The sequence below is a fragment of the Diceros bicornis genome, chromosome 14 (assembly GCF_020826845.1).
Source record: "Diceros bicornis minor isolate mBicDic1 chromosome 14, mDicBic1.mat.cur, whole genome shotgun sequence".
In the NCBI taxonomy this organism is placed as follows: Eukaryota; Metazoa; Chordata; class Mammalia; order Perissodactyla; family Rhinocerotidae; genus Diceros; species Diceros bicornis.
This window is the reverse complement of record NC_080753.1, coordinates 41,670,509-41,782,604: the sequence shown is the minus strand read 5'-3', so window position 1 is coordinate 41,782,604 and position 112,096 is coordinate 41,670,509. Positions and strand designations below refer to the sequence as shown.

Sequence of the window (112,096 nt, the reverse complement as noted above, 5' to 3'; positions counted from 1 at the left end):
TTTTCCCAACTATAGGGAGAGTAAAACTTACATATTCCTGGACATGGAGAGCTTTCCCTAACTACGTGACCATTTGCACAGGCCTGACAAGGAACAGTCAGGCGTATTCCTGCCAGGCTAGTTCACAGGATCATTTCTTCTCCCTGGTCTCCATGATGCTTGGCCCCAAACCAACTCTTTTATATCATAAAGCCAAAGGCACATGTATAATTATCCCAGATCTTCCAATTTACAGTGTTACTAAGCAACCTTATGGGACTTTGGCATCCAGAGACATAAATAACCTGATGCAGTAAGGTACATGTACAATTATCAGTAAATAAACTGACATTTATATCCAAGCAGTCACTTGTTAATATGAATCAACACACCTGTAGCTTATTCTTTCATCCATCCAACGATCATTGACTGTTGGACATTAGCCAAGCAATCTCTTCGACCTTGAGAGAAATAGCAGTGAATTGGACAGGTCATATGCATGGAGTATTGTCAACCCAGGAAGCACCCCAAGCCTCAGTGTCCATACTTTCTATTGAGACTTCATTATGTAGGTTTGGTTGATTGAATCACTGACCACATAGGGATTGAACTCACTCTCCAGCCCCCGTCCTCTCCTCAGTCAAACTGGGATCACATTGCTCAAATCCCCAACCCTGTAATCACATAATTGGTCTTTCTGACATGACCAGCCCTCACTATGAGTCACTTCATTAAAATACGCTATAAGATGCAGTCCAAGGGGCTCCTTATGAATAACAAAAACCCTCTTGTCACTCAGGAAATTCCAAGGATTTAGGTTATCTCCCAGGATAATCTGTGCAAAGGCTGTACCTCTTACTACACAATTTGAGAAAGAACATCAAGAGCAAAGGACTAGGATGGAATTGGGTTTGGGATACTACCAAAACAAAAAGGTCAGAGCAGCCAAAGGATGGCAGGAGAGAGAGTGGGCAGGACCAGAGAAACAGGGAGAGCCAGATCAGGTGAGTACTCATGGCACAGAGAAGGAGTTTCTGTTTTATTTTAAGCATAACGGGAAGCCATTGCATGATTTTAAACAAGGGAATACAATGTAAATGGCACCTCTGCCTCCCATCTCCGCTTGCACCTGCCCTACTGCTGTTTTCAGTGTACACATTTTCTCATGCAAAATGTTTCAGAGGTTCCCCTCCACCTTTGGACTAAAACCCCAACCACACAGCAGGCACCTGGTGATGCTGTCTCCTGGGTAGGTAGGTTTGGGAGTCAACAGTGCAGGCGTCATGAATGAACCTTTCAAAATGGAGGACAATGACATTCATGGAGGGTTAATATTCACGGGTGCTGTTCTAAGTCCTCCCCGGATGATTTAAGAAGCAAGTTCTGGCTTTATCCCTACCATACAGATGAAGAAACTGGGCCATTGAGTAGTTAGTTAACCAGCTTTGGGTTTCATGGCTAATGAGTCATGGATAACAACATATGGAGATAGAGAGAAAAACCGTGAGCTAGTAGACTATAAACCATAGCGCCTGGAACACATGAGCAGCTCCCCCAGGTAAAGCTATAAAAGAAACTTGTGTCTCTGGGAATTCCTAATAGCAGCAGGAGGTGACATATTAACCATGAGAAATAGATACTTCCTGCTGAAGCTGACTGTTAAATCAAAGAGACAGATTTCCAGGCAGTGGGCCACACTTCCTGCATGTAGGACACTGCACTAGGTCTTGGAAAAGATGAAACAGAAGATGTGATCGAGTGCCTGACCAGGGGAGTGAGTGGTCCATGATCATTGTGAAGAGAAGGGTGAGTCCAGCATCATTCTGTCCTATGTCCAGGGCTGTGTCCTACGTAATGGCAGCCTTCACAGGAGTTTACACATGCTGGTGTCTTTCAGATACTGAGCCACAAAGCCATCAAATTTAGAGAACGAGAAGAAATGAGTAAGCAGCTACCAGTCGCATCCAAGCCCGTGCTCAGGGACCAAGAAGGGGAAATAGAGGAGTCCTTTTTCTCTGGCCTCTATCTCCCTGGACACTATCCTTGTGAAGACCCGGAGGAGACACAGCTAGAGAAGTGCTGGAGATGAGTGAAGAGGGCACCAAGGAGGGAAGGGAAGGCAGCCAGGGCACAGAAAATGCCAAGAAGTATCTGGCTCTAGCCAGGTAGTACTCATGTCTCTTTTCTCTGTTGCAGAGTGGAGAAAAGCCAGATCCTATGCTGCTGAGTGGCCATCTAATTCCTAAGGTGTCCAACCCAAAACTCCATTAGGAAAGATATTAGTGTTCTTTCTCCATCTTCCAGCTCCAATGAGTGGCCTAGCTGGGCAGGCCGAGTATAGAGACCTACGGAAGGTCCACGCAGCATCATTACCAAGTTCTGCCCCATCCCAGTTCAGCACCTGCATCTTTTTCTTTCCAGCAGTTTAGACCTTTTATTTTTTTCTTTCTCTTTCTTAAATCCCTCCCCACCCACTTTCTCACTGGATTTGGTTTTTTTTTTTTTTTTTTGGAAGATTGGCCCTGAGCTGACATCTGTTGCCAATCTTCCTCCTTTTTTCCTTTTTTCTCCTCAAAGCAAAGCCCCAGTAGATACTTGTATGTCAAAGTTGTATGTTCTTCTAGTTGCTCTATGTGGGATGCCACCTCAGCATGGCTTGATGAGCAGTGTGTAGGTCTGGACCAGGGTCCAAACTAGCGAATCCTGGGCTGCTGAAGCAGAGGTAGCGAACTTAGCTGCTATGCCACCAGGTCAGACCCTCACTGGAATTTTTTGCTCCTCAACATTTTCAGCACTATAGGCCTAAAGATACAACTAGAAAGCCTCCATTCAAATGACATTCAGTCTCAAGTGGGTTATGTGCATCTTAGAGGAGATCTGGCAACTCTGTCCACCTAAGCCCCTCTCTCCTCAGAGCAGAAGGACCACTTCATAAATTGATCCCCCATGGAGACCCCTAGAAAGGAAGGATAAATAAAATCTTGTGAATTGTCTTTTTAAATAGGTAACATTTATTGAGCAGCTACGACCCTGAGCCCGGCACAGGTCTGAGTGCTTTACATACATTTTCCCGTTTATTGACCCTCACAACAGCAATAAGAGTTACATGTATTATTAGGTCTATTTATAACGGAGGAAATTAATCCGCAAAGAGAGTAGAAACCTTGCTGCAAATCAGACTTTCAAGAGGTGGTGACACTATTATACAAAACCAGGGAGTCTGGCCCTATAGGCTATGCTCTTTCCCCTGTTGATATGGTGTAGAGTTAGAAGAGATCTACTCTGATCCCTTATCCTTAAGATGAAGTAAGCCCAGTAATTTGAAGTAACTTGTTCAAGGTCACACAGCTGGTTAATTCTAACTCAAGAGATTATGACTATTCTTCCTTGTATACCTCCTAGAGTTGGCATTACTCAGGGGTTCCTGGGTCTACTTGTCCCACTACATATGCTCCTTGGGAAACCTACGTGTGGAATGCTCCTATATTCATATCTCAATTTCTTTCCCAAGCTCCACTTCCACCAGCCCCCTAAAATTTGTCTATCTGGATTGTTTCTTGGCAACTCAGACTAAGTTAAACCCAATATCCTCCCAACCCTTCCAATATACTCTTACTCTTTCTCCTTCTCTGGGTATTTGTGTTAATGGCAACATTATGTACTCAATTTCCCAAGCAAGAACTTCAATCATCCAAGACTCCTCTTTCCTTATTCCATTCTAATTGACTAGCCAATCCTGTCAGTTCTTCCTTCTAAGTGGCCCTCAACTCCATCTTCTACTCTCCCTCCATTGCTCTGCTTCAGATAATCCTTTGTAATGTATTGTTTTTCTCTTGTTATGGCCTCATTTATGCGATATGTATTTACTAAGTGTTTTTCATGTGCTAGGCCATTAAGAAAACTTACCAGATGCAGGAAAAGATAATGAAGGGGAAAGACTTAATGGAGGAGAGAGACCAGAGAAGGTCCTTCTAAGGAGATGACATTTAAGGCAAGACACAATGGATAGGAAGGAATCTGCATGTAATGACCCAGGGCTTCCCCTGTTCCAGGCAGAGTTTAGGGCAGAAACAAAGATCCCAAAGTTGGAAAAATCCAGAGTGTTTGAGGAACTGAAAGGAGGCCTGTGTACCTAGAAAAGGCAGTGTGAGTGGACCTAGAGATGATAGGAAATGCAGCGCTAGAGATAAGCTGGGGCCACATTATAGAAAGTGTTCCAGACCATGGTGATGCCTTTGGATTTATTTTAAGTGTGAGGAAAAACCACGGGGGACTTTGGAGCTGGGAAGTGACAGCTACTAATTTATGTTTTTTTAAGAATCACTTTGGCTCCTGCTGTGTTGAAAATAGAGTATAGAGAGACAAGATGGGAAGTGAAGAAGCCAGTTAGCATGCTACAGCAGGAATACAGGCAAGATATCATGGTGGCTTTGATGAAGATGTTGAAAAGCAGTTGTTAGATTTGGGTTATGCTTTGAAGGAAGAGTTGAAAAATCCTGATAGGTCCATTTGGTAGGTCCTGCTTGGGTTTTTGGCCTAAGCAACTGGGTGGAATAATAGGGAATTTCTAGGAGGAAATTGAAAGTTCTCCTTTGGACTGGAGTCAAGTAGGCAATTGGGTGTATGAGTCTGGAGTGCCTGGAAGATGCTGGACCTGGAGACTTGAGGGTCATCTGTGCACATGTGGTATTTAAAATCCTGGCATTGGTTGAGATTCCTTAGGGAGAGTGTTCAGAGAGAAAAGAAGAGAAGTTCAAAGTACTGAGTTCCAGTCCCCCCACCCCCCACCACCATTCTGACGTTGGGAAGGGAAGATCCAGCAAAGGAAACTGAGAAAAGCAACCAGTGGAATAAGAAGACAATCCCAGGAGGGTATGTGTCCCAGAATCTGAGGAAAGAAATATATCAAGAAGGAGGAAACGTTTGTGTCAAATGTGGCAGAGAGATTGAATAAGGTGGGAACTGAAAATTGACAATTGGATTTGACAAAATGAAGGTGAGTGCTGAACTTTGATGAAAAACAAGAATCAGATACATAGTGAAGATTAGGCTGCTTTTACTGCTCAGCCAGGCAGGGAAGCCCTGATCCAGGAAAGAGGGGCTTAGCTCTGTGGCGTGGGCTCCAGATGAACTGCTAAAGTGGTAGTTTGAGCTGTGAAGACTAACATATATAAATATACATAAGAGGAAACGAATCATTTATAAAGGATTATCTGAAACAAACAGAAAACAAAACACAGATTTGAAGGCTTTTAGGAGGAAAAACTGACAGGATTTTATAGACTTTCTCTTCGAAGTGGTATTATTTGCTTCTTTGTCTCAAGATTGAGTTCCTTGACAGGATAGGGACTGTGTGTTACCATCTGTGAGTCCTCAGTATCCGGCACATAGGAAAACTGTCCACAGAAACAGCCTGTAAGGGAGCTGACTTTCAGTTATGGTTGTATTGGTCAGGGAAGACTAAACTATTGTAACAAACAACCCCATCATCTCATTAGGTAAACATAATAAACTGTATTTCTCCATCTCTTCAGAGTTCAAAACAGATCATGTGGGGCGGTAAGAGCTCTGTTCCACACAGATTTTCTAGGGCCTTACTCTCCTCTGCATTCAGCCAGCAGATGGGGAATAAGGGGTGGAAATATTATGCAGATGGTTTCTCGTGGTCCAGGCCTAGAAGGGGCCGACTCTTCTCCTGGGTACCCAAGGGAGGCTGGGAAATGTCATCTTGTTGTGTCCCCAGGAAAACAGGGTACTCTGATTTGGTGAACATATAACAGTTTCTCCCATATGACTCTTCTAAGCAATGAGATCCTAAAATCCCATTAAAGATGGGTATTATTAGATCAGAGATCCTATATAGTTGGCCGAAAAGCCCTGGCCAAGTAGCCCCTGTGCATGATCCCCTTGGGCTTCAGGTTGGCAGAGAGGGGTGGCTGAAGGCTCTCCATAGGACCGTCCCCGTTCCTTGACTCTACAAACGTTATTAAGCACCACTTGGGAACCAAGGGCAGAAAGTGCTAGACAGTGAGAACGCAGCAATGAACACACATAGTCTTTTCTTTTTCCCCCTTTTTCTCCCCAAAGCCCCAGTAGATAGTTGTATGTCATAGTTGCACCTCCTTCTTGTTGCTGTATGTGGGACGCCGCCTGAACACGACCACACAAAGGGTGCGTCAGTGGGTGCCTGGGATCCGAACCTGGGCCACCAGTAGCGGAGCGTGCGCACTTAACTGCTAAGCCACAAGGCCGTCCCCACACACATAGTCTTTACTTTCTCAGATCCTAGTCTAGTAGAGGAGAGAATATGAAACAAATAATATCATTGCAGGGATGCGTGAGGAATTTGTACAAAATGTGGCGAGAGAGGAGAGGGTGGGGTGGGAAGAGGGGATTCCTGATCAGACACCTCTGTTACAGGGACCTGGGACCTCTGAATTTCAGGAATCTGCATTATCTCCTCCTTGTAAAAGTTTCTGAGCTCTCCCAGTGGCTCTTTGAAACCTGTTCTTGAGGACATTTGGGGAGATGCTTATCACTCTAGCTGTTTGGAGGAGGAAGGAAGGGGACTTCATGGGTGAGGGTCAGCTTCTTTTCCCTTCTTTCCCAGTCACTGAGGGCCCTGGGATGCCAGAGTTGACCTGGCTCTCTCTTATCTCGCTCTTTCTGCAGAAAATGTGACTCTGGATGAAGACACTGACTACTTTGAAGTCCTTCTGTCTGAAGATTGCTGAAGTGAGAGGTGGAAACATACAAGGCAGGATCTACATGAAAAAAATTGGAAGGTTTTTTCCTGACCCTTGTGCACTGGGCATCGAGTCCTTCTCTTCAGGGAGACATTACTGGGAGGTGAAAGTGGGCAACAGACTTACTGGGAGCTAGAGGTTTGTGAGTAAAACATGGAAAGGACTTGGGGAATCACAAAGTCACCTCAAAATGGAATCTGGGCCTTGAAACTACATGCTACTAAATATTAGGCCCTCAGCTTCCATAGGACCCTCCTCCCCCTGACCGAGCTCTCCAGCAGGGTGGGGATCTTCTTGGACTATGAGGCCAGGGGTGTCTCCTTCTATAGTGTAGTTGATGGGTCCCACATCTACACTTTCCCCCAGGCCTCTTTCTCTGGGCCTCTCTGGCTTTTCTTCTGCCTCTGGTTCTATCACCCAACCCCTCGGACCACCTGCCACTGAGGCCATCAGTCCCCAGACTTTCTCTCAGTTGAACCTCCAGGGGAGAACTGGGAACTGGAGTTGAGGAGCCACTTCTAGGCACAACTCCCCCAGGGATCCACCCCAGCTAGTGGTGGAAGTGGATCCCCTTTGAACTTTGGTCTCAGAGCTGCAACCACATCTTTCCAATTCATCCAGGTCACTGGAAAAAGGCTGAGGACAGCTTATAATTCTCCAGGGCTAGGTGGTGCAGAAGGCCAGAAAGGATGATGCCACCCTATAGAGTCTTTTTAAGAGAGTCTTTCTGGTGTTGCCACCCCAGCTAGAAACTGAGAAAGAAACCTCAGGAGAAAGCAGAGACAAGAAATACTGATGGAAAGACTAAAGACTAGTGGCCTGAAGACTGATCTCTGACCTTGTTCTCCTGGAAATGTCATAAAGAAAAGAAAGGCCAATGCCCACAAGTAGTGGTTGTCTTGAATGCCTGCATAACAGAACAATAGCAGGAAGCTGGATCTGGAAGGGGCTTTGGGGTTTTCAAGTCTTTCATGCATAGGCTTTATTTCATTTTAACCCACATGCAACCCTTGGAGACACTAAATAAAGTGCACAGAGAAAAGTCAATTCTCCAGGTCACCTCCTGGTCTGGGACTTGATGATACATTCAACATTCTTACATCTGATCCACATCCTACCACCTCTGAGAGTCCAGTCATTCCTTATCAAGCAATTTCAAAGACTCTTTCAATGACACTGTTCATCCCAGATTTTTCAAGTTTTCTTTTCCATTTTGTGAATTGGTTTACTGCTTCTTTCCCTAAATAACTTCCTACTTTTAAAATATATTTCTTCATCAACAGTTAAGCGCATATTCTTTAACCTTTTTCTATGTGTACAGAAATAGACACACACACAGTTTTTCTAATGAAAATTGGACCTTACTATGCATATTGTCCCATGACATGCTTCTTTTATGACACTAAACCTTAAACACTAATCTTGTATTATTCATAATGAAGATGGTTTCCTTTCTTTGCTGTACAAATAATGCTGCTATAAACATCTTTGTGTGTAAATCATCTTGCATAGCTCTGGTCACTTCCACAGAATAAATTTCCAAATGGCATTTGTCATTAGGACAAACTCTTGTAAGTGCAATTGGGACACTGGAAAGAGTATAAAAGGGACTTGAATTTTTACTATGTGTGTGCACACCTATCTATTTCCTACAGGAAAGAAGTCTCTGCATATATTTTGGTATCTATCAGGCTCATCTCCTGAAGTTAACAGTAGAAGCCCACCCTTCAGGTTTGCATTCCTTCAGCACCAGTTCCAGGCATCTCACTCTCCTCCAAGGAAAACTCCAACTTATCAGCTCTGAGAAGTAGGACCGAATCTACTTTTTGCCTAACATATATTTTTACGGCTTACTCTGCATGAAGCACTGTTGTAAAAAAATTGCCTGAATTATCTCTCTGCATGAAACACTGTTGTAAAAAAATTGCCTGAATTATCTCATTTCATCCTCACAGCAGCAGCAACCCAAAAAGGCAGGTGTTATTATTATCTTTATTTTACAGATGGGAAAACTAAGGCACAGAGAGGATAAGAAACTACCCCAAGGTCACACAGCTAATAAAGCTCACCCAGGCAACCTGATTTCAGAGTCTATGGTTTAACTACTCCATCATGCCCCCTCTCCTCACCAATTTTAAGTTCAGTGCCTGATAGCTACTACATGGTAAGTTCTCAATAAAAATTTGTTGAATTAATGAATTATTTCCTGCTCTTTTTCACATGCATTTCTCTCCATGGTCTTCATGTAAGGCATGAATGAGGAGTAGATTTGGGGCCCTATTTCCTTGAAAACTATAAAGTTGAGAGATACCAAGTGTTGTGCCTAGAAACCCATTGTCTAAAGTTCAGCATTTAGATTGGAAATTAAGGCTGCTTTTCTGTGTCAAAATAACTTGGATCCTCCAGACAGGAATGGAATGGTTCATTCTTATTGATATAATTTCCAGCAACAAAGCTTTTGATAGACTGTGAATTTTTATTTTTAAGTTATTTTATTGAGGTTATATTGGTATAACATTGTGTAAATTTAAGGGGTATATTATTATTGTTCGGTTTCTGTATAGATTGCATTATGTTAGCCACCAATAGTCTAGTTTTTTTCCGTCACCATACGTATGTGCCCCTGTACCACTTTCAACCTACCCTCACCCCTTCCCCTCTGGTAACAGTAATCTGTTCGCCTTATCTTTGTACTTGTTTATCTTCCACATGTGAGTGAAATCATATGATTTTTGTCTTTTTCTATTTGACTTATTTTGCTTAACATGATACGCTCAAGGTGCATCCAGTCATCACAAATGACATGATTGTGTCTTTTTTATGGGTGAGTAGTATTCCATTGTGCATCTATACCACATCTTATTAATCCATTCATCCATTGATGTACACTGGCTTGCTTCAAGTTTTTGTCTATTGTGAATAATGCTGTGATGAACATAGGGGTGCATAAATCTTTTTGAATTATTGGTTTCACGTTCTTTGGATAAATAGCAAATAGTGGAATAGTGGATCATATGGTACTTCTTTTGTAACTTTTGAGAAATCTTCATGCTGTTTTCCATAGTAGTTGCTTCAGTTTGCCTTCCAACCAATGGTGTATGAGGGTTCCCTTTCTCCACATCCTCTCCAACCCTTGTTGTTTCTTGTGTTATTAATTACAGTCCTTCTGATGGGTGTGAGGTGATATTTCGTTGCAGTTTTTATTTGTATTTACTAATAGTTAGTGACGTTGAACATCTTTTCATGTGCCTGCTGGCCATCTGTATCTCTTCTTTGGAAAAATGTCTGTTCATATCCTCTGCCCATTTTTTGATCAGGTTGTTCATTTTGTTGTTGTTGAGTTGTATGAGTTCTTTATATATTTTGGAAATTAACTCCTTGTCAGATATATGATTTACAAATATTTTGTCCCAGTTGATGGGTTGCCTTTTTGCTTTGTTGGTGGTAACCTTCGCCATGAAGAAGGGTTTTAGTCTATGTAGCTCCACTTGTTTATTTTTTCTTCTGTTTCCCTTGCCTGAATAGACATGATATTAGAAAAGATACTACTAAGACCAATGTCAAAGAAAATATTACCAATGTTTTCTTTTAGGAGTTTTACAGTTTCAGGTCTTACATTCAAGTCTTTAATCCATTTTGAGTTAATTTTTGTGTATGTTGTAAGAAAATGCACAACTAGTCTTCAACAATAGAGCCAAGAACATGCAATGGAGAAAGGAAAGTATCTTCAACAAATGGTGTTGGGAAAACTGGATGCGAATGTGCAAAAGAATGAAAGTAGACTGTGAATTTTTCAAAGGAAGTTTCTCAGTGAGTAAGAAAGCAGGAAGCACTCAGAGAAGGCAGTTGTTTTCCCCCTTTGCAGCTGCAGCATGACCTGGGGAGAAATATTATTTCTGTTAACTATGTAGTTGGCTTCATCAAACATGCCTGGTATCCCAGCCTGATGAGCAGCAGGGCAGATTGTTACTTTCTGAGTTAATTTTTACTTTCTCAACCCTCTGTAGTGTAATGCTCACTCTCCTATTTTATTTTATCTCTGAACTCAACTCCATGCCTCTCCTCAGTTTCCTTCACAAAGATTTTATGCCTGCTCCCCTTGAAGTGATTTGTGGGGCCCTACATCCTACAGATCCTCCAGACCATCAATTCCCTTCTTGTGGTATCAGCGGAGAAGAGAGCACTTCTCTCAGCAGATGCCCCGGAAGGGACAGAAGGGACCTGAAGCAGAGCTGTCCCTGTCTCAAGCTGTTCCTGAGAGGCAGTCCTGGCCCTCCTGCTGGCACAGCCTCCTGGAGGTAACCTGACTCTTACTAGGAGTGACCAGGTACCTGAGGCCAGACTGTCAGTATCATTGGGATGGCAAGGCATTTAGGAACTAGAGATTCCCAGATAAAAATACCCCACTGACCATTTTAGAACATATAACTAAAAGGTACTCTTGCATTTATGTTTTAGAAACAGCATTGGTGCCTCAAGCATTTCAGAACTGTGTTCTTCTACGTGATAGGTGTGCTGAAGTTTCCAGGGGAAAGTGCATTGATGTTCCTAACTTACTTTAAAAGACATCAAATAAATAAATAAATAAGGATAGAAATAAATAAATAAATAAATAAGGATGGATGGGGGATGAACAGCAGGATAGATTATAATAAATAAAGTATAGTTAAGTGTTCACTGTATAATCCAGATAGTAGGTATATTTGGAATTCACTGAGAAGGTGTTTTAACTTTGCTCTCTGTTTGAAAAGTTTCATGATAAATTGTTGATAGTCGGGGTTGCGGAAGGAAGAATTGTATTTTGTTGCTGTTGACAGAGACCAGAAGTACCACTGGCTTCAACAGAACAATGGTTTGATATCCTCTTACATAAAATGAATTCAGAGGGCAGAAATCCAGAGCTGTTCTTGCTGCTCAGAGATGCATCCCATGCCCCAGACTCCCTCTGTCTTTATTCTCTGCCTTCTCAGCACGTGGCTTCCTTTCTCAAGGTTGCCTCATGGTCACTAGGTGGTCCCTGCACTCCAGCTCCAAGGACCATGTTCTAGGCAGATGGAAGGAGGAAGTAGGAAGACTATGGACCTCTCTTGAGAAACACAACCAAGCAACTTCCACCTATAAATCATTGGTGCAAACTTAGTCCTTTGGTCATTTCTATCTGTAAGGGAGATGAGCACACGGCAGGACCCCCCCAGATTGGGTTGGATTTCTAAGAAGGAACAAGGAATAGATATTGCACAAGCAACCAGCCACATCAACAACAGAGCCTAAATTCAAACTGTTGGAATATGATCACATTCCATCAACCAAGTTCACATCAAAGCCCTGGGAGATTTAATCACTGTCTTGAGATGACTATAAACTATCTTAGGAGGCCCTAGACCACAGGTAGGACCACTTTGTCCCAAAGACACCTTATAGAAACAGCATTCGCAGCCTATCCAGAGTCTAACCTCAGAGAATTCTGCCGGCAGAGGAGAAACGAATACACGTGAAAACACAAATGTAGCACAAATAAGGCACAGAGGGCGACGGAAGCTGCTCAGCAACACTCCAAATAAGAATGTTCTGAAAATGTAAGATGTGCCCATCAGTCACTAGCAGCACAGCCTCTGGAAACTGAAAATTATATGATGTGGTCGTGGATCTGAGACCTGAGTTTCAGAGGTGCTGAAAAGGTGGAGGGGATCTGGTTTTCCTTCCAGTCACACTTCCATTTGGCTCTGCTGTAAAAGATGTCCTCCTCCGTGTGCCCACCTTCAAGCACAGATGTCAGCAAACAGCCACAGAAACATTTTAATTAATGCACATCTTCCTCTTTCCACACATTAAAATCTTGTAATTTTTCTGCTTAGTTCTGCTGATAAATCTATTGTGATATAAAAGACATTAAAAAGGGGTATATAATGAAGTACTGATGATACACAAGTATACTCATGAATGATTCAAATAGGTAAACACAGAGAGAGACAAGCAGTGTGGGAATTAGGGTTGGAAGTTTTCTTCATTTTGTACAATCCAACACACTTTCGGTTTTCATTCTAATGTTCCCACTGGTTTCTGCCCAGCAACTGCCTCCACTGAGCCAATCAAAAAACTAGCTCTTCCAAAAGAGAGACTCTGTTCATGTTTCTCACAGTGAGCTTTCTTCCAAAGCAGATTGTTAACTATAATGGAGAACTATTGATTACCTTCATTCTGTGGGCTGTGATTTTCAGATGAGAATGCCAAGGGGTAAGTGGGGGAAATGGGTAAAAGCCAGAGCCACAGGCCCTGGAAGGAAAGAGCCTAAAAAGCTAAGAGTGGCTACAGGGAAGTACTTACCCAGAGAAAGGGGTTTGGTGCTTGTGTATGTGCTGAGGGGACGTGAGGGGAAGGTGGGAGACAGTGCAAAAGGTAAGGACCTGCATTGGGAAATTTGGTGGGAGGGTGACAACCTGAATGAAACTTGCCAACTGCATGTTCTTAGGAACTTACCGTGGTCAGAAAGGAACAAAGGACTCTTCTAATCTCTCTTGGTCATCTCTGGAATGTATTGTAAGAGATTCTAAAAAACAAATGTGCCTTAAAGCTTTATAAGTAAAGATGTTCATTACACATTTGTAATATAGAAACATCTGAACCAACCTCCACATGTAACATACGTATACATATATGTCAGTTGGAGGACGGATAAACAACATATTGTCCAGTCATAAAGGGATTTCCGTATAGTCATTAGGAATCATGTTTTTAACAAATACTTTTTATTTATGATTGTTAGAAAGCTGGATCCAATTTGGATATTTAAATTGCATCTGCAGTTTGCTATTGTAGATTTTACTATGATAAATAACCTTAAACATAAATCTTTATGTTAACATCTGATTATTTTTCTTTAAGAGTAATTTCTAAAAGTGGAATTTATCGGTCAAAGGATGAAACATTTTTAAGGCATTTGGTATATACATATGGCCAAAATGCTTCCAGAAATGTTTACATTCCCGTGAAGCAAAGAATACAGTTACCATTACAGATTGTTCAAATTTTATTCTTTTATATTTTTTCTAATTTATAATTGTATATAATTAGGAACAAAAAACAAGGAATACCATTAAAATAAGTGAAAACATTTTCCCTACTCTGAGGAAAGAAGAGAAATTGTTACCTATGGTAATAATAATAATACCATCCTCTCTCTAGCAGCATAGGGAACAGTTTGAAGAGGAGACGATGAACTGAAAGGCAATATTTTGTCTGAGGGTGTGTCCAGGTTTCAGACAAGGGTCTGAAGGAGAGCCAGCTGCATAGACTTCTGCTCCTTTTTCCCCAACAGTTCCGGGACTGGAAGGTACTGTGACTGGGGGCCTCATGCTAGTTTGTTTTGGAGGAGTTGGTGTTTTCTGAACAACTAATATGTTGCAGTCACTGTAATTACTTGTAACAGTTATTAATTGTTAAGTCATAGATGAAAACATTCCAAATTTAAAACATTCAAATAATTTTCAAGGTATGGGGTGCAAAGGACAAAAGTATCTTTTACTGAATCCCCCAATTCTCAGTTTAGCATATACCCTTTTAGACCTTTTAAAAGGCAATTATAAAAACATGCATATACAAATTTATACCTTGGTTTTTTATACAATCATTAGGATTGTTCTGCAATGCGCTTTTTGTTCATTTGCTATGTCTTGATTACCTGGGTTAGTGACTGACTATCAACTAGTCTTAACTGACACATTGAATTCATTCATAGAGATGAGCCAATATTTAACTAACCAGTCTCCTATGCATGGCTGGTTAGGTTGTTGATTGCTTTTTTACTTTTGAAAATAATGCCACAGTGTCATCCTTAAAACATGCTTCTCTCTGGACACACGCAAGTGCTTTGCTGGACCAGATATCTGGAAGTGGAATTGCTGGGCCAATTCTGCACATTCTAAAGTTCATATTTCACTTTCTTTCATAAGTGACTAGAATTCAAATAGATTGTGTGACGTGACTGAGATCACACAGCTTGTGAATCATAGAGCCGTTACCTGGTTTCCACACGCTTTTTGTTCCTACACCTAAAATGTAGTGGGTCTGGCACATAGCGTGTGCTCAGTAAATGTTTGTTGAATGAATGAATGAAAAGATGGATAAGACCTGGTGTTATTCCTAGCTCTCCCAGTCACTAGCCTCACGATTAAGAAGTGGCAGTTTTGGGGCAGTCCGTGTGGCATGTTACTTAAGTTTGGTGCACTGTGCTTTGGCAGTCTGGGTTGGAGAGTTCGGATCCCAGGTGCGGACGTACATCATTTGTCAGCCATGCAGAGGCAGTGACTGACATAAAAAATAGAGGAAGACTTGCACAGATGTACATACACCATTTATCAGCCATGCAGAGGCAGTGACTGACATAAAAAATAGAGGAAGACTGGCACAGATGTTAGCTCAGGGCAAATCTTCCTCAGAAAAAAAAAAAAAAAGGAAGTAGCAAGTTAAGCATCTGACTGACTTCAAGCCTCCCCCAGGGAGTTTGCCTGGATTTTAACCAGAGTCTGATGGGGCATGATTTGAACTTGGTGATGGCCAGGGGTTGGGACTTAGAGGAGTTTGTAGTGTTGCTCCTCAGATGGAGACACCCTCAAGTCATTTGTTAGCACCCTGTTCTACCTGCCATCCTCAGGGAAGGAGAGGATACATGATGGGAGGGGACCAAGGGGGAGGGAGGGGCTAGGTCTAGAGTTCTCAGTCTTGTCTCTGAGTAATCCACATAGGCCTGCTCTCAAGCTCTCCACTATCTAGGGATGCAGCCAACTCTGGGATGGTTAGGATGGAAGCCAAACTAGAACTCCAGCTAGAATCAAGCCTTGCCAGCTGGTATGGGCTACATACTTCCCTTATCACAAAGGATCACAGTGATGCCACAGACCATGGCTAAAAGTGGTGGAGGTGGTTTTCTGAGCTAAGATAGAGTTGGGAGCACTGGGCAGGGAGTGGGGAGTTGCAAGGGCTCTACCTTTGAACTGAGAGAACCTCGGTATTTAGTAGAGGCATGAGCTTTGTTGGGCTGCTGTGTGCTCCTAGATTCACGTATTTATTCCTTTGCAAGTGCCAGCTGTTAAATCTCTGCCTCAAAAAGGCAATTCTCTAGCAGTGGAAAGACTATGACCATGGAACTTATCCATCTCTGGTGAGCCCAGAGGCCATCTGCCAAGGAGCATTAGTGAATGCATGGTGAAAGAGAAGACAGGAAATGAATAATTTCCTTCCCAGGGATGTTTCTCCCCCAAAGAACAATTGTGAAAAGAGTTCACTGAGGCACTCTGAGTTGTAATACTCTTACATACATATCCAGGACATGATTGCTCCTTAAAATCACTTTAGTAAAAAATAAGAGTAATATAGGCAATACATTTATAAAGGCAAGTCCTACATTAATATAGGCAAATCCTTGTGGGAGCACAGGAGGACAGGCTTTCTGTCAAAGACAGACCGAAAGAGCAGATCACTACAGAGATAGAGTCTTGTCTTCAGAACTTTCCACCTCCCCTCCTGTGTGATGATGACCAGTTAATCTGATCATCTAACTCAATTTAAAATGCTAGTGAGTATTGATGGATTAATATGTTACTCCTCATCCATTCACTCATTCAACAAAATTTATTGAGGGTTCCATGTGATCCACACACTGTTCCACGGGTTCATTACACATTAGGAAACAAAACAGACCAATACCCTTGCCTTGTGGAGGTTCTATTAGAGCAGTTGGAGACAGAGAGTAAAGACAGGAGCTCTTTGCCGTAATCTTGTGGTCAGAAAAGCTTTCGTGCAAGAACTGAATTCAGAGGAAAGACTTGGAGAAGGTGATGGAGTGAGTCTTGTGGATATCAGGGGGAAGAGGGTTCCAGGTAGAGAGAAGAGTCAGGGCTGAGGCCCTCTGTCCTGGCCTGTTCAAGGACCAGCAAGAAGGACAATATGACTGGAACAGAAGCGGAGAGTAGGGGAGATGCAGTGAGAGCTGCAGGTCGTGGAGGGCCATGCTGGCCATTGTGAGGACTTGAACATCTACTCTGAGTGAAATGAGAGTGACTGGAAGGTGCTGAGCAGAGAAATGACATGATGAGACTCAAGGAATGTTCTGGCTGTTGTGTTGAGCATAGACTGTAGGGGACACAGGTGGAATCAGAGGACCCACAGAGGAGGGTCCTGCATTAATCAGAATGTGATGATGGAGGCTTGGACCTGGCTGTAGCAGGGGAAGTGAGGGAAAGTGGAAGGATTCTGAACATATTTGAACTGTAGAGTCAAGGATTTCCTGAGGGGTTAGGGTTAATGTTTGCACATTTAATACTACATAAATAACATTTAGTGTTAAATGTATGTACATTTAACATTACATATTTTTATGAATGATTTTCTTTGTTGAAACTCAAAGGTAAAGAGACTCTCAAGCAGACAATTTGGCAGAAGAGGATCCTGAGTCACTACACTAGTGACTGTGTGTTTCACTCTGAGTCAACCCTGGGGAGGTGGAGGTTTGATGTGGAATTTGCCATCTTCTTCCAGGTCATAGTTTCTGCGCTACTCCTTCTCGCTTCTCTCTGCAGCACAGAGGAAAATGGGAAGTTCCCTAGATTTCCCTCTGCTCAACCTGCTTGTCTGCCTCGTCTTGGTCCAGCTGCTTACCCCTTGCTCAGGTAGGGCACATTCTGCTTTTTGTATCTGAAGTAGACAATTACCTATTAGTGCTCAGTCAGAACCTCTGATAACTTCTCATACCTGAAAGTTTCATCCAAAACTGAAGGTGACATGCCATTAAGACAAATTGTACTTCTGTTAGGATCATGTTCCTCTCTAGGATTTTCACACCTCACTCTCCCTGACTGATACTCCCCTCACTTACCCTCATAGCCCTTAGACCCTCTGATGGAGCTTCTCCTTTTATTGACTAGCTCAGTTTGCTGTGATTGGACCCCCTGGGCCCATCCTGGCCCTAGTTGGTGAATATGCTGATCTGCGCTGTCATCTGTCTCCAATGATGAGCACGGAGACCATGGTGCTGATGTGGGTGAGATCCAGCCTTGGGCAGGTAGTATACTTGTTTACAAATGGGAAGGAAGTAGAAAACGTACAGATGGCAGAGTACCAAGGGAGAACTTTGATTGTAAGTGATGACATCACTGAAGGGAAGGCTACTTTCCGAATTTACAATGTCAGAGCCTCTGACAGCGGAAACTACCTGTGTTATTTCCAAGATGATGACTTCTCTGTAAAAGCCATGGTGGAGCTGAATGTTGCAGGTGAGCCTCTAGGTTTTGTTCTGAGATCGTTCCCCCTTGGGATCTAGGAGCAGAGGCAGAGTTCACGCTCCAAATCCTCCTCAGAGCATCCTAGCTGGTCACTAGGAACTGCCGCCACTGCCTTCTCACTTTGTTCTCTGAGGCCCTTGGGAAAGACACAAATTTTCCTCCAGGGAGAATCCCTCCTGTACTCTATATTATCAAGTAAAGAACTCCCTCATGCTGGCCACCAGGGGCTAAGCAGGCAAGTGGAAAGTCAGGGAATAGGAAGGATAAGAGAATATCTCCTCAGTGATGGCACACAGTTGTTTGGATTCAATTGTGTTCCGGATCTCTTCTGTGGCCCCTCCAGGTGCACATTGCTGTGGGCCCTGGGAGGCTGACCTGTAGGACAGCATCTGTGCTGCCAGCGTTCCCCCACCAAAGGTCCCCAGCAACACACCTGGATTGACCCAGGTGTGTGTATTACTTGTTGCGGGGAGGGAGAATGCACACTATGTGGGAACCATGTGGTGTCCAAGATGGTGTTAGAGAGAACTTGGGATAGAATTTGGGTTTGTGTTAGCGGAGATGGGTGAGGGTTCATGGAAGTGGGGCTTTGCTATGGATTGGATTCTGTCAGCAAGGGGGGGGGGTGTGATTCTGTGGGTGGATGTTTTAATAAGTCTTATCCAGGAGGAAAACTAGAGTGAGGCTAAAGCTGTAATTGGTCAAGGAGCAGCAGTCACTCATAGCCAGGATAGGGAAATGTTTGGTCATGATTGGACAGTGTTCATTTTTTTCTCTGTGTTCAAACATATTTGTTGAGTGGTCTTGTTTTTTGTCTTGACCCATCATAGTGACAAAGGGCCCTTGTCTGATGTTGATGTTCTATGAAATTGCTTATGTTCAACAGGAAAGCATTAAGACCTGGCTGATGTACAGATGTCAAGGGTTGCATTTCTCTTTCTCATGGCACTCTCTTGCCCTGTGGCTTCTGGCTGTGTTTGGTCAATGGGGAGCCATAGCAGAAGATGGAAGGAGGGAGAGAGGAGAGAGAGGTCTAGGTAGTTATCCCCCTGGCTTTATCCTTGCAGGGCTACCTCTAGCTGGCTGTATTCCCCTCCTGAAGATCACTTCTCCTCTTAAGAAAGCCCTTTCTACATGATGCTCTTCTTTCAGGTCTTCAAAATGGCTTCTTCTCCACTTCCCCTTCGGTTTACGGGTGGGTGGTAACAGCTCCACTGTTACTGGCCCTGGCGTATTGCTCTATCCCATGTAGTTTTCCCCTCACCATGACCATGCTTTTGAAAACAGCTCCATAATGAAACAGCCATTGAATTATCTAATGTGAGTGTGCCACTGATTTCTCTTGAGATTCTCATCGATACAGGAGGCTCCAAAGAATTCAGACTCATTTATCTTTCCACAGCACTAGGTTCTGATCTTTACATTGAAATGAATGGTTATGAGGACAGAGAGATCTATCTGGAGTGCATTTCTACCCGCTGGCATCCCCAGCCCCTAATACAGCGGAGAGATGCCAAGGGAGAGGACATGCCAGCTGTGGCAGCACCTTTGGTTACAGATAGAGATAGCCTATATGCAGTCACAGCATCTGTGACTGTGAAAGGCACCTCTGGGGAAGGGGTATCCTGTATTATCAGAAATCCCCTCCTCAGGCAGAGAAAGACCACCAAGATTTCCACTGCAATTCAGTACCCCACTTAGCCTCAGGTAACTGTGCTGAGTTGTGGCTATTGAATGGAGGATGAGTGATTCTCTGTTGCTGACTCGGGTCTCTGTAGTGAATATAAGGCACAGAGCAGGGATCCAGAGCCTTCTTCTTACTAAAGGGATATTTCTTTTCCCCATAAAAATGTTTATGTCACAAATATTTACTAAGTATTTCCTGTGTGCTAGAAACAGCGACAGGCAATGGGAATTGGGGGAAAATGGTAAAGATCAGATCCTTAAGCAAAGACAAATGACAAAATGGGGAAAAAACTACATACAACTCACATCTTAGAGAAAGAGCTAATCTCCTTGAAATAGAAAACAACCCAGTAGAAAAATGAGCAAAGTTCACAGAAAAGGAAATAACACATGAGATGATATCCCATGTCATGCAATAGAGGAACATGTATTAAAAAATTTTCCACTTGTGAGATTAGCAACAAAACAAAACAAAAAAAACCGAGGTGGTAGATCACACATTCTGATGGGAGGGTTGTGAGGAGATAGTCACTCTTAGACGTTTGTTGGTATCATTTGGTATATTTTTGGTATGAATTGGGAGAAATTCTTTTGGGAGCAATATAGCACTATTTCTCCAAACTACTTTTTATTGATTGATACAAAATCCCACTTCTGGGAATTTATTTCACAGACATACTTGCATTTGTATGAAATGACTCATGTAAAATGTTATTCATTGTATCATTAATTAGAATAGCAAGAACTGAGAAATTATGCAAGTGTCCATTGATGGGGAAATTTTACGCAATGGAATATTGCACAGTTGGGAAAGAAAACACAGACATTCTCTCTGTACTAATATGGAAGCATCTCCAAGATGAACAAAAAAAAGCCAGATGCAGAGCAGTTTTGTATAGAAATCTATCTTTGGTGTAAACAAGAAAAAATATCTTTATATTTTTAAAATTTATTACATAGCACTGTATGCACTTGCATAGCACTCACTATATGTCAGACTTTTTATAAGTATTAATTGACTCCTTTAATCTTATGAGAGGGATACTATTATTATCTCCATGTTACAGATTAGGACACCAGGAATAAAGCAATTAAGTAATTAGTCCAGGATCATACTGCCAGTCAAGTAGAGGAGCCAGAATTTGAACCCAGGCTCTCCAGCTCCAAAGTTCCTATTCTTAACCACCATATTAAGCTGACAAATGAAAGGCTAATAAATGAGAGGAGGGAGGAGGGAGTGGATGGGAGACTTGGAGGGCTTTTTATATATTTTTTGATATTTGAACCATGTACATGTAACCTATTGAAAGATTAAATTAGAAAAAACATATGATTCTGATGCTCAAGTAGCTCATATTCAGAAGTGAGAAGCAGACAGTTCAAGACAAGTAATAGTATTATGTTATTGTAAGGATCTACCGAAGCCTTAGCCAAAGTTCACTGAGACTTGAGGAAGAGAAGGATCATTTGATGTCATGAGATCAACTCCATGATCCCCATCCTGGGGGTGAGAGGCTACAGTTCCATTCCATTGCAGACCCCTTCTGGAGGGCCTGGCCCTGGATTGCAGCCTTGGCGGGGACCCTGCCCATCTTGCTGCTACTTCTTGAGGGGATGGGTTACTTCCCATGGCGACAGCAGAAGGAGAAAGAGAGAGAGCAAGCAGAAAAAGATCTGGAAGGAATGACAAGAGGTATAAAACCACGAGGTAACCCAAGGCATGGGCTCAGGAGAGGGTGCCCCTGAGGACCTCACCCCTCCCCACCCCTAGCACCCACTTCTGCCCTGCATCATGTGTAAGGTTTATTTTCTAGAGGTCTTCCCCACTCCATCCCCACATCGGTAATGTTTTTTTCCTGCTTATTTTCTAGAGGAACTCCAGCATGAACTCAGTTAAGTTCCGACTCCCCCAAGAACCCATATATGACTCCCTATCACTGCTTTAAGCAACGTAATGACTTTTCACTTTTCTTCCATTGCAGAGTGGAGAAAGATCTAGTACATGGCTTGTGAGTGGCTCTGAAATTTTCTCTGAATTCACATCTGACTCTCTGCTCTGATATTTCCCAGCTCCTTTCCTCACCCCTAATGGCCCGGTGTTGAGAAAAGTCCAGGATCCCTTTACCAAGAGAAAGAAATGAGGGTGGTTGATTGTGGGGAAGCGCAGGAGAGTCATGGTTTTTAATAGAGAAAAGGCCCTTTAATTTCTCTCCAGGAGGGACCCACAGACTCTTCAGCCCAGCAAGGCAGCAGGGAATATCCAAGGTGCACTTGAAAGGAAAGGAGGAGGAGGGGATGGAACTCTCTAGATGAAGTGCCTTCCCTATGCTGGGAGCCTCACTAATTGCTTTACATAATCTGTAGGCTGCTGAGAAGAAAACAAAGAATGTAAGATTTAAGAGAATGAGAAAATCACAGAAGTAGGAGAGAGAAAACAGTCTCTTAAAAAGAGGAGTGGCCACAGTGGCTCAGTTGTCATAGATTTATGAGAACTGCTTTTAAAAAATAGTATCTGAAATTTCCACATTAAGTTGACCAAATTTTTTCAGAAGTAGGCAGGATAGAATACAGCTTGAGACAGATGGATTCTAGTGCACACACACAGACACGTGTACACACAGTGACACCTGTGCCCAAGTATGGGAGTGTAGATATATACAGAATAGATCTGCCGCATCTCAGCTGGGAAAGCACTTACATGGTGCCTGTGGTATCATCAGCAAGCAGTTAATGTTCTCAGATTTGACATTAAGGAGAAGAGGGGAGGAGAGTGTTGAACAGGCAGGGGAAGAAGGTAGGAAGGGTGGGGGTGAGGGTCAAAAAGAAAGATTAGATGGGTGCAAAAGAAGAGAAATGAAATGACTCAGAAACTACATGTTTCAGGTGACATCTCTCCCTTTCTTCCATTGTAGGTGGAGAGAAGTCTCAGGACTATGCTGGTGAGTAACCTTGATGTTCTCTGAGTTTCCTGGCACATGTGTACTAAGCATTTGAACCTTTTCTCTGCTGTGTGACCCATTGGCATTCCCAGTAGGAATAATCAGATCTAGCCCAGAGGCTCATTTTCCATAGGGGATACCACTCCTGCTTTTCTGGAGCCTCAGAGAGGATCTTGCAGATACAGCACCTGGGCATTTTCAGGCACGCCTCACCCTGCTGGCACACATGCCCACACCTCAGCAAAGCCTGGCCATGTCGCCTGCAGCCCCAGTATGATGGAGGGAAGGAAGGCCACCGTTTCTGAGACGTTGTATCCGTGACCCAGCAGAGCTATAGAAGAAAGACGCTGAACATTGGAAGAGACTGAAGAAAGGGGGAGGGGAAAGGTTTACTGAGCAGAATGGGTGGGGAGCAAAAGAAATAATGTCCTTTCCTTATCCACGTCTCCTGCCTTTCAGAATGGAAGATGGCCCTCTTCCAAGCTGGGGAGTGAATCACTGTATCTTCCCTAGGACAACAACCTGAGAGACCATGTTCTGTTTTTTTTCTTCTACCTCTTGAGATCCTGGGAAGAAAAGTCCCCATGACTGGGAGAGTTCATGTGGATGACTTGAAGTTCTGGTCTCAAAGGTGTGCCCATCATCAGGGTATTGTGCTGAGAGCCCAGAAAACCAGGGAGAGTTGCTCCCCTGGGCTTCCGCAGATCTTCATGGGAAGGAAGAAGCACAAAGGGTAGAGCTGAGGGAAAGGAGAGGCAGAGTGAACTAATACTGCAGGGAAAGGGAGTATGTGGAATGACCAAGGAGAGAAGGCAGTACACAAAGATCTTTGCTTTTCCCAAGCTTCCTATGCTACCTCCTGCTGTTGTGAGTCCCCAAGTTGCTTAATGTTTCTGAAATTAACTCTCTTCATTTTTAAATGATGATCATAATTCCTATTATGTGAGGGTTGAGGTAAAGACTAGTTGAAGTAATGAACATGTATTGGTCAAGAAACCAACAAGAAAGAGATGGCATTTTCAAACTAGGGGATTGAATAAAGTTTAGAAAAGGAACTTTTACGTAGGTGGGAGTGAGGTTAAGGAAAATCAACAAGGGAATGTGAAGTGCCCCAGGGCTCACAGTAGTGGGAAGCTGTCACCACCCTAGACTTGAAGGAGTAGGGAGAGGGAGCAGTTACTGGAGCCCAGAGGAAGCTGTAGCTCAAGGACAGGGCTGCCTGAGAGGAGTCATGTCTTTGTTAGAGCATCACCATCTGAAGTTGACAAGGAGGAAGTGGGGAAAATAAATGCTGTGCCTCTCTTTCCTTTCTCCTTCCAATCATCAGCTAGTACTTTCCTTTGGCCAAACCCAACAGGTAACCAGAGGCAAGGGACCCCAGCGATGTTGTCCATAGAGGATACATTCCTGGGGCCAGAAAAAGGTAGAGAAAGGTGGAGAGTGGATCTGGGAACACAGAAAGCCCCCAATATGGCCTTTAGCACAGAAAAGGCATGGCAGCCATTATAACATCAGGCACTTCCTCCATGCCTGGCCCTGGGCTTCATATAGAACATACGTTGTCTTTTTCTATCCTAGAGATTAATATTTTTATCCCCATTTTTCAGATAAGGAAATTTAGGCTCAAAGATATTATAAATCTTGGGTTTATGGAGAAAGAGACTGCAGAAAAGGAAAAGTCATTCAGCTCAGGAGTGGTAGAGCAAGGATTGAAGTGTAAATCTAAGCAACTATAAAAAAGCACATGTGGGCAGACTCATTTTGGGGAGGGAAGTAGGAAAAAGATGGAAGGAAGGAGCCAGCTCAAGATCTTGGGGGTTAGGCAGGCCTGACCCTCAACATTCTTCTCCACTGAACAAAAGACTCCTGTGCCTTTCTTTTGGTATTGCTGAGAGGGTCACATTTGGGGCAGGCTGGGGACACCAGGCTCTGAAATCGGACCTTCTCAGCCAGACCCAGATCTTCAAGGCTGAGTTTCTGAGGTCTAGGAACAATGGCTGACCCTAACCCATCCCATACTTTCTGCAGCGGTTGTGATTCTGGATCCCGACACAGCACACCCCATCCTCTCTCTTTCTCTGGACCTGAGGAGCCTGTGGATGGCAGTCACACCAGGGAATCTGTCAGACAACCCTAAGAGATTTTATTGGCATTACTGTGTGCTTGGCTGCAAGAGCTTCATGTCAGGAAGAAATTTCTGGGAGGTGGGGGTGTGGGACAGGAAAGAGTGGCATGTTGGGGTGTGTAGGGGAATGTGGAGAGGAAATATTTGGTTTATATAGCTCCTGAGAACGAATTCTGGACTATGGATCTGTCTAATGGGAAAGACTATCAAGCTCTCACTTACTCCAGGACCAACCTGACAAATGCCAACCCTCCTTAAAGAGGGGGGGGAATTCCTGGACTATGAGACTGGTGAGGTCTCATTCTATAATGCCATGGATGGATCACATATCTACACCATCCCGCACACCTCCTTCTCTGAGCCTCTGTGTCCTGTTTTCGGAATTTTGACATTGGATCTTACTGCCTTGACAATTTTCCCAGTGCTGCCCTGAGTGCAGAGTTCCCTTCTTTCTGACCTAGTGTCTGACCTTTCCCTGGAGACTCCAGTGACCCCAAGATCTGCTGATGGGAATGGGGACCCTCAGGCTGAAGTAACATCCTTGCTTCCCTCTGCGCAGCCTGGAGCTGAGGGCCTCCTCCTTCACAGCAACACATCACAACAATAAAATACTTACTAAATGCCCACCCTGTGTGAAACACTTCACTAATATTAATTTCATTACTCCATATGACAGTTGAGTTTGGTAGCACCTTATTTTCTCCTTTCTATGGATAAGGAAACAGGGGTGTAGAAAAGTGAATTAACTTTCCAAAGGTGACTTAGCAAGTGAATAACAGCTGGGATTTGAACAACAATAACTGACATTTATAGATAACTTAAAATGTACTGGGTGCCTTGCTAAATGCTTTAAGTGAGTTTCACTTGTTTAATCCTTTCAACAACTCTGTGAGGTAGTCTCGTTTTGAGGATGTGGAACATGAGACAGGCCCAAGTGAAGTAACTTATATAGTTTCACGCAGAAATTTGTGCTGCTGGGAGCGGTTAAGACCCTGTCCCACCACCATGCCCTAGCCTGTTGTTTTTTTCCTGTCCTGTTGCCTCCGTGGAGCCATATGCAGCCCTGAGTTTCGCTGCCCAGGGCAACCCAGGATGAGGATGACTGTAGGTGATCACGGAGGCCACACCCTACTTAGTTGCCTCAAGGTCGATTGTCAGAGCCCTTGAGGCCAAACTCTTCACTAATAATGGGCACATGTGCACCCACTCTGTCAACGTGATGTGTGATCATGGAGCCGGAACCAATCCTCCTACTTTGAAGGTCTCTAGGAACCTAACTTAATACCTAAAGATCATCTGTGGAGTAAGAATTTTGGGAGGAAGGAAACTCCATGAACTTTAGTGGTATTTTTATCACACTGTAGAATCCATCTGCAGGAAAGGGATATTCCCCCCCTGATCATTCCTTGATGATAACGGATGTTCCTTTCAACTGATGGATACTGGGGAAACACTACTCTCCATTATTACACTATTATTGTTCACTACTGTATCCCCTCTACTCGGCATGTGGTTGTCAAGTTACATTTGTTAAATAAACTTCTTAATAATCTTAACTCTTTCTCTGAGCTGTTTCTAGATTTTAAACCCTCACAGTTTACACACCACAATTTCACAGTTAACTTTAGAGCAACATTTTCACAAAATCTTTATTGTATTAGTTTTCTCTTGCTGCCGTAATAAATTACCAAAATTTTTGGGACCTAAAACAACATAAATTTATTATCTCACATTTATGAAGGTCAGAAGTCCAACATGGGTCTCACTGGGCTAAAATCAAGGTGTCTGCAGGCTGTGTGCCTTTCTAGGGGCCCTAGGGAATAATTTGTTTACTTTCTCCTTCAGATTGATGGCAGAATTTAGTTTTTGCAGTTGTAGGACTGAGGTTGCCGTTCTTTGTTGGCTGTCAGCTGAGAGCTATTTCCAGTTTCAGGGCTGTCACCTTCCTTGGCTTGTGACTCTTTTCCTCCATCTTCAAAGTAGCAATGGCAGATTGAGTCCCTCCCAATCTATGATTCTCTCCTTGTTCCTTTTCCCTTGACTCTTCCGCCTTCTTCCACTTTTAAGAACTAGGATGTCTTGGCCTCATCTGGAAGGAATCCACAGTTGGAGGTAACTCAAAGGAAGGAACACACCCTCTAGCTTTATTCCTCTCATGAAGGAGATTGATTATGTCAGGTTGTCATGATCCAAAGTGGCACAGCCGGGTGGGACCTGGTTTCCTATTAAACTACCTCATGGACAATAAGTCTTACTCATATTCAGAACACATATGTTTCCCTCTGCCTCAGGTCAACTACCACACAGGTTGAGCCCTGGCTTCACTGGATACTTCTGGCACAAACTTCCCCGAAGCACTGGGTCTTATTTTCTTCAGATAGAGGCTATAGGCAGGCCATGCTCTTAGACTCTTATAGCCCTCTCTTCTGCCCCTTCCGAAGAGCAGCCCAGTCCTGGGAGGAAACTGTGGAGCCATTGCTAGTGTGTTAATTGCACAGTTTTCAGTTGAATCAGAAAGGAATTGGAGGCCACCAGGGGAAGCATTTAGGCTCTGGAGGGAAATGTGAAGAAATGTGTCTCAGGAAATTTATTCTAGAGGAAAACAATACAATGATTGGGGTCTGTGGGTCATGGGAGGGGAGCATTGTGTGGTTGTAGGGCGGTGGTAGACTTCAACCAGTCCATAGACTGGCAGAGGATGAAGCCCAAATAGAAAGTCTTTGTTTCCTGCCATCTTCCAGCCCCGCTGGAATGCCACCTCCCTGAGAGAATGGGATTTTGCCTCTCAGTATCCTCAGCGTCTCTCCCTCAATGGTTTGAATGAATGACAAGGTGTACAGTCTACCACTGCTGCTGCTGTCCTGCTTCATTCTCTACCCTCCAACCACTCCCTGTGTCCCCCCTTATCTCTCCACTGCCCCCACACGTGAAGCAACTTGAATAAGATCCCTTTGGCTTTGGAAAGAGGGCTGTTTATGTTTACCTAATCACCTCCCCACCCCCAACCCCATCCTCTACTGCATACACACTTCTACACACAGAGGCCTCTCCCCCAACTTAGCAGCAATGCCACAATCCTTGGGGAATCTCAAGGTTTTACAAGAAAAAAATGAGAGGTATTTTCCTCCTGAAAACAGAAAAATGATAATTAAAAGGCCATCTCATCTCAAAAGGCTATTTGCAGCTGTTCTATTTTTATTCTTAACTGTTTCTGTGTATTTTACCTAGTAGCTGGGAGAAAAAAGGCTCAGGGATACCATTGGCTGGCTGACCCACAGCCGGCCAATTCTGGGCTCTAAACCACTCATTGGATATATTGAGTCCACAGAGCGGACCTGGTCCCAGGTCCCACAACCCTGCACACTGGGACTAACGGGAGACGAAGAAAATTTTTTTCTCTGCTTTCTGGTTGTGACCATGCCTATGAGTGGGTTAGAGAGAAGGTAAATAAAGAGAAAATCATCATCAGAGTGTCAGTGGAGAAAAGAAAACCCACAAGTGAATTCTGGAAGGTAGGAAACGGAGGGGAAGCGCTACAGCTGTGGGGTGTGGGTGGGGCTGTAAGTGGAGGAAAGGAACCTGATGAGGGGAAAGGCGGGGTCATCGGGAGAGGGGAAGCTTTGTGGTGGAGAGACTCTCCATGACCAACTTTCCCTGGGGTCCAACAGCCAGATTTGTGGGCAGGAGGAAGGGAAGGGAGGGAAGGTATGAAAGAATATGAAGTGACAACTGAAGAAACATACCTCTGGCCAGAGAAGTGAGCCAAGAAGGGCAGAAAACTGCCTTCTTAATCCTTGTGTTGTTGGCTTATTCCATGGAATATTTAATGAATCAATCAATCCAGAAATACTTGAACCATGAGAAGAAGGGGACTGCCCAAGACAGAAGTTGTGGGGCTGATGATACCAACACAGGTTAGAGGAGAGTTTGACCTAGATCAGAACTGTGGTGCGAAGTCTCCTGGGCTGATTTCTCCATGTCTGTGCCCCCAGGTCTCTGGTCCCTGCCCCTCCTGGGTGACTCCTCTTTGGTGCTTTAAGAGCCAGCTTCTTCCTTGCCAGGCTCCCTTCTCTTCTTCTAGCTCCTCAGCTTGTTTGCACTGGTCTCAGGTAGGGTCCATGCCACTCTCTCTTATCAGCTTCTCAGAAAGGAAAATCAACACTTCAGTCTGCAAAACACTGCAGTCTGAAGAAGTACTGAAGTTGTGTTCACTCATCCTTTCCTTCTGCACATGCTCATTGAATTTATACCAGCACTATCCCATGGAAATGCAATGAGAGTCACAGAGGCCAGCTGCATACACAATTTTAAGTATTTTAGTAGGTACATTTAAAAAAGAAACAGATGAAATAAATTTTAATAACACACTTTCTTGAATCTCAAATGTCCAAAATAGTATTATTTAAATTTTAATTAATGAAAAAGATTAACACTGAGATATTTAATATTTTTTATTCTGAATTTTCAAAATTGTGTGTGTGTATTTTACATTTACAGCATATTGCCATTGGGACTAGCTAGTGGCTACCACACTGGACAGCTCAAGTTTATCCTCCACTCCAGGCACTGTGCTAGATTGGGGAATGGAAGGAAACCTCCGTGAGCACAGGGTCAGTAGGGGGTGCTCAGTGTGTGCTTCTCAGTGTTTTGTTCAGGAAGCTTCAGCAGCCTCAGCAGATACTCCTACTAGGTATCTATTGCTGCTGACCAGCCACAGCTACTAGCCCCCAGAATCCTCAGCCCAGGGAGTCCCTGTGGCCTTAGAAACAATATATCTGAAAGAATATATTAGAAATAGAGAGAGATTCTGTCTGTGCCCTGGAATACGCACTGCCTTTCCTGCCTTAGTTATTTGATGGCTGGTGCCTCTCTCTGATTCTACCTCTTTGTTGAACAGACTAGTCTACTGTCGTGGGGCCAGCTGATCCAATCCTGGCCATGGTGAGAGGAAACAGCATGTTACACTGCCACCTGTCACCTGAGAAAAGTGCTGAGGACATGGAGGTGTAGTGGTTCAGGTCTCAGTTCTCCCCCACAGTGCTTGTGCATAAGGGCGGGCAAGAGGGGACAGAGGAGCAGATTGAGGAGTACCGAGGAAGAACAATCTTTGTGAAGGAAGAGATCAGCAAGGGGAGTGTGGCGCTGATCATCCACAACGTCACAGCCCACAAAAAGGGCATCTACCGCTGTTATTTCCAAGGAAGCAAATACTAAGATGAGGCCAACATGTGCCTGATGGTGGCAGGTGTGTCATTTCATTTTGTTCCACTGCTTTTTCACAGTGTGACTCTTGGGAAAGTTTCTCTCCTAACCTCAGCCCCATGAGAGACCAGCAGATATTTGCCTAGAGTCCCCTTTACACAGAGAGGGTGGCGTCCTCCTGCTCAAAGGCCAAATGAGTGGGTTTGCCTTGCTAAGCTGTAGGCATTACCTCTTGAGAAGCAGGCACAGAATTCAGCTGTAGCCTTGAACAGGGGAGAGTGTTGAATCCCTGCAGATTATTCTTATGCTTACTTGTTGGAGATATCTTAGGATCTTCCTCAGTAATGTGTCTTAGAATTAGACATTTTTATTGTGAAATATAACACATACAGAGAAACTCATAAGAATTAATGTACAGAATGCTGAATTATTATGAACTGTAATCCATATAACTACTACTGGTATCAATAGAACACTGCCTATTCCAGACCTGTGTTAGTTTGCTGGGGCTGCCATACTAGAGACTGAGTGGCTTAAACAAGAGAAATTTATTTTCTCACAGTTCTGGATGCTGGAATTCCCAAGATGAAGCTGTCAGCAGGTATGGTTTCTCCTGAGGCCTCTCTCTCTAGCTTGAAGAGGGCCATGTCCTCACTGTGTCCTCGCATGGTCCTCCCTCTGTGTCTTCAAATGACCTTACCTCTGTGCATATACATTCCTTGTCTCTCTGTGTGTCCTAGTCTTTTCTTCTTACAAGGACACCAGTCAGATAAGATTAGGGCTCACCCTAACAGCTTCATTTTAACTGAATTACCTCCTTAAAGGCCGATCTCCAAATGGAGTCACATTCTGAGGTACTAGAGGGTAGGGCTTCAACATACGAATTTTGGGGGGACACAGTTCAGTCCATAACATGCCCCTTCACAAAATCCGCAACTGAAACATGTTCCTTGGAGCGGAAGTGCTGTGTAACAAAACTTTCTTTTCACCATTTTCGTAGATACTACAAGTTTGTTTTCCAAAGAGTTTGTATCCATATACACTCTCACCAGTAGTATATGATGCTCTTAAAATTTTCATCAAGTCCAAAGAGAAGTTTTTCTCATACGATTTCAGTCCATTTCTTGTTTCTAATAGGTGGTTTTCCATGACTGTGAGGATCAAATACCATCCTTGACCCTTTTAACCTTCCTTCCCTACTTTTCTCCTCAAAACATATAACCTCCTCACATTGTGTGCATTTTGCTTACTTATCCTGATTATTATGTCTCTTCCCCTAGAATGTAACCTTCATAAAGCATTATTTTCTGTTTTGCTTCTGCCGTATCAACATTTTTAGAACAGAACCTGGAGCATAATAGCTGCTCCACAAATATTAATTGAAGGAAATCATGAATCTGCTCCATGAGCTGTAAATGGTCATCACCACACCTGAGCTATCTCTAGTCTACACCTCAGGTCTGTTTTTTAACCTTTCCCCATGTTCCTCTGATCAGTCCATGTTCTTAATCATCTTTGAGGTGTGCATTAGTCAGGACAGGCTAGGTTATGCTCTATAATAAGCAGCCCTCAGATCTCAGTAGGTGAACATAACAAAGGTCTATTTCTGACACATGAAACATGTCCTTCCTGAGTCTGATAGGCTCTACTTCACAGAGATCTCTCTCAGGGCCCTGGAGCTGTGCAGGTCACCTTCACAGAGGGGAAGAGCCCACAAATCACTCACTGGCTCCTAAAGCTCCTCCTGTGAGGTGCTCACGTTATTTATACTCACATTATGGAGTATTGGGGGAAAAAGTGTATTCTGGGGCCCCAAAGAATCCCTCTTTAAGAAAAATATAAAAAATTATGCTTATAAATTAAATAGAGGCCCTTAGAAGAGGCTCTGAAGCTGAAATTTTATTTGCATCTGTCTAAATCCACCTCTCATCCCTACAGAAGAAGATGGGCAGCAGGGGAGGTGGGCAGGCCAGAAAGAAAGAAGGCTGTCAATACATTTTTCCTTTCTCAGCTAAGGTGCTTAGCAAGAATACTGTGAAACCAAGGAGTTTGCAGAACTGTGTAAACCCTGAGAGAGCTGCTTCACCAGCAGAGGAACATGGAGCCATGAAAAATGACTGGATATTGGGCTTCTTGCCAATCTTTCAAATGGGATCCCAGGACAGAATTTTATTTGTTTAGAAACGTTAAAACATATGACATTTCTTGAACGTGGAGTGTCGTGGGCAAGTCCTGCCCTATGCATCAGGTTCTGCCTTCCACATTGCTCCCCATTTCACCTGGAGTCTCCCCTCAGAGGTCTTCTCTCTCTCACTGCTCCCTGAATGATCTTCAACCTTTGCATGAGGCCCCCTCCTGTGGATAACCTATCTCTCTCTCAAGCCCAAGCCTGGCTCTCCATCTGTCTGACGTGTCTGTCTAAATGCCCCACAGGTACCTGAGACGCAACATATACTGAGCTGCTGTCATTGTCTCCCCTGCCCTTGCTCCTGGCTCCCCGACACAGCAGTGGCACTGTCATGTACAGTCACCAAACTAACACCTTCAAATCATGCCAGAAAACTCGTTCCTTCTACCCCACCTTTAGCAGGTGCCATTTCTATCCAGGGCTGGCTACATAATTTACAGGGTTCGGTGCACAATGACAATGTGGGGCCCCTTGTTCAAAAAGCAGGAACAAGTGCCTTCGAAACTGCTAAAATAGAAAGCTTTTCTCCTTCTTCTACAGTCTTTCTTGGGTGCACTTGATTTGTCATCGTGGCTTTTAGTTACTAGTTATTATTGTTCTAAGTAAAGAAACATTAGAATTTTTAATTATTAGCGTGAATTTTACCTTTCATCTTTATAATGTGCAATGTTAGTTTTAAATGCAAAAATAAGAGCATTGAACTTGTGTGTGGAATCACTAAACTTGCATCATTTGTGTTTCATAGCTTGTACATGTATTCCATTCTTACCAGAACAGTGGAAACCCTGGGCAAAACTATCTCAACTGTTTTTATTTCTCTTCTTGGTATACATGCATTCTACCAACACTATCTTTGGCTTTTTGATGAGCAAGGGATGAATGGAAAGAAAAGGAACTACAGGTGGCCCTATCTTTTCCTTACCATCTATGTCACCATTTTCAACACAAATTTTGACAAATACAGGGAAGTAATAAATGAACGGATATGATAGGATTGTATTTTTAGAACTCCGTTGACCTTTTTTGCATTTGAAACAAGGTTTGGTTCGAAAGGAAAGTAGGGACTGCCAGCACCCAAATTTACTCAGTCATAGATGTAACTGGCTTACCATGTACACTCCCTGAGTTTTGCTGAGCTCCCACGAATATGGGTCCACTGGAAATCTGTGCTCATGGGGCATCGCAAACGCTATATGTGAATGGGGTGGCAAGGAATTGTGGAGACGCATATTGTGCATATATCCTTTCCTCATGAACATGCTCTGCTGGTTCATTGGATTTCACTTAAAAATCACAAGCTAACTGGACTGCCACATGCAAAAGAATGAAACGGGACCACTATCTTCCACCATACACAAAAAGTAACTCAAAATGGATTAAAGACTTGAACATAAGACCTGAAACCATGAAACTGCTAGAAGAAAACATAGGCAGTAAGCTCCATTACATCAGTCTTGGGGATAATTTTTTGCATTTGACACCAAAAGCAAAGGCAACAAAAGCAAAAATAATTAAATGGGACATCATCAAACTAAAAAACTTCTGCACAGCAAAAGAAACCATCAACAAAATGAAAAGGCAACCCTCTGAGTGGGAGAAACTATCTGAAATCATAAATTTGACAAGGGGTTAATATCCAAAATATATAAAGAACTCATGCAACTCAATAGCAAAATATCAAACTGATTTAACAATGAGCAAAGGAACTAAATAGACATTTTTCCAAAGAAGGCATACAGATGACCAACAAGTACATGAAAATGTGCTCAACATCACTAATCATCAAGGAAATGCAAATGAAAACCCCATAGTTAAATATGGACTCACACGTATAAGAATGGCTATCATCAGGAAGACAAGAAATAAATGTTGGCAAGGCTGTAAAGAAAAGGAAATCATTGTGTACTGTTGATAAGAATGTAAATTGGTGCAGCCACTATGGAAAACAGTATGAAAGTGCCTCAAAAAATTAAAAGAGAACTACCACATGACTCAGCAATTCCTCTTCTAGGTATTTATCCAAAGAAAACAGTAACACTAAGTTGAATAGGTATATACAGTCTCATGATCATCACATCATTCTTTACAATAAACAAGCTATGGAAACAACCTAAGTGTCCTTCAATAGATGAATATACAAAGCAAATGTGATATATTTTGTATGTATATATATACACCCACACAATGGGATATTATTAAGCCATAAGAAAGAAGAAAATCTTGCCATTTGCAACAACATAAGTGGACTTCATGAAGCTAAGTGAAATAGACAGAGAAAGACAAATACCATATGATCTCATCTACATGTGGAACCAAAAAAACCTCATAAATATAGAGAACAGACTGATGGTTGCCAGAGGCAAAGGGAGGGGAGTGGGAGAAATGGGTGAAGGGAGTCAAAATGTACAAACTTCCAGCTATAAAATAAATGTCATGAGGATATAACGTGCAGCATGGTGACTAGATTTAAGAATACTGTGTTGTATATTGGAAAGTTGCTAAGAAAATATGTCTTAAAAATTCTCATCACAAGAAAAAAATTTATAACTATGTGTGGAGATGGATGTTAACTAGACTTACCGTCATGATCATTTAGTAACATATACAAATATTTAGTCCTTGTGTTGTATACCTGAAACTAATATCACATTATACACAACTTATATTTAATTAAAAAACCCCAAAAATTCAAAGATAAAATTATTCAGAATTTCAAGATGGCAACAACAGAGCATTAAACCAAGTGTGGGGCCCTTCTGAGTGCAGGGTCCCGAGCAACTGCACAGATGACAGCCCTATGAAGCCAGCCCTATTTCCTTCTCTTTACTGCCTCTTGGAACAGCCCCTCCTCTTCAGCCCCCTGGCCTCTATCCATGTCACTGTAATTTCTCCCCTGGACTGTTACAGCAGTTTCCCTACTTCCTGTTTCCTTTCCTATCCTTCCTACACATTGTCCTGAAAGAGACCTTCATAAAGCACACATTTGAGCTGGGCCCCTAATCCCCTCTCCTGTTAAATCCTTCAATGAGAATCAAGTATAAAATGCTAAGCATGGTGTCCAAGACCCTCTGTGATCTGCCTGCATCTGGCACTATAGTCTCATCTTCTCCACACCCTCAATCCCTGACATGCAGTCTTTATACAAGGAAACACCTGACTGCTGGGTAGCATTGCCATACTTAGCAAATAAAAATACAGGATGCCCATTTAAATTTGTCCCATGCAATATTTGAGACATATTGAAAAGTTATTTCTTCTTTATCTTAAATTCAAATTTTAACTTGGGCGTTATCTATGTCAGCCTCTCTCTCTCTCTTTTGCTCCAAGTCATACCTCAGAAACCACTGCATCCTGGAAGTCTCCCTGGCCTCTCCCATCACTCCCCTTATCACACCACCAACACAGTGCTCCTCGTTACTACAGTTGGTGCTGTTTGACCCCCAGCAGACTCTGGGGGCAGATAGCCTGATTTCAAAGTTTAGAAAGAGTATCTCTTCTCTAATTGTGACAAGTTAAATAATCTCTTTCTGCCTCACTTCCTGTGTCTGTAAAATGAGCATGGTGAGGATGGCGGTGATGAGGGGAAGAGTGCTTGCCTCTGAGGGTTGTTGTGAAGACTCAGGAGTTCACAGGTATATAAACCACTTAGAATGATTTCTGGCTTATAGTAAATGGTAATTATTTGCTGTTTGAATGATTTGGCTGTGAATTCCTGGCCAGCAGGAACTGTGTTCTATTTATCCCACCCCTGGCTCTTCATACAATACCTGGCACACAGTGAGGCATGCTTATTGAATGAACTTGTCTGCTTTAAACTCCAACCCAGAACCTTGAGAAGAAAGCTTATAAAATCTTTCCTGGCCTATGGCCTTATTCGTGGTCAAGAAGGCCCCTGTTGACAGGGGTCTATCTTTCCCAGGCCCCCTGGCTGTCCTTCCTGTGGCAGCTCTCCACCCTGGCTTCTGCTACTTCCACACACCTACCTATCTCTAGGTCTCATGGTCTCCCTGGCTTTTCCCTTCTCCCATCTCAGTGGCAGTGTTTGCTGGATCTGCAGCTGACCCATCTCTGCAGGCAGAGAGAGGGGGCTACCGTGCACACCCCTGCCTGGCCTCTCCTGGTCCAGCATCTGAGTCAGGCTCTTCTGCTCTCCTGACCCAACTCTGACAAACTCCAGAGAATAAATGTTTCATGTCACACAACCTGAGGTGCCAGAATACAGGAGAAGTAGAAGGACAAAGAAGAGATGTGCAAGGAACATTCTGTGTGAGGTAAGTATGGGGGAAAGCCTGAGAGTGAACAAGAAAACCGTATTACTCCTTTCACATTATTCAATTTGGGCAAATAAACTCTGGGAGAGCAGGACAAAGGCCTCCTGTGCTTTGGCCAAGGACCTTTGCACTGTTGTGTGTTCTTAGCTGGCTGGCACCTTGTCTCCTGCTTTCATTGGCAGGCTGAGTTCATCAGGGACCTGTGCCAGTCTGAACTGAGGTCCTGTTCCTCAGGGTCAATGTGAGTGGCCATGGCAGGCCAAGGCAATGAGGACAGGGCTTGCTGCACAGTACAACTGGCTCAGAGGTCAGGGTTTGCAGTCAGACAGAGCCGGGTTCAACCCTGGCATTGCTGCTCACTAGCAGAGGACTTTGATCCCGTCATTCACCATTTCTTAGCCTCAGTTTCCTGCAAAGATTGGGATCATAATACCTTCTTGGCAGGTTTGGTACTAGGAGAAGGATAAACAAAAACTAACCTCCTGGGGCTTGCTTGAATCATGGGGATGCACACAGCACCTAGAGCAGGGGGAGCACTGAATTGGTGCTTATTGGGTGTTATTATTGGGGTCTTAGAGAGAGGGCACAACAAGGATTCTGAAGTGTGATCTTTTCCCAGGAAGGGACAAAGTTTGGAGGGATGAAGGAGAGATTCTTCCCCTCCTCTTCTGTGATCTTTCTCACTTCAGACAACTCTACAGTTTTCATGTGAGAAGGTGATGGGAGGCTCAAGAACTCTCTATAGAGAGGTAGGTGTGTGTGTGTCTCAGGTGCCTAAAGTTGCATATGCACAGCACTTCTCATGCAGTTGAAGAAAATGTCAGTAGGATAAAGAATGAGAGATGATATAAATTTGGGAGGCATGGATTTCCTCCATAATCCTCAACTTGGTTAAATATGTTTTCACGTTACAATGATTGGGAAGGCAATGCTGGGTGTCAAGAACACTAGCAAGGAGTTGGAATAACAGTGACAAAGTTTAGTCAGAGAGGTCCAGAGCTGTCACTGTGTTAAGGGATGTTAAGGGAAAGAGTCATTTATCCACCCTGGATCTGGTCGTTTGCTTGTTTCTATAAGTTGATAGGGCAGCAATTGGATGGAAGACCAACAAAGATCCTAGAGTCTTAGCATTCACAGACCCATAGTAGCAACAAGGTTGAATGAGAATATCCTAGAGACATGCACTGTTCTAGGAAGAAGAGTCTGCAGCCAATTGTGGGAATGTTCATCCCATTGTTGGGGTGGCAGCTATTCTAGCTGCAGAGGAAAATTTAGGGAATGGTGGTTCTCACTTCAAAGCTTTAGTAGTAAGCAAGAGGTGGGAGGATAGGATAGAGGAGAAGAGAAAGAGCTGAGACTGGATGTAGTTTGGAAGTAGACTAATGATGGAGCTTTAGGAGTGCTGCTCACAGCAAGAAGTCTCACCCAGAAGTGAGACTGCAACCTTTCCCTCCACCCTCTCCACCTCTTATTCTTCAGACTCCACCTCTCCAGTCCATTTTGGTGCACTCCTTTCCTGTGCCCAGGGGTCCCTTGTCCTGTTCATAGACCCCCACCCTTGTACCACCCAGAAGATGCCTTCATTTTCTATGCATGGAACCATCCTTTGGAGAGGAAGCCTCTCTGCCTGAATGCAAAGGTAAAACCACCAGTTCAGGTGTCCACATACCTGGGACCAGGGACTCTTTCTCCCTAGGGAGCTTCCATATCTGACTCTCAGAGTTAAGCAGGAGCAACTCAGGGCCAGGGAATGATCACTAGGCTAGAAATCAGAAAACCAACTAGCTCTGAGCTTGGAGAAGTCCATTAAAGCGTCTTACCCCGGAATGGCTTCTGCAAAAGGATAAGGAGAAAGAGAGGGAAGTAGACTAGACCAGTGATATTGTGAATTCTGAGGAAGCCTAGGTTCTAAATTGGCTGAGTTGATAGGGTGAGGGGAGTGTCAGCTCCCTTCTCCTGCCTTATAAAGTGTTTTGAACATTCATAGGAAGGAGAGACTTTTTCTGGCCATGAAAATCAAAGAAAGCTGTCATGGATGAGGTCACATTACATATATGAACCAACGAGTGAGATAAAGCATCAAATCAGTCACAGTCCTGGCAGGAAATCAGGTACAGTTAAGAAGGCAACTGAAGAGAGTTTAATGGAGGGACCATTTGCAAAGGTCAGGGGAAGGTTTAAGGGATGTCACTAACAAGAAACCATGACATACCCTGGGGCTATATTAGGAACCATCATCAGTGGTTCTGAAGGAGCAAGGGGAGAGTATTTTCAAAGGATATGAGACTTAAAGCCATAGTAGAGATTCCTGACAGAGCTGTGGCCTCTAGAGCAGGAAGGTGGCCACAGTCACCTGCTGCCCAGTAGGGAGGGAGCAGGGGCATAGCTGCCCCAGAGTCTCTGCCCTTCCACCCTTTGGATCTTCTCCTGTTGTCTCCTCTTGGTAGATCTTCCCCAGAATGCAGACGGCAGAAGCTGTTGATACAGTCCCCAGAGGTCAGCCTGTGGGGCACAGAGCTGACTGGAATAGAGTAGGGAGTGGACTGAGGTAAGAGAGGGAGAGAGAAGCAGAAATAAAGAACAACCAACCCATACATCTTTCCTCAAGGATTTGCAATCTAGAGAGATGCTAGATGTTAGTCAACAATCACATTATCTGGTAAATGAGAGCAAGAATTATTAGAGTGATAGCTTATATTTACCGAGCATCCTGTACCAGGCACTGCATGTGTACCCTTGTTCCATCTTCATAGCCTCCCTATGAAGCCGTCACTGCAATTAAACCCATTTTGTAGAGGAGGCTTAGAGAGATCAATAATATGCCCAAGATCACACAACCAGGGAAGTTGGTGGATCCATATGTGAATCCAGATGATGTAACCCTAGAGCTCACACACTTAACCAAAATGCTGTCCCCCTCGGTCAAGAGCACAGTTACTATCTGCATCTGGGTCTGTTGGCCTTAAATGCTGCCATAGCAGAGAGACGTTCAGATTTTGAAGAGAAGCTTGTAGAGCATTTATCCCAACAAAGTTGACTGAGGCTATTAATAGTTGATGACTCGTTTGGGCCATATCTTTCTTGAGTTCCACCTGCTGTAGAGCTTCACTTCTGTAGCTTCACTCATTCTACCTGCCCCCACTAAAGTTCTCTCCTAATATGAAATTGCACCATCTCTGGCTTCACTCTACCCGACCTCGCTGCCTAGCAGCAGCTCCTTGGCCCCATTGTCTCCACCTTCCTGCAAATCCCTGTAGGACCAAAGAAGTAAAAAGTGTTCAGCAGGTGCATCCTGCATCGGGCTTTATTGTTGGTTTTGTTTTAATACAAAATTATTTTTCTCCAGCTTGTTCTCATTCCCGGGACCACAGCCGCATCACCTGCTCTCCCCAAGTGCACACATGCGGGATTGCCAACCTGCCCACTGAGCTCAAAAGCCTCATGCCCGCTGGTGTGAGTGCCAGATGGGCAGTGCTGTGGCAAGACTGACCAGCCCAGGGCTGTGTGGGACAATCTCTAGACTTGGGTTCTTTCCCTGAAATCACTGCTATCTTCCATCACAAATGTAGGGGGAAGAGGTGCACAGTCTAGCGTTCATCCCTGTCATCATCTGTTTCAGCACTTGGGGCAGGCACGGACACGTGGCATCCGGGCCAGACACAAATCTACACAGAGTCCTCAGGGGAGCCCTACCAGTGGTGATACCCGGCCCCTGAACACTCTCCTGCCTCTGACAGTATTCCGGTTTGAGATACTGGAGGCAGTGGAGAGTCCTGGCTGAAGCCCTGGCCCAACCCAGAGTCTGAATCACAAAGCGATCCAAAGACTGAGTCAGCCAGAGGGGCAGAGAACTGTGAGTGTCTGAGACAGGGCTGTGGGGAGATTGCCAGGGGGTGTGGTTCAAGGAGAGAGGAGGGTGTGAGCCTGAGGTCAGAGGGCTCCTTGAAGGAAGGGCACTCTCCTACTCTTCTCTTCACTCCTCCTACCCAACCTCTGTGCTCAGCACAGTGTCTGGCTCACAGCAAATAGAGGAGAGGTCTCTGCTTACAACCTCAGCCCCGCTCCTCTTGTCTCCTCTGCCTGCTCCCTTGCTTGGCTTCTCTGTTTCCCAATTAAAGCTCCAAGCGGGAAACAGTGATCATTCATTCCACGAATATTTACTCAGAGTCCTCTGTGTTTAAGGTTGCCTGACTTAGCAAATAAAAATATAGTGTATTTTATCTGGAAATCCAATGTACATACTATTTTAGGTGATAAGAATCTAGCAGAAGACAAAGACAAAAATCTCTGCTTCCGTGGAGCTTATATTCAAGAGCAGGGAGACAGAAAATAAACAAAGAGAAACATAAATTGATTATAACATGGTAAGTGTTATGGACAAAATAAAGCAGGTCTCAGATTGTGTCTATTCCCCCAGACTGCTGAGGGAGAGGCATGACCCATCTTGAGATTAGTCCAGGGTCCTCCCTTTACTCACATGTTTCCTCCTCTTCTGCCACTTACAAGTTGGTAACTAGCTCCATGGGCAGGGTGTGACCCCTGAGGTGACTGATCTTCTGGCCAAGGTGTGAAGGACAGCAAGCTCCCCTGTCCCCTTTCTCCCTGGAGGTGAGGCTCCAGCACTTGGAGGTACAACAGCTGTAGGTGCGTCCTCTCCAGTCATGTGCTGAGACAAGGACGGGACCCATCAGCACCACGGAGGGGAGGCCTGTAGCACTTTCACCAGGAGACATCAAGTCACAGTCCTTGAATCCTCACCATTTTACAAGGAGGTGACATCACTGAAGGCACTGATGGACAGAACGGAGCAGGTGAGGATGTCGTTTAAAGGGACTGAGGGGGGCCGGCCCTGTAGCTTAGCCGTTAAGTGCGTGTGCTCCACTGCTGGCGGCCCGGGTTTGGATCCCGGGAGCACACCGACACACGGCTTGTCCGGCCATGCTGAGGCCGCGTCCCACATACAGTAACTAGAAGGATGTGCAACTATGACGTACAACTATCTACTGGGGCTTTGGAGAAAAAAAAACGGAGGAGGATTGGCAATAGGTGTTAGCTCAGAGCCGGTCTTCCTCAGCAAAAAGAGGAGAATTAGCACGGATGTTAGCTCAGGGCTGATCTTCCTCACAATAAAAAAAAAAAAAAGGAACTGAGGGTATGCTTGTGTGGAGTCCTCCCTCTTCATCTTAGGCCCTTTACAAGTGGTCTGAATCATTTCTGGAAATCCCTTTTCATCTTTTTTAAGCATCACTTGGGCAGTATTTTTTGGGAAACAGTCTGTTCATCTGTTTCATATTTTATCTAATATTTCTGCCTTTGAGTGAACCACCACTGCCTGCTTTGTCCATAACACTGTAGGAGAAAGAAAGAAGAACTGCCAGAAAAAATCGTGAAAGACTTTCAAATGGTCATAAAGGTGACTGGGTATCTTTTCAATGGAATAGTGGCTTTGCCTAGTGGACCTCATACCGGGAATCTCTGATTCTACAGGAGTGTGCCCTTGTTTCTTTTTTAGGATATTTTACATATTTGTAGAGACAGGTGTTAATTCATCGAACACTGACAGTAATCCAAATGATTCTTGTCCTTGGCAATGCACAGGATTTCTCTCTGATAGAGAGTATAAGTTTCTATAAGTCAAATCCTCATTTGAACCACTCTTAACATTTTTACTGGTTTCCTCATTAATTAATAAGTTAAATAAACTCTTTGACACATGCTCTTTACATATATTTACGATTTCTGAAAATTATCTTTTATCAAGACATACAGGGTTTTCACTCTAAAGCTGTTACCTGTGTGAAACAACTAGTGAATGATGCAGAAGAGCACATACTCTACGGTTAAATTTTAAGGAGGCAGAACATAAATACAGCTAATGACAAAGCCTTGTGTGGGCTGCTGTGGAAGACAGTGACTAACCAATAAAAAATATGATACTCAAGTTTCAAGAAAAATTGCCAGAAACTGCTTTTAATAAAAATTCCACTGTATTAGGAAGATAACAACTCTTTTCTCACTGTTCCTTTCATCCTCACAACAACAATGTTTGTCAGACATTTGGAGGAAATTTGCTCCTGGGGCATGCATAGGCCCTAGACTGTTACATTTTTGTCCATTTATGAATTGGTTCCAGCTGTACAGGTAGTTTTTATTTTGTTAATGTAACTTTTTCTATGTAGAGGATATTTTACTGAATTTGCAATACCTCTTTGAAAAGCCTTTCTCGTCACATGGAATCCTTTATCTGAGAGACAAACAAAGGGTTTACACCCTCATTTTTCTCAACTCAACAGTATGTATTGGATGCTTACTAAATGACTAGCATGCACTGAGTGCAGAGGAAAATTCACTAGAAATACATTCATAAAAGTTCATCTGGATGGTCAATTTCTCTTCTCACAGTTTTCTTATTGATCGGCAGTGTCAATAGAACAGGTAACATTCTTGAACTCTCCATTTTATAGGTAGGAAGTCAAGACAGAGGGACACTAAATGGCTTGGCTGAAACCACACGTGGAGTAAGCGGCGGGGATGGGACTAATACTCAGGGCTTCTCATTCCTACTGTTGTCTCTTTCTTTCCAAAAATATACTTTACTCAATATTTGCATGAACTTGAGGGGCTCCCACATTCGAGATGATTCTCATTGGAAGGCTGCTCTTCACATGATTTGAGGAAAAGGGAACCATGTCTTCCCATTCTTCCAGATCTCAGTTTTAGTTCGATATTTCAGGGGTGATTTGTGCCTCCCTGATTTAAGTCCTGGGGTTTTTTGTTTCTTTTTTTGTTTTTTCACAATGACTCAAGGTTTCTTGGTTTCCCAACCATCCAGTGGGAGAGAATGGGGCAAGGCTGGAGTTACTATCCCAGCCAGCCCCTCCCTGCCATTGGGCTGGACAAGGAATTTTGGAGAGTACTTGCGGCATCCTCTGTGCCCCAGCAGCTGCTGTTTTTAGCCCTTTCCAACTTTTCTCTGAAGGAATAATGCTCAGCAATTCCAGCTTAGTAATGCTCTTCCTGAAGGACTGTCCTAAGGCAGCAGCTCAGACTTCACTCTCGCTTCTTGCAGGACTTCTCCTGGTGGGTGCGCTGAGTTTCATCTGGCAATTTCACCAGGAGAAAGAGTGAGAAATTGGACCAAAGGTAAAGCAATCAGAAGACCGAGGCAGTGAGGTCCAAAGAAGACTGTGGAGCAAGTGGTTGGACAGAGGGAAAGGGAGAGGACAAAGATGAAGAGGATCAGAGGACGTTTTAATAAAGGTCTTTAATGCAGTCCTTCCTCACTCACTGCCACCAACCCTGCTCCATTTCCTTCCCCACCTGTGCCCCTGACTGTGCCCTAGTGTTCCCAGTTCTGGGACAGTTCCCAGGACTCACTGCACACACAGCCCAGGAAGGGGTCTCCCAGAGTCCCCTTTCTCCAGTAGACCTGGCTCCTCTGCTATGGACGGTACTGATTAACTTCTTGTCCTTTTGCAGAGAAACTCCAAAGAGAGCTCAGTAGGTTCTGTGTTTCCCTCTCCTCTGTGTATGATTTGTGACCCCCTTACATGCTATTTATCTTATAAGGTTTCTTTGCTGTGCTTTATGCTGGAGAAAAGTCCGGAATCTGAATGATGAGTAAACTGGAATTTTTATTTTTAATCTAAGACTTCATCTGCCTCATTTAATGGGTGCCTTTATCCTGATTCTTTCCTCTGAGGCCTTGCTCACTCCTACACAACCTGGAGTAACCCATATAACCCCAATATCTCTGGCTCACATCTCATGGATGCTCCAAAGTGTTTTAAAACTTGTGTCCAAAGCTGAACTCCATATCCTTACTTATCAACCTGCTCCTCCTCCTGTGTACTCTTGATTCCTCAAGGCTGCCACCACACACCCAGGTGGGCTCCTTTCCCTCCTACCCCTCAGGGCAAGTCCTTTCTACTGTTTAGCCCAGGGCCCCTTCTCAGCATGGACCACCTCCTCTAGTTTTTCTCTCTTATTTTTATCACAGATCCCTGGGACTCAGTTTACCACAGCCCTTCTCTTCACAGCTTCACCAACAAACCACTCTACCTCTTTGGTTTCTGCTTCCCTTCCATCAGGAGCGATTGCTGTACTTTTCCTCTTAAGACTAAATAAATATCAGGAAACAAACAACAAATCTGGAAAACAATCAACATAAACAAGATTTTTTTGTATTGACAGTAGTGACCACAGTCTAGAGTTTCATAATAAATTTGCTAAAACAGACATCTGATTATATTCCTCTGAGTTCCCAGACCTCCTGTGGCTTCCCACTGCCCTTAGCAGTCTTACTGGGGAGGGGGGTGCTATGCAGATTTGTAAATTCTAAAAGATTTTGTAAAATTGTCTTAATGCCATTTTTAATTTAAATGAACTCAACCTAATCAGGCTCTGTATCACCTGGTTAACATCCTTGTAATCAAGTATCCCTGAGTGGTTCCAGTTTCTAAGCTCACTGCTGTGTTTATAATCCCATCAGTGAGAAATGAACCCCCTACTGACAGATTTTAACTTTTAATGCTGCATTTTCAAATTAGTTCCCTCAGGAGTTTGAAGATATATTTTCAGATGTATTCTAGAAATTAGTTTTTGTCTAAGAAAAATTTTACAGAACTCAATTGAAGAAAAAAATACCCTAAAAGATAAAGTCCAATCCCTAGACATTTCATCCTTGCATTGCAGGCACTCAGTGGTCCAGTCCTTCTATTTCTGCTCCATCCTTCGACACTCCCTGCCATGTGCCACCCTACACTGGCCTGACCACACCTCCTGCAGTGCCCCAAACACATCACTTGGTTTCACATGCCTGTGCCAATTTCCATTGCCTGTTCAACACTCTTGGTTGGCCCCTGCTTATTCTACTTACTCAGACAGCTGGAGCAGGTTCCTTAACCTCTCTGAAACTCTATATTCCTCACCTAAAATTGGGTTAATTACACCCAGTTCTCTGAGTAGATGTTAGGGAATGAGATAAGGTGTGGAGAGCACCCAGTACAGAACGCAGCACATAACTATAATCAGTGAACATTAGCTGTTATCCTCACCACCACATCCTTCCTCACATCTCTGATGGTGAGTCAACCCCTGACCTCAGCGAGAAGATAGAAGAGGGAAGTCCTAAACGTCCTGCCCTACCACCTGCACCTGCCCCTCCTGACCTGTTTCCTCTGATTTCAATGGAGCATACGTCCTTTCTCCTGTCTGAGGCTATTTCTTCACCCTCATCCTAGAGGGTGAAGGGGGTTCATTTCTCACTTTCCATCTTCCTTTGGGGCTTTGTTATTCAGTCTATGCATTCATTCATTCACTCAACAAAGATCCATGAGCGCTAGCTATGTCCCACTTACTAGTCTAGTTGGGTGCCAGGGGCACAGAAATTAGCAAAACAGAAATTCCCCATTCACGAAGAACTTACTTTCTAGTGGAGGGACACGGAGAGAAAACAAAACAAATAGTAAAATATATGGTGTGGCACATGTTGATAAATGCTCAGGAGATAAATTAGATTAAGGAATATCGCATTGAAGTTGCAATTTAAAATAGAGTGGTGATGCTGTAGAGAAGCAAGCCACAGGACTTTCTGGCAGAATAGCATTGCAAGTTGAAAGAACAGTACTGCCAAAGGCCAGAGGCAGAAGCACGTGTGGCATGTTTGAAGAGTAGCAAAGTTCCTAGGAGTTCCTAATGGCAGCAAGAGGTGACGTATTAACCATGAGAAATACATGCTTCCTGCTGAGGCTGACTAAATCAAACAGACAGATTTCCAGGCAGTTGGCCACACTTCCTGAACGCAGGACACTGCACTAGGTCTTGGAGAAGATGAAAGAGAAGGCGGGATCAAGTGCCTGACCAGGGGAGTGAGTGGAAAATGATGATTGTGAAGAGAATGGCGAATCCAGCATAGTTCTGTCTTGTGTCCAGGGCTGTGTCTCATGTAATGGCAGTCTTCACATGAGATTGCAGCTGCTGATGCCTTTCAGATACTGAGGCACGAAGCCATCTAATTTAGGGAACGAGAAGCGATGAGTAAAGAGTTCCTAATGGAGTCAACGCCCAGGGTCAGGGATCAAAAGGGGAAATAGAAGAATCCGTTTCCTCTGGCCTCCCTCTCTGGACATATCCTTGTGAGGAACAAGATGAGAGGCAGCCTGACAAATGCTGGAAATGAGTGAAGAGGGCGCCAAGGAGAGGAAGAGAAGATAGCCAGAGCACAGAAAAGGCCGGGAAATGTCTGGCTCTAGCCAGGGTGCAATCACCTCTCTCTTTTCTGTTGCAGATTGGAGAAAAGCCAGATCCTATGCTGGTAAGAGGTCATCTAATTCCGAGGCGTCAGGCCTGAGACTCCATAAGGAATAATCTTAGTGTTCTTTCTCCATCTTCCAGCTACAAATAGTGGTCTGGCTGTGCAGGCCATGGATGTAGACCAAGGGAAGGTCCACAGAGCATCATGATCAAGTGCTGCCCCATCCCAGTTCAGCACCTGCACCTTTCTCTTTCCAGTACTTTAGACTTTTTTTTTTCTTTTTTACTTTTTCCCTCTTAAAACACCCGCCACCCACTTTCTCTCTTGGATTTTTCTACTCCTCATTTTCAGCACCATAGGCCTAAGGTTATGACTAAAAAACCTCCATTCAATGGACATTCAGTCTCAAGTGGGTTATGTGCATCTTAGAGGAGACCTGGCAACTCTGTCCACCTAAGTGCCTCTCTCCTCAGAGCAGAGGAACCACTTCATACTGGTTCCCCCATGGAGAACCCTAGAAAGGAAGGATGAATAAAATCTTGTAAATTGTCTTTTTAAATAGCTAACATTTATTGAGCAGTTACTACCATGCACCAGGCACAGATTTGAGTGCTTCATGTATATTCTCCCATTTATTGATCCTCACAACAGCCATAAGAGATAGGTGCTATTATTCTGCCCATTTACAATGGAGGAAATTAATCCACAAAGAGAGTAAAAATCTTGCTCCAAATCAGACATCCAGGAGGTAGTGACACTAGGACACAAGCCCAAGGAGTCTGGTCCTACACTCCCCTGCTCACATGGTGTAGAGTTGGAATAGACCTAGTCTGATTCCTTATCCTCAACATGAAGAAGGCCCAGTAATTTCAATTAGCTTTTTCAAGGTAACACATCTGGTTAATTCTGACTCAGAAGATGCTGACTCACTCTTCTTCCTTGTCTACCTCCTAAGCGTGGGTGTTTCCCAGAGGTTCCTGGGTCCACTTTTCTTTCTACATATGCTCCTTGGGAAACCTACAGGTAGAGAAATCCCACATTCATATTTCTATTTCTTTCCCAAGTTCCACTTCCGCCAGCCCTCTAAAATATGTCTCTGGATTGTCCCATGGCAACTCAGATCAAGTTAAGTTCAATATTGTCCCAACCCCTCCAATACACTCTCAATCTTTCTTTTTCTCTGCTTTTTCTGTTAATGGCACCATTATCTACTCAACTGCCCAAGCAAGAACATCAGTCATCCAGGACTCTTCTTTCTGTATCATCCCATTCTAATCAGCTGGCCAATCCTGTCAGTTCTTCCTTCTAAGTGGCCCTCAACTCCATCTTCTACTATCCTTCCATTGCTCTGCTTCAGACAATCCTTTGTAATGTGTTGTTTTTCTCTTGTTATGACCTCATTTATGCAATATATATTTACTAAGTGCTTTTCATATGCTAGGCCATAGAGAAAACTAACCAGATACAGGAATAGAGAATGAAGGGGGAAGACTTAGTCAGGAAGGATGTCAGGGCAGGTCCTCTAAGAAGATGATATTTAAGAAAAGACACAATGGATAGGAAGGAATCAGTATGTTAAGACTCAAGGATTCTCCTGTTCCAGGCTGAATGGGGGGCAGATATAAAAATCCCAAGGTGTGAAAGATCCAGAGTGTTTGAGGAACTGGAAGGATGCCCATGAATGTGGAAGGGGCAGTGTGAGTGGGCCTAGAGATGACAGAAGATGTGGTGCAAGAGATAAGCTGGGGCCACATTATGGAAATTATTCCAGACCATGGTGATATCTTGGATTTATTTTCAGTGTGATGGGAAACCACTGGGGACTTCTGAGCTGAGGGGCGACAGCATTTGATTTGCATTTTTTTAAGATCACTGGCTGCTGTTGTGTTGAGAATAGACTCCAGATAGGCAATATGAGAAGCAAGGAAGCCAGTTATGATGCTACTGCAGGAATCCAGGCAAGATATCATGGTGGCTTTGATGGAGACAGTGAAAAGCAATGTTGGATTTGAGATATGTTTTGAAGGAAGAGTTGAAAAAGACTTGCTGATAGGTCCCTTTGGTAGGTCCTGCTTGAGTTTTTGGCTCAAGCAACTGAGTGAAGGATAAGGAAGTTTTAGCAGGAAATTAAAAGTTCTCTTTTGGACAGGAGTCAAGTAGGCAATTGGATGTCTGAGCCTGGAGTGGCTGGAAAATCCTGGAGCTGGAGACTTGGGAGTTGTGTGTGCACATGTGGTATTTAAAATCCTGGGATTGGATGAGATTCCTTAGGGAGAGTGTTCAGAGAGAAAAGAACAGAAGTTCAAAGTACTGAGCTCCAGGGTTCCCAAGATTCAGAGGTTGGGAAAAGGAAGACTCAGCAAAGCAGACTGAGAAAAGTAACCAGTGAACTCCCGAGAGGGTATGTGTCCCAGAATCTGAGGAACGAAATATATCGAGAAGGAGGAAATCTTTATGTCAAGTCTGGCTGAGAACTTGAATAAGGTGGGAACTGACAATTGAGGATTGGATTTGACAAAATGGAGGTGAGTGCTGAGGTTTGATAAAAAAGAAATAAAGAATCAGAGACATAGCGAGGATTAGCTGGGTTTACTGCAATCCACACAGGGAAGCCCTGATCCAGCAAAGAGGGGCTTGGCTCTGTGGTGTGGGCCCCCAGATAAACCTCCAAAGAGATAGTCTGAGGTTTAAGACTAACAAATATCAGTATACATAAGAGGACAGTAATCAATTGTAAAGAATTCTCTGAAATAGATAATAGAGAATGAAAGGTCAATTTTAGGGATTTTAGAAGGAAGAACTGACAGGATTTTATAGACTTTCTCTTTGAAGTGATATTACCTACTTCTTTGTCTCAAGATTGAGTTCTTTGACAGGACAGTGACTGTGTGTTACCATCTGTGAGTCTATAGCATCGAGCACATAGGAAAACTGTCCACAGAAACAGCCTATAAAAGGAGCCTGTTGGTCAGGGCCGACTAACTGCTGTAAGAAACAACCCCAACATCTCATTAGGTAAACATAATAAAGTGTATCTCTCCATCTCTTCAGAGTTAAGGATGGAGCATATGGCAAGGGGAGAGCTCTGCTCCACACAGATTTTCTAGGGCCTGACTCTCCTCTGCATTCAGCCAGCAGATGGGGAAAAGGGGTGGAAATACTGTGCAGAAGGTTTCTCATGGGCCAGACCTGGAAGCGGCCAACTCTTCTCCTGGATACCCAAGGGATGCTGAGAAATGTCATCTAGCTGTGTCCCCAGGAGGACGGGGACTAGGGTTTGGTGAATACTTTCTCTCATATGACTTTTCTAAGCTATGAGATTCTGGGAATGTCTGTTAAAATGTCTATTGATCAGATCAGGGGTCCTATACAGTTGGTCAAAACGTCCTGGCCAGGTAGCCCCCGGCCGATCCCTTGGGGCTTCAGGTTGGCAGAGAGGGATGGCTGAAGGCTCTCCACAGGACCTGACCCATTCCTTCATTCTATGAACACTAGTAACACCACTTGGGAGCCAGGGATGGACAGCACTTATCAGTGAGAATGCAGTGATGAACACATATGGTTTCTACATTCTCAGGTCCTAGTCTAGTAGAGGAGAGAAATATGACACAAATAATAACTGTGCAGTGACACGTGAGGGATTTGTAGAAAATGCTGCAGGAGATGAGAGGATGGGGGGCAAAGGGGGGGATTCATGATTAGACACCTGTTTTTCCAGGGACCTGGGACCTCCAGATTTCAGGAATCTGGATGATCTCCTCCTTGTGAAAGTTTCTGAGCTCTCCCAGTGTCTCTGTGTAATCTGTTCTTGAAGATATTTGTGGAGATGCTTATCACTCTAGCTGTTTTGAGAAGGAAGGAAGGAGACTTCATGGGTGAAGGTCAGCTTCTTTTCCCCTCTTTCCCATCACTGACGGCCCTGAATGCCAGAGTTAACCTGGCTCTCTCTTGTCTCTCGCTCTTTCTGCAGCTAACGTGACTCTGGATCCAGACATTGCCTACTTTGAACTCTTTCTGTCTGAAGATTGCCAAAGTATGAGGTGGAAAAATACAAGCCAGGACCTCCCAAAAAAACCTAGAAGGTTTTTTCTTGACCCTTGTGTGCTAGGCCAAGAGTTCTTCCTTTCTGGGAGACAGATTTGGGAGGTAGAAATGGGCAATAGGACTTTGAGAGTTTGGAGTTTGTGAGGAAAACACAGAAAGCATGAGGGGAATCACGGAGTGACCTCAAAATGGATTCTGGGTGGTGGAACTGTACGCTGATAAGTATCAGCCCTTCACCTCCCCTCGGACCCACCTCCTCCTTCAGAGAGCCCCCCAGCAAGGTGGGGATATTCTTGGACTATGAGGCTGGCATGTCTCCTTCTATAGTGTGGCTGATGGGGCCCACATCTACACTTTCCCCCAGGCCTCCTTCTCTGGGCCTCTCTGGCCTTTCTTCTGCCTCTGGTTCTTTCACCCAACCCCTCTGACCATCTGCCACTGAGGCCATCAGTCCCCAGACTTTCTGTCATTTGAATCTCTAGGGGAGAACTAGCACTGAAGTTGAGGAACCACTTCTAGAGACAACTGTCCCAGAGCTTCACCCAGGCCAGAGGTGGAGGAGGAGCCCCTCTGACCTTTGCTCTCAGAGCTGCAACTGTTTCTTTCTCATTCCTCCACAGGACTGGACAATGGCTGGGAACAGTTTATAATACCCCAGGGCTGAGTGGTGCAGAGGACCAAAAAAGGACAAAAAGGACAAAGATAAAAGTGTTGTTAAGAGAGTCTGTGTGGTGTTGCCACCCTAGCTGGAAACTGAAAAAGGAATCTCAAGAGGCAAAGAATACTGTTGGATAGACTAAAGACTAGAGTCATGGGGAGTGATCTCTGACCTTGATCTCCTGGATCCTCATAAAGAAAAGAAAGGCCAATGCCCACAAGCAGCAGTTGTCTTTAATACCTAACAGAACAACAGCAGGAAGCTGGATCTGGAAAGGTCTTTGCTGTGTTCACAGTCTTTCTATTCAAGGACTTTATTTCATTTTGATCCACATGCAACCCTGAGAGATACTACATAAAGTACACAGAGAAAAGTCACTTCTCCAGTCACCTGCTGGGATGGGACTTGATGCTATATTCAACATTCTTACAACTGATGCCATATCCTACCACCTCTGAGAATCCAGTCAATCCTCATCAAGCAATTTCAGTGACACTTTCAATGACACTTTCCACCCCAGATTTTTCAAAATTTCCTTTCTGGTTTGTGAATTTGTTTACTTCCCCTTTTCTTAAATAACTTCTTGCCTTTCAAATATTTTACCTTATCAACAGTTAAGTACATATTCACTTAAGTAACTGTTTTCTCTGCCTATACAAATACACATACAAACTCACAGTTTTTGTAATGAAAATTGGACCTTGCTATATAAATATATGCTTCTTTTAAAACACTAAACCTTAAATACTAGTCTTACATTATTCATAATCAAGATAGTTCTCTTTCTTTCCTGTTACAAATAATGCTACTATAAACACCCTTGTATGTAAATCATTTGGCATATCTCTGGTCACTTCCACAGAATGAATTTCCAAATGGCATTTGTCATCAGGATAAAATTCTTGAAAGTGCAATTGCTGTACAAAAGGGACTTGAATTTTTTTAAGTATATGTACACACCTATCTATTTCCTGTAGGAAAGAAGTCTCTACATACATTTTGGTATCTATCAGGATCATCTCCTGAAGTTAACAGTAGAAGCCCACCCTCCAGTTTTGCGTTGCTTCAGCATCAATCCCAGGCATCTCACTGTCCTCAAGGGAAAACTCCCACCTATCAGCTCTGAGAAGAGGGACCCATTCTACTTTTTACTTAACACACACTTTTACGGCTTATTATATGAAGCATTGCTGTAAGCAAATTATCTGAATTATCACATTTTACCCTCACACAGCAAGTGGAAAAGACAGATGCTATTATTATCATATTTTACAGATAGAAAAATTAAGGCACAAAGAGCTTAAGTAATTGCCCCAAGGTCACATAACTAGTAAAGCTCACCCAGGCAATCTGGCTTCAGAGTCTATGGTGTAACTACTCCATTCTGCCACGTCTCCTCACAAATTTTAAGTTCAGTGCCTGATATCTACTAGATGGTATATTCTCAATAGAAATATGTTGAATTAATGATTTTTTCCTTTTCCATTTCATATACATTTCTCTCCCAGGGCTTCATGTAAAGGTGTGGATGAAAAGTTGACCTGGGTCCCTATTTCCTTGAAAACTATAAAGTTAAGAGATTCAAAGTGTTGTGCCCAGAAATCCCTTCTCTGAAGTTCAGCATCTAGGTTGGAAATCAAGGCTGCTTTTCTGGGTATAAGTAACTTGGATCCTCCAGACAGGAGTGGAATGGTTCATTCTTATTGATGTGATTTCCAGCAGCAAAATTTTGATAAACTCTTAGTTTTTATTGTTTTACATTTATTTAATTATTTTATTGGCATCGTATTGGCTTATAACATGGTATAAATTTCAGGTGTATATTATTATATATCAGTTTCTGCATAGACTGCATAGTATTCACCATCAATAGTTTGGTTTTTATCTGTCACCATACATATGTGCCCCTTTACCCCTTTTGCTCTCCCCACACCTCCTTCTCCTCTGGTAACCACTAATCTGTTCTCCTTAGCTGTGTGTTTGTTTGTTTATCTTCCACATATGAGTGGAATCACATGGTATTTGTCTTTCTCTGTCTGACTTATTTTGCTTAGCATGATACCTTCAAGGTCCATGAATGCTGTTGCAAAAGGCATGATTTTGTCTTTTTTTATGAGTAGTAGTATTCCACTGTATATATACACCACGTCTTCCTTATTCATTTTTCCATTGATGGGACTTGGTTGCTTTCTCATCTTGGCTATTGTGAATAATGCTGCGATGAGCATAGGGGTGCACAAATCTTTTTGAATTATTGATTTCATGTTCTTTGCATAAATACCCAGTAGTGGAATATCTGGATCATATGGTATTTCTATTTTTAACTTTTGAGAATTCTCCTACTTCTTCCACAGTGGTTTCACCAGTTTGCATTCCGCCAACGGGGTTTAGGGTGCCCTTTTCTCCACATCCTCTCCAACGCTTGTTGTTTCTTGTCTTGTTAATTATAGCCATTCTCACAGGTGATATCTCACTGTAGTTTTGATTTGCATTTCTATAATAATTAGTGCTGTTGAACGTCTTTTCATGTGCCTATTGGCCATCAGTATAACTTCTTGGGAAAATGTCTCTTTATATCCTCCGCCCATGTTTTGATCAGCTTGTTCATTTTTTTTGTTGTTCAGTTGTATGTGCTCTTTATTTATTTTAGAAATTAACCCTTTGTCAGATATACGATGTGCAAATAATTTCTCTCAATTAGTGGGTTGTCTTTGTTTTGTTGGTGGTTTCCTTTGCTGTATAGATGATTTTTAGGTTGATGTAGGCCCAGTTGATTATTTTTACTTTAGTTGCCTTTACTTTTGGTGTCAAATCCAAAAAATCATTCTCAACACCAATGTCAAGGAGCTTACTGCCTATGTTTTCTCTAGGACTTTTATGGTCAGGTCAAGTCTTTAAACCATTTTGAGTTAATTTTGGTGTATGGTGTAAGATAATGGACAGCTAATCTTTGAAAAGGAGCCAAGAACATACAGTGGAGAAAGGAAAGCTTCTTCAATAAACGGTGTTGGGAAAACTGGACAACCACGTGCAAAAGAATGAAAGTAAACTGTCGATTTTTAAAAGGAAGCTTCTCAGTGAGTAAGAAAGCAGGAAGCACTCAGAGAAGGCAGTTGTTTTGCCCGTTTGCAGCTGCAGCATGACCTTGGGAGAAATATTATTTCTGTTAACTCTGTTGTGGGCTTCATCAAATATGTCTCCTATCCAAGCCTGATGAAAAGCAAGGTAGATTGTTACATTCTGAGCTAAATTTTACTTTATTACCCGTCTGTAGCATAATGCCAAACCTCCTATTTTAGTTTTTCTCTGAACTCAACCTGATGCCTCTCCTCAGCTTCCTTCATAAGTGATTTTATGCCTGCTCTTCTTCAAGTGATTTGTTGGGCCCTACATCCTACAGGTCCTCCAGAACATAGATCCCCTTCTTGTGGTATCTGTAGAGAAGAGAGCACTTCTCTCAGCAGATGCCAAGGAATGGACAGAAGGGGCCTGAGACAGTGCTTGTCCCTGTCTCAAGCTGTTGCTGAGAGGCAGTCCTGGAGCCTCCTGGTGACACAACCTCCTGGAGGTAGCCTGACTCTTACTAGGAGTGGACAAGTACCTGGGGACAGACTGTCAATATCCTTGGGGATGGTGAGGCATTAGGAGCTAGAGATAGCCAGATAAAAATATCCCACTGTTCGTTTTAGAAAGCATAACTGTAAGGTCCTCCTACATTTGTGTTTCAAACACAGCATTGGTGCCTGAAGCATTTCAGAACTGTGTTCTACTTGACAGGTGTGCTGAAATATCCAGGGGAATGTGCATTGATGTTTGTAACTTACTATAAAAGGCACCAAATGAATAAATAAATAAGGGTTGGAATAAATAAATAAATAAGGATAGATGTGGGATGAACAGAAGGATAGATTATAATAAAGCAAGTATAGTAAAATGTTCTCTGTAGAATCTAGAGACTAGGCATGAAACCAAGAATGAAGGAGTTAAAATCTTCCCTTGACTAGCAGAAGGGAGAAAAAAATTAGATAAGCTAACTCCAGCTCTGCATACTCCTCATAATCAACTGTTATTATAACTAACCGGGTCTTTCTATCCCTCCTTATTATTAGGGTGAGCTCTTTTCCCCAGCAAGTCAAGATACAGATGTCTAGATTCAGCCTCGCAAAGCTAAATGCAGGTCTAGGATAAAAACTAACCAGAAAAGTCCAGATGTTCAAAGAGATAGAGATTTAAGACCAAACACAGGCTGAAGATGCCAGGCAACAAGGCCAAGTGCTCTTTGTCCACCTAAAATCCCACCACATGCTTCCCTTCCCCTACATAACGCACCAGAAAACTAACCCTACCTTTTTCTGTTCAAGGAGGTGGATTTGAATTTTAAGTCCCATCTCTTCATCTAGCTGCCATTCATTAATAAACCTCTTTTGCAACCACAAGACTATTGTTTCAGTTAATTGACCATCCTGCACATTGGGTACCAAAACCATGTTTATGTTTGTTTGCTAACAGGCACATTGGTGTTCACTGAAAAAGTCTCTCAACTTTGCACTATGTTTGGAAAGTTTCATGATAAACTGTTGACAGTAGCTGGTTGGGAGGGAAAAGTTGTATTTTGCTGCTGATAACAGAGACCAGAAGTACCACAGACCTCAAAAAAACAAGGATTATTTTCCTTTCAGTATAAAATGAATTCAGAGGGCAGCAGTCCAGAGCTGGTCTGGCAGCTCAGAGAAGCATCCATGACCCAGCCTCTTTCTGTCTTTATTCTCTTCCATCTCAGCATGTGGCTTCCATTCTCAAGGTTGCCTCATGCTCACAAGATGGTCGCTACACTCCAACTCCAAGGACCAAGTTCTAGGGCAAAAGGAAGGAGGAAGTAGGAAGAGTAGGGACCTCTCTTGAGAAACACAACCCAACAACTTCCACCTACAAATCTTTGGCTCAAACTTAGTCCGCTTATCTCTCCCATCTATAAGGTGGATGAACACATCGCAGAACCCCTTATCCCAAAATTGGGCTAGATTTCTAAGAAGAAGGAGGGAATAGATGTTACACAAGAAACCAGCCATGTCTGCCAAAGAGTGTAAATTCAAAGTGTTGGAATATAATCAACTTCTATCAGCCAAGATCACATCAAAACCCTAGGAGCTTTAAGCACCGTCTTGAGATGAAAATAAAGTGTCTTGGGAGGCCCTAGGCCACAGAGAGGAACAGTTTATCCCAAAGACACCCTATAGAAACAGCATTCACAGCCTATCCAGAGTCTAACCTCAGAGAATACAGAATCCTGCAGGCAGAGTAGAAACAAATACGTGTGAAAACACAAATGTAGCACAAATAAGGCTCAGAGCGTGAAAGAAGCTGCTCAGCAACCCTCCAAACAAGAATGTTCTGAAAAACGTAAGACGTGCCCATCAATCACTGGCAGCACTGCCTCTGGAACCTCAAGATTATCTGATGTGGTCGTGGATCTGAGACTTGAGTTTCAGAGGTGCTGAAAAGGTGGAGGGGATCTGGTTTTCCTTCCATTCGTGCTTCCATTTGGCTCTGCTGTAAAAGATCTCCTCCTCCGTGTGCCCACCTACATGCACACAGATGTCAGCAAACGGCCACAGAAACATTTTAATTAATGCATGTCTTCCTCTCTTCACACATTAAAATCTAGTAATTTTTCTGCTTAGTTCTGCTGATAAATCTATTATGGTATAAAGGACATAAAACAGGTGTATATAATGAAATACTGATTATACACAAACATACACATGAATGATTCGAATAGGTAAACAGAGAGACACAAACAGTGTGGGCAATAGGGCTGTAATTTTTCCTCATTTTGTAGAAGCCAGTACAGTTTCAGTTTTTGTTTTAACCTTCCCCACTGGTTTCTCTCCAGTAACTGATAAGAAATACCCCTCTGAGCCAATCAAAAAACTAATTCTTCCATAGAGGGACTCTGCTACTGTTTCCCACAGTGAGCAGCTTTTCTTTCTTTTCCCTTTCTTCCAGAGCAGACTGGTACCTATAATGGAGAACTATTGATTACCTTCATTCCATGGGCTGTGATTTTCAGGTGAGAGTGTTAAGGGGTAAGTAGGGAAATTGGCAAAACTAAGGGGTATGGGTGAGAAATTGGCAAAAGCCAAGGGGTAAGTGGGAGATATTGGTAAAACCAAGGGGTAAGGGGGAGAAAATGGTAAAAGCCAGGGCCACAGGCCTTGGAGGGAGAGAGGCTAAAAAGCTAAGCATGGGTACAGGGAAGTGCTCACCCAAAGAAAGGGGTTTGGTGTTTGTGTGTGTGGTGAGGCGATGGGGGGTGGGGGTAGGAGGCAGTGTAAAAGGTGAGGACCTGCACTGGGAAATTTGGTGAGAGGGAGACAACCTGAATGAAGAAACTGACAACTGCATGTTCTTAGGAACTTACTGTGGTCAGAAAGCAGCAGAGACTCTTATAATCTCTCCTGGTCATCTCTGGAATTTATTCTAAGAGATTCTAAAAAGAGATGTGCCTTAAAAATTTATATGTAAAGATGTTCATTACAGAATTATTTGTAATGTAGAAAAATTTGAACCAACTTCCACATACAACATACATATACAAATACAACAGTTGGAGGATGGATAAACAACATATTGTCCAATTATAAAGGGATTTCCATGTAGTCATTACGAATCATATTGTAATCAAGAGATTTACGTACAGTTATGAAAAATCTGATCCAATTTGAATATTTAAATTTTATCTACATTTTGCTATTGTAGATTTTACTATGATGAACAGTCTTAAACATAAAACTTCGTCCTAATGTCTAATTTTTTGTCTTTAAGAGTAATTCCTGCAAGTGGAATTTCTGAGTCAAAGGAAGAAACATTTTTAAGGCCTTTGGTATATATACCTATATGGCCAAAATACATTCAAAAATATTTACATTCCCATTCAGGGAAGTATATGATTACCGTTACAGATTATTTAAATTTTATTCTTTTATATTTTTCTCTATTTTAAAATTGGCTGTAATCAGGAATAAAAAACAGTAAATATCCAAAGACTAAGTGAAAACACATTCCCCACTCCGAGGACAGAAGAGAAATTGTACCTAATATAGTAATGAAGATACTGTCCTCTCTCTAGCATCATAGAGCACAGTTTGGAGAGGATGGACTGAAAGGCAATCTTCTGTCTGAGGGCGAGTCCAGGTTTCAGACAAGGGTCTGAAGGAGAGCCAGCTGCACAGACTCCTGCTCCCTTGTCCCCCGGCAGTTCCTGGACTTGCAGGTACCGTGACTGCGGGCCTCATGCTGGCTTGTTTTGGAGGAGTTGGTATTTTCTGAACAACTAATATGTTGCAGTCACTATAATTACTTGTAACAATTATTGTTAAGTTATACTTGAAAATTTTTAAAATTTAAACATTCAAATAATTTTCTAAGTATAGGGCACAAAGGACAAAAGTATCTTTCACTCAATCCCCAATTCTCGGTGTAGTATGTATCCTTTTAGAACTTTTTTAAGGAAATTACACAAACGCGTATATACAGATTTATAGCTTTGCTTTTGTGTTTTAATGGAATCGTTAGTATTTTACTGCAATTTGCTTTTTGTTCACTTAATGTGTGTTTACTATTTGGGTTAGTGACTATAAATTAGTATTAACTGCCACATTAAATTCCTTCAGAGGGATGAGCCACGATTTAACTAACCAGTCTCCTATGGGTGGCCAGTTACATTGTTGATCACTTTTTTACTTTTATAAACAATGCTTCAGGGTCATCCTTACACATGCTTCTCTCTGGACCCATGTAAGTGCTTTGCTGGACCAGATATCTTGAAATGGAATTGCAGAGTCAATTCTGCACAGTCTAAATTTCATATTTCACTTTGTTTCATGAGTGACAGGAGTTCAAATAGGTTTTGTCATATGGCTGAAATCACACAGCTTGTGAATCATAGAGCCATTACATATTTTCCACCTCCCTTTTGTTCCTACACCTAAGACACAGTAGGCGTGGCACATAGTGTGTGCTCAGGAAATATCTGTTGAACGAATGAACGAAAAGGTGGGTGAGACCTGGTTTTATTCCTCGCTCTCCCATTCACTAGCCTTGTGAATAAGAAGGGATGGATTCAGCCTCTGACTGACTTCAGAGCCTCCTCCAGGGAGTCTGCCTGGATCTTATCCAGAGTCTGATGGGGGCATGATTTGAACGTGGTGACGACCGTGGGTTGAGGCCCAGAGGAGTCCACAGCGTTGCTCCCAGATGGGCACACCCTCAAGGCATTTGTCACCACCCCATTCCACCTAACATCTTCAAGGAAGCAGAGGATACAGTATGTGAGAGGACCAAGGGAGGAGGGAGGATGCTAGGTCCAGAGATCTCGGTCATGCCTCTGGGTAATCCACCTATGCCCGGTCTCAGGCTATCCGCTATCTAGGGATGCAGCCAACTCTGGGGTGGTTAGGATGGAAGCCAAGCTAGAACTCCAACTAGAATCAAGCCTTGCCAGCTTGCAAAGTCCCCACACTTCCCTTCTCAGAAAGGTTCACAGTGACGCCACATATGATGCCTAAAAGATGGTGGAGGTACTCTTCTGAGCCAAGATACAGTTGAGAGCACTGGGCGGGTAGTGGGGAGTTGCAGGGGCCCTGCCTTCAACCTGAGAGACCTCAGCACTTCGTAGAGGCACGAGCTTTGTTGGGCTGCTGTGTGCTCCTAGCTTCACATATTGGCCCCTTCTTTGCAAGTGCCAGCTCTTACACCTCTAGTAATAGAAAGACTAAGACCAGTGAAATTAACCATTTCTGGTGAGCTCAGAAACCATCTGCCAAGGAGCAACGGTGAACACATGGGAAAAGAGAAGACAGGAAATGAATGATTTCCTTCCCAGGGATGTTTCTTCCCCAAAGAACAATTGTGAAAAGAGTGAACTGAGGCACACTGAGTAGTAACACTCTTACATGCATATCCAAGACGTGATTGCTCCCTGAAACCACTTTACTGAAAAATAGTACTAAATATAGTAATTTAGGCAAGTTCCAGTGGGAGCATGGGAGGACAGGCTCTGTTCTCTAAGCCAGACCAAAAGAGGACATCTTTAAGGAGGCAGATGCTTGTCTTAACAGCTCTCCTCCTCCACTCCATGGAGGAACTGACTTTAGAGGACAGACTTGAAGCAGGTGAAGGAGTGAGAACAGAGCCTTGCGCATATTGAGAAGAAGAAAGTTCTAAGTAAAGGGAGGAATAAGGGCTGAGGTCCACTGTCCTGGCCTGGTCAAGGACCAGGAAAAATGACAGTGTGGCTGGAGCAGATGAGAGTAGAGGAGATGAAGTGAAAGGTGCAGGTCCTGGAGGGTCGTGTTGACCCTGTGAGGACTTCAGCATCTGCTCTGAGTGAAATGGGAGCCACTGGAAGGTGCTGAGCAGAGGAGTGACATGATGTGACTCAAGGAACAACCTGACTGTTATGTTGAGCATAGACTGTAGGGGACACAGGGAGAATCAGGGGACCCAGAGAGCAGAGTCCTGCTTTAATCAGAGTGTGATGGTGGAGGGTTAGACCTGGCTGTAGCAGGGGAAGTGTGGGAAAGTGGAAGGATTCTTATCATGTTTGCACAGTAGAACCAAAGATTCCCTGATAGGTTAGGGTTAATGCATATACATTTAACACTATATGCAAAACATTTATATGTTAAATGTATGTACATTTAACATTACATATTTTTATGGGTCATTTTCCATTTTGGAACTCAAAGTTAAGAGACTCCCAAGCAGACATTTTGACAGAAGAGGATCTTGAGTCACCACATGAGTCACTGTGTATTTTACCCCGAGTCGCCCCTGGAGAGGTGGAATTTGATGTGGAATATGCGATCTTCTTCCAGGTCCAGGCTGTAGTTTCTGCATGACTCTTTCTGGCATCTATCTGCAGCACAGATGAAAATGGCAAGTTCCCTAGACTTCCCTCCGCTTGACATCCTTGTCTGCCTCATCTTGGTCCAGCTGCTTAACCCTTGCACAGGTAGTGAACATTCTGCTTTTATGTAGTATCTGAACCAGAAAATTATCTATTAGTGTCTAGTTGGAACCACTGATAACTTCTCATACCTGAAAATCCCATCCCATACTAAAAATGCACATGCTATTAAGACAAATTGTACTTCTGTTAGGATCATGTTCCTCTCTAGGTTTTTGTACAACATGCTCCCTGCCTGAGATCCAACCCCCTTACCCTCATGGGCCCAACTTCCTCTGATGGATCTTCTCCCTTTTACTAACCAGCTCAGTTTTCTGTGATTGGACCCCCTGAGCCCATCTTGGTCATGGTGGGTGAAGACGCTGATCTGCCCTGTCATCTGTCCCCGAAGAAGAGTGCGGAGACCATGGAGCTGATGTGGGTGAGATCCAGCCTCAGCGAGGTAGTATACAAGTATGCAAATGGGCAGGAAGTAGAAGACCAACAGATGGCAGAGTATCGAGGGAGAACTTCGGTTTTAAGCGATGGCATCACTGAAGGGAAGGCTACTCTCCGAATTTACAATGTCAGAGCCTCTGACAGTGGAAACTACCTGTGTTATTTCCAAGACGACAACTTCTCTGAAAAAGCCACGGTGGAGCTGAAGGTTGCAAGTGAGCCTCTAGGTTTTGTTCTGAGCTGGTTTCTCCGTGAGACTTGGGGATGGAGACAGAGGTCATGCTCCAAGTCCACCTCAAAGCACTCTTGGCTGTTCAGTAGGATCTGCCTCCTCTGCCTTCCCACTTTGTTTCTCTACAGTCCTTGGGAAAGACACAGGTTTTCCTTGGGGAATAATCCTTCCTGCACCCTGTAATAAAGAGTAAAGAACTCCCTCATGCTGGCCACCAGGGTCTAAGCAGGGAAGTGGAAGTTCGGGGATAGGAAGGATAAGAAAATATCTCCTCAGGGAAGGCACACAGTTGTTTGGATTCAGTTGTGTTCTAGATCTCTTCTGTGGCCCCTCCAGGTACATGCTGGTGTGGGCCCTGGGAGGCTGACCTGTAGGACAGCATCTTTGCTGCCAATATTCTCCCACCAAAGGCCCCCAGGAACACACCTGGAGTTGACCAAGTTGTGTATATTACTTGTTGCCGGGAGGGAGAAGGCACACTATGTGGGAACCATACGGTGTCTCAGTAAGAGCATGTTAGAGGCAACTTGGTATACAATTTGGGCTTGTGTTAGGGGAGTTGGTGTTGGGTTTATGGAAGTTGGGCTTTGCACTACCTTGGATGCTGTCAGGAAGGTTCAGGTTATGATTCTGTGGCTGGGTGTCTTAATAAGTCCTATCTAGGAGGGAGACTTGAGTGAGGCTAAAGCTGTAATTGGTCAAGGAGCAGCAGTCACTCATAGCCAGGATAGGGAAATGTTTGGTCATGATTGTGGTTTGGACAGTGTTCATGTTTTTCTCTGTGTTCAAACACGATTGTTGAGTGGTCTTGTTTTCCTCTAGACCCATCATAGAGACAAAGTGCCCTTGTCTGATGCTGATATTCCATGGAATTGCTTATGTTCAACAGGAGAACACCAAGACCGGGCCAATGTCCAGATGTCAAGGGTTGCGTTTCTCTTTCTTAGGGCACTCTCTTGCCCTGTGTCTTCTGGTTGGGTTTGGTCAATAAGGAGACAGAGCAGAGGATGGAGGGTGGGAAAGAGGATAGAGAGAGAGGTCAAGGTACTTATCTCCCTTGCTTGCTCCCTGCAGGACCATATCAGCCTGGCTGTATTCCCTTCTCAAAGATCTCAGCTCCTCTCAAGAAAGCTTTCTCTACATGACTCTCTTCTTTTAGGTCTACAAAATGGTTTCTTCCCTGCCTCCCTTTTGGTTTAGGGGTGGGTGGTAACAGCTCCACTGTTCCTGGCCCTGGGGTATTGCTCTATCCCATGTAGTTTTTCCATCACCATGACCACACTTTTGTAAACAGGTCCTTAACAAAACTCTTCTTGAATTATCTAATATGAGCATGCCACCAATTCCTATTGAGACTCTCACTGATACAGGAGGCTCCAAAAATTCAGGTTCATTTGTCCTTCCACAGCAATGGGTTCTGATCCTCACATTGAAATGAAGGGTTATGAGGATGGAGGGATCCATCTGGAGTGCGTGTCCACCGGTTGGTATCCCCAGCCCCAAATACAGTGGAGAGATGCCAAGGGAGAGGACATGCCAGCTGTGGCAGCACCTTTGGATATAGATGAAGATGGCCTGTATACAGTTGCAGCATCTGTGATCCTGAAAGGCAGCTCTGGGGAAGGTGTATCCTGTATCATCATAAATCCCCTCCTCAGCCAGGAAAAGACCGCCAGAATTTCTGTTGCAGGTCAGTACCCTGCTTAGCCTCAGGTAAACTGTGCTGAGCTGTGGCTGTTGAAAGAAGAATGCTGTGTGATTCTCTGTTGCTCACTCGGGTGTCTGCAGGGAATATAAGGCACAGAGCAGGGATCTGGACAGATGTTTCTTCTCCCCGTAATGCTGTTTATGTCACAAATATTTACTGAGTATTTCTTGTGTGCCAGAATCGGTGACAGGCAATGGGAACTGGGGGGAGATGGTAGAGATCAGGCCCCTTAAGAAAAGGAAAATGACAAAAAGGAAAAAAAATACATACAACTCCTATCTTGGAGAAAGAACTAATCTCCTTTAAATATAAAACAACCCAGTAGATAAGTGAGCAAAGGACATGAATTATTAGTTCACAGAAAAGGAAATAACACTTGAGACGACGTCCTCTCACTCAACAGAGGAACGTGCGTTAAAATATTTTCCACTTGTGATGTTGGCAACAAAACAAAACAAAACCAAGTTGGTAGATTCATTCTGATGGCAGAATTGTGAGGAGACAGTCATCTTGGACATTTGTTGGTATAATTTGGTATATTTTTGGTATAAATTGGCTCAACTTCAATTGACGGCAATATAGCAGTATTTATTCAAACTTCTTATTTACTGATCCAAAATCCCACTTCTGGGAATTTCTCTGACAGATACATGGGCATTCATATGCAATGACCAATGGAAAATATTATTTCTTGTAACATCAATTATAACAGCAGAAAGTTAGGATTTATGCAAATATCCATCAACAGGAAACTTTTATTCAATGGAATATTGCACAGCTGGGAAATAAAACACAGACATTCTCCCTGTACTAACATGGCAGGATCTCCAAGATGACCAGAAAATGCCAGATGCAGACCCATTGGTATAGAATGCTGTCTTTGGTGTAAACAAGAAAAAATAAGAATATATTTACATTTTTAAAATTTAATACACACTTGCATAGCACTCTGTATGTGTCAGGCACTTTAGAAGCATTAACTGAATCCTTTTAACCTTATGAGTGAGGTACTATTATTACCCTCATGTTACTGATTAGGACGCCAGGAGCAGAGTGGTGAAGTAACTAGTCCAAGATCACATTGCCATCAAGTGGAGCTTCCAGAATTTGAATCATGCCCTCAGCTCCTAAGTTCCTACTCTTAGCCATCATATTAAGCTGATAACGAGAGGCTAATAAATGGGGGGAAGGAAGAGGGAATGGATGACATTTTATATTTTTTTGATATTTGAACCATGTAAATTAAATGTAGCCTATTGAGAAATTAAATTAGAAAAAACATATGATCCTGATGCTCAAGTAATTCATAATCAGATGTGAGAAGCAGACAGTTCGAGACAAGTAATAGTATTATGTTATAGTTAGAGTTTACTGAAGTCTTACCCAAGGTTCCCTGAGACTTTAATAGAAGAAGGAACATTTAATGTCGTGAGATCAACTCTATGTTCCCCACCCTGGCAGTGAGATGCTAAAACTCCATTCCATTGCAGATCCCTTCTTCTGGAGGGCCTGGCCCTGGATGGCAGCCTTGGGGGGAACCCTGCCCATCTTGCTGCTGCTTCTTGCAGGGGCCATTTACTTCTACTTTCGAGAATGAGCAGAAAAGGATTTGGAACGAAGGGCAAGAGGTATCTGACCAGGGAGGGAACCTAAGGCCGTGGCTTAGGGGAGGGAACCCAAAGACCTCATGACTCCCCACCCTGTGCAACTATCCCTGCACTGGGTCATTAGTAAGGTTTATTTCCCAGAGGTCCTCCCCACTCCATCCCCATAATAGTAATTTTTTTTCCTGCTTATTTTCCAGAGTACCTCCAGCTTGTACTGCATTAAGTTCCAGTTCTCCCAGGGAACCACCCACTTCTCAGTATCACTGCATTAAGCTTCTTAACGACTCTTCAGGTTTCTTCCATTGCACACTTATGAGAGATAGATCACCTATTCATGGCTCATGCCTGAGCGGTTCTGACATTTTCTCTGACTTCCCATCTAAAACTCTACTGGGATATTTCCCAGCCCATTTCCTTACCCCTAACTCTGCCGAGGGCTGAGAAATGTCCAGGATCCCTTTACCAAGGGAAAGAAATGAGGGTGGCTGAATTGGGGGGAAGCACTGGGGAGTATTTTTTTTTAATGGAGGAAAGGGCCTTCTACCTGTCTCCACGAGGGGCCCACAGACTCTTCAGCCCAGCAAGGCACTAGGGAATATCCAGGGTGCACTTGACAGGAGAGGAGGAGGAGGGGGATGGAACTCTCTAGATGAAGGGCCTTCCCTATGCTGGGAACCTCACTAATTGATTTACATAATCTGTAGGCTGCTGAGAAGAAAACAAAGAATGTAAGATTTAGAAGAATGAGAAAATCAGAGAAGAGGGATATAGAAAAGTGTCTCTTCAAAAAAGGAGTGGCCACCGTGGCTCAGTTGTCATAGATTTATTAGAACTGCTTTTAAAAAAAATAGTAATTGATTTTTCCTCATTAAGTTGACCAATTCTTTTCAGAAGTAGGCAGGACATGATACAACTTGAGACAGATGGATTCTAGTGCACACACACAGACACATGTACACACAGTGACATCTGCGCCAGGTATGGGAGTGTAGATACGTACAAAATAAATCTGCTGGGTCTCAGCTGGGAAAGCACTTACATGATGCCTGTGGTATCATCAGCATGCAATTGATGTTCTCATACTTGATAATAAGGAGGAGAGGGGAGGAGAGAATAAAACAAGTAGAGGGAGAAGGTAAGAAGGGTGGGCTGGAGGTCAAAAAGAAAGGTTAGATGGGTGCAAAAGAAGAGAAAGAATATAACTCAGAAACGACGTAGTTCAGGTGTTTTCTCTACCTTTATTCCATTGTAGGTGGAGAGAAGTCTCTGGCCTATGCTGGTGAGTGACCCTGATGTTCTCTGAGTTTCCTGGCACATGGGTACTAAGCCTTTAAACCTTTTCTCTGCTGTGTGACCCGTTGGCATTCCCAGTAGGAATAATCAGATCTAGCCCAGAGGCTCATTTTCTAGGGGGAATACCACCCCTGCTTTTCTGGAGCATCAGAGAAGCCCTTCTAGATACAACATCTGAGTAGGTTCAGCCACCCCTCACCCTGCTGGCACACATGCCCACACCCTAGCAAAGCCTGGCCATGTTGCCTGCAGCCCCAGCATGATGGAGGGAGAAAGTCCACCATTTTTGAGAGGTTGTATGCCTGATCCAGCAGAACTATGGATGAAGGGAGTTGGACATCAGAAGAGACTGAAGAAATAGAGGGAGAAAAGGGTTAATGAGGAGAATGGGTGGGGACAAGAACAGAAATAATGCCCTTTCCTTATCTGTGTCTCCTGCCTTTCAGAATGGAAGATGACCCTCTTCCAAGCTGTTGAGTGAAATCACTGTATGTTCCCTAGGACAACAACCTGAGGGAACATATTCCCTTTTTCTTCTCTAACTCTTGAGATTCTGGCAAGAAAAGTCCCCATGACCGGGAGAGTTGTGGGTGGGACACAGGAGGTCCTGGTCTCAAAGGCATGCCCATCTCCAGGGCCTTCCTGCTGAGATCTCAGAGAACCAGAGAGATCTCCTGGGCTTCCACAGATCTTCATGGGAGGAAGAGGCATAAAGGTTGGGCTGAGGGAAAGGAGAGGCAGAGTGAAGTAATACTGCAGGGAGAGTGAGGATGTGGAGTGACCAAGGAGAGAAGGGAGTACACAAAGTTCTTTGCTTTTCCCAAGCTTCTTATGCCACCTCCTGCTCCTGTGTGTTCCCAAGTTACTTAAGGTTTCTGAAATTTAGTGTCCTCATTTTTAAATGATGATCATAATTACTACTGTTTAAGAGTTGAGGTAAACATTAAATGAGGTAATGAAGGAGTTTTGGTCAAGAAACCAACAAGAAAGTGATGGCTTGTTCAAACTGGGTGGTTGAAGGAGGTTTAGAAAAGGAACTCTTTACAAAGTTAGGAGTGTGGTTAAAGGAAACCAACAAGGGAATGTGAAGTGCCCCAGGTATCACAAGAGTGGGGTGCTGTCACCATCCCTAGGCTTGAAGGAATAGGGGGAGGGAGCAGTTACCGGAGCCCAGAGGAAGCTGTAGCTCAAGGATGGGGCTGCCTGGGAGGACTCATGCCTTGTTAGAGCATCACTATCTGATGTTGGCAGGGAGGAAGTGGGGGAAATAAATGCTGTTCCTCTCTTTCCTTTCTCTTTCCAATCTTCATCTAGTACCTCCCATTGGCCTAACCCAACAGGTAACCAGAAGTAAGGGACCCCAGTGATGCTGTCCATAGAGGATAGATTCCCAGCACCCATAATAGCATAGAGAAAGGTGGAAGGGGGTTCTGGGAGCACAGAGAGCCCCCACATGGCCTCTGGCACAGAAAAATCATGGAGCTATTACAACATCAGGTTCTTCCTCCATGCCCGGCCCTGGGCTATATATAAAACATGTATTATCTTTTTCTACTCTAGAGATTAATATTTTTATCCCCACTTTTCAGATAAAGAAATTGAGGCTCAAAGATATTATATAGCTTGGATCTATGGAAAAGAGACTGCAGAAAAGGAAAACTCTTTTAGCTCATGAGTGGTAGAGCAAGGATTGAAATGTATATCTGTGTGACTATAAAGCAAGGTGGGCAGAGTCATTTTGGGGAAGGAAGTAGGAAAATGATGGAAGGAAGGAGACCATTCCAATGTTGGGATAAGCAGACCCTCAGCATTCTACTCCACTGAACACAAGATCTCTGGTCTTTTCGTATTGCTGAGAGGATCACATTCAAGGAAGGCTAGGGACACCATGCTCTGGACTCAGAACTCCTCAGCCAGACCCAGGTCTTAAGGCTGAGGCTCTGAAGTCTGGGAACAGTGGCTGACCCCATGGCGCATCCCCATAATTTCTGCAGCAGATGTGATTCTGGATCCGGACACAGCACATCCTACCCTCCGTGTTTCTGAGGACCAGAGGAGCCTGTGGTGGGCAGGACTACTATATCTGCCATACAATCCTAAGAGATTTAATAGGCATTGCTGTGTGCTTGGGTATAAGAGCTTCACATCAGGAAGACACTTCTGGGAAGTGGAGGTTGGTGATAGAAAAGGGTGGTACGTCGGAGTGTGTAGGCAGAACGTGGATAGGAAAAATCGGGTTTATGTAGCACCCGAGAGTGGATTTTGGATTATGGGGCTATCTGCTGAGAATGACTATTGCGCTCTCACTTACGACCGGACCTATCTGACAATTGCCAATCCTCTTCAAAAAGTTGGGGTTTTCCTGGACTATGAGACTGGTGAGGTCTCATTCTACAATACCATGGATGGATCTCATATCTACACCTTCCTGCACACCACCTTCTCTGGACCTCTGTGCCCTGTTTTCAGAATCACATCATGGGATCTCACTGCCTTGACCATTTGCCCAGCGCTGACCTGAGAGCAAAGTTCTCTTGTTCCTGACCTGGTGTATGACCTTTCCCTGGAGACCCCAGTCACCCTAGTCAATGCTGATGGGAATGGGGACCCTTAGGCTGAAGTAACATCATTGTTACCCCCTGCCCAACCTGGAGCTGAGGGCCTCCTCCTTCACAGCAACACATCACAACAATAAAATACTTACTAAATGCACACACTGTGTGAAGCACTTCATTAGTATTAATTCCATTATTCCATATGACAGTTGACTTTGGTACCACTTTATTGTCTCCTTTCTATAGATAAGAAAACAGGGGTGAAGAAAAGTGAATTAACTTTCCAAAGGAGACTCAATAAGTGAAAGACAGCTGGGATTTGAACAACAATAACTGATGTTTATAGATAACTTAAAATGTACTGGGTGCTGTGCTAAATGCTTTAAGTGAGTCTCACTCATTTAATCTTCACAACAACCCTGTGAGGTAGTCTCATTTCAAGAATGCAGAAACTGAGGCAGAGCCAAATTAAGCAACTTATTTCATACAGAACATTGTGCTGCTGGGAGAAGTTTGGCCCCGTCCACCCCAAAACCCTAGCTTATTCCTCATTTTTTGCCTCTTTGCCCCAGTGGGGAAAGGACCGTGTGCAACCTTGAGATTCCCTTCCTATGACACCCCAGGCTGAGGATCACTGTAGGTGACTCTGGAGGCCACATCCCACTTGATTCCTTCAAGGTCCATTGTCAGAGCCATAGGTCCAGCACTTCATTGGATTGAGTCTGCAGGGTGACGTGGTCCAGAGAATGAATTCACAGGGACTGCATCACACAGGATGTGAAGGGACTAGAGGCCAAACTCTTCACTAATAATGAGCAGAGGTGTACCCATTCTGTCAATGTGATGCATGATCATGGGTCCAGAACCAATCCTCCTACTTTTAATGTCTCTAGGAAGCACAACTTAGAACCTAAAGATTGTCTGTGGAATAAGAATTTGAGAGGAGTGAAGCTAGATGAACTTTAGTGATATTTTTGTCACACTGTAGAATCCATATCCGGGAAAGGGATATTTCCACCCCTGATCATTCATTGATGTGGAGGGATGTTCCCTTCAACTGATGGATACTGGGGAAAGGATACTCTTCATTATCATCACTATTGTTCACCACTGTATCTCCTCCACCCAGAACATGGTTTTTAAGTTACATTTGTTAAACAAATCTGTTAATAATCTTCTCTCTTCGACTGAGCTTTTTCTAGATTTTTGCCTCCACCATTTATTCTCCACAGTGTCCCAGTTTACTTCATTGCAATATTTTCTCAAATGACATATTGTGTTAGTGTTCTATTGCTACCATAATAAATTATCACAAATTGCAACCTAAACCAACATAAATTTATTATCTCACATTTCTGTAGATCAGAAGTCCAACATGGATCTCACTGAGCTAAAATCAAGGTGTCTGCAGGGTGTGTTCCTTTCTGGAGGACCTAGGGAAGAATCTGTTTACTTGCTGCTTCAGATTATTGGCAGAGTTCAGTTGCTTGCAGTTGTAGGACTGAGGTTGCCATTCCTTGCTGGCTGTTAGCTGAGGGCTATTCCCAGTTTCTAGAAGCTGCTACCTTCTTTGGCTTCTGGCCCTCTTCCTCTGTCTTCAAAGAAGCAATGGCAGTTTGAGTGACTCTCAATCTTTGACTCTCTCCTGGTTCTTCTTCCATTGACTTTGACTCTTTTGTCTTCTTCCACTTTTAAGAATTCAGGTGATTAGATTGAGTCCACTCAGATCATCGAGGATAATTTTCCTAAGCATCCAGGATAATCTCCCTACTTTAAGGTCAAAAATCTTAATTCCATCTGTAAGGTTCCTTTTTCCATGTAATGTATCATATTCACATGTAGACACAAATAATCCATTACCAATCTATAAATCAAAATTGGGATGAGTTTATTATGAGCCAACTTTTGAGGACCATATAGCCTGGCAGAGTCCTTTCACAAAGAAATGGAGCACTCCAAAGAAGTGGGGTGTGCAGAGTGGTTATATACTATCAAAGAGCATGTATCACATATGATTGCAATGTCCCTTTACAATAGTCAAGAGGTTGGCCTGTTGGCACAGCAATTGATGGACACAGCGGGTATCAGGTCTGCTGTCTCCATGGGTGTGATTGGTGGCAGGACTGTTGTCTTGAGTTGGGTGGTCACAGGATGAGTGCAGCAATAAAATCCTAGCCTAGGGAGAAATGCTTATCCTTAAGGAAATGCCAATGTGGGGGAAGTTGCATCCATATCTTAAGGCCATTTTTTCATGTTAATTGCTTAAAACAGATATACAATGAATGAACAGAGGCTACAGGTCCCTTTTGGAAAAAACAAGGTCAGGCAGAATTAGTTTTACACCAAATGGTCTCCTCATATGCTCCAATATATCCCATTGCTTGCCATTTATTTTTCAACAGGTTGCAAAGATGATGATGTGGGCTATTTAGCCTACTACACTTATCACAGTCACAGCCTCATTCACTCTGAAGGAGGAGGAGGTGTCCATCTTGGTAGGCTCTTGTAGAGACCAGGGGCCGCCATGATAGGACATGTCTGTGAATTTTTTGAAATTTTATCTGTTAGTTCTTCATTCACTTACTGCATTCAGGTATATTTGTCAGAGTGTTCTTCTCCAGAAAGGATAATTCTCACTGTTGGATACAATGTGTGGTGAAATTTCTACCAAATCTCATGTCTTAGTTTGCTTTCCCCAAAAGCTGGCTCTGTGTCAAAGACTGGGTTCAAGTGGTCTATTTGGTAAGCGATCCTAGAAAACCCAAGTTCAGAAATTAATAAAAGAAGAAAAGCTAACTAAGTGAAAAATGGCATAGAGGGTACCTTAATTTTGGTTATCATGTGGACAACTGGGCTTGGTCTCACCCAGGACACTCTGAGAAACCATGCGAAATTGTGGGCTATACCTCAGAATCCTCCTAGTGGAGATGGGGAGCCTGGGCCATTCTTCCACAACTACTATCCCCAATTGGTTGAAGGTGGCCCCTGGGATGTTAACTGATATACTCTTCCAGGTTGAGCTGTGTATATGCAAAGGAGCAAGGGTCGTTGGTGTTAGAGAAATTTCTCAGGTAAAGAAGAAGAAATGCAGGCACCTGGGAAACTGTTACCTTGCAGGAAACTGCCTACCTGGTCCAAGGGGCTATGGGATTGGGCAATCGCAGCATTTATTTAGGAGCTCTGCCTCTGGGAATATACTGAATGCCTGTTAAGAGCTGTTGCATTCCTTCAACATCCATCCATTTCACAGTGGTGACTTCCTGTCTTCCAATATATGTCTGCATACTGTAGCCCCATTACCCCCTGACATGCACTGGATCTGGATGGACATCTGACCCACACTAGGCCAGAGGGAATACCTTGTACATTTTGATTGAATAGCTCAGTGATACGTAACCAGTTATACCTGGTTAGTAGCAGGTATGCATGGGAGCTGTGGGAAGGTGTTTTCCATCCACAGTGTTGTCTAGAGAACCAAAAGTAAGGTGAGCTACAAAGAAATTACACCGAAGTAGAATTTCAGAGAGAAAGGTTCGAGAAGGAGAGATTTTGGGCAACTTTCTTATCCTTGGTTCCAGTGCCTTTGGGACCCTAGATTTATTCATGTTGTTTGTTCTATGAAATTTGTTCTCTTGTGACAAGGTAAATGTACTGGTTAGTGTTGCTGAAGCCCTGAAAACATACAACCATTTTGCAGCTTCATACAACCATTTTGATATGCTCGTTGATTCCATCTGTCAGTAATTTAGAATTTGAACAGGACAGAGTAGGAATGTCTTTACTTGGCCTCAACTGGAAGGAATCCACAGCTGGAGATGACTCAAAGAAAGGAACACAGTTGCTAGGTTAATTCCTCTCAAGACAGAGAATGATAAGGTCAGGTTGTCGTGATCAGAAGTGGCACGCCCATGTTGGACATGATTCCCTGCTAGGCTACCTCATGGGCGATGGGTCCTCCTCATGCTTGGAAAACATGTGTTTCCTCTGGGTCAGGCCAACAACCACAGGGGTTGAGCCCTGGCTTCACTGAATACTTCTGGCTCCAACTTCCCCAGAATCCCTTGCCTTATTTTATTCAGATAGAGGCTATAGGCAGGTCAGGCTCTTAGACTCTCACAGCCCCCTCTTCCGTCCCTTCTCAAGAGCAACCCAGTCCTGGGAGGAAATTGTGGAGCCATTGCTGGTGTGTTAATTGCATAGCTTTGAATTGAATCAGAAAGGAATTGGAGGCTTCCAAGGGAAGCATTTAGGCTCTTGAGGGAAATGTGAAGAAACGTGTCTCAGGAAGCATTCTAGAAGAAATCTATACAATGGCCAGATTGAGGCCTGTGGGTCATGGGAGAGGAGCATTTTGTAGGTGTAGGGGGGTGTTACACTACTGGCAGTCCATCTACTGGCAGAGGATGAAGCCCAACTGGAAAGTCTTTGTTTGCTGCCATCTTCCTGCCCCACTAGAATGACACCTCCCTGAGAGAAAGGGGTTTTGCCTCAGTATCCTCAGCATCTCTCCCTCAATGGTTTTTGAATGAATGACGCGGTCCACAGTCTACTCCTGCAGCTGCTGTCCTGCTTTATTCTTTACCCCCCAACACCTCCCCGTGTCCCTTCTTATCTTCCTACTACCCCCACAAGTAGAACAACTTGAACAAGATTCCTCTGGCTAAAGAAAGAGGCTTGCTTATGTTTATCTCATCACCTCCCTACCCCCACCCCACCCTCTACTCCAGACACAGTTCTACACATGAGACCTCTCCTCCTGGCTAGCAGCAGTGCCACAATCTGCAGGGAATCTCCACGTTTTGCAAAAGAAAGAAAGAAAGTATCTTGATTCTGAAAACAGAAAAAGGAAACAGAAAGGCCAGATCATCTCAAAAGGCTATTTGCAGCTGTGGGATTTTAATTCTTAAACTGTTTTTGTGTATTTTACCAAGTGACTGGTGAGAAAGTACGCTCAGGGCTACCTTTGGCTGGCTGACCCACAGTCGACCAATCCAGAGCTCTAAACCATTCGTTGGAAATCTTGGGACTTTTTGGTCACAGAGTGGACCTGCTCCCAGGTCCCACAGCGCCCCGCATTCTGACTAATAGGAGAGAAGAAAATTTTTTTCTCTGTTTTTGAAAGTCTGTTTTCCGGTTGTGACTGTGCCCATGAGCCAGAGAAAAGAGATAAGTGGAAAACCATCATTTGAGCATCAGCAAAGAAAAGAAAACAGAAGTTAATTCTAGAAAGTAGGAAAGGGAGGGGAAGCCCTACAGCTATTGAATGGGGGTGGGGCAGTAAGTGGAGGAAGGGCCTTCCCCCCACCTCTGCCCTCCTGGGGGGAAAGGCAGGGTCCCTAGGAGAGGGCAAGCTTCCTGGTGGGGAGACTTTCCATGGCTGACTTTACATGGGGTTGCAAAGCCTGATTCGCAGGGAGGACAAAGGGAAGGGAGGGAGGGTATGAAAGAATATGAAGTGACAACTAAAGAAACTCAACTCTGGACAGAAAAGTGAGCCCAAGAGAGCAGAAAACCACCTCTCTGCTCCTTGTATTGTTGGCTTATTCCATGGAATATTTAATGAATCAATCTACTAGGAGATACCTGAACAAGGAGAGGAAGAGAGCTGCCCAAGACAGAAGTTGGGGCACTGATGATACCAACATGGGTTACAGGATAGTTTGACCTAAATCAGAACTGTGGAGCAAAGTCTCCTTGGCTAATTTCTCCATGTCTGTGCCCCAGGTCTCTGCTCTCTGTCCCTCCTTGATGACTGCTCTTTGGTGCTTATGGAGCCAGCTGCTTCTCTGCATTTCTCCCTGCCAGGATCCCTTCTCTTCTTCCTCCTCCTCAGCTTGTTTGCACTGGTCTCAGGTAGGGTCCATGCCACTAGCTCCTATAAGATTCTCAGAAAGTATTTCAACACTTCAGTCTGCAAAACACTGCAGTCTGAGGAAGTGCTGCAGTTATGTTCACTCATTCTTCCCTTCTGCATATGCTCGTGGAATTTACACCAGCGTCGTCCCATGGAAATACAATGAAAGCCACAAAGGCCAGCTATGTACACAATTTTTAAATTTTTCAGTAGCTACATTTAAAAATGTAACAAATAAGCAGATTAAAGAAATTTTAATAGTATATTTTGTTTAATCCCAAATAATCAAAATATTATTGTTTAAATTTTAATTAATGTGAAACACTAACAATGACATATTCAATATTTTTTATTCTACATTTTCAAAACCGTGCATGTGTATTTTCCATTTACAGCATATTTCCATCAAGACTAGCTAGTGGCTACCCTGTTGGACAGCTCAAATTTATCCTCCACTCCAGGCACTGTGCTAGATTGGGGAATGGAAGGCAACCTCTATATGCACAGCGTCAGTAGGGGGTGCTCAGTGTATGCTTCTCCATGTTTTGTTCAGGAAGCATCAGCAGCCTCAGTAGATACTCCTACAAGGTGTCTATTGCTGCCGACCAGCCACAGCTACTGGCCCCCAGAATCCTCAGGCCAGGAAGCCCCTGTGGCCTTAGAAACAATATGTCCGAGAGAATAATTAGAAACAGAGAAAAAATCTGTCTGTGGACTGGGATATGCACTTCCTTTCCTGCCTTAGATATGTGATGCTGGTGCCCCTGTATGATTATCCCCCTTTGTTGAACAGACTACTTTACTGTCGTGGGGCCAGCTGATCCAATCCTGGGCATAGTGGGAAGAAACAGCATGTTATGCTGCCACCTGTCACCTGAGAAAAGTGCTGAGGACAAGGAGGTGTGGTGGTTCAGGTCTCAGTTCTCCCCAGCAGTGCTTGTGTATAAGGGTGGCCGAGAGAGGACAGAGGAGCAGATGGAGGAATACCGAGGAAGAACAACCTTTGTGAAGGAAGAGATCAGCAAGGGAAACATGGCGCTGATCATCCACAACATCACAGCCCATGAAAACAGCATCTACAGCTGTTATTTCCAAGAAAGCAAATCCTACGATGAGGCCATCATGTGCCTGATGGTGGCAGGTGTGTCATTTCATTTTATTCCCCTGCTTCTTCACTGTGTGACTCCCGTGGAAATTTTCACTCTTACACTCAGGCCCATGGCAGACCAACAGATATCTGCCTAGAGTCCCCTTTATACAGGGAGGATGGTTTCTTCCTGCCCAAGGGCCAAATGAGTGGGTTTGCCCTCTAAGCTGTGGGCATCAACTCTTGAGAAGCACACACAGAACTCGCTGTAGCCTTGAATAGGGGAGAATGTTGAATGCTTACTTTTTGCAGATCTCTGAGGATCTTCCTCAGTAACATGTTTTAGAATTAGACATTTTTATTGTGAAATACAATACATATACAGAAAAATTCATAAAACGTTAATGTACAGATTACTGAATTATTAGGAACTATAACCAATATGGCCACTACTTACGTCAATGAATACAACACTGCCTATGCCTCACCTGTTTTAGAGCTTCAGGAAGCTAAGGCTACTGAGAAGCCCTCCCAGGGCCAAAAGTGAAATCCTGAACCTGACTGTTTCAGGTCAGAGTGGACACATCCACACAGAAGTGAGAATATTAGAATCTCTACCTGAATGAGTCAGTCAACAAACATTTATTAGGAGGAAGGGCTTGGTGCTGTGATGGGGTCTATAGGTGGAGCACAAAAAAAATGTCATGTAGTCCTTTCTCCTCATAATTTATTTGGCATATTAGTCTCCTGGTGTTCTCCAACCACATGGCTTTCCTCTATCACTTCTTCGTTCCTTCCTCTGTCCCTCCCTCCTTTCCTTCTTTCATCCAACCGTTCACAGAAGAGGTACAGCAGGAATGCATGGAATATGCATAGTCAGTTTCTCTGGACAGTGGACTCTTGCTCTCTCCCCCGTTCACCTGTCTTTCACCATTAAGAGCTGATCTTCTAAGACACTTTGGCTAAGACACCACTGCATTTTTATCTGAGCCCTGGTCTCTCTCCTCAGGCCTGGGCTCTAAGCCCCTATTGAAATGAAGGGCCACTAGGATGGGGACATCTGGCTGGAGTGCATATCTGTAGGGTGGCACCGAGAGCCCAGAGTGGTTTGGAGGGACCCTTACGGTGAGATCATGCCCTCCCTAGAGGAGGCTTACACTGCGGACTCAGACAACATCTTCATAGTCACCATGGCTGTGGTCATCAGGGACCTCTCTGTGAGGAACGTGTCCTGCTCCATCAATAACACCCTGCTTAACCAGGAGGAGGAAACTGTGATTTTCATTCCAGGCTAGTTCCCTGCCCTCTGGAGGCTCATTGTGTGGAGGCAGGATCCTCAGCAGACAGACTGGAGCCTGGAGTGGGGATGGGGAGGTAGGGGTGTGGGGTAGAAAGGTCCTGGGCCCTGAAGGGCTAGGGGCTGCTGCTGAGTTGAGGCCTCTCCCCTTGTCACAAGGGGAAAAATCTTAAAGTACATAAAAGTCTTAAAATACATAGGTTTTAGTCTCTTCTCTGAGGGTAAATCTGATCTTTTTTCCCTGGTATGGTCCTTATCCTGCAGCAATTTTTAAACATTTAGAAGCATCATAAACCATGGAGAGTGGTGTGGGCGGGTGTCTATCTACACCCAGAAGTGCTGCCTGCTGAAGCCCTCCCTTCCTGCCCATTGGCTTTCCCAAGGGACAGAGCAGGGAAATTCTTTATCTACAGACATTCATCAATTCATTCAACAAATACTTAACAAGAATCACATATTCAAGTCTCTGTTCTAGAAACTGGAGATAAATCACAGAAGATCCCTACCTTCTTGGGGCTCACTTTCTAGAGGGGCAGAGAGCAATAAATGAAGTAATGAAAACAAGGAGTGAAATCATTAATTAAACTGTGGATTATATCAGATGGTGATAAGTACTGTAGAAAAAATTAATCAGAGAGAGGATAGGGAGTGCTAGGGTGGAGTGGTAATTATAAATAGGATGATCAGGGAAGGCTTCACATAAAAGATGGCAATTGGGCAAGTGAGGAATGAGCCATGCAGATGTTTGAGGACTGAGCAAGCTGGGGTAGCAGGAAGAACATATGCAAAAGGCCTGAGGCAGGAACATGTCTGGCAGTTTCAAGGAATCCAAGAGGCAGGTGTGGCTAGTGCAGGGAGAGTTGGAAGAGATAAATTCAGAGAGGCAAGAGCTCCAGATCATATAGGGCAATGTACGTCATAAATGGGCTTTGGCCGGACCTTGGAGATTGTTGGAACCTAGTACTGGGTCCTGTCCTCTCCTGAGAAGATTCTCTCCATGACAGAGCCCCTTCGCCAGATGGGCGTCTTCCTGGACTATGAAGCTGGAGATGTTTCCTTCTGTAACATGAGGGACAGATCGCACATACACTGATGTCCCCATTCACCCTACTCTAGGCCTCTGAGACCCTTCTTCAGGCTGAGGTCTGATGACAGCCCCCTCTTCATTTGTCCAGCATTCACAGGGGCCCAGGGGGTCACGGTGCCTGAGAGTGGCCTGATCCGTCACAGGGCAGGGACCTTCTGCAGCCAGCATGACAAATTTGCTGGTCTCAGAGCCAAGTAGAGAAGCCCTGGCCATCTCCAATACCACAGCACAGCACCCTGTGGAGGGAAATGGGCCCTTCTTTCCCCTGGTCAAGTAAGAGAACCTCCTCCAGAGGCCCCCTTGACACCCTCTTCAGGCCCCAGCCCCAACTCTCCCTCATTAGGTTGTTGCTTTAGTAACTCATTTGCTTGTAACCATGGGGCAGCATCCAGTCTCAGGAAACTATTGCTGCCACATGGCTCCCAACCAAGAATAAAGAGTGAGAAAGTGACAGGCAGAAAACCTGCTAGTTTAACATCAGAGTGACACATTCAGCCTGATATTCTAGTTGACATCAAACACTGTGGACTAGGGGTGAGGACGACAGGACGCGCTAGGATGTAAGAGGGGAGGGGGAAACCACAAATGGAGGTCAGAAATAGAGAAAGCAGGACTAGTGAGGTGGGAGGAGGCCAAGGCTGTGGCGGGGTTATGCTCCACCATTATAGCCAAGGGGTCCCAGGACCTGATGGTCCCTTTCCGACCTACGCCCAGGATTTCCAGACCATGCATTTTAGCTCCCCAGGCCTAGAAAAGGGGTGAAGAAGGATGACTGATAAGGACACATCTGGATCTGGCCTGGCTCAGGTGTCTCTGCAATAAACAACAAGTCAGTACTCAGTTATTGAGTATGGCCTAGGGTTTCAGGTCCCAGCTAAGCACGTGAATACCGGACCAAGTGGATCACAAGGTTCAGGTTCGGTGAGGACAGCAGCAGTTTCCACTTTTTTGGCCTTTATACAAATAAAAATTATTGAGGACCCCAAAGAGCTTTTGCTTCTTTGGGTTATATCTGCCAGTATTTATGGCATTGGAGATTGACACTGAAACTGTTGTATAGTGCCTGCATGTTGTGTCTGTTGTGTAGTGGGAACATGTTGTCTGTTGTGTGGTGGTTACATGCTGTATCTGTCGTCTGGTGGGTACCTGGGGCAGGAGCAAGTGTGGAGGATGCAGAGACTAGGAGAAAAGTTTTTCCAATGTGTTTCCTTTTGTGATGGGATTACATACGCCCTATGTGCTGTGCGTGTATGTATTTCTGGTTTTCTGGGTTTAGCACATGTTACTTTTATGGTCAGACCTCTCTGCTGTGGTGGATAGGCTCACTGCCCCCAGTTCTCCTGTTGTCAGCCATGAATCTTTTCAGTGCCACACTTCCTTGACTTTGGACTTGGCCATGTGACTTGCTTGGTCAATGGAATGTCAGTGAAATAGAGGCTCTAAATATGCCTGCATGGTTTAGCTTGGCTCCTCTGCTTCTGCCATCTACCAGGACTGGGAGAAGAACATGTCTTGTAGCTCCTGGTCTCAGAATGAAGAGACCTCTGGCGGTGACCAGAACCCAACCTCCAGCCTGGATTCCAACCTAGTCAGCCAAGCCCAGGTGAGCCCACTCCAGACCAGCTGCATCCTAGTCACCCTGCAGACCCATGAAGTAGGAAAAAAATGTGGATATAATGTCCTGAGATGTTTGGTGTTTGTTCTCAGGCATAATTGTAATAGAAACCTGTTTGATACACTTACACCCAGTACAGAGTAAATATTACTAACATTAACATTTTTTTTTTATAATAATGGTAACTCCTTGCCACTGATTGGTTAGGGGACTATTTTGGCTAGGTCTGAGATTCCCAATTTTGTGGATCTGAGAACCTTATTCATCTTGCTAAGCATGAAGGTGGGGAAGGAACATGAGGAGGAAGGGCTCTTGCTCTCCCCTCCCCCAACAAGGGAAAGTGTTGAAAACAGGATTCACTCCATGGCAGGATTTGGATAAAGGATAATCTAGGGAGTAAGAAGACTCCCTTGCACTGAAGACTTCTACCTGCTTCTTATGCCTGAAATCTGTTTAACGAAAGAGAATGAATGATGAATCTTTTATTCATCAATGAGAAATAAAAGACTTAAAATACAATGGAAAATAAGTAGAAAAAATGAATTTTTAAGGTACGTAATGATGACAGTTTCTCTCTCTATCTCTCTTTTTGTTCTACCAATGGTTTTGGCACCTATCTCTGTCTTTCAAGCACTGACTTCATTCCTTCCAGTATTCAAATGTGAAATAGGTGAGGGCCCTGGCCTTGCAGAAGCTTGTCTGATAAGGGATAGGGTTAAAAAGTCAGCAGGCCCTGGCATCTGAAACTGAGTACCAAGAGGAGACTGGATATCCTGAAGTCAAACTTTTCAAATTCCACAAATTGGCCTCAGGGTACAGTCTACTTTTGAAATAAACAGAAACAGAGTTTAAAGGAATGTGCTTCATTCAGTGCCTGCAGCAGCCTTTACAAGTGCTCTGACTTTCTGTTAGAAATTACCATCCCTGGAGCTGAGATTAACATTTCTGGAGAGCACCTCTCTTTTGTCTAACAAAATCCCCACAGGAAAAAAAAATAATAAGAAGAAAAAGAGCAGAAAGTGTTTTCTGCAACATTTATCTGTTCTTTCCAATGTAATCAGAAAGTAGGATTTGCTCTTTATGTGTTGTGTGAATAAAAGCTGAGGCTGAGAAACCTAACAGTCCACCAAAATTCATGTTTTTTCCTTCTATGATATAGAGATGTCACTGGTAATTAGTTGTCCAGGCAGGGAATACATTTCCTAGCAGCCCCTACATCCAGGTGGGTCCATGGACCTGTTTCTCACCAATGGAATATGGGTGGAAGTGAGGTGTGTCCCTTCTGGGCCAAAGCCTTTAGGAGGTGGTCCCTTTCTCTTCCTTCTTCCTGGCTACATGCAGAGGACTCTGTGCTCTCGGGGATGAGGAGTCAGATGAAAGGAGTCGTCATACCCATGAAACCTGCCTGCCAGCCAGGAGCACCTGTATTGACGACTATGTGAGCAAGAACTCAATTACTGTTGGATTCATTCTCTGATGTTTTGAAAGATATTTGTTGCAGCAGCTGGCAATACTTTCAGCAATACATATATACCTTGCACGTTCCAGAATATATAGAAATAGCAACAGGGAGGGAGGTCGTATCTCAAAAAGTTTTTCACTTTGCCCAGCTTGGTAGCCCCTCTCTAAATAGCTCTGATGAAAATGGCATCACAGGAGTTGTGTAACATGCACATTGCAGTCAAGATGCCCAGGCCTAGAGTATATGACCTTATCCCCGTGTCTGGGGCTGTGGTGTGTACATTACACAGTATCTGGGAAAAAAATGTCCCTTCTAGGGCCCTGAAGCTTATACAATTTTAGGTCCCTTTTTAAAGAAAAGATGCAAAATTATGCATATAAATTAAGTCCAGGCCATTGGAAGGGCCTCTGAAACTTAAGTTTTATTTGCTTCACTCTACCACCTCTCATGCCTGCAGAAGATGGGCAGCAAGGGAGGTGGGCAGGCAAGAAGGAAGAAGGCTGCCTACTCATATTTCCCTTTCCAGCTAAGGTGCTTAGTAGCAATACTGTGAAACCAAAGGAGTTTGCAAAACTGTATAAACCTCAAGAGTGCTGCTCCACCAGCAGAGGAACATGTGCAAAATGACTGGGTAGAGGGCTTCTTGCCATTCCTTCAAATGGGATCCCAGGATAGAATTTAATTTATCTAGAAAAATTAAAAAATATGACATTTCTTGCACCTGGAGTGTCCTGGGCAAGTCGTGCCCTAACATCAGGTACTACCTTCTGCACTGCTCCCCATTTCAACTGAGGTCTCATCCTCAGAGCTCTTCTCCCTATCTCTGCTCCCTAAATGATCTTCAGCATTTGCATGAGGCCCCCTTCTGTGGATAACCCATCTCTCTCTCAAGCCCAGGCCTGGCTCCCCATCTGTCTGATGTTTCTGTCTAAATGTCCCACAGGCACCTCAAATGCAACATATCCTGAGCTGCCGTCATTGTCTCCCCTGCTCTTCCTCCTGGCTCCCCTGATCCAGCAGTGGCACTGTCATCCCCAGTCACCAAACCAGGACCTTCAATTCATGCCAGAAAACTCATTCTCTCTACCCCACCTCTAGCAGCTGCCATTTCTATCTGGGGCTGGCTACATAATGGACAGGGCTCAGTACACAATGACAATGTGAGCCCCTTGTTTAAAAACCAGGAAAAAGTGCCTTTAAAACTACTAAAACATAAAGCTTTTCTGTTTCTTCTACAGTCTTTCTCTCTCTTTCCCCACTTGTCATAGTGGCTTTTATTACTGTTCTAAGTAAAGAAACATTAGGAGGCAGCCCTGATGGCCTAGTGGTTAAACTTTGGTGCTCACCACTTCAGCAGCCTGGGTTGGCTTCCTGGTCGTGGAACCACCCATCTGTCTGTCAGTTGCCATGCTGTGATGGTGGCTCACATAGAAGAACTAGAGTGACTTACAACTAGCATATACAACTATGTACTGGGGCTTTGGGGAGAAAAAAAAAAGAGTAAGATTGGCAACTCAAGAGTAAGATGTTAGCTCAGTGTGAATCTTCCCCCTTGGATAAAAAGAAAGAAACATTAGAATCATTTATTATTACCATGAATTTTAGCATTCATCTTTATAACACGCAAAGTTAGTTTTAAATGCTAGTATTAGAGCATTTAATGCATGTGTGGAATCAGTAAACTTGCCTTATTTGTATTTCATAGTTTGTATATGTTTTACCATTCTTACCAGAACAGTGGAAACCCTGCACAAAACTAACACCACTGTTTTTATTTGTCTTCTTGGCATGTGTACATTGTACCAACACTTTCTTTGCTTATTTATAAGAAGGACTGGAAGTAAAAGGAAGTACAGGTTGCCCTATCTTTTTCTTACTCTCTATGTCATCATTTTTAGTGCCAATAGTTGGCAAATACAGGGAAGTAACACATGAAAAGATATGATACGATTCTATTTCCTAGAACTCTATTGATTTCTTTTTGCATTTGAAGCAAGGTTTGGTTCAAAAGGGAAGCATGACCTCTAGGGGCTGTCAGCACCTCCATTTACTCAGCCCAGATGTAACTGGCTTACCCTGTACTCACTCTCACTTTCATTGAACTTCCACGCATGTGGGCCCACTGGAAATCTGTGCTCATGGAGCATTACAAATGCTATATGTGAATTTAGAGGCAAGGAATGGTGGGCATGCATATTGTGCCTATATCCTTTCTTCATGAACGTACTCTGTTGGACCATTGTATTTCACTTAAAAAACACAAGTTCACTCGACAGCCACATGCAAAAGAATGAAACTAGACCATTATCTTACACCATACACAAAAACTAACTCAAAATGGATTGATGACCTAAAGGTAAGACCTGAAACCATAAAATTTCTAGAAGAAAACATAGGTGGTAAGCTCCTTGATATCAGCCTTGGGGACGATTTTTTTGGACTTGACACCAAAAGCAAAGAAAATAAAAGCAAAATAATCAAGTGAGACTACATCAAACTAAAAAGCTTCAGCACAGCAAAGGAAACCACAAACAAAATGAACAGGCAACCTACCAAGTGGGAGAAAATATTTGCAAATCATATATCTGACAAGGGGATACTATCCAAAATATATAAAGAACTCATACAACTCAATAGCAAAAACCCAAACAATCTAATTTAAAAATGGGCAGAGGAACTAAATAGACATTTTTCCAAAGAAGACATACAGGTGGCCAATAGGTACATGAAAAGGTGTTCGACATCACTAATCATCAGGGAAATATCACCTCACATCTGTTCGAATGGCTATCATCAAAAAGATGAGAGATAACAAGTGTTTGTGAGGATGTGTAGAAAAAGGAACCCTTGTGTGCTGTTGGTGGGAATGTAAATTGGTGCAGCCACTATGGAAAACAGTGTGGCAGTTTCTCAAAAAATTAAAAATTAAATTAGAAGTGGTTCTAGGTATTTATGGGAAAAATACAACAGCACTAAGTTGAAAAGGTATATACACATCCAGTTCATTGTAGCATTATTTACAATAGACAAGATACGGTAAAAAATAAAGCATCCCTCAATGAATGAATGGATAAAGAAAATGTGGTATATATATACCATGGAATATTATTCAGCCCTGAGAAAGAAGAAAGTCTTTCCATTTGCAACAACATAAATGGACCTCATGAAGCTAAGGGAAATAAGTCAGGTAGAGAAAGACAAATACCATATGATCTCACTTACATGTGGGATCTAAAAAAAAAGTAAAGAAAAATTCTAACTCATAGACATAGAGAACATATTGGTGGTTGCCAGAGGCAGGGAGTAGGGCATGGGTGAAATGGGTAAAGGGAGTAAAAACATACAAACTTCTAGTTATAAAATAAGTAAGTTATAGGGATGTAATATAATAATACTGTATTGTATATTTGAAAGCTGCTAAGAGAGTAGGTCTTAAAATTTCTATCACAAGAAAAAGAAAATTTGTAACTACGTGTGCTGATGGATGTTAACTAAACTTATCATAGTGATTATTTCATAATATATATAATTATTTATTTATTATGTTGTACACCTGAAACTAATATAATGTTATATGATAATTGTATATTAATTTAAAAAACCCACAAGTTCAAAGATAAAAATATTAAGATTTCAAGATGGCAACAGCAGAGCATTAAACCTAGTGTGGGGCCCTTCTGCATACAGGGTCCTGTGCAACTGCACAGGTGACACCCCTATGAAGCCAGCCCTATTTCCTTCTCTTTACTGCCTCTTGGAACTGCCCCTCCTCTTCAGCCCCCTAGCCTCTGTCCAAATCACTGTAATTTCTCCCCTGGACTGTTTCCCTACTTCCTGTCTCCTTTATTATCCTCCCTCCTCATTGTCCTGAGAGACAGCTTCATAAAAGCACACATTTAATCTGGCTATCTAATCCCCTTTCCTTTTAAAACCTTCCGTGAGAATAAAGTATAAAATGCTAAGCATGGCATCGAGGGATGTCTATGACCTGTCCATGTCTGGCACTACAGTCTCGTCTTCTCCACACCCTGAACCCCTGACAAGCAGGCTTTATACAAGCAAACACCTGACTGATGGGTAGTGCTGCCAGATTTAGCAAATAAAAATACAGTATGCTCATTTAAATTTGTTCCATGCAATATCTGTCACATACTTAAACAAAAAAATTATTTGTTTATCTAAAATTCAAATTTTAACTTGGGTGTTATCTGTACTAGCCACTCTCTCTCTCTTTTTCTACAAGTTAGACAGAAGTCACCCCCTCGTGGAAGTCTCCCTCGCCTCTCCCATCACTCCCCTTATCACAGCACCAACACATCACTCCTTTTTAGTATAGTTGGTGCTGTTTGGCCCCCAGCAGACTCTGGGATCTGATAGCCTGATTTCAAGTCTAGAAAGAGTCATTCTTCTCTAATTGTGACAAGTCACAATCTCTTTCAGCATCCTGCATCTGTAAAATGAGCCTGATGAGAATGGTGGTGATGAGGGGAACAGTGTCTGCCTCCAAGGGTTATTATGAGGACTCAGGAGTTCACACATGTATAAACCACTTAGAATGATTTCCAGCACATAGTAATGGGTATTATTTGCTGTTTGAATGAATTGGTTGTGAATTCCTAGACAGCAGGAACTGTGTTCTATTTATTGCTCCCCTGGGTCCTCATACAATATCTGGTACACAAGTGAGGCATGTTTGCTGAATGAACTTATCTGCTTTAAACTCCAACCTAGAACTTTGAGAAAAAAGATTATAAAACCTTTCCTGGCCTAGTGCCTTGTCCTGGGTCAAGAAGGCTCCTGTTGACAGGGCTCCATCTTGCTCAGGCCCCCTGGATATCCTTCCTGGGGCAGCTCTCCACTCTGGCTTCTGCTACCTCCACACAGCTGCCTATTTCTAGGTCTCATGGCCTCCCTGGCTTTTGCCTTCTCCCATCTCAGTGGCAGTGTTTGCTGGATCTGCAGCTGACCCATCTCTGCAGGCAGAGAGAAGAGGCTACTGTGTACCCCCATGCCTGACCTCTCCTGGTCCAGTCTCTGAGCCAGGCTCTCTGCTCCAAATCTGACAAACTCCAGAGAATAAATGTTTCGTTATCGCTCAACTCAAAGTGCTGAAAGGCAGGAGAAGTAGAAGGACAAGAAATTTCTAGGTGAGGTAAATATAGGGGAAAGCCTGCGAGGGAAAAAGGAAACCATATTATCCCTTTCAAGTTACTGTCATTGGTCAAATAAATTCTAGGTGGGAGAGGAGAGGAAAAGGACCGCCAGTGCTTTGGCCAAGGACCTTTGCACTGTTGTGAGTTCTCAGCTGACCGGTCCTTTCTCTCCTGCTCTCATTGGCTGGCTCTCTCAGCCGAGGTCCTGTTCCCCAGGGTCAGTGCAGGTGGCCACAGTAGGCTGAGACAGTGAGGGCAGGGCCTGCTGCACAGCAAAAACTGTCCAGAAGTCAGGCTTCACAGTCAGACAGAACCATGTTCTACCCTGGCTTTGCTGCTCACTAGCCGAGTACATTGATCCAGACATTCAACTTCTCTCAGCCTCAGTTCTCTGCAAAAATTGGGATCATAATACCTCCCTGGAAGATTTGGTGCGATGAGAAGGATAAACAAAAACTCACTCCCTGGGGCTTGCTTGAGTTGTGGGGATGCACACAGCCCTTAGAGCAAGGGGAGCACTGAATAACTACTGGGTGTTATTATTGGGGTCTTAGAGAGAGGGCACAATGAGGATTCTGGAGTGTGACCTTCTCCCAGGAAAAATCAAAGTGCGGAGGAATGAAGGAGACATCTTTCCCCTCCTCTTCTGTGATCTTCCTCACTTTGGAGAACTCTCTAGTTTTCATGTGAGAAGGTGATGGGAGGCTCAAGAATTCTCTACAGAGGGGCCAGTGTGTATGTGTGTCTTGGGGGCCTAAAGCTGCATACGCACAGTGCTCCTCATGCAACTGAAGAGAACGTCAATTGGGTAAAGAATGGGAGATGATGAAGATTTGGGAGGCGAGGACGTCCTCCATTGTCCCCAGTGCTGTTACATATGTTTTCACCTTACGGAGATGGGGAATTCAATGGCGGGTGGGAAGAACATGGGCAGTGAGTTGGAATAACTGTGACAAGTTTAGTCAGACAGCTCCAGATCTGTCACTGTGTTAAGGGATGTTAAGGAAGAGTCATTAAGCCACCATGGATCTGGGCGTTTGCTTGTTTATGTAAGTTGACAGGGCAGGGATTGAACTGGAAGACCGACGAGGATCTTAGAGTCTTAGCATTCACAGACCCATAGTAGCAGCAGGGCTGAATGAGAATATCCTAGAGACACGCACTGTTCTAGGAAGAAGAGTCTGCAGCCAATTGTGGGAATGTTCATCCCATGTTGGGGTGGCAGCTATGGTAGCTGCAGAGGAAATTTTTGGGAATTGTGGTTCTCAATTGAAATCTTTAGTAGCAGCAAGAAGTTGGAGGAGGGGATAGAGGAGAAGAGAAAGAATTGAGACTAAATGCAGTTTGGAAGGAGACTAATGATGGAGCTTAAGGAGTGCTGCCCACAGCAAGTGGTCACACTCAGAAGTGACACTGCAACCCTGCCTTCCACAATCTCAATACCTTCTCGTCCTCTTCAGATCCTGCTTCTCCAGTCCATTTCAGTGAATTCCTTTCCTGTGCCCAGGGGGCCCCTGTTCCGTCATAGACCCCTGCTCTTTCACCATCCAGGAGAGGTCTTCATCTTCTATGCATGGACTTATCCTTTGGAGAGGAAGCCTCTCTGCATAAATGCAAAGGCAAAACTGCCAGTTCAGGTCTTCAAATTCCTGGGACCAGGGACTCTTTCCACCTAGGAAGCCTCTAGATCTGACTCTCAGAGTTAAGCAGGAGCAGCTTAGGACCAGGGAAAGATCACTAGACTAGAAATCAGAAAACAAAGTAGCTCTGAGCTTGGACAAGTCCCCTGAATCATCTTAGACAAAGATTGGTTGATTCAAGGTAATTCTCAGTGGGAGTCTCCTCTTCTCATTATTTGTGGAAAAGGGAATAATTTCCACCCATTCCTTGATCTCAGTTTCATTTCTATGTTTCAGGGGTGATTTGTGCCTCCCTGATTTAAGTCCCAGGGGCTTTTTTTTGTTTTTTCACAATGACTTTCAAGGTTTCTTGGTTTCCCAACCATGCTGTGGGAGAGAATGGGGCAAGGCTGGAGTCACTATCCCAGCCAGGCCCCTCCCTGAAATTGGGCAGGACCAGGACACTTGGAGAATCCTTGAGGCGTCTCTGTGTGCCCCAGCACCCCACTGTCTTTGGCCCTTTCCTGCTTTTCTCTGCAGGAATAATGCTCAGCAACTCTGGCTCAGGCACCCTCTTCCTGAAAGATTCTCCTTGGGAGGCAGCTCGGACTTCATTTTTCCTTCTTCTGGGACTTCTCCTGGTGGGTGCATCTGGAAACTTCCCCTGGAGAAAGAGCAAGAATACCACACCAAAGATAAAGCACCAGAAGACTGAGGCAGTGAGGTCCAAAGAAGACTGTAGAATGGGGGATAGGACAGAAGGAAAGGGAGAGGACAAAGATGAAGAGGATCAGGGGATGTTGTAATTGAGGTTTTTAATGCAGTCCTTCCTCACTCACTACCACCAACCCTGCTCCATTTCCTTCCCCACCTGTGACCCTGACTGTGCCCTAGTGTTCCTAGTTCTGGGACAGCTCCCAGGACTCACTGCACACACAGCCCAGGAAGGGGTCTCCCAGAGGCCCCTTTGCCCTGTAGACCTGGCTCCTCTGCTATAAATGGTACTGATTAACTTCTTGTCCTTTTGCAGAAAAACTTCAAAGAGAGCTCAGGAAGTCCTGTGGTTCCCTCTCCTCTGTGTATGATTTGAGAACTTCCCACATGACAAGTATCTCATGAGTTTTCTTTTTTCTACTTCAGGCTGGAGAAAAGCCCAGAAAGTGGATGGTGAGTAAATTGGAGTATTTGTTTTTAATCTAAGACTTTATCTGCCTCATTTAATAGGTGCCTTTATCCTGATTCTTTCCTCTGAGGTCTTGCTCACTCCTATGCAATCTGGATTTATCCATATAATCTCAATATCTCTGGCTCACATCTCATGGATGCCCCGAAGGTTTTTATAACCTGTGTTCAAAACTGAACTCCATATCCTTTCCTGTCAGCCTGCTCCTCCTCCTGTGTACCCTTGATTCTTCAAGGCTGCCACCACCCACCCAGGTGGGCTCCTTTCCCTCCTACCCCTCAGGGTAAGTTCTTTCTACTGCTTAGCCCAGGGCCGCTTCTCAGCATGGACCGACTCCCCCAACTTTTGTCTCTTCTTACATTACAGATCCCTGGGATTCAGTTTACCACAGCCCTTCTCTTCACAGCATCACTAACAAACCACACTTCATCTCTGGTTTCTGGTTTCCTTCCTCCAAGAGCTACTTGTGCCCTTTTCATTTTAAGACTTTTAAAACTTAAGACTAAATAAATATCAGGAAACAGACAAGAAATCTGGAAAACAAACAGCATAAACAACATTGTTTTTTGAGAGTTTTTAGAGTAGTGACCACAGTCTAGAGTCTCAAAGTAAACTTGCTGAAACAGACATCTTGTTATATTCCTCTGAGTTCCCAAAACTCCTGACATCTCATTGTCTTCTGCAGTCTTACTAGGGAGGGGGATGTTATGCAGATTCATAAATGCTAAAAGAATTTTCAGATGTTTTTGAAAAATTGTCTTAATGTCAATTTTAATCTAAACAGACATAACCTAAGCCGACTCTGTATCACCTGGTTAACATTCTCATAATCCATTATCACCGAGTGGTTCCAGTTTCCAAGCTCACTGCTGTGTTTATAATCCCACCAGTGACAAATGAACCCCCTACTGACGGATTTTAACTTTTAATGCTGCATTTTCAAATTGGCTCCCTCAGGATGTGAAGATATATTTTCAGATGTATTGTAGAAATTAGTTTTTGTCTAAGCAAGTATTCTACATAACTCAGTTGAAGAAACACTACCCTAAAAGATAAAGTCCAATCCCAGGACGTTTCATCCTTGCGTTGCAGGCACTCAGTGGTCCAGTCTCCTATGTCTGCTCTATCCTTGGACACTCCCTGCCATGTGCAGGCTGACCACACCAGCTGCAGTGCCCCAAATGCATCACCTGGTTTCACAGTTCTGTGCCCTTTCCTCGGCCTTTTCAACACACCTGGTTGGCCCCTGTTTATCCTACTTACTCAGACAAACCGGGACAGGTTCCTTACGCTCTCTGAAACTCTGTTTGCCTCACCTAGAAAGTGAGTTAATTACACCCACTTCTCCGAGCAGATATTAGAGAATGAGATAATGTGTGGAGGGCACCCAGTACAGATCATAGCACATAACTGTGTTCAGTGAACTTTAGCCGTTATCCTCATCACCACATCCTTTCCCCACGTCTCTGATGGTGATGCAACCCCCCACCTCAGAGAGTGGATAGAAGAGGGAGATCCCAAACCTCCTGCCCCACCATCTGCACCTGCCCCCCCGATCTATGTCCTCTGATTTCAATGGAGCACATGTCCTTTCTCCTGTCTGAGGCTATTTCTTCACCCTCATCCTGGACCCCTCACTCTCCAGCTTCCCTCAGGGCTTCCCTATTCAGTCCCTTCATTCATTCATTCATTCATTCATTCATTCATTCATTCCTCCATTCATTAACTCAATAAAGATCTATGAACAGTAACTATGTAGGGCCAGTTACAATTCTAGGTGCTGGGAGCACAGAAATGAACAAAATAGAAATTTCCCATTCACTAAGAACCTACCTTCTAGTGGAAGGAGAGAGACAGAAAACAAAATGCATAGTGAAACATATGATGTGGCACATGACGATAACTGTTGAGGAGAGAAATAAATTAGAGTAAGGAATATTGCATAGAAAGTTGCAATTTAAAATAAGCTGGTGATGATGAAGAGGAGCAAGGACAGGACTACCTGAGGGAAAAGCATGGCAAGTAGAGAGAACAGCAGCACCAAAGCCCAAAGGAGGAAGCTTGTGTGGTGTGTTTGAAGAGTAGAAAGAGGCTGGTGTGGCTGGAGGACAGGGAGTGACCATGAAAATCAGAGAGGTCACTATCAGAGGGGTTTGTCCTTCAACACCATCTTCTGGCCTTGGCTTTGTCTCTGAGAGGGGAGCCACTGGCAGATTTTGAGCAGTGGAGGCACTGGATCTGACTTATGTTTTAAGAAGTTACTTCAGATGCTAAACTGAGACTGGGCTGTGGGGAGGGACGGCAGGATAGAAACCTGAAAGCCAGCTGGGAGCTACCGCAGGGATCCAGGTGACAAAAGAGAATGGCTTACACCAAGGGGAGCAGTGGAAGTTGTCAGGGCTGGATTTATTTTTTAAATACAGTAAAAAGGCTTTGCTGGTGGACTCAGATGTGGGGTGTGAATAAAAGAGTGGATCAAGGAAGACTCCAAGTTCTTAGCACTAAGAAACTGTAAAGATGGAGTTGCCGTTTACTGAGATGAGGAAACTAAGAGAGAAGCAGGGTGTGGGGTCAAGGGGAGGAGGTGCACAGAATTGGAAGTTCCATTTTGGCTCTGTCAATGTTGAGGAACCTATTAGGGACAAGTGGAGATGCAGAGTAGGCAGTTGGATAACCAAGTGTGCAGGCCACGCAAGAGATCAGGGTTAGAGCTATAAATTATTCTTTTTGCTCCTCCATATCGTCATCATTGTTCCTGCTGTCTCTTTTCCCCTCCTTATGTATTAGTTATCCAATGCCGTGAAGAAATTGCCATTAACTTTATAATCTAAAACAGCACACATTTACTATTTCACGGTTTCTGTGGGTCAGAAGTTCAGGCACTGCTTAGCTTGGTCCTCTGCTCAGGGTTTCACAGGGCTGCAATCAAAGTGTCAACCAGGCTGTCATCTCCTCATCTGGAGTCTACACTGAGGAAGAATCCACTTCCAAGTTCACTCAGGTTGTTGGCAGAGTTAATTTCTTTACGGCTGTAGGACAGAGGGCCCAACTTCTTGCTGGTTGTTGGCTGGAGGCTGCTCTCATCTCCCAGAGGCCGCCTTCATCTCTTTGCAATGTGGGCCTCCCACCATGACTGCTTTCTTCTTTAAGTCCAGAAGGAGGGAGAGAGCCTCTAGAGTGGACCAGCTGGCAAGACAGATTCTTATACAACAATGTAATCATGGAAGTGACTGCACATCACCTTTGCCATAATTTATCGGTTAGAAGCAGGTCACAGGTTCAGCCCACAGTCAATGGGATGAGATTACCCAAGGATGTGAACTACACGATGGGTATCCCTGAGTATCACACTGGAGTCTTCAGCCGCAAAACCAGGCAGAACCAGCACAAGCTTCTCCCATCTTCACCAGCTCCTTCTTCCTCCCTTCCCTGGGCAGTATCCTTCCTCTCATTCCTCTCTAGGGCTCAACTTCCACACAAGCAAGATCTCAGAAAAGAGAACATATACATGGCCTCCACTCTCTTGGTTGCCATGATGACTGGCATCTCCTCTACCACGCCATAAAAATTGTTCCTCAGTCAATAATGGCCTCCCAGTCACTAAATCCATATGCGTTTCTCTATCCTTTCTTCATGGACCTCCCTGAGTAGGTCGTCCTCCCTAATTTGGCATCTGCCTCATCAATTCCCAGGACCCTGTCCTGGTTCTTTCCCTGCTCCTGGGAGCTCCTTCTCAGAATTCTTGCCCCTCTTGCTCCATAACTGCTGATAGTCCTCAACCTTCAGTACTGGGCTCTGTTTTCATACTACACACATTCCCTGCAGGGTCCAATCCATGTTTGGGGCTCTGCCTTAGAAGCTGACCACCCTTCCCCCACCAACCTCTGGATTTCTGGCTCCAGCCTCACCCACTCCTTGACCCAGTGTCCACTGGACACCTCCCTTTAGAGGCCTTGAAGGTTTCTCACAGTCAGTGAATCCAAAAGTAAACTCCCACTAACCCTGCCCTACCTCTCTATCTGAGTGAATGACACCATCTAACTGTCATTTTAATCTCCTCTCGCTCTCTCTCATCTATCACATCTGACTAACAGCCAAGTCCTGCTATTTGCACTTCCTTTAAAGTAGTCCAGCTTAGTGCTTAGAGCACAGACTCTGGAGCCAGACTGCCTGGACTCAAGTCCGAGCTTAGCCAGTCACCACTTGTGTGACCTTATGTGAGTTATTTAACCTCTCTGGACCTCAGCTTCCTCACGTATAAAATGTGGGAAATGAGAGCATCTACCTCTTAGTGTTGTTAATACATGTAAAGCCCGAAGCACAATGCCAAGCTCATAGTAGGTTCTATGTAAGTCTTACCTATTATTAATAGTAGTAATCAAATCCACTCCTCTCTTTCCTGACCCCAAGGCCAGGGCCTTGCTTCAAGCATTCATCATTTCCTGCCTGGAGTGTTACAGCAGCTTTCTACCTGGCCTCCCTGATTCCCACCCTCTGGTTCTCCAATAAGGACTAACTACACTGTACAATCCCAGGAGTCATCATTCCAGAAAAGACAATGTAAATGGCGCCCTTGCCTCCTATCTCCCCCTACACCTGCCCTACTGTGATTTTCAATGTACACATTTTCTCATGCCAAACTTTTCAGAGGTTCCTATTCACTTTTGGACTAAAACTCCAACCCCACAGCCGACATCTGATGATGCTGTCTCCTGGGGAGGTAAATTTGAGAGTCAACAGTGCACAGGTCATGAAGGAGCCTTTCAAAATGGAGGACCATGACATTCATGGAGGGTTAATATGCACGGGTGCTGTTCAAAGTCCTCCCCAGATGACTTAAAAAGCAAGTGTTGGTTTTGTCCCTACCCTACAGATGAAGAAATAGGGAATTGAGTAGTTAGTTAACCCGCTTTGGGTTTCATGGCTAATGAATCGTGGAAAATAACATATGGAAATAGAAAAACTGTGAGTTAGTAGACAATAAGCCAAAGTGCCTGGAACACATGAGCAGCTCCCCAGGTAAAGCTATAAAAAACATTTGTGTTCATGACAGTTTTCAATGGCAGCAAGAGGTGACACGTTAATCACGAGAAATAGATACTTCCTGCTGAGGCTAACTAAATCAAAGAGACAGATTTCCAGCCAGTGGGCCACACTTACTATGTGCAGGACATTGTATTAGATCTTGGAAAAGATGAAGGAGAAGATAGGATCAAATTCCTGACCAGGGAAGTGAGTGGACCACGATCACTGTGAAGAGAGGGGTGATTTCAGCATAGTTCTGTCCTGTGTCCACGACTGTGTCCCATGTAATGGCAGCCTTCACATGAGTTTGCACATCCTGGTGCCTTTCAGTTATTGAGGCACAAAGCCTTCTAACTTCGAGAATGAGAAGAGATGAGTACAGAGTTCCCAGTGGAGTCCAAACTCATGCTCAGGGACCAAGAAGGGGAAATGAAAGAGTCCAATAAAAAGTCAAGCAATTTCTGTGACCCTTTCAATGACACTTTTCACCCCAGATTTTTCAAGATTTCTTTTCCAGTTTGTGAATTTGTTTACTGCTGGTTTCCCTGAATAACTTCTTACCTTTCAAATATTTTGCTTCATCAACAGTTAAGCGTATATTCTTTAACTTTTTTCTAATGCACACACACACACACACACACACATGCAGTTTTTCTAACGAATATTGGACCTTGCTATATATATTGTCCTATGACATGCTTCTTTTACAACACTAAATCTTAAATATTAATCTTATATTATTCATAATGCAGATGGTTTTCTTTCTGTCCTGTTACAAATAATGCTGCTATAACCATCTTTGTATGTAAATCATTTTGCATGGTTCTGGTCACTTCCACAGAATAAATTTCCAAATGGCATTTGTCATTAGGATCAATTCTTGAAAGTGTAATTGCTGTACCAAAGGGACTTGAACTGTTGGTAAGTATATGCACACACCTATCTATTTCCTACAGGAAAGAAGACTCTGCATACATTTTGGTATCTCTCAGGCTCGTCTCCTGAATTTAGCAGTAGAAGCCCACCCTTCAGGTTTGCATTCCTTCAGCATCCATCCCAGGCATCTCACTCTCCTCCAGGGAAAACTCCAACCTATCAGCTCTGAGAAGGAGGACTAAAGCTACTTTTTTTTTAATGTGATTGATTAGGAGTATCCAATGGTGATATATTTTTTAATTGATGTCATAATAGTTTATAATATTGTGACATTTTAGTCGTGATGATTGTTTGTCAGTTACCATATAAATGTGTCTTCACCCCTTGGGCCCCCCCCCCAACCTCTTTCCCCCTCGTAACCACCAAACTGTTCTCTCTGTCCATGTGTTAATCTTCCACATATGAGTGAAACCATGAGCTGTCTGTCTTTCTCTGTCTAAGTCTATTTTTTCCATAACATACACTTGAATGGCTTATTCTGTATAAAGCACTGTTTTAAGAAAATTGCCTGAATTATCTCATTTCATCCTCACAACAGCAAACCAAAAAGGCAAATGCTATTATTATCCTTATTTTACAGATAGGAAAACTAAGGCAGAGAGAGGATGAGTAATTGCACCAAGGTCACACAGCTAGTAAATCTCACCCAGGCAACCTGGTTTTAGAATCTATGGTTTAACTGCTCCATCATCCCCTCTCCTCACCAATTTTAAATTCATTGCCTGATACCTACTTGATGGTAAGCTCTCCATAAAAATTTGTTGAATTAATGAATTTTTACTGCCTCATTTCACATACATTTCTCTCTCAGGGCTTCATGTAAAGCTCTGAGTGAGAAGTTGAACTCAGACGCTATTTCCTTGGAAACTATAAAGTTGAGAGATACAAAGTGTTGTGCCCAGAAACCCCTTATCTGAAGTTCAGCTCGTAGCTTGGAAATCAAGGCTGCTTTTCTGTGTCAAGGTAACTTGAAGCCTCCAGACAAGAACGGAATGGATCATTCTAATCGATATGATTCCCAGCAGCAAAGCTTTTCATTGACTCTGAGTTTTTATTTATTTTTTATTTTTATTATTTATTTATTTTATTGAGGTCATATATTGGCTTATAACATTGTGTATATTTCAGGTGTGCATTATTATATTTCAGTTTCTGTATAGACTGCATCGAGTTCACCACCAATAGTCTAGTTTTTATCTATCACCATACCACTGTGCTCCTTTACCCCTTTCACCCTCCCCCACCACCTTCCCCTCTGGTAACCACTAATCTGTTATCTTAATCCACCAGTTTGTTTGTTTATCTGCCACATATGAGTGAAATCTTACGGTATATGTCTCTCTGTCAGACTTATTTTGCTTAGCATAATACCCTTAAGTTCCATCCATGTTGTCGCAAATGGCACAATTTTGTCCTTTTTTATGACTGAGTAGTATTCCGTTGTATATATACACCACATCTTCTTTATCCATTCATCCCTTGATGGGAACCTGGGTTGCTTCCATGTCTCAGCTATTGTGAATAATGCTGCAATGAAAATAGGAGTTCCTAAATCTTCTTGAATTATTTTATTTATTTAATTTTTTTTATTTTGAATTTTTTTATTAAAGTAACATTGGTTTATAACGTTACGTAAACTTCGAGTATACATCATTGTATTTCAATTGCTGTAAGATTACATCATGTTCACCACCATCACCATCACCCAAGACTAATTACAATCCATCACCACACACATGTGCCTAATCATCCCTTCCCCCTCCTCCCTCCCCTCCCCATCTGGTAACCACCAATCCAGTCTCTGTCTCTGTGTGATTGTTGGTTGTTGTTTTTATCTTCTACTTATTAGTGAGATCATACTGTATTTGACAGTCTCCTTCTGACTTATTTCTCTTAGCATAATACCCTTAAGTCCATCCATGTTGTCACAAATGGCCAAATTTCATCATTTCTTATGGTTGAGTAATATTCCATTGTGCATATATACCACATCTTTTTCATCCGTTCGTCCCTTTATGGGAACCTAGGTTGCTTCCAAGTCTTGGTTATTGTGAATAATGCTGCAATGAACATAGAGGTGCATGTATCTTTATGCATTCATATTTTCATGTTCTTGGTATAAATAACCACTATTGAAATAGCTAGATCGTATGGTAGCTCTATTCTTAATTTTTTGAGGAATCTCCATACTGTTTTCCATAGTGGCTGCACTAGTTTGCACTTCCACCAGCAGTGTATGAGAGTTCCCTTCTCTCCACATCCTCTCCAACACTTGTTTCCTCTCTTGTTAATTACAACCATTCTGATGGGAATGAGGTGATATCTCATTGTAGTTTTGATTTGCATTTCCCTGATAATTAATGATGTTGACCATCTTTTCATGTGCCTGTTGGACATCTATATATCTTCTTTGGAGAGTATGTTCAGATCTTTTGCTCATTTTTTAATTGGGTTGTTAGCTTTTTGTTGTTGAGATGTATGAGTTCTTCATATATTTTGGATATTAACCCCTTATTAGATATATGGTTTGCAAATATTCTCTCCCAATTGTTAGGTTGTCTTTTTGTTTTCTTGATGGTTTCTTTTGTTGTGCGGAAGCCTTTTAGTTGATTTCATATTCTTTAGATAAATATCCAGTAGTGGAACAACTGGATAATATGCTATTTCTATTTTTAGTTTTTTGAGAAATCTCCATACTCTTTTCCATAGTGGTTGCACCAGTTTGATTTCCACCAGCAGTGTGTGAGCCTTCCTTTTTCTCTACATCCTCTCCAACCCTTGTTATTTCTTGTCTTGACTAGCCATTCTGATGGGTGTAAGGTGATATCTCATTGTAGTTTTGATTTGCATTTCCTTAATAATTAGTGCTGTTGAACGTCTTTTCATGTGCCTGTTGGTCATCTGTATATCTTCTTTAGAAAAATGTCTGTTCATATCCTCTGCCTATTTTTGATAAGTTGTTCATTACTTTGTTGTTCAATTGTATGAATTCTTTATATATTTTTGAAATTAACTTTTTGTCAGATATATGATTTGCAAATATTTCCTCCTAGTTGCTGGTGTGTCTTTTGTTTTGTTGATGGTTTCCTTTTCCCCACAGAAGCTTTTGATCTGATGTAGTCCCACTTGTTTATTTTTTCTTTTGTTTCCTTGCCTGAGTAAACATGGTATTCAAAAACATACTGCTAAGACTGATGTCAGAGAGAATAATGCCTATGTTTTCTTCTAGGAGTTTTATGATTTCAAGTCTTACATTCAAGTCTTTAATCCATTTTGACTTAATTTTTGTGTCTAGTGTAAGATAATGGACAACAAATCTTTAACAAAGGAGCCAAGAACATACAATGCAGAAAGGAAAGTATCTTCAACAAATGGTGTTGGGAAAAGTGGACAGCCACATGCAAAAGAATGAAAGTAGACTGTGAATTTTTAAAAGGAAATTTCTTAGTGAGTAAAAAAGCAGGAAGCATTCAGAGAGAGGGATTGTTCTGCCCCTTTGCGGCTGCAGCATGACCTCAGGAGAAATATTATTTCTGTGAACCATGTAGTTGGCTTCATCAAATATGTCTGTTTTCCCAGCCTGATGACCGGCAGGGCAGATTGTTACATTCTAAACTCATTTTTACTTTCTCACCTCTCTGTATGGTAATGCCCACTCTCCTATTTTATTTTGTCTCTGAACTCAACTCCACGCCTCTCCTCAGTTTCCTTCACAAAGATTTTATGCCTCCTATTCTTCAAGTGATTTATGGGGCCATATGTCCTACAGATCTTCTAGAACATTGATTCTCTTCTTGTGGTATCAGTGGAGAAGAGAGCACTTCTATCAGCAGTTGCCAGGGAATGGACAGAAGGGACCCAAGGCAGTGTTTGTCCCTGTCTCAAGTTGTTCCTGAGAGGTGGTCCTGGATCCTCCTGCTTACACAGCCTCCTGGAGGTAGCCTAACTCTTACTAGGATTGTCCAGGTACCTGGGGCCAGATTGTCAATATCTTTGTAGATGGCGAGGCATTTAGGAGCTAGAGATCCCCAGATAAAAATACACCACTGATCATTTTAGAACATATAATTGAAAAGAACTCCTACATTTGTGTTTCAAATACAGCACTGGTGCCTCAAGCTTTTCAGAATCGTGTTCTTCTACTTGATAGGTGTGAAGAAGTATCCAGGGGAAAGTGCGTTGATGTTTGCAACTTGCTTTAAAGACACCAAATAAATAAATAAATAAGGGTTGAAATAAATAAATAAATAAATAAATAAATAGATAAAAGATGGACAAGGGATGAACGGAAGGATTATTATATTAAAGCAAGTATACTGAAATGTTCAACTGTAGAATCTAGACAGTAGGTAGGTTGGGTATTCATTGACAAAGTCTTTAAATTTTGTTCTGTGTTTGAAAAGTTTCATGATAAACTGTTGATGGTGGAGGGTGGGGAGGGAAGAATTGTATTTTGCTTTTGATAACAGAGACCAGAAGTACCATGGGCTTCAACAGAACAATGGTTTGCTTTCCTTTCACATGAAATGAATTCAGAAGGCAGCAGTCCAGAGCTGGTCTGGCAGCTCAGAGATGAATCTACGCCTCAGCCTCCTTCTGTCTTTGCTCTCTGCCATGTCAGCATGTGGCTTCCATTCTCAAGGTTGCCTGAGGGTCACGAGATGGTCACTGCACTCCAGCTTCTAGGCAAAAGCAGGAGAAAGTAGGAAGAATATGGACCACTCTTGAGAAACACAACCCAACAACTTCCACCTACAAATCATTGGTTCAAACTTAGTCCCTTGGTCTCCACTATCTATAAAGGGGAAGGGTACATGGCAAGACACCCCCCACCCCAACTGGATTTGATTCCTAAGAAGAAGCGGGGAATAGATATTGCACAAGCAACCAGCCATGTCTACCACAGAGCCTAAATTCAAACTGTTTGAATATAATCCAATTCTACCAGCCAAGGTCACATCAAAACCCTAGGAGCTTAATCACTGTCTTGAGATGCCAATAAAGTGTCTTGGGAGGCCCTAGGCCACAGGTAGGAACAGTTTGTCCAAAGACACTTTATACAAACAGCATTCACAGCCTATCCAGAGTCTAACCTCAGAGAATACAGAATCCTGCAGGCAGTGTAGAAGCAAATGCACGCGAAAACACAAATGTAGCACAAATAAGGCACAGAGGCTATAGGAAGCTGCTCAGCAACACTCCAAATAAGAATGCTCTGAAAAACGTAAGACGTGCCCATCAGTCACTGGCAGCACTGCCTCTGGAAACCTGAAAATTATATGATGTGATCATGGATCTGAGACCCGAGTTTCAGAGGTGCATATACACATACAGCAGATGGAGGATGGATAAACAACACATTGTCCAATTATAATGGGATTTTCATCCATTCATTAGGAATCATTTTTTAAATAAAGAGTTTTTAGCTATAATTGTAACAAAATTGGATCAAATTTTGATATTTAAATTGTATCTACATTTTGTTATTGCAGATTTTTCTATGATGAATGGCCATAAACATAAATCTTTGTGTTAACACCTGACGTTTTTTCTTTAAAAGTAATTCCTATGAGTGGAATTTCTGTTTCAAAGGATGAAACATTTTAGAGACATTTGGTATAAATACATGGCCAAAATACTTCCAAAATATTTACATTCCCAAGAAGCGAAGTATGTGATTACCTTTACAAATTACTTAAATTTTATTCATTTAAATTCTCCCCATTTTAAATTTGTCTATAATCAAAAACAAAAAGCTATAAATGTCCGAAAACGTAAGTGAAAACATATTCCCCACTCTGAGGACAGCTGAGAAATTGTTACCTATAATAATAGTAATAATAATAATAATACTGTCCTCTGTCTAGCAGCATAGAGAAGAGTTTGAAGAGGAGAGGATGTAGTGAAAGGCAGTATTCTGTCTGAGGGTGTGTCCAGGTTTCAGACAAAGGTCTGAAGGAGAGCCAGCTGCACAGACTTTTGCTCCCTTGTCCCCCAGCAGTTCCCGGATTTGCAGGTACTGTGACTGCGGGCCACATGGTGGAATGTTTTAGGGGAGTTTGTATTTTCTAAACAACTGAACAGTCACTATAATTACTTGTAACAATTCTTAACTGTTAAGTTATATACGAAAACTTTTAAAATGTAAAATATTCAAATAATTTTCAAAGTCTAAGGTGCAAAGGACAAAAGTATCTTTTAATGAAGCCCCAATGCTCGGTGTAGCATGTATCCTTTTACATCTTTTTTAAGGCTGTGACATAAACATGAATATAGAAATTTATAACTTTGTTTTTTAATAGAATCATTAGTATTGTTCTGCAATGTGCTTTTGGTTCACTTAATATATCTTGATTATCTGGGTTAGTGACCATAAGCTAGTCTCTACTGCCACAATGAATTCCTTCATAGACATGAGTCATCATTGACCTAACCAGTCTCCTACGGGTGGCTGGTTAGGTTGTTTATTCCTTTTTTACTTTTAAAAACAATGCTGCAGTGTCATCCTTACACACGCTTCTTTCCGGACCCAAGCAAGTGCTTTGCTGGACCAGATATTCGGAGTGGAATTGCTGGGCCAATTCTACACATTCTAAAGTTCATATTTCACATTGTTTCATGAGTGACTGGAGTTCAAATAAGTTATGTTACATGACTGAGATCACACAGCTTGTGAATCATAGAGCCATTACTTAGTTTCCACATACTTTTTGTTCCTACACCTAACACATAGTGGGCCTGGCACACAATGTGTGTTCAGTAAATGTTTGTTGAATGAATGAATGAAAAGATGGATGAGACCTGGTTCTATTCCTAGCTCTCCCATTCACTAGCCTTGTGAGTAGGAAGAGGTGAGTTCAGCCTCTAACTGACCCCAGAGCCTCTACCTGGGACTCTGCCTGGATCTTAACCAGAGTCTGATGGGGGTGTGATTTGAACTCGAGGATGACTATGGGATGGAGCCTAGAGGAGTACACAGTGTTGCTTCCCAGATAGACACTCCCTCAAGTCATTTGTCAGCACCCCATTCAACCTGATATATTCAAGAAGGAGAGGATACATGATGGGAGAAGACCAAGGAACAAGGGAGGGGCTATGTCTGGAGATCTCAGTCCTGTCTCTGAGTAATCCCATAGGCCAACTCTCAGGCTCCCAACTATCTAGGGATGCAGCCAACACTGGGGTGGTTAGGATAGAAGACATTCTAGAACTCCAGCTAGAATCAAGGCTTGCCAGGTGGCAAGGGCCCCATACTTTCCTTATAACAAAGGTTCACAGTGTTGCCACAGACCATGCCTAAAAGATGATGGAGGTGCTTTTCTGAAGCAAGACACAGTTGGGAGCACTGGGCTGGGAAGGGGAGTTGCAGGGTCCCTGCCTCTGAGCTGAGAGAACCTCAGCACATCATAGAGACTTGAGCTTTGTTGGGACACTGTGTGCTCCTAGCTTGACATATTTGCCCCTTCTTTGCAAGTGCCAGCTCTTATATCTATGCCTTGAAAATTCACTTCTTTAGAAGTGGAAAGACTAAGACCTGGGGAATTATCCATTGCTGGTGAGCTTAGAGACCATCTGCCAAGAAGCATTTGTGAACAGCTGGGGAAAGGGAAGATTGGAAATGAATAATTTCATTTCTAAGGATGTTTCTTTCCTAAAGAACAACTGTGAAAAGAATGCACTGAGGAACGACATCAGCGTCATGGTGGAGTGAGCTTTCCTGTGAACTCTTCCCCCGATAAGATACAACAAAAGGACCAGTCACAGACCAACAATGGAATCCTGGACAGTGAAAAGCAAGACGGGAAAGATACATACGGCTGCACATCTGAGAGTGGAACGTGCTGGGCCCCCGGAGGAACTGAGGAGAGGTAAGGAGAACTCCTCTCCCTCCCCATCAGATCAGCAATCCTGGTCCCTGCAGCTCCCAGAGAGGGGAGAGGGGCAGCCCTCTGCAGGGAAACCGTAGCTCTTCAGGCTCTCTCAGCTAGTGTGAAACTCCCACACAGAGGACTCAGAACTGCTACTGAGTACCATCAACATCTGAGCACCCCAGAGAGCGGACAATGAGGGGTGAACGAGAAGCCCCCCATGCCAGGGACCCAGAGGGCAAAAGAGAAAGCCCCCACTCCCCGAAAACCGGACCTGGCAGCTCAGCTGACCAGACCAGACCAAGTGATCTGACCTGAGGATCGCAGCGAAAAAGCATGGCAGAGCACAGGGGGCTCAGATTACACAGCCCTTTACCACCACACAGTGGCGATGGGTGGAAATTGCAACCAGAGATTTCCAGGATGAGGAAAAACAAAGGCAACACAGGAACCACAATGCAAAGATACATGAAATCACCAGACCAGAAGAAAAATGACAAGCACCCAGAAACCAACCCTGAAGACACAGAAATCCATAACCTAAATGACAGCGATTTCAAAATAGCTATCATAAAAACACTCAATGAAATACGAGACAACACAGACAAACAATTCAATGAGATTAGGAGTTTCTTCACAAAAGAGATTGAAATCATAAAGAAAAACCAATCAGTGCTGATGGAGATGAAAAACACAATGGAGGAGATAAAAGAGAATCTGGAATCTTTAAAGAACAGAGCTGACAATATGGAGGAAAGAATTAGCATTTTAGAGGATAGGAATACAGATATGCTCCAGATGGAAGAGGAGAGAGAACTAAAACTAAAAAGAAATGAAGAAAGTCTCCAAGAAATATCTGACTCTATTAGAAAATGTAACATAAAAATTACAGGTATTCCTGAGGGAGAAGAGAGGGAAAGAGAAACAGAGAGCCTATTCAAGGAAATAATAGCTGAGAATTTCCCAAATCTGGGGAAGGAGCAGGAAATACCAGTGAGCGAAGCCAACAGGTCACCTAAATATGTCAACAAGCAAAGGCCCTCTCCACGACACCTAGTGGTAAGGCTAGCCAGAGTCAATGACAAAGAAACGATATTAAGGGCAGCTAGACAAAAAAATAATAATAATAATAATAACGTACAAAGGAACTCCCATCAGGCTCTCAGTGGATTTCTCAACAGAAACTTTACAGGCTAGGAGAGACTGGAATGATATATTCAAAATACTGAAAGAAAAATCTTTCAGCCAAGTATACTCTATCCAGCAAAAATATCCTTCAAATATGGTGGAGAAATAGTAACTCTCCCAGATAAACAAAAGCTAAGGGAGTTCATGGCCACAAGACTCCCACTACAAGAAATACTCAAGAAGGCCCTGAGGCCTGAAAAAAAGACGAGAAAGGGAATACAAAGCTTGGAGCAAGGAGAAAAACAGGTAGATAAACTCAGAAAAATAGTAGATCTTTACTGGAATAGGTTAGCAACCACTTAAATACTAAAATCAAAGATCAAAGGAAGGAATTCACCAAAAATAAATTTAACCTCATCACTGTAAACATACAGCCACAACACAAGATAGAATAAAGTATAACAAGAACGACTTAGAAGGGGAAGAGGAAAGTGATTGAATTGACTTAGTATAAGGAAATAGGAGGCCATCAGATAACGGACTATCTCATACACAAGATTTTTTACACAAACCTCAAGGTAACCACTAAACAAATAAGCAAAACAAAATCACATATGATAAACGAAGAGAAAACTAGAAGAGTCATAAGACAGAACAACCAAACTGAATTGGCAGTCTGAAACAAATGGGACAAGAAACAAAGGAAATGCAAAAGAACCAGAAAATAAGTGACAAAACAGCAACATTAAGCCCTCATATATCAATAATTACCCTAAATGTAAATGGATTGAACTCTCCAATCAAAAGATACAGAGTGGCAAGATGGATTAAAAAGCAAGACCCAACAATATGCTGCAGCCAGGAAACACATCTCAGCACTAAAGACAAGCACAGGCTCAGAGTGAAAGGATAGAAGACAATACTCCAAGCTAATGGCAAACAAAAGAAAGCAGATGTTGCCATACTCATACCAGACAAAGTTAGACTTCAAGATAAGACAGGTTAAGAAAGACAAAGAAGGGAAATATATAATGATAAAAGGGACACTCCACCAAGAAGACATATCACTTATAAATATATATGCACCCAACATAGGAGCACCATTGTACATAAAGCAACTATTAACAAACCTAAATGGAGACATTAACAACAACACAATAATAGTAGAGGATCTTAATACTCCACTTACATAAATGGATAGATCATCCAGACAAAATATCAATAAAGAAATAGTAGACTTAAATGAAAAACTGGATGAGATGGACCTAGTAGACATATACAGAGCACTCCATCCAAAAACAGCTGACTACACATTCTTCTCAAGCGCACATGGAACGTTCTCAAGGATAGACCATATTTTGGGAAACAAAGCAAGCCTCAATAAATTTAAGAAGATTGAAATCATAACAAGCATCTTTTCAGGCTATAATTCTATGAAACTGGAAATAAACCATGAAAAAAAAACTGGGAAAGTGACAAAAATGTGGAGATTAAACAACATGCTACTGAACAACCAATGGATCATTGATGAAATTAAAGGAGAAATCAAAAACTATCTGGAAACAAACGAAAATGAAAATATGCCATATCAAACCATATGGGATGCAGCAAAAGCGGTCCTGAGAGGGACACTCATAGTGATACAAGCCCACCTTAACAAACAAGAAAAAGCCCAAATAAGCAACCTTAAATTACACCTAACAGAACTATAAAAAGAAGAACAACAAAGCCCAAAGTCAGCAGAAGGAGAGAAATAATAAAAATCAGAGCAGAAATAAATGAAATTGAGACCAAAAAAATGGTAGAAAGGATTAATGAAACAAAGAGTTGGTTCTTTGAGAAGATAAACAAAATCGACAAACCCTTAGCCAGGCTTACTAAGAAAAGAAGAGAAAAGGCTCAAGTAAATAAAATTAGAAATGAAAGGGAGAAATTACAATGGATACCACGGAAATACAGAGGATTATAAGAGAATACTATGAGAAAATATATGCCAACAAATTGGACAATCTAGAAGAAATAGATAAATTCTTAGACTCATACAACCTCCCGAAACTGAACCATGAAGAAATGGAGAATCTGAATAGACCAATCACAAGTAAAGAGATTGAAATAGCAATCAAAAACCTCCCAAAAAATAAAAGTCCAGGACCAGATGGCTTCTCTGGTGAATTTCACCAAACATTCAAAGAGATTTAATACCCATCCTTCTCAAACTATTCCAAAAAAATAGAGGAAGATGGAACACTTCCTAAATCATTCCACGAGGCCAACATCACCCTGATACCAAAGCCAGACAAAGACAATACAAAGAAAGAAAATTACAGGCCAATATCGCTGATGAACATAGATGCAAAAATCCTCAACAAAATATTGGCAAACCGAATACAGCAATACATTAAAAAGATCATATACCGTGATCAAGTGGGATTTATACCAGGGACGCAGGAGTGGTTCAACATCAGCAAATCAATCAACGTGATACATCACATCAACAAAACAAAGATAAAAAACACATGGTCATCTCAATAGACGCAGAGAAGGTATTTGGCAAGATACAATATCCATTTATGATAAAAACTCTCAACAAAATGGGAATAGAAGGAAAGTACCTCAACATAATAAAAGCTATTTATGATAAACCCACAGCCAACATCATACTCAATGGGGAAAGACTGAAAGCCATTCCTCTGAGAACAGGAACAAGGCAGGGCTGCCCACTCTCACCACTCCTGTTCAACATAGTACTGGAGGTTTTGGCCAGAGCAATTAGGCAAGAAAAAGGAATAAAAGGAATCCAAATAGGCAACGAAGAAGTGAAACTCTCACTATTTGCAGATGACATGATTTTATATATAGAAAACCCTAAAGGATCTGTTGGAAAACTATTAGAAATAATCAACAACTACAGCAAAGTTGCAGGGTACAAAATCAATCTACAAAAATCAGTTGCATTTTTGTATGCCAATAATGAACTAATGGAAAGAGAGCTCAAAAAGATAATACCACTTACATTGGCATCAAAAAGAATAAAATACCTAGGAATAAATCTTACCAAGGAGGTGAATGACCTATACAATGAGAACTACAAGACATTATTGAAAGAAATCGATGATGACATAAAGAAATGGAAAGATATCCCATGCACGTAGATTGGAAGAATGAACATAATTAAAATGTCTATATTACCTAAAGCAATCCACAGATTCAATGCAATCCCAATCAGAATCCCAATGACATTCTTCACAGAAATAGAGAAAAGAATACTAAAATTTATATGGGGCAACAAAAGACCCCAAATAGCTAAAGCAATCCTAAGAAAAAAGAACAAAGCAGGAGGCATCACAATCCCTGACTTCAAAACATACTACAAAACAGTAGTAATCAAAACAGCATGGTAATGGTACAAAAACAGACACACAGATCAATGGAACAGAATTGAAAGCCCAGAAATAAAACCACACATATATGGACAGCTAATTTTCGACAAAGATGCTAAGAACATACAATGGAGAAAGGAAAGTCTCTTCAATAAATGGTGTTGGGAAAACTGGACAGCCACATGGAAAAGAATGAAAGTGGACCATCTGCTATCGCCATTCACAAAAATTAACTCAAAATGGATCAAAACTTGAAGGTGAGACCTGAAACTGTAAAACTCATAGAAGAAAATACAGGCAACACACTATTTGACATTGGTCATAAAAGAATCTTTTCGGATGACATGCCTACCCAAATTAGGGAAACTAAAGAAAAAACAAACAAGTAGGACTTTATCAGATTAAAGAGCTTCTATAAGACAAACGAAACCAGAATCAAGATGAACAGAGAACCCACCAGCTGGGACAGAATATTTGCAAAACATACATCTGACAAGGGGTTGATCTCCATAATATATAAAGAAGTCACACAACTGAACAACAAAAAACAAACAACCCAATCAGCAAATGGGAAGAGGAAATGAACAGACACTTCTCCAAAGAAGATATAAGATGGCCAATAGGCACATGAAAAGATGTTCAACATCATTAATCATCAGGGAAATGCAAATCAAAACAACACTAAGATATCACCTCACGCCTGTCAGAATGGCTATAATCACCAAGACAAAAAACACCAAATGTTGGAGAGGATGTGGAGAAACAGGAACCCTCATACACAGCTGGTGGGAATGCAAACTGGGGCAGCCTCTGTGGAAAACGGTATGGAGATTCCTCAAAGAATTAAAAATAGAGATGCCTTATGATCCAGCCATCCCACTACTGGGAATCTATCCAATGAAACTGAAATCAACAATCCAAAGAGGCTTATGCACCCCTATGTTCATTGCAGCATTATTCACCATAGCCAAGAAGTGGATGCAACCTGTGTGTGCCTCGACTGACGACTGGATCAAGAAAACGTGGTGTATATATATATATATATATATATATATATATATATATATATACACAATGGAATACTACTTAGCCATAAAAAAAGACAAAATCATCACATTTGCAACAACATGGATGGGCCTGGAGGGTATTATGTTAAGTGAAGTAAGCCAGAAGGAGAAAGACAAACACTGTATGATCTCCCTCATATGTGGAATATAAACCAACACGTGGACAGAGAAAACTGTATTGTGGTTACCAGGGACAATGGGAGTGGGGAGTGGGCACAAGGGGTGAAGGGAGTCATATATATGGTGATGGACAAACAAAAATGTACAACCCAAAATTTCACAATGTTAAAAACTATTAAAACATCAATTAAAACAAACAAACAAAAAGAATGCACAGAGGCACACTGAGTTGTAACACTCTTACACGCAAATCCAGGACATGCTTGCTCCTTGAAACCACTTTATTGAAAAATAGGAATAAATACATTAACACAGGCAAGTCCCAGTTGGAGCACAGGAATCTGGACTCTGCTCTCTAAGCCAGACCCAAAGAGAAGGTCACTACAGAGGCAGACTCTTATCTTCACCACTCTCCACCTCCCCTCCTATTGGATGACAATCGGTTAAGTTGATCATCTAAACCAATTTAAAATGCTAGTGAGCATTGATGAGTTAATATGTTACCCCTCATCTATTCACTCATTCAACAAATATTTACTGAGGGTTCCACGTGAACCACACACTGTTCTGTGGGCTCCTTACACATCAGGAAACAAAATAGACCAATATCTTTGGTTTGTGGAGCTTCCATTCGAGCAGGTAGATACAGACAGTCAATACAGGATACGTTAGATGGTGAAAGTTCAATGGCGAAAAGAGAGAAGTCTCAGGGGGATGGGATCAGTTTCCCATAGTCCTGTGGTCAGAGAAGGTCTCACAGAGGAACTGACTTTAGAGGAGAGAGTTGAAGGAGGTGAAGGAGTGAGCCTTGTGGATACCTGGGGGAAGAGAGTTCCAAGTAGAGGGAAGAATCAGGGCCGTGGACCTCTGTCCTGGTCTGTCCAAGGACCAATAAGAAGGACAGAGTGGCTGGAGCAGACGAGGAGAGTAGGGGACATGAAGTGAGATATGCAGGTCCCAGAGTGTCATGTTGGCCATTGCGAGGACTTGAGCACCTACTCTGAGTGAAATGGGAGCCACTGGAGGGTGCTGAGCAGAAGAGTAACACGATGTGACTCAAGAAATGTTCTGGTTGTTGTGTTGAGCATAGACCGTAGAGGACACAGGTGGAATCAGGGGACGAGAGAGGAGGGTCCTGCATTAATCAGAGTGTGATGGTGGGGTCTTGGACCTTGCTGTAGCAGGGGAAGTGTAGGAAAGTGGAAGGATTCTGAACATATTCAGACAGTGATCCAAAGTTTTCCTGTTGGGTTAGGGTTAATGTATGTACATTTAACACCTCATATTTAACATTTAAACGCTAAATGTATGTACATTTAACATTACCTATTTTTATGGGTGATTTTCCATATTGAACTCAAAGGCTAAGACACTCCCAAGCAGATATTTTGGCAGAAGAGGATCTTGAGTCACCATACTAGTGACTGTGTGTTTCAACCAGAGTCAGCCCTGGGGAGGTGGAGATTTGATGTGGAATTCGCCATCTTCCTCCAGGTCATAGTTTCCACCTGACTCTTTTTGGCATCTGTCTGCAACAGGGGGAAAATGGCAAGTTCTCTAGACTTGCCTCTGCTTGACCTTCTTGTTGGCCTCGTCTTGGTCCAGTTGCTTACTCCATGCTCAGGTAGGGAACAATCTGTTTTTATATATCTGAACCAGACAATTACCTAATAGTGCCTAGTCAGAACCTCTGACAACTTCTCATACCCGGAAGTCCCATCCCACATTGAAGGCGCACATGCCATTAAGACAAATTTTCCTTCTGTTAGGATCATGTGCCTCTCTAGGTTTTTCATACCTCATTCTCCCTGCCTAAGACCCCAACCCCCTTTCCCTCATGACCCCAACTCCCTCTGATGGAGCTTTTCCTATTACTGACCAGCTCAGTTTGCTGTGATTGGACCACCTGGACCAATTCCGGCCATGGTGGGTGAAGACGCTGATCTGCCCTGTCTTCTGTCCCTGAACATGAGTGTGGAGACCATGGAGCTGACGCGGGTGAGACCCAGCCTTGGGCAGGTAGTATACGTGTATGCAAATGGGAAGGAAGTAGAAGACAAACAGATGGCAGAGTATCGAGGGAGAACTTTGATTTTAAGAGATGGAATCACTGACGGGAAGGCTACTCTCTGAACTTACGACATCAGAGCCTCTGACAGTGGAAACTACCTGTGTTATTTCCAAGATGGCAACTTCTCTGAAAATGCCGTGGTGGAGCTGAAGGCTGCAGGTGAGCCTCCAGGTTTTGTTCTGAGCTCATTCCTCCTTAGAACCTGGGGGCAGAGGGAGAGTTCATGCTCCAAACCCCCTCAGAATATCCTGGCTGGTCACAAGGAACTCCCTCCACTGTCTTCCCTCTTTGTTTCTCTGAGGCCCTTGTGAAAGACATGGGTTTTCCTCTGGGAAGAACCCCTCCTGTACCCTATAATAACAAGTAAAGAACTCCCTGATGCTGGCCACAAGGGTCCATGCAGGGAAGTGGAAGTTTGGGGATAAGCAGGATAAGGAAATATCTCCTCAGTGATGGCACACAATTGTCCGGGTTCAATTGTGTTCCAGACAGCTTCTGTGGCCCCTCCAGGTGCATGGTGCTGTGTGCCGTGTGAGCCTGACCTGTGAGACAGCATCTGTGCTGCCAATGTTCTTCCACCAAAGGCCCCAAGAACACACCTGGAGTTGACCAAGTTGTGTTTATAAGTTGTTACAGGGAGGGAGACTGCACGCCATGTGGGAACTATGTGGTGTCTCTGTAAGAGGGTGTTAGAGAAGACTTGGTATAGAATTTGGGCTTGTGTTAGGGGAGCTGGGGGTGGGTTTATGGAAATGGGGCTTTGTTCTTGATTGGATGCTGTCAAGAAGTTGGTGGGTGTGATTCTGTGGGTGGTTGTCTTAATAAGTCTTATTTAGGAGGAAGACTAGAATGATGCTAAAGCTGTAATTGGTCAAGGAGCAGCAGTCACTCATAGCCAGGATAGGGAAATGTTCGAACAAGATTGTGGTTTGTACAGTTCATGTTTTTCTCTATATTGAAACACAATTGTTG

At 43.2% G+C, this 112,096-nt stretch overlaps 6 pseudogenes; all 6 read left to right on the top strand.

Annotated features, from left to right (window-relative positions):
- The first annotated feature begins 17,310 nt into the window (after positions 1-17,310).
- LOC131413371 (butyrophilin subfamily 3 member A3-like) lies at positions 17,311-25,358 on the top strand (annotated as a pseudogene).
- Positions 25,359-28,174: 2,816 nt separating this feature from the next.
- Positions 28,175-51,161, top strand: LOC131413370 (butyrophilin subfamily 1 member A1-like; annotated as a pseudogene).
- Positions 51,162-58,523: 7,362 nt separating this feature from the next.
- LOC131414033 (butyrophilin subfamily 3 member A2-like) lies at positions 58,524-67,146 on the top strand (annotated as a pseudogene).
- Positions 67,147-67,188: 42 nt separating this feature from the next.
- LOC131413369 (putative butyrophilin subfamily 2 member A3) lies at positions 67,189-78,983 on the top strand (annotated as a pseudogene).
- On the top strand, positions 74,905-77,408 carry LOC131414214 (butyrophilin subfamily 2 member A2-like; annotated as a pseudogene).
- Positions 78,984-101,387: 22,404 nt separating the features above from the next.
- The window catches only part of LOC131414028 (butyrophilin subfamily 3 member A1-like), a 17,104-nt pseudogene continuing 6,395 nt past the window's right edge, over positions 101,388-112,096 (top strand).